The sequence below is a fragment of the Papilio polytes genome, unplaced genomic scaffold (assembly GCF_000836215.1).
Source record: "Papilio polytes unplaced genomic scaffold, Ppol_1.0 DF821289.1, whole genome shotgun sequence".
Taxonomy (NCBI): domain Eukaryota; kingdom Metazoa; phylum Arthropoda; class Insecta; order Lepidoptera; family Papilionidae; genus Papilio; species Papilio polytes.
Genome location: NW_013527915.1, coordinates 1343730 through 1480266, shown reverse-complemented (window position 1 = coordinate 1480266; position 136537 = coordinate 1343730). Strand labels below are relative to the sequence as shown.

Sequence of the window (136537 nt, the reverse complement as noted above, 5' to 3'; positions counted from 1 at the left end):
ACTCATAAACGAGGTTTAGGCTAAGCGCCATCTGCGCTCGGCCACCTCAAGCCCGGTGAGTCTGTAAATGCCTCCTCAAGGCAAACAGTGGACATTCAGTCACAAAAAAAAAAAAAAATATGGCTTTCTATTTAAAAATAATTATTCAAAAACATGCTGTTATTGCTGACATCTTAGGCAACAAAGAAGTGTGTGTTTACGCTTTATTATAATATAGATATAGAATATAGAATATAGATAGTATAGATTTGTATCAATTCGTACGGTAGTACCAATGTTAAACATTAAAATAACCTAGTAAACGAGAATCACTGATATCGTCTCAATCCCGTTTATCAATGTAATGTCTGTAATAGAAAGGGCGGGAATATATGAAAGGTATTCGGCTTTTTAGATACTTTTCAGCGCTATAAAGAAACATTTAAATGTTCGTTTATTGTTAAATTTATGTAAATCAACACAATAACAACGTAAAACATTGAGTATATTAGTTTTGATATTTACCATGTTAAATATTATGATTACATGCAAATTTGGGTAAGCAGATTTTAAATTGAAATCGTTACTGCAACAAACATTTGTTTACGCTGAAATTAATATGCGTTTGTAAACATGTAGCGTATGATGAGCAAGTCAAATATTTATTTAGTTTGAACTAAAAGTTAGTGAAATACAAAATTAGCAGATAACGCAAATAAACATGATAAAATGTTGCGTTTATTCATATTTATTTTTATAAAAATACCTCTGTTAGAGTTAAGTTAAGTTTTAAAGGAATTTTAGTTATTTATTGCTTGACGATGCATTCTAAGAACAAATGTAATACTTTATCTAATAACTTACTTCATCTAAAGGCTATTCAGAGTTACCAAAGTCTGTAAATAACAGAAATTGAAAAATAATTTAATATCTTCATTTAAGTCAGTCTTCAGCTAAAAATGACAAATTTCTTTTATTTATTTAGATCTGGGACGTCTAAAGTCTCACACCGTCTGATATTTTCAATACTTTCATTGCATCTTAATTTTTGCTCCGTCATTTATTCATTTGTTTTATCTGTGTGCGAAATAGTTAGCTAAATGTTCTTCTAATTATTGTCAAGATTAAACAAAAAAGATCGAGACTACACGGACTGTTTGTTAGTTTTTAAATTGGACAACATCGTGTCGAGTGTTCACAGCAGTCTAGCAATTAGTTGCAGCTGCAAAATTAATTCGCCTTGTTATCGAGATTTGTCCTTTGTTTTTATTTTTGAAAAATACTATCTGATTGTAGTAAATAATAGAAGCGAAATTTATAAAGTTTTTATTGGCTTTAAGATTGAAGATTTTGAATATATCCTTTTTTATTTATAGAAGGGAACAGCAAATGTTCTAACATCGTAGTTTTCTTTCTTGTAAACACCTACTAACAATTTAAAAACTACTTCCAAATCTAAGACTTTTATAAATGAAAAGTTGGAATTAAAAACTATAAAAAGCGGGACATAAAAGGTGCCATTGCTGGAACTAATTACAGGACAGGTCGTAGCGGTCACCGAGCTACAATGTAATTTAAAACGCCACATTTCAAAATGATTTTGTCCTTTAGTTTTGACTAAAACAATGCTCAAATGATTATAGTGAATGATGATATAAATGTGTCCTAGGTTAAAGGTGAAACTTTATCTTTCTTCAAAAGTAATGAAAATCTATATCTATACTAATATTTTAAAAAAAAGATAGTGTATTTTTAATTACGTATTGAAAACTGAAATTATTTAACCATTAAAAAGTTACCTTATCAGGCATGGGACACTGGCTATAATTTTTTAATTTCATGGGAGCGAAGTTCCAAGCAACAGTTAGTGTTTAAAATTTTTTTACCACCGTAATAATTTTTGAATTTCTTTATGAATCAGGTAAAGTAATGTATTTATGTTCTTGTTTCAAGTGCGTTGAATAATTCCCGCCCTACATTGATGTAGGTCAGTCACAATTTGGAATATCGAAGTAACACAGGCGTTGCCAAAGACGCAATGACCTGAAAATGGCCGACACGCACTACAGTGACATGTTATTAACACAATAACATCAAATTATTAGTGTTTTCCAAATTGTTTGATTCAATTTTAGTGCCTGTCTTAAAAAAATATGTATTAACTTCAAAAGAAGTTGCTATTTTCAAATGTATTTTGATAACTCTCTTTTTAATGTTATGTTTCCTCTACGCTTTACATTATATTTCAGTCATATTTCAAACGAGCTGTTGCCCGCAACTTCGTCTGCGTAGTATTAGAAAACATACGAACTATATAAATTACAAATAGCTACGTATCCCTCGGGAACCAGACATTTCTCGGGGATGAAGCTTATCCCATGTGTACTCCAGACTTTGTTTTATATCTGTGCTAAATTTCAATAAGATATGTTAAACCGTTGCAGAATGATCGAGTAAACATTAAAAAACTAAATTAATGAATCCCACGGGAACCGTAACTATTCCCGGGATAAAAAGTAGCCTATGTGTTCTTCCCGACTATGCTCTAAATCTGTGCCAAATTTCATGGAGATCCGTTCAGCCGTTTAGGCTACAAACGCTAACAAACATCCATCCATCTATCCATCCATCTAAACTTTCGCATTCATTATATTAGTACGATTAGTAAGATTATGTAATAGTTACTACAACGAATGCTTATTACTTTTTTGCATCAATATATTTTTATGGTTTAGTTAAAAAGCTAAAGTTACAGTCTACATTTGTTCAAGGAATTTTCACAGATTAACAAAAGGAATAAGTTGAGATATTTTAAATTAAAACACTATGTTTTATTTAAAAGTACAAAGGACAACGTAAGCGCAGTGTCAACTTTTAAATTGGATGGAAGCGCTGACCGTTTGCACAAACTCGGCAATTAGTTCCAGCGCTGAAGCAAGTATTTTTCAGCTTGAACGCCACGGGTAATTTTTGTTTACATTTTCGACGTGTTACAGATAAATTATTTGTCTCCAAAGTGTTTTTATGTGTATTGTTTTTAAATTGATTGTCGTAGTTGCACCTTCTAAACAAAAATACCAATTATTCTCCTATCTACTTATTGCTATTCAGAAATATTCAGGGGCTAAAATTAAACCATAAAAATACTCGGTTTGTAGCAAAGATGGTATCGAAATAAGCTTGCCTATGGAACTTTCATTTTCTTTTTAAATAAGGATCTGGCATTAAATATTAACTGACATAGACAACGGATAGTCTCGCTCTCTTGGCCTTTGATAAATACGCTTCCATGACTTTTTAATCCCGTCCTGTTTCATTCCCCGGAGATTGCTTTCGCTAAGACTTCTTCAAGAGCCTTAAATCGAAATTCGATTTTTCTAGAAATAAATATAAAACAATTTCATATGAATTACGTTTGGTAGAAAAGAGTAGAATCTTTTGAGTAGCTCTCGATGAAACTATTGAAGTAGCTATTCAATAACGAAAATAACTAAGAGGTTTAGCATTGAAATATTAAGAATATTAAAATTGATTGATGTTACTTTATTAATAGCTATTTTAGTAGACAAGGAGGCTCTATTAATAATATCATTTTATCCAACAACATTACAAAAGTAACCTTGTCTAAGTGTTATAATTAAACGATACTCGAGTAATTATTACTCTTACTGTATTTTAATATTCGTATTGTCAGACATATGCACCATATTGATGAAATTAATTTTCCCCAGGGTCTTTTTCGATACTTCTCAAGCTTGGTTAATAACACTAACATGGTTGATTAACTAACTAAAAGTGATTTTAATACTGTTGTAAATGTTTTTCTACCATTTTTTTGTAATTTCGTGTAATCTCTGTTTATTTGTATCTCATCAATCTAGTTGTAATCTTGACATTGTATTGATAAGAGATACCAACTTGTTTACGGTTAGTTTTCCATTCCGTGTTAGAAAATTGTTATGTCCTAAACGAATGATTTAATTTTATCTCCTAATATTGTAACGTAGATCCAATTTTGAAATGAAAGGCCACCTCCTAAATGAGATTAGGTGCTTTTGATAAATACATCGTTTATTAATAAATGTAAGGAGTTAAAATTTATATCTGGTGGTCATATTATCAAGAAACATTTTTCTCTAGCTATTAAATCAAAAATATAGGTCAAAAAGATAGATTACTTCAAAAAATTTACAACGTATTTAAGAAATATATGTAACTGAATATTGTAGTGTAACTTTTCCATCTGTTCTGTTATGCATGAACAGTTTAAATCGTTTCAAATTCAAATCAGTGTCGGAATAGCACCGAACTAATTTATCAAGCCTGCTCAATCCGTCACTGTCGTGTGTTGAAGCCCGATTGGCCTTGTATACGATAAGGAACCGCTGAAGTGCCTGGATGGATTTACAGATTAATTATTGTAGTTGTAACATAAGAAAATGGATGTGTCTTTAATTGCAAAACAACTAAGCACTGACCGAGAGTTACTACCTAGAATGTCAGTACGAAAATATATTTATCAGAAAATCGAGAGCAATGTTACTATATTTTTCTCTCAGAATTTCTACGGAAAAAACCCACACTTATTATGTAAAGATCACTAACACGATTCAACTATATTTAGGGCAATTGCTTTGCTAAAAATAAAACAACAAACATCTTATTAAAAATTATAGAAGTACCTATTTTGATAATAGAAGCTTGTACTAAGCAATTACATCTTATAACCAAGAGCTGTAATGTTGAAATGGTTGAACAAAACAGTTGAATGACTTTAAATCCGTTGCAAACTTGAGCATACTCAAGGGAGCTCTGACGAAGTTTAATCCACTTAAATTCACGTACACGGTTGAGGACGCCGAAACAAACAACTTGATGTTGTAATGAGCTTTATCTTTGCTCGGAGCTGGAACGGAGGCTTCGTGATAACAGCGCCAGGTGACAGAAACAGAGCGCGGATCAAAAGGAATTTAATTCAAAGATTTGTTTAACTTCATATTTCGCTGTTAGTGATATTTTATTGTTCTTTCTCAGTGATCTTTACATCATATTCTACACTTAAGCACAGTCAAAACTCTGTAGTCTCTGGTCATTGTTTTAGCGGATGTCACTGAAAAAGTTCCAGCTTACATAAAATAACAAAGGTGATACCGTCGTGTGCTTTTGGGCTTTTGTAATAAACGAAGTGTTTATTTTTAAATCCAAAATAGAAAAGTAGTTAGCAAATTTAATCGAAGTGCTCACAAGAAGGTCTTATTTAAACTTCAATGAGTTTAAGGAAATGTGAAAAATATTGCACTGCAAAATTTAAATAACTTAAAGCCACTATGTCGATAAAAGCAATCCAAGCGAAATATTAACAGTAATGAGAGTTTGTAAGGTCAAAGGTTTTCCCACTCGTTGCGGGAAGCGTTCTCTAACCAATATCGATCACCGGTGCGCAATCGGGCTCTGAAACTGTTCAAAATGTACGCTAAATGTCAACGCTTGTTAATGTTATTTCAAAGGCAAATTCAACCCCTGACTTTTAACCTTCAGAGGTCACAATATTCTTCTGTCAATTAGAAACAATTCGAAAAATTGTTTGATTAAGATTGACGGTAATTGCCTTTGAGTAATTGAATTTTACTTTCTCTTCCTTTCTTTCCTAATGAAAATTGAATCCAAAAACTGGCTCTTTGTGGCTACAATTCTGCTCGTATTAAATTGTTACCTAAATACTCGTATATTTTGTGGATAATTTTACTATTTTATTAAATTGTTCTTAATCATGTATCTCTTTAAAAGTTTCTTGTCTAAAAATCTATTAACATCAGGTGAACCTTTTAAAAGGCAACATTTTAAATAACTAGACTTTTTAAAACGCTATATTGCGTTATATTATACGAAATTGTCTGCTTTAGATCATTATTCGTTTCAATAACTGGTCCATAATTGTTCAAAGTTATATCGAAGTCGATCCTACATTAATCTTGCTAATCTTTTTGCATGCAAGAACATAATTTAAACTCGCTACTTCAATTTAGGAGTTCGCTTCGCTACAGAAAGTTGAGCAGACGTTGAAAATGATATCCACTGGAAGTTATAAGTTGATCGTTGTAGTTACTATGAATTTAATTTGTAATATCGTTTGGAATTTGAACACAATCCTTTGGAATATATCTAAATTGATGTTGATTTGGTTATTATTACAAAACACGAGTAGTAAACACGATGATTAATAATTATAAAAAGTAATATGATTCTTGGGTTTCTGTTGGTTATAAAATATTTAGGAACAGATAATATAGATGTTTGAAGGGTAATTAGTGAGCTTTTTTTTTAAATAAGATATAATGAAATAACATTTAATCCTTAACAACACAACGAGAAGTAACAAAGGAAAAACAAACATAACATTTTAGGAACTAGGGTTTGTTGCACTTTAATATTATGTTATAAAAATATTTTATAAGTAAATTTTTAGTTTTAAATCTTCCTCCAATACTTCTTCAAAAGGTAATCCAATTTTGTGGGAAACTTGAATAGACTCCGAAATACGTAGAGGGGAATTGCTATGCGATATGCGAATACCACTTTGAATGTCTGTTTTCTCACAATTCAACGTTGAATCTATTCAATCACCGGCTTAGTATACCATTGAACGACTCGGAGCCTACCCCAAAGATAAGGGCCACTATTAGGTTATGGGATACCGAAATAAATCTTACTAATATTATGTATGTGAAAGTTCGTATGGATGGATTTTTGTTAAAGTTTGAAGCCTAAACCGCTGAACGGAACTCAATTAAATTTGGCGTAGACGTAGAGTATAGTCTGGAAGAACACATAGGCTACTCACTTTTTATACCATGCGGACGGTTTTGCAGGCGATGATTAGTTTATTAATATTTGTAACTTTTAATGTTTGTGGCAATTATTAAATAAAGGTTTTTACTGACTAGTTAATATTACTTCATACAAATTTCCATATTCATAAATTCTAAAAGTTATAATAATTTAATGCTAGCAGAATTGTGATATTCTTTACCACCAAAACTGTTTTCTTATTTAGTTACGCCGCGGGGAATCATTTAGGTAACTCAAGGAAAGGAAACGACCACAAATTTACATAAAAACGAGCTTCCTTAGTATGTATTGAGCTTTTAAGTCGAGCTTAATCCTATTGTAGCTTCGTTGAAACTTCTTGCGGTTTAAACGCTAACTGTTTGAACCTTACTTCAGCGTTTCTTACATTTCTAAGTCGATTCAGTTAAAATGAACAAACTTTCTTATTAAATAACTATTTCTTAGTATATTATTAAGTTATTCAATTTGGTCTCAAAAGTCACGTATTTAAAAAAAAAGTGTCATTCAACTACTGAGGTTTCTGTTTCAAATTTCAATTCACAAAAACACAAAGTTGAAATAAAACATATGTAATATTACCCATTAAATACGAATACTTAAAGCCCATTTTTAATGTGTCGTTAAAGTACGAACACGTAGGTATTAACAGTGAATTACAACCATTAGTTTATGTAGAACACTATTGCCATCTCTGTTTTTGTCAAATAAAATGAGAAGGAAAACAATATACGTTTTATACATCTCTTTTAAGGGAGGAAATTCACAAAATACTGTCATTAATGCTAAAATGATTAGGGTATTACAATTAAAAATGTTCCATTTGGCCTTGCGGCTTTACCTCAATGAAATATTTGGTAAAAGGACAGCGGTTTTGTATTTTTTCGTTTATCACTTTTTTACACGTAAATTGAAAAATTAGATCATTAAACATAATTTGTTACGGCCTTATGATACATAAATTTAAAATAATCTTCTTTTTGGTTCATTTTATTAACTAGAAATAATATAACTAATTATTTAACGGCTGCAACTCACGATTATTCTTCCGGTAATGGCACCGACTAGTTTCGGGTCCATCCGAGTCCATATTTAAACAATTTAAAAATAATTTGATAGGAGATAAATGGCCCATATATAGTTTTTATGTACGACTATCTTTCGCCCGCAACTCCGCGTGAAATTAATAAAAGAAAAAGTAAGTAACCTATGTGTTCTTCCAGACTATCATCTACATCTATGCTGAATTTCATCGAAATCTGTTCAGTAGTTTAGACTACAAACTGTAACAAACATCCATATATCCATCTAAACTTTCGCATTTATAATATTAGTATGGCTACGTGTATTTATTAATGTTTAATTTGAATTTGCTTTGATTCAATAAAGTATTTTACCAACAGTTTGATACACATAAGTTTATATTGAAAACTTCTGGTAACATCGTCTCAATATAAAGCCTAAACTAACAAAATAGACTTGTGAATCTCGAGTTTGTACACAAACTTGCGACGAACCCGTACTGTTCGCAAGCCGCTACAAAATAATTTATCACAAAGGACCGCAAATTGTTGCCAATATTGAGAATACTACACGCCAATGTATAAATTAAACTCAAGTCTTAACTTTGATATTCGATTCTAATAAATTTTATATGAATTTGTAGTTCAAACTTTACATCTATACGTGAATATTTAACTATTGCCAGTTATGACATAGGGCCTTTGAGAAGCCTCCCCTAACGGCCGCCTACGCTTTTGCGTTTCCTCTGGCGTTGCTGATGTGTATGGGCGTTAGATCAAATAACATTAGACGAACCTCACCTCGTTTCCCTCTTGTCCTATAAAAAAATCATTTGCGTCACCAAGCATATAAAAATACTGTCCTAGGGGCTCATCAGTTTCGGCTTCTTTTACAGATCAGCCTTTTTGTAATAAACGTCAAGAAATTAACTTGTTCTATATGTTTCCGCAACAAGGTAAGGTTTTTAATAATTCTGTCTAAAATATAAATTTATGATTAATATAATTAAAACAGTTATGTAAATCTAATGAACTGTTTATTTTATTAATAAGATTCATACTCAAGGGTGTAAGGTGAGAGAAATTGAAGTAAACTAATTTAGAACAATAACATTGCCTTTGTGTTTTATTAAACCAAAATAAACTGGAATTGCAAGTAGTGAAATGTTAAGGTTTATCTTAATAGAACATTTTAAACTACGACTATAATAATGAAATTAGATAAAAAAAATCTTGTAGTCGTTTAAAATTAAGTAAAGTGTAGTTTATTTAAAGGAAATAACATTAGAAACTGGCTTTTAAGGAATTATTACTGGAATTCGTAGTAAATAAAAACGTTTACCTATCTTCATCTGCGATTTTAATTTTCTAATTATTATGAACCGCTAATTAAATTTCATTGTAAAGGCTGTACTGTAAAGTGACTTCGACGCCCCGTGGGAAAACTTTAGACACAAAAAAATCGTATTTTTTAATAATCTTAATATTGCTTAAAATGTTATGAGTATTTATGGAAAGTACTTGTAAATATAAAATAGGAAAGATTTGTATTTCTGTATGTATTTAAAACACAAAAATTACTGGACCGATTACAAAAATTCTTTCACCATTAAAAAGCTACGTTATCATTGTCTCACATAGAATATATTTCTCTTTATTTTTATAAATTTTACGTGGACGAAGTCGCTAACAGCTGTAAACTCTGAAAACTGTAAACGCTAAAATTTTGAATCGAAAGAAACATGTAATAGTTCTTAGTTATTGCGAAAATTGGTTACATTACACGTTCGCGGATTATTTGATTTACGTTGGCAACGACTACGGTAAATTGATTACGTAAGGCTTTGTTAGTACGATAAGGTTTTGTTGCACAAGTCCGTACGATAAGACGCATTGGCAATGTGTACATTACAAGCAATAACCGCGTTGTATTGATTGTGCAGTTTCAAAATAATTTTGATACTGGTTTACCACATTTGGAGCATGCTTTTATTTCACTATGCGAAACAGAACTATGTATTTTGCAATTAATTTGTTGCAAAATTTAAAATATTTGAATTAGAAGCAACCATTTAATGTCTTTCTTAACTATTTAAATATTTAAACGTATCGAAATATTAAAAATTCTAATTTTTGTTCTTTTAATCAATTAGAATTAGATATGAAGATTTTTTCCTAATACATATATTTCACATAAAACTTTCATGTATTATAGTTTTGAGACTTTATTACTTGGTACATCTTTAATATTAAAAATAAAAGTTTTTTTTTTTTAATCTCACTTAAATTCTAAGACTAACAGTGTATGCACAGCACATTTATTAGAAAAATATATTGACAAAATCTACGATCAAAAGTATGTTCTCTAAAATTCTCATTAGACGAAGTATTTGCTGAGACTCCATCGGGGATGGTGGCTAGACTGCTACTCTACCCACGCATCACTCTTGCATTGTAATACCACAGAGCTACATAAACGTCAATTCAAAGTACTTTAATTTCAATTGGGTATTTACAAACGTTTCAATATTTTATTACAATAGATACATTCATTAAATTGCATAATTGCTGTCAATCTCAATTTAAAGTGGACTTATATCTTGTATTTATACTAATATAATAAAGCGTAAACACACACTACTTGCTGGCGTAGGAAGTCAGCAGTTATAGCATATTTTTGAATCATTATTTCTTTAATTAAATCCCTACACTTACGACACGCTTTAAGTCATATATTTTCACGCTATTAAGGTACACTTATAGGGTAAATAAATTAGAAAAAAAGGAACCATAAACAAGCTGCCAATATTAAGCAAACAAGCTTGTTATGGCAACGGTTATTTTAACATTTGCAATTGATAATTATAAAAAAAAATTGCTTTCAATAATTTAATGCCGAAGCCGCACGTGAACAGACAGTCAGATAATATAAATTTCCGTATTCGATTACCAAATATGTCATTTTAATTAAATTTTCATTAATAAATCGATGACTTATTCTCTCTTAAATTTGTTTTTAAACAAAACACAAATATTAATAACCATAAATGAGTAGACAACGAAATTTAACCTTTGAAAGCTTTCATAACTAATATTATAATCCAATCTAGTTCTTTAAGACCGCACTCAGAGCTAATTACGAATTTAGTTAATTAGCAACTGCGATTTACCAACTCTGATAGGTGTTTTATCCTTTTTAATTAAGCTCGTAGACCTGCTTTATCTTAATTCACTGTCGGAATTATAAATGTGCCAGTAATTGCCTCGTTTCGGCTTTTACCAACAATGTTAGAGTGTTCTACTGAATTAGTTGGTGGTTACCACTTTGTTATCGATTACGATACTTTTTGAATTTCGTGAATATAATTAAATATTCAGAAGCCTAAACTGATTTGGTTTAAGAATTACCTGTGAACTGCTTCTTAATTTTTTTTTTTACATAAAATTACACTTGTGTCCAGTCTGCAGTTGCCTTATTATTTCGAAACTTAGAGCACAGATTAGTAACAATATTAAATAGAAGTGAAAGTTTAGACCAGACATTATGACGATTTTTGTTTAATGGATTTTCGTACGGTCGTTGTAGTCTCTAGTGTATGATGAAACCAAACGAGTTTAAGACACTTGGGACAAAATCATGATTACATTTTTAAAAAGGCTACATCGACTAAAACGGGACTCCCCAGATTAGGACATCTTAACATGTTTGCGAAGTAAGATATAAATATTTAGCTATAGATTTATGAGGCAACAAAAATACATATTATCAACGTAGAGATATTATTATCGTATCTTATCAAAAGTTGTACATGATAAACGAGAGTGTGGATTCTGTGTTCTCTATCGATTGAATAGTAGTTGTATCGTTTTTATTTACAAATTTTTACATTAAAGGCCATCGTTCAGATTTTTAAGGCAACTTTAAGTTTCTCTTATCATTTCATTACTACTATAAAACAAGCCTCTAAAAGCATGTCAAAGGACAAAAAGCCTACAATACATTCTCGTTTACTTATAGATAACTTGTAATATCTCAAACTGAAATAAATTGCCTTTAAAAATACAATATTCCAATTCAATATTACCCGTTTAAAAAACAGCAAAAAGCCAATATTATCCTTATTTTTGTGGAAGCGGGAAGTCTTTTCTTATAACTTTGTTTACGCCAGCCTTCGAGGCCCTTCGTGGCTTTTTTATTGAAACCGCTGTGTTTTTCACGACGGAACCGTGTTTAGGAAGTCAGAAATGCATCTCGTTTGACCTCGAGTTATATAGATTCGGTCACGGTCTGGCGAATCTTATTACATTATTGTCGGTCGATAGATTAATACTTTTGCTTTTTTGAGGTAAAATATAAAAAGGATCATGATTCTACACTAATTCAATCTTGATACGTTTGATGTAATCTTCGATCTTTAATAAGTTATTATGTAAGAATTTTAAAAACAATAGTCGAGCTATTTGGTAGTCTTTTATATTTATGCCTATTAGGGCCTGTCCCACCAAATTGCAAATCAATAATAATTCAACGTGTAAAATATGTGATAGAAATATCGAATTTTGTTACCTTATCGGACAATGACGCCATTTTAAGTTGTGAGACTCTATCAGCCAGTGGTGGGACAGGCCTAATATTAATAAATACAGTTCTCAAGGTTACATTATATTTTTTCATCGATGTAATGTACAAACACATTATATTACGCTGAAAGCTGTTAACACAATATTCGGCTTCGCAAAATGGATTCTACCATTAAACAAAAATTACTAGGCGCTATGTCTAACTTTGTACGGGGGCTGGGATTTTGTCGTGTCACCGCGGAACGATTTATCATTGGACCCGCGCTGTAGGCGACGGCGCTCTTACCCTACTGCCCCAGACGGAAAATCAATATCGCCTAATCCCGTCTAACATAAATAAATGTAGGAGATTCCCTACACGCTTGTGTAGTCAGATGTGTTAATCAATCACTCTAGATCCTCGAATGCTTATTATTAACGAGCCATTTACTTCACAATTCTTTCACTGTGTTGACCTTATCTGTCTGGTGTTTGTTTATATTTTGAAATTTACCTACCTATGTATGAAGCCGAGTATTGGAATAATAAACTTATCACAAAAATGTATTTGTCATGACCATTTAATGTCATACGACAATGGTAGTGCCCGCTTTAACATCTTAGCACGAATGGGCCGGCACGTCCCATTTAATACCACGACCACACAGAAAACAGGCGTGAAATGGAAGAAATTCCGTGTTGCGTCTGATGAGTGTGGTGCCGGAGGCCTAATTTAAATCCCTCTCCCTTTACCATCCTTTTCTTATAAGGAGAGGTTGGGAAGGGGAAGTGGATTTGTCGTCAAATCCCCTTCCTAGGGGAAATATCCTCTTTATGTGCGTGTCCTTCCCCGTCGTATAAGGGTAGGCAACTCATCTGCAATTGCGGATGTGTATGGGCAGCGGTCGCTTTGCCATTTTGGCGGATTCTAGTGGCCGCTTGCTCGTTTGCCACCTTATGTTATATAAAAAAAATGCTGACAAAGATTAATATATTACTCGTATACACTAAATGTTAATGATGTTAGTCAAATTACATAGTTTTCGGTGTATAATATTGTAGTACTCCTATCATTCTTATCACTGGATATGTACGGTAATATAGTTTTCCTAAAAAGAATCAAATAACCTATTTAAAAGCTTTTTCCTTTTTATAGAAAGCGATTGTTTGAAAAAATGAACAAAAATACTCTCTCCAATTACTTAGTGCGTCATACATGTGTAAGGACTTAAATAAGTTACTTAGCAACTTTGTTAACTGAAAACCTAATTACTAATCATAGGATATTTTACCTTAGCCATCAGAGATAATAGTCACAGTAATGAAAGGTCGTGAGACTATCTCGAGACTACGATCATTAGGTACCTAATTAAATTTCTTGTTAGAACTAAAGCTGATGTTTTCTTTAAATTACAGAGCTCTTGTTACATATAAATAATTAACATTAATTATAAATTCGCGTACATTTAATAATTACGTTAAAATGTTATTTTCTGGTTAACATAGACTGATTTGTTGATCGTATTTCAAATTATTTGTCTAATCAAACGTGCAAATAACTATATTCGCATCAAATAACGTAAATTTATTTCTTTGGTGTTCGATAAACATTCCGAGTGGAGAGCCTTAGTAACTTCTGAGCGTAGCAATGAATTTACGCAAGTTCGGTTTAATTTGAACGATTTATTCCGCAACAGCGGTAGGTGGTTCATGTTAATGGCCCAGAGGCGGGCGTGTTCTGCCTGTTAAACATTTCGCGTTTAGAAACCACTGATTTTAGCTTTGTTAGAGTCGTGCGAGGTTATATTAGAATATTCAACTAAACAAACTATTATAAAATAGTTTTAAGTGTTTCAGACCTCAACTCAATGGATGGGCCATTTCTCTTCCTAATTCTTCAAATAGACTTTGGAATGTGTAAAGTTTGGTCTACGTCTAAGTATTAGATAAATTAGTACTGTATCTACAGCGTGTTGTAGCAACTTCAAAATAGTACAATAATAGTACAGGAGTGAGAGTGTGCGTGTATAACAGCAGAGTATATTTTAATACGAACACGGAGAAGCTCGGCCCGTGCAATGTAACGTCGGGAAACGATCAATAAAATACAGGAACACGAATCCAGGTCACAATACGAAAGCCTAAACTTCTCCCGGGAATTTGCTAAGGTTCAATTCAATACAATTTTTGACAGAATACAAAGTATAGCAAAAGAATAAAATAACATTCTCAACAATTCTTCGTAATAATAAGATAATTACTTTTATTAAGTTATAATAAATAAATGCTCCATAAACAAATAAAATAAGAAAACATAGTCTTGGAAAAACTAAAAATTTTCAAGAACACAATATTACAGTCGCGAAATGATCTAATATTTTCATTAAATTATTGAAAAATATTAACTATAATAAATGTTAAAATAACAGTAAACATAAATAACAAATGATCTCGCTAACACTATTATGTATTATTTTCTTCGGTCCGTGTAACAGAAACAAAAGAAACTGCGCTAAAACGACTGCTATTTGTTAAACTAAGCGTAAGTAACGCTTATTGGATATAGAGTACGTTATGCAGCATTATTCGTGCATATGCTGAAATTGAATTGAGCGGCATTTACTAAAGCCAAGTAAAACTGTGCAGATTATCTTTAACAGTTCAGTTATATGACTAAAAGCACAACTAAGAAATGTATAAAAATATCTAAAAAAAATATCTCAAGTTAAGGTAACATACAAATACTTAATTTAAAATTTCTGACAATTTGTTTCATTAATTCAATGAGTAAGTTACGTATGAGAGACATCAATATAAATGTTACAATTAGGGTCTGTCCCACAACTGGCTGATAGAGGCTCCGATAGCTTAAAAATGACGTCACTGTTTAGATAAAGAACAAAATCCGATATTTCCATCAAATGTTTTACACGTTGATTGTTATTTAGAATTTGGTAGGACAAGCCCTTAGATTTATATTTAATTCTTGAAGTCTGTAATTCAACACTTTAATATATTACACGTTTCCTCGTCTAAATAAATAGAAGTAGCAAGAACTATGACGTCACATGTCACGTGAGAACGATCAATATAACTGTTAAAAATTATCTCGATACATAGCGCTATCAATCAAGACATGACACGACCGAGGTATTAAGAAAACTTGCGTCTTGTGATAATACTATCAGTAAAGTAAGACTATGTCTTATGAGACATGAAAATAATGGTGTAGAGACAGGTGAAGATAGTTTCAAAGCTTTGCAAAAACCTATTTGAATTTGTTTATTCTATTTGTTGGTATTATAACATTCTCGTATGAAAACGTATACGTATTAAAATGTATAGGATCATTCTTGTTGTTTTCACACTATCCTCGATGCCGTGGCTACATGTTATTATTAGACGTAAGTGGGTATTAAAGTGTTACGACAAATGACGTCATAAAGGGATGATTGCGCTTAGATTGACGTAATGTACGATTGGATTTAGTTAAAGGTTTACAAGAATGGCAAGCAACATTACATATATCACACAATCAGCCTATGAAATAAATTCTTAGCATATAAAATTAATAAACTGAACTGACGATAGGCTTCATTTGTTTATTTTTAATATATTGATTAGTTCGATTCATTATTTACCTATATTTGATGTAATGTTTTATGTGATTTTATTGAAAAACATTCATCGTAAAAGGAAATCTCAAGTCTAATCTTTACAAAATATGATAAAACCAGTCTGTAAATGTAATCTCTTATCTTAAGTAAGCTGTGGTAGTTTTTAAAAATACACAAATATCATTGTTACGCCAGACAGAGCAATATTAAAAGATATCCTCACCATCCGATAATTAAACAAAAAGAGGTGAATAGTATAAAATTATTAAGAGCGTAAAAACTACAAATACAAAGCCTAATTAAATCACATTCCATGGCCATAACATTAACTAGATATGTTAGAAAATTATTACTTTGTACATAATGTGCTTTCCTGTAATAAATATTTAAACACAATGTTAAGCGCCTCTAGCCTCATGGTTTGGGGTACGGAATACCGATGTTGCGGTCGAAGGTTCGAATCCCCCCTTTCGACTATTGTTGTTAACATTCTAACACAAGCCTAGAGCTTAGTTGGAATGTTAAAGGAATTAGTAAATTAACAATAATCTACTAATATTTAAAAAAATGTAACGTTCTAGAAGTGCTTAGATTTCTTTGTGCAAAAGTCAAACAGAAAAAAAGATTTATCGACGATCATAAAAGTCTTTATCCAGAATCGAATCAAATTTATTTTGACCTTGGCTTGGATTTGATAAACAGGATTATCGATTTAACATATAAAAGAGCATAAAAAGAAAACAAAATGGTATTAAAACCCGACTCTACACTATTGCCAAAAATCCTTGTTGCCTTTGTTTTAAATCTACTTTCTTTTTTTTGAATAAATGAATAAATGTTTTATCTCAAGTTCAAAAGGTTACCGAGTTACTGAAATATTTTATTAACTTATTTATGATAGTGTCTGTGACGTAAAAATAAAATGAAGTTAGATAATGTGGAATAATAAAAATGTTCACATTTATGTCAACAAGTACATTATCATAAATTTTTTTGAATCATTCATCATAACAGATATCTAAAACTCTGTTATTTTAGGGTCGTTATTTTTGAGGACCTTCTACACTATCTGTTAAACGTTTTAAGTATTATAAGTTTTGGTGATATTTTTCTTAAAATTTCATAGTGTTTCATGTTTTTCATTAATTCGGAAATACAATGAATATATTATTTAAAAATGTATAAAATTTTCCTATTTTCTTTTTCATATAAGACGTGTTTACAACGTACATCCACTACGTATTAGTCAATTAAAAAACATAATCAGACCTCTACCATGTAAATAAACAAAACAATCGTAACAATCTTAAACAGTTCATTGAACCCGCGCTAAGCGAAGTGATTTCATTTAAACTTATGACAGTCTTCATATGAGCAGTGCATCTAGATCGTACGACACTATCCTATTAGTGGTGGAAGTTTTAAGAGCATTCGACAAATTTCGCAAATGAAAAATGTCTGCTGGGAGATCGCAGTTGCAGTTTAGACGTGATGATGCTCTTTTGTTTATTGTTATTTCAAAATACTACAGCATAAGTTCATAAAATATCTAGTTCAGATTTTAACTCTTGAAAGTTTCAATATGAATATTGCTGAGAAGTTAGCAAACTTAATTAATTGACTTAGTAATAAACATCAATATAAATATGTGTAATGTTATAACACTCGTTGGCAGCAATAATAATAAAAATGCACTAAGTGAAAAAGATAGATCTTTAATACAAATTAATTAAAAAAAGAACCGACTCATGCATTATTGCGTTTCATAGAGATATAATAGTAGTAATAACGAGATGATTGCTTTGTAACAAACATCACGTGAGTTCAATGCAGCTGTGGCTAGTATAGTCTGCGCCTGTTCGCTCAGCTAACAATCTCTAACAATCACGACTGTCGGCTGTCGGCCGACACCTCACAGATTTCATTATACACTTCAGTCGCCGGGCGGAAGTTACCGTCCTGTAATGACGTCATTCAAGAGCGCTGAGAAACGGTACACCTTGGAAATATAAAACTTTCTATTGCTTCTATTAAACGAGTAGTCACGTCAGTTTACCTTATTCAGGAAATCGGAGTAAAACTCGTATGAATGTGAAAATGTTTTAGAATAATTTCATAATGTTAGATGTTATTTACAAGAAGGGTCTATCCTCATCGATTATTAAAACAAAAATTTAATTACTTATCGAAAATTCAAGTTGCGATAAAATCACTCCATCGTATTGACGTCACACGAGCGATGTTTTGGAAAGGTATATCGCTACCGGCCCGACGTAGCCCTTTGTCTCTACGTCAGCGGTCGTGCTACGAGATCGTAGCGAGACGGTTCCGGTAATTACTACAACTGACTACGACTAATATCATTGTTACGTCCTTAAACTTGTCAAGTGTATCAGCATGGTAGAGTGGGCAAGTGCAGGCCCAGTCCCCGTGACCTACATCTGACGACCCTCGCTCGGGAAGCTGCTAATTTCCACCATCGCGGGCCGGAGCCTACGTCACGCGGGGCCACCGGAGGGGCGGGGGACGACAGGGGGACGTAGAGACGGCCCGCCGGCTGCCTCGCTGCGACCAGTCCGCCGCCCAACTCCGCTCGGTGTACACGCGCCCGCACTTCGTGGCAAAACAACACGCTACCCGCGATCTCAACTTCGACCTCAGTAACGCCGCCTGAACCACGAGTGATAGAACTGTATTTTTTTTGAGTGAGTTAAGAAGTTTTTTTTTTAATCAAACTGTGCGATCGAGTCGGGCGGGCGGAGGTTCGGGCGCGGCGTTCTGCTGACACAGTGGCTGAGTCTCAGTCGGCCGCAGGTCCTCGGGCAACAAGCACCATCGATTTTCTCCATACGAGTGTACGCGAGGTACGTACGATCACGTGCTAGTATTTTCATCGCGGCTATTTCCACGCGCGTCGTATTTTCGAACCGCTTAACGTTCAAGGCCGGGTATGTTTGCGTTGGATATTACGTTTTCAGTTTACGTTCATATTCTAGTTTACCTAATTGTGTGATCTATCGTAAGTCACGAGTGAGGAACGAATCGCTTTCATGGTTTCAGTCTGACGCGCGATGGAAATAACTGACACGTACGGTTATCAATTATGAAAATTCGGTTTCAGGTGCTATTTATGTAGCTTAGTTATATTGTACATGTCTTTATAATGTTTATTAGTTTAAAACTATTAAAAAAAAACTTTTTATAACTATAACAGAATTAAAAATGACGATGTGCTATCAGTTTGATCGTGACCTAGGCGTAGTGAGCTATGCCGCTTTGGCGTGCGTTCAAGCAGGGTTTCATTCAAACGATAATGTAATTACGTTCACAGTACTCTTATACATTTAATTTATATCTCGCGACCAACGATGCTCGAAACTGCATAGATTTTAATATCAAATCATATACCTTAAAGCACTATTTAACATTTAAACAATTTACATTGATAAACAACCAGGAAACGCATCGAATTTTATTGCAAAATTAAATCCAAAATATCACGACATGTGAATCTAAATGAAAGCTCGTAGTAAAAGTACAAAGTTTTGCATGTTAAAGTATTTTTGATGTAATAATGAAAAACTACAAATGTGGGTTGTTTTTTTAATTAATGGGTTTATATCACATTTCTTCTTCTACAGACGTCATCTTGCCGTTTAATAAAAATTGCAACAGCAATCGCAAAAACATATTGCAATCGATTTTATTTTATATAAAATAAAAACATACATTGTAATACAGAAGTTAATAACACATTTATATTTTATATTTTCGTTCAACAATAAATCCATATCAGCATACTCTTCGACAGCAATAAACTAACTTTATTAGATTCTTATCGCAATACCTACGGTTGAGACGTGTTCGAAACAGGAAAGTTTTGAAGTAAAACTGGCTGGCACAACGTTGCCACAAACGAAAAAAAATACAACTAATTTGAACTATATTTCAGATGAAACATAGTTTCGTTAATTTTAACACTGTTCTAAAATCAATTAATACAATATGATTATTTTTTTAAAAAAAAGTAGCGTCATTTTGACTCGACTAGCAAATCTATTTAAATATTTCATTGTCTCAAATTAACTACAATGTTATCCAATTTCTATTGTTTAAAACATACATAACAAAATAAACTTATTCCGTACTTAAGGTCAACATACGGAAGCACAAGTATAATATAATTATATTAACAGAGAATGTAAATTGGGGTTTTGAATAAGACAATTGTATTCAAAAACGGAAGTCAAAAGGAAGTTAATTAAATTTTAATAAAAATGCAATAATTTTATTAAAATTTACTTTAACTACTTTCGGCTAAGTTAATTTCCAAACTTAACTGAAACTCCTGAAACTCCATAAAAAGTGCAGAAATATAAAAATTTACAATTTCTGAATGACGAATAACTAAGTAATTACACTTACGCGATTATTTTTTAACCTTGAAACGCTTTTAATTTTATGCGTTTAAATACTGTAAAATAAAATAAAAATAATAGTTTTTAATTTGCGTGAAAGAATTCAAGTTAAAATAACGAACAAGTTCGACTTTTGTGTTGTATATGTATGTCTTTAATGGTCAGAAAAGGGACGTTTTCTTCCCTTATTTACCGACTATCTAATTCACTTAATTAAAATACTAGAAGAGGAAGGTAAAGAGAACAAGATAAATGAAAATATTTAAAGGTACACTGGGATAAACGTATAAGTTTTATGTATAGGCTATGTTTATAACATTTACACCTATGTTAACATATAAGTGAAGCCGTATATATTATAAATTCATCTCCTAATCTTATTAGATATATCCAGTTATTTTGCTATAGGTTTTATAGTTATTACATATTCAACTCTGATGTGTACACATTCACTTCAATAAGTAAAATAAATCTAAATCCAATTGTACTTATTTCGAATAGAATATAGACAAAGTGTCACTGCTATTATTAATCGTACAAAATAATAAGGCACTAGCTTTCGCTCGCGACTCCGTACGCGTGAAATTAAAAACAAAAGTTAATAGCCTATCCGTTCTTCCAGACTATCCTCTACATCTGTACCAAATTTTATCGAAAAACGTTCAGCCGTTTAGTCTACAAACTAACAAACATCCATCCATTCATCGATCTAAACTTTCGCATTTTTAATATTAGTATGATTGTATTTATGGTAGTACGTTAAGACACTTCTATATATGTACTTTAGATCTGCGCTTAAAAAGAAAACCCTGTTAAGAATTAATACACTTAATTAAAGATAGGTTGGTATAGAAACTGACGGATATTTTGATTTTTAATATCATTCCGTTAATTATACAAAGGTCATAATTTCCAACATATTGATGTGCGGCTGGCACATATCGATGTCAAGGCGAGAGCGCATCGCGGCCGCACAGACGCGCCGTGACGTCGCTTAAATCTCGCGCTCGCGACAAAAACGCACGACCCATTTGAAGTTATTAAACAAACAGACCAACAATTCATTATACTATGTTTATATTTAGATTACCATCGAAGGTGATAAAAAATAGATTTTGTTACTAAAAAGGAAAAAATAATGTAAAAGCGAAGACAATGGGTAAAGAGTAAATAACAACACTTCAAATTTAATTAATTAAATTAATTTTATTGAAGTAACCTTTTTGTATTGTTCGGATAAAAAAATTGAGAAATAAAACGGTTGTCTCGTGTTTCTATATGAACAATAAAATTTTGAATTTCGAATTCTATATTTTATTTCTTAGTTTATAAGTTGTATTGTACTACAATGTGACTTTATTATTTTTGTAATTTAAAAAAGTAAAATGTAACTTACTGAACAATTTATTTCTTTCGCTGGTGGATTTATTTCGACAGACGAAATAACCCTTTCGTGGTCACGCGATATTTCTGAAGCATTTTCCTTCCCTAGCACTTGTTATGGCGCCCTGATTTCGTTATAATCAACCCTTTTTATTTATATAATTACTATAATGTTTAATAATTACAGCTTAGATTATTATTATTCAGTGCAATAAAATAATAGTAAATTATAGTAGTAATGTTAACTAAATTGCCAATCTTAAATCTAACAACGAATATGAGATGAAAGAGTATCATAGGTTGACTAATATAACCTTTTTAGTATCTTAGCACTCAATATTAGTAACATAGAATAGTCATCTCAATATCTTAAGTTCAAACTCATCTTATTCCTTAACAAATAGAATATATAAAAGAACGCAATCTTCTCTCTACGTCGCTTTCGTGTTTTGAGATTATTTTTCCTTTTCTCGTAGATACATGTACATGTTCTCATTATAGAGTTCCCTAAGGATACACTGCCTGATACGAAGTTATATTAAATTAAGTATATGTTTTGCATTTAAATTTAAAAATCAAATATCAAGGAAATTACGAAATGAATTTTGATCAACAATCATGGTACTATGAGTTTTTAGCAACGAAAAAAACTTGGTTTTTCTATAAATGTTTTGACCGAGGATCCTTTTCGACGGTTGCTATTAATTTGAGAATATTTCTTTATCAACCTGCCCTTTTCCACTCTTCTATATGTCTAATCATCATCATCTCCTTATCCTACTGCCGTAAGGTCGGCGCAACAGGTTTTTGTCCTCCACATAACTCTATCATACGTCATCTCAGTCATCACTCCCTTTAATGTCTAATATTTCTTTAAATATAAAAATATTATCTAAAATAAATCGTAACGTAATTATTATCGAATCATCATTGTTATAGCAAAATTATATAGCGATAAACACGCGATACAACTATTTGCTCAATGAAATTTCTACATCGTACCCGCCTACATAAAGTGATTAATCAATGTTAAGTGCTGTTCACACTAATCATGGATGAAAGTCACGATACATGATTAGACGTCTTCAGACACTGAGTGCTCGCACACCTTTGACTAAACTATCGCACAACTGTTCAATCGCGCTTTGATTTCTATGACCTTATATGGAGGTGCGCACACTACTTGATTTTTAGTTGTGCAACTAAACAGTTTAACAAGAAACAATAGACAATCGCACAATCGCGCTCTAAATATTCTTTGAGATACAGAGTATTTCCTTTTATTAACAGATGTTCGTTTTAAAAAAATAGAACTAAACTGTCCTTTTAATTATAAAATAAAAACACTGGTATATATATTTTAATCATGACGTTTTAGTTTATCTCTACGCAGAGTTATGATCAATTAAAATCTAGATACGTCTATGTCTGATCTGATTTGGCAATGACTTTAAAACTTCAAAACGTTCAGTATTGGAATGTATTACTGTTATGTCACACTTGGCACATATTCCCTCTCAATAGAAACATGAAGAGCTTTGAAATGGTACAAATGATTTGTAACCATGTTATAATAAATCAATCCAGTGACACTTCTGCATGTCAATCATTGTTCAGTTCACGTTTGTGACAAAAGTTACGTAACTTTAAATTCGAATTTTGTGGTAGAAAATCCACGATATGGTATTAAATTGGTTTATGAGACCTTGTTATTTGCATATTTTATTTTGATTATTTGGCCTTTTGGTAATAAAATATACGTGTTTAATTATATCAAATGCCATCGGATATATTTGAATATGTATGTGAACTTTTATGAACTAGAGAAGCAATTTCGATACAAAATTTGTTTTTTTATCGACACGACATCAATTATTTAGGGAGTCTATCACGGATATTTGCGTCACAGTTCAAGAAAAGGAACGTTGGAATGTCATTGACAAAAATGAGATTTTTTAGTGAACTTTACGTCAGGTGAATATCGACGACATACGAAAACGTTCTCACGAAAATTCGTGATAAGGGTTTAGTATTCGTTCATAAGAGGCTATTCAATAGACAATATTTAATTATATTGCGATAATAAACACAATCATTTGTATACTGACCTTAAACTCATTACGTATGAATAGGTTGATTTCTTTGACATAATATACTGATAGAAATTTCATTTGTGGTTATATGTGTGTCACGGTTGTTAGGTATCTTTGTAATAATAAACCCATTAGCTGGGGACAATACACAAGCACTTTTTCAGGTCAGATTCAATTTATATTTACCCTTTCTAATAACAAGAGGTATTGGTTTACTAAATAATTTTAAACAAACTCTTGTTTAAGCTGAAAACAATAATTGGTGATTTTTTTAGTTGATGCAATAACGTTTATTATTTTTAATTTCAGTTTTAAATACTAATATGATAGCAGCTTAGCAGTTGTTAACTAAATTTAATAATTAGCAACATTCTAGATTACAATGGAAAATGTAGCCTAAGGCGTCTTATCAAATTTTGACAGAAACATTTAAATTATTTAGCCTTTAAATGTTTCAATTTTATCTAAGTTATTGTTATTTGAATTCTAATTACAACTCGTAAATATTTAATATAACCTAAGCAACATATTTGTGGTAGCAAATGGTTAGCTTATCAAAGTATTATGCATTTATAATAGTATTTAATATGCATAGAAATTTCTAGTAACTTTTGACATTTCATAATCCAACTCAAAAAGTATATTCTACAGTTAATATATATTTTAAAACAAATTAACTATAAACGGTTTATCGCAAGATGCACGCTGCGGAATTACTTCAATCTTGTTATGTAGATTTGATGCGACTTTTCACAACTTTGTATTTGTAATAACCATTCTCCTTTTGTACAAACTAATTTATTAACAGACTCTTCTCCATTCTTTACGAAAATTTAGTCAACGTCAATATAATATTCTTAGCTCAAATCACTATTAGTACAAGTACTACAAGTATTACGTTTACTTAGTCATCTATTTTAAGACAAGTTTGAGGTAAAATATATTGCGATAAATTACAATAAGAATGCTCAATATTTTTTTAAGTGCACATGCACCTATAACTACGTGGCTATTTGATTTCCTCGCAGTATAAAAAGGAGTCTATACTAATATTATAAAGAGAAAAGATTTGCATGTAATAACTCAAAAAACTGGACCGATTTAAAAAAAAAACTCACCAACAACTACGTTATCAGTGAGTAACATAGATCATTTTTTACTACATTTTAATTCCACGTAGGCGAGGTCGCGAGCAAAAACTAGTCAAAGATATATCGCATTGAACTTGACACTTCATGCAATGACGAAAGCAAGGACGAGTATCTATTTGCAGATATAACGGAATCTCGTTTATCCGTAAACGTGTATCAACAGCATAGCATGCTATAGTAATAAATAACATTAACACCGTTTTAGTACGTTAAATTAAATGAAGATACAGCATACTGCAGTGTTAGCGTGCTCAGTGCCGTTATCGTACCATTTATCGGCTATAAATTATTGTCGTGTAAAAATACAACTAACTTTTGTTCACACGTTGCTTTTCGATGGTACTGTAACATGCTAGATACGATTGGAGCTTTTGTACTTTAAAAATAACTTTAAATGTCTTTTAGTTGCGAAATTAGTAACACGATTTCAAACTAACGTACTTATATATAGCATAACAAACCCGACATTCCCTATTTTAATCTACTTTCCAAAAGGAGGAGGTCCTCAATTTGTCTGTGTATTTTTTTCATACAGTTGTTACAAAATTGATTAAGTTTACTTCTTCTTTTTAATAATTATTCGCTCTACTTTTATATTTCATCTACAACAGTGTGTAGAGTAGTAATAGTGTAAATTATCAACATTACAACTGGCTGAAAAAAAAACACAAAAAAAATATCTCGATGGACAAGTGACGTAGTTCCCAGAGTGCAAAAAACTCGTAAAGTCTGCGACCAAACTAGACAGCGTTGGTTGCAGTCAGATATAACCGCGAGCGGTGACAAGGATATTGGATAATGAGTTTAGATCTAGCCGACCTCGAACCCCATCCGCCATACATCACTGAACAAAATTATTTAGTTAGGTAACACCAAAGAGATTAAAAATATATATAGAGTAGACATAGTTCTACTCTATACTCTATTTAAAGATAGTTAAAACCGTATGTCAATATAATTAATTGTATTCAAATTAATTGCCAATAATATAAATTTAAATTAAATAATATTTAGATGTCTTCATTTTATTTTAAGACAGTGTTTAGTTTATTTTTTATTAAACGTCGGAGTTTATTATAGTTTTGTAAAATGTTTTATTACATGTCAAAATAAGGTCACGAGGAGGCACTAAACTTAACAACTAATATAGTACCTTTCAGAGAAAGTACCGGTGAACAAAATTTTGTTTACTATGCCTAGTCTATATACTTCTTAAATATCTTTGGGTGAAACAAACCTTCAACCGTATTTCAGACTACTGTAACTGGCAACGTTTTTTTCTTTTTTATTAGACTTTCGTTCCAATCTTGAACTTGAAAACAGAATAACGACAAAAATTCGTATTACAGTAAGCATTTGCTTCCACAGTTATATAACGTTACGGTCTAATAGACCGTGTAACGCCTAGCGTGAAGGTTATATTTTTTAACTGAATTATATATTTTGTCATTGTTAGTAATAGTTGATTTTTTAACACTATAAATTGTTGTCCAAAAGATGTTTAAGGTTATTCGAACATCACTGAGCCGTGAGTAGATTTTTTCGGGTTCGTTTTTTTTTATAATGCAATAAGATGCATATCATTTAGTACCATGGCTGTTTTATGCTTATATTGTGTAAGATGAGAATTTATGGCCCGTTTTACGAACACGTTTGCGAGCACGTAAGCCGCATGTGAAGTGCCGTGTAATCTTGTGATGTACGTTACACCTTGCGCAATTCATGTGAGACATTAACGCGTTAGTGCACCGTCACTTAAACCTCGAATTTAGTTGTAAGAATACTCAGCATAACAGATATCAATATCAACATTTGAGTAATATAAGCATGAAGTCTTTCGACTAACATCAGGTAATATTGGGTGATTTATGACATTTTCTTGTAGGCGTGGTACTTAGGTATTTCAACAAAATAGTTGTCTTGATAATTAGTGTAGTCGTAATTCTCAATATCACAATTCATATTTCCACTAAATAATTATAGATCATAACGATATGTTTCGATTAAGATATTGAATTGACGTCCACCGAACACATGGTCGCGCGCGCATTCTATCGCGACTCAAATGGAACTGACTCGATTAACAAAATGGCCGCCCTACCAGTGCTCGGTGTTCGCCATGGGCATAGAGTAAGCCTACAAGCATATATTTTTTAAAGTCATCTGGTGCATTTTAGGCCGTTACGTATTCATTTGTTCGTTTTAAACGTGCTAATACCGGTGCTAATTCTCTCGCAAATGAGCGAAATCATATTACGCGTGGAATTCTCGAGAATGTCTCTATACCGTTTAAATAACCTTATCAACATAAATCATGGGCTTTTGAAAATTAAACCCAGTCGTGCGAAACCAAAGGCAAAGGCTGGTGTTAGCATAACAATAGGAACAGGTAAATCTTTAGCTTTTGTTTATTTAAATAACTGTCACGGTCAGTGTTACCTCAACCATAGAGAGTATTGCAAGACACCTTCAAACGTCCAAGTCACGTCGTGTAACCGGGAAAAAAAAAGAATAAAAATAAACGGTGTCACGCATCGCGGAACGTCCGCGCGCGTCGCCAGCCAAGCGATGAATGGCCTCCATGACATTGCTTCTTAATGTGCAATGTTAATGCGACAGTCTTCATTACAATAAGGGCAGGCACACATTGCACCTATAACGTGTGTTATATCTCAAAAATAGCTTTGTTATTACGAGGATATTCGGTCTTCATATTAGTTGATACCCTATTCTCGTTCCATAAGCTAAGAGAGCACATCCTGACATTACAGTTTATTTGTATGTGAATAAAAGATTTTACAGCAATAGATTAGTATTATTTTATTAGATGTACATGTTAAATATGCATATAAATGTTCACATTATGTGTAACTTCATTTTCATATCGTCGCGAAGGTTATTCAACATTGTTTCGCGTGCAGTTGAGGGTTATAACATAACCGATGTAATAATTCACCGCTTCCTAAAAGGATATTTCATTTAACCCCCTTGTTCTAATCAAAGTTGACCTCACATTGACCTTTTGGTGCAAAGGTCGCTAACAGTAATGCGGGTCAATAGGTTTGATAGAACACTGTTGGCGCTAATTGTACTGTTTTAAATATGTGACCAGATGACCTTCTGACGTCACAAGGTCAGGTACATCGCGTGCACGTCACTATAGCTGTCGGCGCCCAGCCGTGCAAAATATATAGTATCGTTTTTAAACACACTTTTATTAGTACAGCCTGATTTAGATACTAATTCATGTAACGGAATCCTTTACGTTAGCTTCCAGAAAAATGGAGTAGATACATTTTCTTTTCTGGTTGAAAATCATGAATGACAGTTGAAATAAAAAAAAAGGTAAAATAATTGAACAGATTCTTTCCAAGTCCTACCCAAATATAAATCCGTATAAACTCGTCCATCAAAACCGTTCTCAAAAAACATATGGCACGGAAATGAGGGAAAATATTACAGTAGTGTCCTTTTACAATCCCACATCAATCGAGTTTTTCTCGCGGCCTTCCCTCGGGATCTATACAAAATAAATGGGCAACATTAATCATTATAGATGGACGTAGTTTGGCCCAGTTTCTTTTGAAAATGTCGACTTTATCGTCGAATATATCTCATGACTTTTTTATTTTACTACGTCGTCTAATAATGTGTCAGAATACAAACAACGATATATTTCTGATAGCAAATTTATTGTGTGACCTTTATATAGACGTTTCTGTGCGTAAATGAAAAAGCTGTCGAGGATATTATTTCTTTCGTTGACTTATAAAAAGGAAATGTAATTAATTTTCTATTTGCGTCTATAATTTCGGATGACGCAAATATCTGCGTTGGCCAATAAATATTTATTGACATCGTAGATGGCCAATAACAAGTTAATATTTTTTTATTCATATGATTTCATCTTATAATAACAAAGTCATTCAAAATTATTAATGATTAGAAAATACTTGCAACTTTTGAGTAATTTATAACTGAAATAATAACAAGAGTTTTCACTCAAAGGTAGAACTCCAACAGCGTTCTTAAAGTTTGTAATTAAAAAAAAAAACTCGGTTGTTATCGCTGGAAGCGGTACACGAAGTTCGCGCCGAAACAAGATTATTAAACGTAATAAAAAACTTTTTAACATGAAAGAACAGCAATCCAGCCGCCACTTAGGACCGGCAAAGAAAGCTCTTTAACTCCGACCTCGTTGCGTTTTTTCTGGCTTTCGTTCTACTTTTAATCTATTCATCATATAAAATCAAAGCCTCGTTTTACATGCCGCCCTGTAACTTATTTTAGTTTAAAAAATATTCAGCGTTTATTTCAAAATTTCAACGTTCAAATGGTTCATCGTTCTTTTTTATGTTTAGATTATCCATCGAAATTCTCTACCAAGAACGTCTCAGAAAACGTAGTACTTTTATAAGATGTAAATTGACAAAATCTTTTTATTTTCAGGTAAATACTCTATCTTCTACTACAAAAAGTACTCTACTTCTGAAATTAATTAAGGTAATGTGAAGATATAACGTTTTAGCTACAACAGTGCGCTTTTATATCTAAACTTATTTAAACGATACGTATCATTTTATGTTTAAGAAATTTATTCTCAGTCTACAAAAACTTACATTCGAAGATATTATAATCTGTCATATCTATGTGAGCTATTAAATCCTTATTTCAACGAACTTCCGAACTAAATCTAATTAATCTCAAAGCTAAAGTAACTTTCCTACATTATCCCTCTCTCTATTACCATACAAAGAGCTCTATAGAAATCTTTAGCCTTAAAACAACCCACTAACAGAGTAGACTGGCTGAATTTTCCAGTAGTTTAACAATTACATCATCACTTGTAACTTATACGCGATTTTGATCTGTAATTCTTAGTACCGACGCGTTAATATCCCATATACAGACCGCCGCCTACTTCCCATCGACCGAGACCCAGTAGCTTTCCTAATGCGAAAACTTTGATGTCAGTGTCCCATATAACGGGAGCAATGTCCCTCATTGCCAGAATGCTTTTATATATCGGTAACATATTCCTGTTATAGAAATGTTTTAAATTGATTTCAAACAACGCAATTTAATTAATCTAATCAATGCAAAGTGTCTAATTAAATTTCTAATAATAATATAGGCGGTATTTATTACTCTTTTTTTTACTTACGAGTCGCCAGCAAAAGCTAGTAATATTTTTCATGTTCCAAATTTAATTGATAAAAATGGTGTAAGTTTCCTTATTCGGATATTTGTTCAAAATCCTACTGAATGAATATACACTGCTTACATATATTATACTAGCTTTCGCCCGCGACAAGTAAGTAGCCTATGTGTTCTTCTAGACTATCCTCTACATCTATACCTAATTTCATCGAGATCTCTTCAGCCGTTTAGGCTACAAACTCTAACAAACATCCATCCATCTAAACTTTCGCATTATAATATTAAAAAGATTATAAAATGACGTATTAAGGCATTACAAACATGAAGCGATCTTAAAAGTGCTAATAGCTCCCAAAATTTCATTCACGACATACAAACGTGATCTTACGTAAGGTTTACATTAAATCTTTAACGCTAATGGATCGGGACTGGTCGTAATGAGGCGCTCATGAAAAATGCTAACGTAAATGTCCTACGCAATTTCTTAATGTAACAATTTCTGCGGCGGGATTTTTTATCGTAATCTTTTCGGCAAATATATTGCTTATCTTACACAATGTTTTGTAATGAAACGTTTACAATATTTAGTATAAAATAAGAGCGCACACATTTGACTAAACTATCTCACAACTGTTTGGTCGCCTTTTGATTACTACGTGCTTATATGGAGGTGCGCATACAACTCGATTTTAGTCGTTCAAAAAAAAGTTGAATTAGCTGAGAAACAACTGACAATCGCACAACTGGGTCTGCGATAGTTTACATGCATTTACAATATGTATGAAAAAAATGTGTTGGGAAAATTAGAAATTATTAGGCACTAGCTGTTCTCATGCGATTTTATCCGCATAAAATTATTAAAACATCATTTTATTGCTCACATTTGTCATCAATTGCAAATGTCAAAATGACATGACATGATGTCAAACCATGGCAACCTTGCTTCCTTGATGATGGCAACTTATGGTCTCTTTCCCACATTAGGGTTTTTATCCAAAATATTTGCCCCTAAGTTTATCGGCGTGAAAATATAAAGCCGAAAGCGTGACGAAAGTGTAGGGCTTTTTATTTAAAAAAGAGTTATTCGAAAATATGCTGTGATTACTGACATCTTAGGCAACAAAGAAGTGTGTATTTACGCTTTATTACATTAGTATAGATTTATTATCTGCACGATTTCGTTCCTATAAAATATTACCTAACGAACTGAAAATGCTGTATTTATTTTTGAATCACTGACAGTAGTAATATTCGTAGAGCGTGACTATTCAGCTGTACTGGCATATTCATTTGTTAATGTCGGAACTTACGCATAACATATGGTTTTTAGTTAATACTGCCACGTTTGACCTTCTTTTTGTTGTTTAACTAATGTTAAGTTATTCAAAAGCCTCGCACTTACATATTCGAAATCTTGAATCTTTAATAACATTGAAAAGTTAATTCAATGCTGATCTATTTAATATTAAAGACTACAAAAAGAATTTTAGAGTGGGCGGACGCCTATGACTAAACTACGAAAAATTGTTGTGCGATTCTCGATTGTTTCGCGGCCCATTTATTGTTTAGTTGTACAACTAAAAATCAAGTAGTGTCCGCACCTTCATATAAGCACATTGGAATGGGAAAAGCGCGAGTAAAGAGTTGTGCGATAGTTCAGTCAAAGATGTGGTCGCGCTCTTAATAAAAATAACTTAAATACAAACTTAAATCGGGTCGGCGTACCGAGTATTCCTCTAAGTTAATCTATCTTCCGTCATCTTAATCGTCATTCCCTTCTTCCATCCATTTCTGTCTATACCTACCTATACCATTGTACCCCTCCTAACATAGAGTAAAACATTATCATTTTGAGCCGGTCGAGTTAAAATGCCTCTATCTCAATGTAATTCTTTTTTAAATCTTGCAGTTCGCTTCTCAGATTTTCCTTCTCTATTACCCAACTTAACCTTTACCTGCCCTTAAATCGCTTGTCAGATTACGAAATCTTACATTTACATTTAGAATTGTCGCCTCATGACATTGGTAATAATAAGGAAGAAACCTTGACACATTTTATTATCCTATTGTTATTAGTAAAACGGATTAAGCCTTCACAACTCATTCTAATAACGAAGGCTATAAAACTTTTATAGAGCTGTAGGTGACACAGATTTCTGAAAAGATAGGTATACAATCAATATGTTTGTGGGACATTGTATATTAATCGGAACACAGCTAACTCATATGTTGTCGACGAGTACTTTTGTATCTTACCGCTACTAGGACTAACGATATGTCTGAAAGAACATGAATTTTTGCCATTAGTTAAATTGAAGCGTAGTTGTTTGAAAAATTCTAATTAAGACCGCTTGAAGAAATCTTTTAAAAACATCGCTAAGAGAAGGCTTATTTAATCTATAGTTACGCGTAACGCCATAACGATCGTATTTAATTGGTATTTTAATTAAAAACCGCACTTAACGTTCAAGCTGAAGGTTATTCTTAATGAGATCTGAATAATATTAAATTGTTTAGCTTCCTACCGGTATTTTCTATTACATCTAAACTAGAACTAAATATAAATGACCTGACCTTAAAAGATTATCTTCTTGACATTTCTTACTTGCTTTTATTTCTAACTCTATAAAACTGAAAATTGTCTCTATGCATTTAAATTGAATTACTTTTGAATTGACAGTTATTATACTAATATTATAATTGCGAAAGTTTAGATGGATGGATGGATGTTAAAGTTTGTAACCTAAACGGTTGTACGGATTACGATGAAATTTGGTATAGATATAGAGGATAGTCTGGAAGAACACATAGGCGAGTAGCCTTTTGTTTTTTTTTTTAACTTCACGCGAACGGAGTCGTGGGCGAAAGCTAGTTTTTAATAATGAAGTTCATTAGTGAAAAGTATTTATTAACCTGTATTTAACAAAATTAAAAATTAATGAACGGAAAATTTTTCAACACAATTTTACCGTATTGCTACTTTTTTTAGAAAACACAATACGATTATCTATACTTGTACGAATTTTCCAGATCATATATTTCTAAAAACTGTATTTATGTTTCCCTTTTGTTAAAACTATGAAATGAGTTCACAAAGTATGTACTTACTTTTACACGAACACCGAATATTCACAGTTGATCATAAAATCTATGTTCTTTTGTATCTCGTTATAAAATTCAAGGAGTCGTATTTTGAAAATACAATTTACAAAGACATTAAATTTTATCAACAACTCAGCTACTTTGTATTCGATATAATCAAACTTTGATAATTTCGCAACTTAATTGGTGCGTTAATTTCGCTTTTGCTGAATTAATTACACGGCCGTGCGACGGTAACTAATTTTAATACATTTCGTTGAACTTCGAGCGATATTCTCGCGTAATAACGTTTAACCTGGTATTCACAGTTTGGCAATAAACATAGAACAAACGCAAACCTAAAATCGATCACAAGCTGTGATTTGATGTTACTTTTACATATAGTACTCATGTAGTTACATATATGCTTTATGATAAAAATTTGTTCAGTTTTATCCTGCTACATTATTACGTTATCTTTGTTAAGCTCCATTACTCGTGAATGCAATTTTAATTATCAATTTTACAGACGTGAAAAGAAAATAATTAATTTAAGTCCCTTGCTCTTTACCATCCTTTTCTTATAAGGAGAGGATGGGAAGAGGAAGCGGATTTGACGGAGGAGGAGATACATAGGACGGGGAGATATCCTTTTTATGTGCGTCTCCTCCTCTGGCGGATAAGGGTCGGCAACGCATCTGCAATTGCGGATGTCTATGGGCAGCGGTCGCTTCGCCGTTTTGGCGGATTCAGGTGGCCGCTTGCACGTTTGCCACCTTATGTTATAAAAAAAAAGAAAACAATTGGTCATATTACTGTCTCTTTTTCCATACTTTTTTTATATTCTGTTCGTAGTTTCCTAGCTTCTTACTGATAGACACAAGTTACGCGTCTTATCAGTATAGAAACGTGACATGAGATGTACTAAGATAAGAAATCGAAATATGATGATTCACAATTGTAGAGATAGAGTCGTGGTCTGTGACAAGTCATTATGTTTTTCTACGCTCGCTTGCGTATGTTTGTTCAAATACACCTGCGTATACTGAGGCTTATTGTTACAAATGCTCTGACGTCAACTGGGTAATTGCTTTTGCATATACTCTATTTTCTGAATGTGGGTTCACGAGACATTTTCACGTTCCAACCGACGCAATATATTTTTCCATTCCTTATTGACAAATAGATTGTTTATTTGCATAGCTACAAAATCCAAGCTAAATTATCACTGAGTCACTGATTGACATAGGCTATAGTTTACATTAACGCAAAGGCTATAGATATGACAGGAATATAAGATGTATTTTCTCACCACTCAGGCTAGGCTATAATGAATCGCTAGTTTTCTACTAACATAAAAACGTTATTGTCTTAGCAACTTACACCCACGACCTACATATTTTAACAATATTTAGTAATCCTTGTGGTGATACTAACACCAAAACTGTTCCATATAATAGCGACTGTGTACATTGTTTAGCAAAACATTGATAACCCACATTACTATCGTTGTAACCGAAATATATGTACATGTGAAAGTGCTCTTATCTACGAATTTGCATAGTTTGCGATAAAACTAATTTGTTGCAAGCGTAGAACTGTGGACTGTTAAATGAACTATAATTTTGAGTCTCTATTTGTATAAATATGAATTCAGTTGTAACTTAATCTTACCGTTACTAATGTTATAAATCCGAAAGTTTAGATGGATGTTTGTTGGAGTTTGTAGCATAAACTGCTGAACGGATCTCGATGAAATTTGGCATAGATGTAGAGGATAGTCTGGAAGATGACGTAGCCTACTTACTATTGTTTTTTTAATTCCACGCGGACGGAGTTCGCAGCGAAAGATAATATGAAATAATGCATTGAAATTAAATTATGGAACTCGTACCAAGTATCTGTTCTATGATCGTATCCTATTTTTACATAATTTAGTAATTGTTACCCATATTTACATTTAAATGTTGTGTATTTGTAATTTATTTGAATGTGATAAAACCGGCAACGTAATTACAATCCTGTTTAACCCGTTGTTAATCTTTCGTTATCCTTCATTTAACTGATACTCAGCAGTGAATGAACTTCAGAGTGATGTCGATGTCCTGTAAATTGATACTGTACCCCAACTCGACCTAAACCGGAAGGTATTCAAAGTTGATGGCACTTTGTCGCTTACTAATCGACGTGCAGCCATCCAAACAGCAAAAGGGGTCTTTTTATTTGAATATGAAACAGGCATGGTCCTTCGAGCCAGATGAAACAGCTTACGGTTTATTACGATATTATCTTTGATATAAATATTTTTGTGGGTTGTTTTAAAGTATTTGGTATATGTATTACATATTTAAATATACTTATCTAGTAAACAGTATATAGTAAAGAAGTTAAAGGACCTTAATTATATTTATTGTTGTCTTTTATACTCGGAATCATCTGTGTTTAAATATTATACATTTTAATATGTTATTTAATTTTAACTTCCTGTTCTTGAAAAGACCTTTTATATTTTCCCAACTTTGAGAATAATAACATTTGATTTACGAAGGTTGGGAGATTTATCAACGGTCAATCTCTGACTAACAAGGATAATTAAAACGACCCGACAACCCTGATTTACATCCGAAACTAGAGACCTTGTTTACGCAAAGCGTTACGATCGCATACTAAATAGTGCACAAGACAAATAATACTTAACTCTTAAAACATTAATAATTATAACATGCAATACTTTATTGTTAGCTATACTAATATTATAAAGAGGAAACATTTGCATTTTAGTATGTATGTATTGGAATAATTCATAAACTAATGGGCCGATTTTAATATTCACTATTGAAAAGCTACGTTATCAGTAACATAGGCTATATATATTTTTTTAATATCAAGGAGATGAAGTCGTGATCAACAGGTAGTGAAATTATAAAAATTAAATGCCAGATAGATCAGACGATTAATTCTATCTTTATATCTTCATCTTTATATCTTCGTTACAAGGGGGTTACCCAAGCATTACCAAAAGCGCTAAAATGGCGAAAATCAAATAGGCAACGGTGGGTGCAGGACGAAGTATTAATTGGATACTATTAAAAGTTAAAAGAGGTTTCTCCTTACTTCATGTTAAGAGAGATTTGGTTACATGAAATGTAAGTTAGAGGAAAAAGAGAGAGAATTTTTTTAATGATTTAATCCGAATTGTATAACTTTAAAATACTTTATGATATCAAAATCTTAAATATGAATTGTAATATTATGATACTTTTTGAAAAAACTACATGATTTTTTAAACGTCTATTTCAAAGCAGCGAGATGAGTTTTCTTTTTACTTTATTGAAGCTTGATGTTTAATATTCATGAAATTATTCACCAAATTAAAAAACAGTAAAACGTATTTCAATGATAATGCAAATTAATGTTATTCTTATCTAATGAAAGAATACTAACTCAGTATTTTTAAAATACTTTATTCAATACTAGCTTTTGCCAGTGACTCTGTCCGCGTGAAATTTAAAAATGATAATAATAAAATGAAAAAATATAGCCTATGTTGCTCACAAATAAATAACCTTTCTAACGGTGAAAGAATTTTTAAAATCGACACAGTAGTTTTTGAGCCTATTCATTACAATCAAACAAACAAAGTTTTCCTTTTTATAATATTAGTAAATTAAATATAAATTATTTAAATTGTAACAATTTGCATGAGAGTGCGTATTTACGTACATTTTATCAAATGGTTGAAAATCCAGAGTGAACAGAGCTACCCTAAACGGGCGGCTTGTAATCCATAATGTGGGTTCTACTTTGTCATGGAAATATGAAAGAGGAATCGCTTTACGGCATCTATTATAACTCTCATTTCTTTCTCACTTTATGTAAATCACAAAGATTTTACGACGCAACACAAACAATACAATATTTTTAGAGCAATTTTTTTTTATATATTGAAAGATATTTGTTCAGCTATCGTATACTGCAAATAACTTCTTTAAGTAAAAATTGTGTTCGAAGTAAGACAATTAAGTTGTTAATACTAGTTCAAAAGGCAATAATTTCTAATGTCTTAAGGAATATTCTGTACGTTTAATATTTCTGTCGCGATCTGAACGTAAATATATTCAATAAATACCAATAGAAGTACCTTTAGGCATCCGTTCGTCGCTCGCCATTCAAGCGTAAAATATATTTAAAAGCTTTCAGAGAGCTACAAAAATGTAGATGGAAATATGTCCTCTTTTCATCGTCTCCAGACATCATTAAATTCGCTTCTATTATAAATAATTTCGTAGCTCTATTTTTTAAAGCGGTACATTTAAAAAAGTCTACGTCAATACAATCTGAAGCCTTTGAAACGGGGATTTCAGTCATTAGTAACGTCTACCTCTAGGTAACGTGGGCGAATGCAATTGTTGATTTAGCTAACATCTTGTGCTCAAATTATAATTTATTCATGTGCTCTTTTGTATTTTTTTCTAGGTATTTATGGCTTTTATTTGCCATTTCTATATGACTTTTGTAGCTTCAAACCGTGAGATTATACAAACATATGGCTAGACTTTCAATAAAGTAACACCTATAGAACTTCTTTAGGGTGATTGGACGAACCTGACTTAGGTTTTTTAGATAAAGCCACGAATCATTCAACCTTTTGACAATCGTAATGTAACCTGTTGTCAAGACTTACGGCCATATATTGAAACGAATCGTAAATACTTCTCGTCGTATCCGCCGCTTATAATCTGATAGACGTCAAAATGTGTAAGGAATTTGGAGTTAATTCATGGGCTCATTTAAGACGCAATTTTTTTTAACATTTCAGTATTCGTCCGTTAATTTTGTAATCCGAACAAAGTAGTAAGTTATAAACTTTGTAGAAGTAAAATAACTTACGACGTTGTATAATGACTTGACAATACACGAAAGCGGAAGTTACACCACAGATTAGGTAAAGCATTTGAACTGAAGGTGAAAAGGATTAATATACAGATTAAAGATTCTTTTTGAAGCTCTAAAAGTGTACGTAAAGAGATTAAGTCACTTACAAAAGCATTAACATGACAAAATGTTGGTAAACATATCGTAAAATCTAACAACAAATGCACACAAAGTGTAACTTTATTTTATGAATGTGGAAGTTCAGATGGATGTTTGTTAGAGTTTGTAGTTTAAACGGCTTAATGAATCTCAATGAAATTTGGCATACATGTAGAGAATAGTCTGGAAGAACACGTATACTTACTTTTGCGCAATTATTTTTATAAATTGGGGATACCCTTAGTAATAACAATGTATGCAACAGTTATACAGTAAATTTGTCTACAATGCGAAGCGCAGAAATTCCCGTAAGAGCAATATTACAGTATATTTTACTGTAATTATAATTACTAAATTTTTCTACGCCGATTTAGTCAAAGTTATTCGTAGGTTTGCGACAAATTTCATTGTTTACGAAAATAATAGCACAAATAAAGCGTTTTGAACGTGAAGCAAACAGAAAACATCTTTAAATATGGATGGAAGTTGAATTTGCTCTAGTATTTAAATCGAGCTAACAGTAGCCTTAGATGGTTATAACAATATGAACTTTGGTACTGTGGTATAAGCGATACTATTGAATGGGAGGTATAAAGGGGTTGTCGGGCAGTGGGGCGCCAGATCGATAACGGGGGTAGAGATATAAATAGGACAGGCGAACTCTAAGGCCGTACGCCCCTAACGCTCGGTTTCATTCTCGTGAATCGATTCAGAGATGAGATGCTGTAATAACCTCACTGGTGTCAGCCGCTTGCTAAATTGATATATGGCGAAATGGAACTGGGACACAATAAAATTCTTTTATAGTATTCTGGGCCTCGCGTGGAATTCGTCACAGTTCTTCTGAATTTTTACGAGTAATCGTAAAACGGAGAAATGTTTTACTACAGTAGTTACATTTTCGGATCCGTTTGTATAAATGAATTTCTTAATTTGACCCTATGTCACATCAAGTTTGAAAGAAATAAAATAGTTATTTTATTCTGTGCCAGTGCTAGATGGCTAGGCTAGCTATAAACCCGTCCGCGTGGAATTAAAAAAAAAAGTAAGTAGGCCGTGTTCTTCCAGACCATGCTCTATAACTATGCCAAATTTCATCGGGATCCGTTCACCGTTTAGGCTACAAACTTTAAGATCCATCCATCCAAACTTTCGCATTTATAATATTAGTAAGAAGTAAGATTAACAGACCAACATATCTTTGTATTGAAGGTGACAATCATTTGTGGTTCTAAACAAAAATTATCTATGATTTGATTTCACTATGTTCCTGAAATTCCTTTAAGTTACGTATCAGCATAATTTCTTAATTCAGATGTTTCATTTATAATTTAGTGGTAAAAAATTATAACCGACAATAGAATGTTGCGCAATAGATTGTGTTATGTAATTATTGCATGTAAACGGTTCCCATCATTACACGCTTACATTGTTACCCTTGTGACCGAGCGAAGGTCGCGATGGGAAATGACATCAATTCAAAATCAGACACTATTTTGATAGCATTTTACTATAATTGTTTATAGTTATAGAGATGTTTCGTATTTGTGTCCAATAGTTAGTCAGACGGAAATGTTTTTTGCCTTTTGGTAATTTATGACCAAGACAAACAGAAACAGTAAAACCTAAAAGCATTTTCATATTTAGACAATTTTGGTTATGGTTATATTTTTATGTCGACGGTAAATGATAAAAATCCTAGCTCATTTGAGCAATTATGATGTTATTTCTTAGAAAATTTTCTTATATAACTTAGAAAATACGTAGTTTAACTCCATAAAAAACGATAGCACATTTTGGTATCGGTACAAATAAATGTTACGTCACAAAATAAAAGAAGATCGTTACACTAAGCTGCCAGACTTTAATAAATTAGATCGTGTAAATAATAATGCTTTGAAAGCGTGGCTGAAACATGCGAGCTGTGAAGTAACAAGGTCAAGATAATTAATTCGGTATACGCTAAATCACGTAGACTGCGAATAAATTTACGTCTAGATACTATATCACCCGGACGACAGCATTTATTGACTTTTAGCATCTAACACTTTATCTTCTCTGTGGTTTATTGTCTATGGAATTTTCTTGACAGACTTTTTCCTGTTTATAGCATGTGCCAAACGATATCTACAAAGAAATGTATTATTTTTTTGTTATAATCTTTGTGTATGATACATGTTTAGTATTTTATGCCAACATCCGACATGAAAAGCATCGAAATGACAAAATTTAACTAATGCTCATTTTAGTAAATGCTTGCGGTTTACTTCGTCATCATTGCCTTTTTACGTTCTAAATTTTAAATCATCTCCCCTGCCTTATCCTACTCCCCTAGGGCCGGCGCACCGGGGTTTCGTCCTCCAAAGCATTCTATCATCCGTCATCTCAGTCATAACTCCCTTCTTGATCATCCTTCTAAATCTTAAATGTCTAAAGATATGATTGCATTATATTTTATGTATATTCTTCTTTAGTCGTCGAAAAGTCGTTTACGGTGAGTTATGAAGTTCAGCTACCTACAGCCCGCATAAGGTTTTGTAAAGTTGATAACTTCCAATCAGTTTCCAGTAAATTCATCTCAGCACCGCCTTGTATCAAAGTAACTTATCTCTTCAAACTTGTTCCCGACCCTTCAAAGAGCTCCGAAGTCCTTTTCATTTATTACAGTAGAAAAACATTTGCGTCGTTCCTTATCTAAAGCCTTCTTATACGGTAGATAGCGTAATTTCAAGAGAAAGGGTTGTCTTTCCGACAGTTTGTTTTTATGTTGGGCGCTGCGAAATGTGTGATTTTATTTATAAATATACATTTAACTTTATTCATTCTCTTTGTCTTTATTTAATTTCAGTCTTGTACTTCTTTTGTTTTTATTACTACAATTTCATGAAGTGATTGCAACAGTGATACCCAAATTCAGTGTTATAATCCTACTTCCTACTAATATTACAAAGGCGAAAGTTTAGATGGATGTTTGTTAGAGTTTGTAGTCTAAACGGTTGAACGGATTTCGATGAAATTTGGTATAGATGCAGAGGATAGACTGGAAGAACAACATAGGCTTTTGTTTATTTTTAATTCCACGCGGACGAAGCCGCGGGCGAAAGCTATTTGCCCGATAAAAGAGAGAGAAACTTTGAACTCTCGTGATTTTTACTAATATGATATTGTAAGAATCGAATAAGTCGTAAATAGACTAATCATAGTAAGAATAACTTACAAACATTACGTATATTAAAATAGAGATTGCTTGGAGATTTTCTTGCTTAATGGAATTGTGATCGATCGCGTTAATTACATCCAGAGATTTAGGAAGTAACGCCGACGGACTATATCAGACGATACATTTGGTAACTTGCCAAAATATTCTGAAGTTTCCATAACTCACTCAACACTACTTCGTCTGCTCTTCACTAATTAACTTTTCACCAAAGTATGAAAAGTTAGATAATTTTAAAACGAAACATATGAATCATTAAAATATTGTTTGCCAATGTATAAATATTTAACACAAGCCTGAAATATGCCAACAAGAGAACGAAGTAAAAATTTCTCACGATTATGTGAAAAAAGCCGTATTTAATATAATTTATGTTTCAAGAATTATTTCTAAAAGTATAATCTTCAGAATGTTAATCATCGTAAGATTTGTTAAGCTACAAAACGTCATTAATACGAGTATAAATAGCCCCCTAATTTGCGGAAATTTCATCTGTAATATTCATGCGTAATCAAAATAAAATTTGTTAAAAACATATTGATAAAATCACTGTGTTGATTTATTATTGCCATTGAAATAAATTGAACGATCTGACAGATAATTTAATTTATAACGTTTTCAATCATGTGATTAATAAACTTCGTTGATTTCATACTACTGTGATGACGTTAAAACAGCATCTGGTAGAGAGTTATAAATTGATCAACAGAGTATATAATTTAATAAATTAAAAACGATTGAGATGACTTATATAAAACGTTTCTGTAGAAATAAAGTCAAGTCACATTCTCAATTATTTTTTATCGACCCATAATATTGAAATAAAAAGTCAATTAGTTAGCTTTTAAACTAATCGATTAGTTCTATGTTCAAAACTAAAAATAACACCAAACTTTGTTCTGTAACTAATTTCACTTTAACTAAATCTAACAACTAACTAAAATTTATATCCAGTAAGACGTTTTGTCGTTAAAATACGACCGTATTTCTTTCAATCTCTTCTAACATAACAGATCGTTCTCACATCTCATGAGTACCGCAGTCACGTAGAAAAATAACTCACGAAGTCAAGACGCCGTGGAAAGAAACATCGACAATGTTCAGCACTCGACTGAACTACACAATATCCTACAAGTACTCTATTTCAATTTCTTATATTAAGTTTAACTGATAACAGAGGTCAATGACCTTAAGTTTTACATGAAGGTAACACAAGCAGTTGAACAACTATTGTTTACACGAATGCAAATACTTGGCAGAATTGAACAGTCTGTACTGTCTACTCTGCTTTATTTTACGCCCTCGTGTGAAAATAGCATTAAAGATACAATGAATATAATATCGCGACTTGCTCCTTGATATTTGCTCATATTATCGCGGGTAAAGGTGGCAATGAAGAGAGATTATCCATTTATATGTGAATACTTACGAGCACTGCTGAGTTACATACAAATGCATGATATATTATACAAAACTAAATAATTACATAATTATAACACAATATTGTTTATTGAATTAAAAATATATAGAAAGTGTAGCATTCGAAAGCTACATACAAACTACTTATCTGATCCTCGTATTTTACTTTAATCCAAACATATTAAGTAAATACGTCAAAATCGGCCAAGACATAATCCGTCTCTGGAAGTAGGTTTAAATATTTGTCGCAAAGAACTTGAGATGTACAAATCCGCTTAAGCCTTATGCGACTCGGAGTATCTACGAAGTCTGAGATATTTTCTGTTAAAACAAATGTATACGTTCTTTGTAAGTTATTAAAAATGTTTTATATTAAAACAATTTGTTGAAATACTGACTATATTTAAATAAAATGCTGCCTAGAATAAACTGTCAGTAAATAGACATGGACTTAGATTTATTTGTACCTATATATGAATTTAAACAATACCTTTCTCTTTTTAATCTGTTCCAAAAAAACTATAAAATGTAGGGGAATCAATTAGTTTTTGTTATATAAAACCACATTATGCAGAAGTCTGATTATCAACACATTTCGTTTTAAAACCTTATAACTCGTATTTACAGCAAGTAAAGAATTTAAATTTAATTACTTCGCTTCATTAGAAATATTATTTTCAATTTAATTCATCTAAAACTATCGATTTAAAAAACATAAAGTCGAATACATCGATAAGTAGACTTTAAAACTGGCATCAAATAAAAACATTCCCGCGATAACTGAAATATAGTTTGCATAAGATAAAAGTTGTGCGAGTGTCAGGGCCGAGGCACGTGACCTGAGCCCGCAAATAGCCTGCCGTTGTAGTGTTCCGCACCGCCTACACAACGTGACCGGAAACATTCCTCTTCGAAAAATATTGAACAATTAAAATTATTGTACAATAACTCACGCTATCTTCCAAGGCCTCCGTTTCACCTGTGGTAGACAAAAACATCAATCTTGCTAACTGCAATTCTTATTTAAAAAATAATTATAAAATAGTTTAACGCTAAATGTTTTTAACATTTGAATAAATATTTACCGTCACATAAATACTTGTATTTCATAATAGCTGTTGCTCGTGACTTCGGCCGAGTGAAATTAAAAAAACAATAAAAAATATACCATATGGTACTCATAGATAACTTAACTTTTTATTGGCGTAAGATTTTTTGAAATTGGCCGAGTTTTTGTGTTACTACAATGCATACAAAAATACAAATCTTTTCTCTTTATAACATTACTCTTTATTAAAGAAACATCAAATTTCAAACGACCTAGATCAGTTAAAATTATAACATTAGTTTTTTGTCCGGAAGCGTACGTGGATATCTCTGTGGACAATATTCACCCACTCAGAGCAGCCGCTCGCAGAAGGTCAGCTAATTTTGTACGTGAAACGATATTAGTGGAAGTTTCATGGGCACTGTGAGGTCGGGAGCGATGACCGTCTATCAAAATATACGCGGACGAAAAAAATTCATTCAAAAATAGAAATGTTAATCGAAATAGAAAGAAACAGATGTTTAGATGATGGATTTAGATTTAAGTGAATACAGGAGTATATGTAATTTAGTTTATAAATCGACTAGCTGTTGCTCGCGACTTCGTCTGCGTAAAATTAAATAAAATCGTAATATAACTAAGGCTAAGGTACTGATAACGTAGCTTTTTAATGGTGAAAGAATTTTAAAAATTGGTCCAGTAGTTTTTGAGTTATTTCAACACATACAAAAATACAAATCTTTATAATATTAGTATATGTACATGTAAATTAAATTATAAAGGGATAAATTATTATTTATAACTTTGTAAACCCTAGCGATAGCTAACACCGTTGTTTACGGAAGCAATATGATTTGCCGCTGCGGAAACCTCTCATTTAAACAATTGTTACGCTTAGGTAACCATCTACTGTCATGCATTATAATCCTAGAGGCCGTAACGTTGTAATTTTACGCATTACCTGTGTTATTATCTTATTACTAGAATATACGGTTAACATATCATTTCTAAGTTTTCCATTCAAACTGAAAAAATACAATTAAAAATAAAATTGGATTTTTTAAAATTATTTTTATAATGTACGACTTATGTAGTGTCGATTAGTTTCTAATGTTAAATTTTCCTTGTCCACAGTGATACCAAAATGCATATTGAAGTACAAGTGGCGCTCAACTTCGTAATATCGTATCTATACAACAAACTGCCGCGGCGACGCGTAAATATCTTCGGGGAAGAACTGGAGAAGGCGCTGAAGGATAAGTTCCGCGGCCACTGGTACCCGGATAGACCGTGCCGTGGTTCCGCGTACCGCTGTCTTAAGACTGGAGGGCCTCTAGACCCTGTTCTCGAGCGGGCAGCACGCGAATCCGGGGTTCCTGTACGCGATGTTCTTGAACATCTACCACGAGAACTTGCCGTTTGGGTTGATCCAGGTTGGTTTTTTATATCTCCTCTTTTCAATACGATTAAGGCTTTCTTGTCTTCTAAAAGCAAATGTTGTTTACTATGTTCATTGACGTAAATTTATTAAAGCATTTATGGAAGAAATGTCTATAAAATCGTCTAGATCAAAGTCTGAATTGCGTTAAATTTTTCAATCAATAGTTCAACAGTTTAGTTCGTGATTGAAAAACTAAAGTTTTTTTTACTTCATCGAGGTGGCAAACGTGCATGCGGGCTGATGATAGCTTAACAAAAGTTTTAACAGACAGTAAAAAAGCAATTCAGTCCGTGACCAATGCAGTTACATAATACCATGTACAAATAAACCAAGTCCACTAGTTAACCTGGGTTTCCACTGGGGTAACACATGTACAAAATGTATTGTTATCTATGTTACTATGTGTGAAAAAAACAGAGATAGCAATGTGGTCTTGCACAAGTATCTTACCAGTGGAAACTTACTATATTATTGTTCTCGGCATTGCATAAGGCGTTAAGTAGCCGAGGTCAGATGGATAAACGTCAACCTGACAAATACTTCTTATTTTTCTGCGTATGCATGTAATGCAAGTTCTTATTCTAGACAAGATTTCTCTAGATAGTTCAACTTCACGTATTGTTTTCTATTTAACTCCCTTTTCTTTATGGTATAAATTCTACTGTATACACGAAATTGCATCAATATTGAACATAAATATTCGGTAGATATAAATATCTGATTGGCTTTAATTTATTAGTTTGATACACAGTAATTAAATATCATGTCATTATTTTCAGGTGAAGTTTCCTATCGCATCGGTGAAAAAGGTGCGGTGAAAGTTCTTTTCAGCAGTGATGAAAGAGCGGCCGACGAAAGGACCGATAGAGAGGTGAATTATGTTTTAACTTTGATCAAAAAACCAAAAACAAAACAAAACGACATCAAGTAGTACATTAAAACACAACACAAAATTGCAATGAATGATTTAAACTATAAAATACGCATGGCAACAATTTTTAATTTTAAAGCCAAATCAAGCGTTGCGATTAAAGTGCACCGCGTGAAGCCTGTGACAATCGGCCAATCAATACGAACCGCAAACGTGATCGCCTGGTTAACTGCCGACGTTGTAATCAGATTTATGACAGTGTACAGAATCGATTTTCCGGACATAACTCGTGTATTGATGGCCATTGTCTCGAAAAATACGAGATTTATTGTTTGAAACATTCATTACACACAGCACGAGCTCTTTTATGACTCAGATAAAGAATACGAGCCGCAAACCTATGTTCCTTAATGGTTTAAATTTGTACCCATGTTTTCCATTAGAGTTTAGGTTAGTTAAAAACGTTTTGTAAATTTAAGACAATTTAGGAAAACTGCTTAATATTTGGTAACAATAATTAGGTATTTAAGATCGAAAAAGAATGTTAATTTCTTTTTGTTTATTAGGTAACTCGCGCATTCAACCCCGAGGCGCAATGCTTCCGGCCGGTGGAGCCCGCAGCGCCGTCGCCGCCAGCGCCTGCCGCCTTCTCGCCCGCGCCGCCATTCCGCGCGCAGCCGCTCACCTTCACCACGGCCACCTTCGCGCAGACCAAGTTCGGCAGCACCAAGCTGAAGACGAGCAGCAAGCGCGCCAACCGCATGTCGCCCACCGAGTTCAGCAACTACATAAAGCAGCGCGCCGTGCAGCAGCAGCTAGCGGCGCGCGCGCTCTCGCCGGCCGCCGACGCGGGCGCGTACTTCGCGCGGCGGGAGGCGCCGGCGCACCTGTTGCTGGCCAACTGAGCCCGCCGCTAGCCCCGTTGCGACCCCCGCGAACCGCAACACCCTCGCCGCTCCGCGCGCCCATAGAGTCTTTACTTTTGTACGAGAGAGGCGCGCGCCGCGATTTATTTTTTTATTTTCCGCGGGGCCGCCCGCCGCTTGTGATAACCGTACGATTTTCCATAACTTTTTGTATTCTCGTTGGTTACGTCGATGTGTAAAATTTATCGATAGGAGCAATAATCGGCCGCGCGATCGCCGGCGATTTATTTTCGTAATATTTAAAACGTAAGCCGAGTCGAGTTTTTTGACGTCTTCGTTGGACATCGATATTAGTAGGGTGTGAGAGCGAGGCGGAGTGGCCGCGCGCGCTCACCGCGACGCACCTTCAGAAGCGAGCCTCTATACATACGTCCTCCGATCTAAGAAAATACTGATATTTAATATGTATACTTACATGTATGTATATATCTACTCTTACGCGAAACGTCTAATTTTTCACGTGGAAACGAAATGCCAATAGAGAAATTACGTATTTTTAATATTGAAATTGATACTTGTAGCATAATATAGTGTATGTATGATGTGTATGGCATGGCATGCGTCGCAGTGGACAGGGCAGGGCAGGCGCAGTCGGCGTACCGCTCGGACACATATCCGCCGGCCGCTTGGCGCCGGCGCGCTCGGAGATCTCACCTAGTTCTAATCATCAATCTTACGATCGTAACCTTGTAATAATTATAATATACATAAATATAGGTCTCGTAATATAGCTACGTTTCAATCTAACAGTATTTTTTTAAGAAGATATTAGTCCTCGTGTACATCGCCGGCCCCCGCCCGGCGGCCGGCCTTAGTCCGTACGGTATACTTATTGTAATATTCTTATAAAAGACATGATAAATGATAGAAAAAAAATATTTCTCAATTCATATAACGGGTGCATGCGAATTCGTCGAAAAAGAAGTACTATGTGTTATTTATCTTTTTTATATTTCACTCGGCACTTGGGCTCAGTGTTTCAATCGAGGCACGTGGCGATATGGTCGGTGTGCGCAGTTGCGGGCTGACGCAGGCCGGCCGCGGCCGCGCTCGCGCCGCGCTGCGCTGGCCGTGTACATATTCTGAAGCAATAGCAGCCACGCGGCGCCGCAGCCCGGCCGCGGCAGGCTCTCCTACGGGCACACTAAGTTCCGATGCGCAACAATGACAAGGTGTATAGGGAATTTGCATCTATTTTTTTACTATTTTTATATTTTGATGATTTAGATTTAAGTCTAGTTGTATGATTTTAATACTTTATGGATACCCTATTCTTATTAAAAGGATGAGTAATTGTGCAGCGGGCTCGATTGAAAACCTGACCAAAACGCTACAGTATTTTGTAGATAAAATCTATAATGTAAGTGTAAGATGAATAAAGTTTAGCGTAATGAGATTTTTTATTACTAAATATAACTTTTTATTTTCTTTCTTTTGTAAGATATATTCGATGGAAGTGTTAAAGATAATATAATATTTGCATAATATAGTGAATGCGGTACTCCATGCCCGCGAATATAAATTAGTCAATAATAATTTTTCATATTGTTGTACGACTTTTTAAGTTTATATTAAAATGTTTTGTGCAATCTACTGCGTGTTTTAATTTGATAATATCCTTATTACACAAAACCTGCACGTAAATTCCTAAACTGATGCACCATTAAGCCTATTGGTGCCTATGTACGTAAGTAAATGTATTCAGAGGGCTTATTACGAATTTTCGTGAAAATGTTTTCGTAACATCATCGAAATTTGTATTAAAATTGTTCATCGCCACTCCCAGGTGTGGTATACCAATTAATATACGATTTTTGTGACAAAAATATTTCTGATAGCTTTCGCCCGCGACTTGCGTGGTATTAAAAAAAACAAAACCAAGTAGCCTGTGTGTTCATCCAGACTATCCTCTACATGTATGCCAAATTTAATTGAGATCCGTTCAGCAGTTTAAGCTACAAACTCTAACAAACATCCATCCATTTAAACTTTCACATTTATATCAGTATGACGTATGATAGACTCATTTAAGAATGTAAAAAAAAAAGTTGAAATCAAGCTGCAGCTAGCAAATCTATTTTAGTGAGTGTTTTTTAAGCTTTATTAGGAGCAGGAGAAAAAGTGAATAAAATCACATTATATCTAGGAACAATAAAAGACTAACATTAATTAAGTCACTTTATTTACCAAACCACAATGTTGACAAAATTAAACCTCATCTATGGACATCAATATTTATATTGAAAATCCACTATAAATGAATTTCCAATTAAAATATCATTTGCCATCTGCATTTCCTTTCTTTCAAGACACTTATAATTTAATTTGTATAATAGTTCTCATAACATTAAAAGAAACTTAATTTTTACATTGATAAACGAAAGCATATCACAATAATTTTTTAAATCGTGTTTCTTATCAGTCATAGGATCCTTTGGGCGACTTCCCAATGAAGTTAATTCTGAGCAGATTTCTTTACAAAAAATCGCCAGACACTTTAATGTTAATCGAATGCGATTCACGATTTAAAATAATAATTATTTCATTATCTAATTATATTGGATGATAATACATTTCAATGACATGATAAAATTTTGTTTAGACAAAACCTGTCAAAAGATACTTTGATTTTATAATTTAATTTTAATATCATAAAATATTCTTGATGTCTTCGAATAGTAAAATCGCACAATTTATTGTATTATTTTCAATATGAATAAGATAAGCTAAACATTGATATTTAGTTACACATAGATTATTGAACATATGGAAGTAAATTTATAAACTTTTTTATTCTGATTATCTTTGTATCATTTTTTACATACGAAAATTTACAGTTTCTTAATTTAAAACTATACGTATAACCTTAATTAACCTACATTTGATATTAATCAAGCAAATTTTTGGCACTATCAAATATTACCATAAAACTAGAGTTAAGTTGGCTGTGCAAAAGTATAAAATTATAGTAGTTTTTTTTTAATTTCTCAGGAAATTTCAATTCAAATTTTAATTAATTATATTCTAAAATGTACAATTCATAACTCATAGGCCATAGAATACAATAACTAGCATAGATGAGGGGATATGCCATGAGTGGTTAGTTTTATTTGTATAAAATATACATTTTGAAATCACTATGAAATAATCAGTACATTGTAACGAAACTTAAATGACCATTTTTAGTCAAAAATTATGAATATCTTAACGAATGATCGTCATGATAACTATTTACAAAAAAACGTATTTCTAATTCTAATCTTAAAATCTTCAAAAAAAAATTAAATAAATCGACACCGATCGCATTAACTTTACCCAAACAGTTAAACGACACTTATACACAAGTAATATAAAAATAAACCGCTAATTTATGACTGGGTTTGACTACTTTATAATTTTGGCCCGTTGTTCCAATAATATTAGTAACACATGCATGTAGATACATACAATATTTTCTCCCAAACAAATATAAGATAAATATCATGATAAGTACGTTCAAGACTCATCCAATGCGAGTAATCACTACAATATAACGTTCGCTACAGTCCCCAAAAATCATAATAGACTGAGTGCAATAATAAATAAACACAAATGAGCAAAGACCTTAAATAATAAATGAAGAAACTTCCTATCAATTAAAGAAATAAAACCAAATAACATTCAAGGAATGACAATGCCATGATACTAAAAATACTTTTACAGTTACACTGTTGTAGTATCGAAGATCAAAGATCGCGTAGTCTATAAATATTTACAACTACGTAAAGTTCTATGTTATTGTTGTCTCATTGTAACGACCGCTCTATAGGAATTAAAGCTAATTCACCGTAGGAGCGGCGGCGAAGGGCAAGGCGCGTGCCCGGCTGAAGATCAGTGCGCCATCTCGATGTGTCGCTGCAAACTCTTCTTGTTCATGTAAAACCTGTCACACATCGCACATGGGAAAAACACCTTCTCATTGTCCGAGTGACGCGCGCGCGTGTGCGATGACAGGTCGATGGCGCGTGCGAAGTACACCTTACAGATGTTGCAGTAGAACTTGGTAGGCGTGGCGTGCATAGTGCGGTGGGCGATGAGGTCGCGCGGCGTCGCCACACCGTCCCCGCACTGCCCGCACGTGAACTCGCCCGGGGGCGGCGCGCTGTTACCCTCCTCTTCCGATTCGCCGGAATCATCACCATGGTGCATGGCTCGGTGGGCTCTTAGAGCGTTCTCATTATCGTATTGCGCCCCGCAAATGTCGCACGCGAGGCCGTCATCTTCGTTCTGGTCGACGCCGGTGGAGCTGCCCTCGCCGCCACCGTAATGTTTCTTCATGTGAACGATCAACGTCGACTTGCGCGTGAAACTCTTCTCGCAGACGGGACAGAACACGGAGTTGGGCTGATGCACCTCGTCCATGTGCCGCTGGTACGCCGCTCGCTTGGTGAACTCCTTGTCACATATATTGCAGTATCTATCTTCGGTCCCGGTGGAGGAATTGTTCTGTTGTTCCAATTCCACCGAATCGTCGGAACGCAACTTCTTGTTGGGATTCACGACAGTGACCTCGACTTCCGGCGGCAGTCTCCTTTTAGCGACGCTAGCGGGCGTCGGCGTCGGCGTCGAGTGAGTGACGCGCGCGAGCTGCGAGGGGTCGACCACCTCGTGCTTACTGACTTTGCTGGTAACTTTATGCTGCGGCATCCAAAGCCCCGAATTGTTGGCAGCCGCTTTGCCGTCCGGGGAACGTAGATGCCAGCCGCGGTGACTTTTTAGCGCAGAAATAGAAGTATAACTCTTATGACATATTTCACAGTCAAAAGTCTGAGGAGATGATTGTGACTGGTGTATGCATTGGTGGTTCTGTAAAGCTAGCAAGCCGACGAATTGTTTGCCGCAGTTGTCGCACGGGTAGCGGGCTTGATATTCGGCACTGGGGTCGACCGAATCCTGGTCACCGTCATATTCCCCTTCCAATTCTTGAGTGGGCTCCTGTTTAGTGGGAACTTGACTTGCGTTATATCCGAGTAATTCCCTGGCATGGGCGGCCTTGAGATGCTCGTATAATTCTAACGTAGAATTCAATGGTTTTCCGCATATTTTGCACATTTGTGCCGAGGATTTGTGAACATTCTTTCTGTGGCGGTAGTATGATTTTTTGTCTGAAAAAGTAATTTTACATATAGTGCAACTCGATCTGCCGCCTTCTCCAGCCATTATTGGCGAATCTGAGCTTCCGCTGGCGCTGGCGTTGATGATTCCGTGCTTAGCGCGTTTGTGCTTCCATAAACTTGTTCTAAGTGGAAACCGTTTGAAGCACAATTCGCAAGAATAAGGTGTGGCGTCCTGGGGGGGCTGTGCCGCCTGTTGCTGCAAGTTGTTTGCTAAATTAGTAAAGTTAAAACTATTGAATTGCGGCGTCGAAAGAACAGCTCCGTTTTCGTCTAAATTGTATTCGTCCTCTTCGGTGGAGGCCTGCATGGTGTTCTCCTCGCTGTCGTTTCGTTCCGCGGCGTCTGCATGTAGCACTTTCTTGTGCTTCCAAATATTTTTCTTGTGCATGAAACCTTTTCCGCAGATGTCACAGGAGTAAGGCGCATTCGGGACGTTACAATTGGGTTTGAATGGAAGGAAAGTGGGTTGTACCATCGAGAAGGATCTAATCGGTTTACCGACAATTTGCGGAGCGAATCCTTTCGGTTCTCCGGGTTTTCTATTTGTGGTGGGCACTTTGGCGTGTATGCGCATGTGGTTCGAGTACGCCTGGCGGCTTTTGAACGACCGAATGCAGATGTCGCAGAAGAAGTCGTAGTCCACGGGCGCGTACGCCCCCGCGGCTCCGGGATGGTGTTGCTGAACGTGTTCAGAAAGTTTTTGGGGTGTGCTGTACGAATTGGAACAAATGTTGCAAGGATAAAATTTAACTCTCAAATGCGTATTTTTGTGCTCCGCCAGTTCCGACGGCCTTAAAAATTTCTTGTCACATTGGTCGCAATGGTGAGCGACTTGATTATGTTCGGCCACCTGATGATCCGTCCAAGCGTCGACAGTTTCGAATATGGCGTTACATTCTGTGCAAGAGTAGTGGTATTCCTCGGCTTCCTCCTTCACGAGAGACATGTCGGGCTCGTTGCTCTGCACGCCTAATGTTCTATCAGAATGCTCCATATAGATGTGTTTATTAAGATCAGCAGTTTGTTCAAATTTAGAATCGCAATGCTGGCAGTAATGAGGTTTCTCCTCGTTGTGAATAATCTTTAAATGTTTCACTAAATTTGGATAGGTGCTGTTCTTCTTCCCACAAACTGGACAATCGGTCGGACGTCCGTCGACACATTTGTTCTGATTATCAGATTGGTCGAAGTTCCCGGCGTGTACGGCTAATGCGTGGTCGTTGAAATGTTGCATATTGCCAAATCTTTCGGAACACAAATCGCATGAAATATAAACGGTACATTCTCCGTTGCGGATGTGCCTCTTCCACAACGCCTTATCTTTGAATCTCGAGTTGCAGTGGACGCAGACGAGCTGAACGCGAGACTGGCCATCTTCATGCACGTCCAGCACATGTTTCATTATAAACTGTTTCAATTGGAATTTAGCCGGACATAATTTACAAGCATAAGACCTAGTATTGAATATATCTTTATAGGCTACTTTGGTATCTTTAGGTTCGTCCTCCAAAACTAAATCTTCGGTGATGCCATTTTCATTGTAAATAATCTTCCATAGATCTGTGCAAGTATTGGAGCGCATGTGACTGAGCAGAGCTCCGATATGGCCAAAGGTAACAACGCAGTTGTAGCACGTGTGTTTGGGGACTTTGTGTCCATTTTTCTGCAAATGTTGTATGACAGCTTTGCGGCGGGGATGTTCTCTATCACAACAGAGGCATCTTTTTGTATTAATCTGTTCGATTATATCGCGATATTTTTGTATAAAATCTCGCTGAGTCTTTGTCACATATAGCTTATCGGGGTCGAGTTCCTTGACGTCCTCCACTGTGTCGTTAGGGTCAGCGGTTTCGTCGAGATCTTCATCGTTTCCTTCACTGTTGTACGAATTTGTCTGCATGTCTTCGTTGATTTCGACAACGGGTGCTATAGGTGGCAATTCCTCATCATCGTCATCTTGATTGTATTCCATTTGTTCATCGTCTCGTTCATCAATACCTTCTTCACCTTCTTTGGTTTCATGTCCATTCTCATAATCTTCGTCTCTGCCATCATTCTCGTTGTCGATTTGTAGCCCATCCTGGCTATCGGCATTGTCATCTGCGTGATCATTTTCATTGTCGCTTTGGTTTCTTTCCATGTTATTTTCATCTTCATTGTCCATTTCGTTACCTTCCTCCCTTTCGTTAATGACCAAATGATCACCCACACCGCCTTCACCATCGCCATCTCCATCACCATCCCCTTCACCTTCGCCATCCCCATCACCTTCGACGTTTTCTTTTTGACGAGCTATCTCAATCTCATTTTCGGAGTCCATGTCAACAGTATCGTAATTATGACCTTGATTATTTTGCATTTCACCATCGACATCATCATCATCTTGTGGCATATATGTATCCGGTTCCGAAAGGATAGTCTCTACTTGGAACGATGCTATTTCTGGTTCTGATATCAAAGTCTCCGGACTTTCTGGACCAGAATTAAGAATTTCCGGTTCGGATACCAAAACTTCAGGTTTCGTTGTCAACAGAGTCTTAAGGATTTGTGGTTCCTTTTTCTTTATCTGTAAATCTTTTAATGCCTTAATACGAAGCGGGTATGGCAAATTATTTTGGGTTCCCTTTGGTGTTTTAATTGGTATAGGTTTGGATGGGGTGGCAGGCTTATTCTGTATGATTTTTGCGTTAATCCCTTTAGGGATCAACTGCATTTTATGACTAATAGGATTAGGCATGAGCCTCGCTTTGGGATTGAACGGATTGGGTCTAAGTTTCGGCTGCCTGTGTGTATTGTGAGATTTCTTGTTGGTTACTTTGTTAGTGTATCTGTCAAAACTGTGAGCGTTAAGTTCATGTCGCCTGGCGTTATGTGAATATCTGTAAAATCGTCCGCACACGAGGCACTCTTTGGACGCGAGTTGTTGTATCCCTTGGCGAGCATGCAGCGTCTCTCCTGTGGGGCGCATTACGGTGATGGACACCTCGGGCATGGCGGGCACGCCCGGATATTGTTGAGTAGACTCATTCATCTCTTCATTCATTTCTTCATCTTCTTCATTATTTTCGCTCTCCATACCCTAGAATAACGTAATTTTAAAAATTACTTTATAACCAATATTTTAAACTATTGTTTTTAATCAAATAAAATTTGAATCTATTTATCCTACTCGCGGAAAAATTAACTAGGAACTTTCCATATAGTTAAAATATTTGGTAATATCTAGTATCTACTGCCGGGTAAAACTCTCTTGACATGATGATTCATATCTCAAGATGTCCTATACATATTCATTCAAATGATAGAGAGAAAATCGACCATGATGAAAATTTATCATCCATAGGAAAACATAACAAAATGAAAATAATTTCTCTATATCCTAAATTTTATTGGAATTAAAAATTATGGTTTAACAATTGGCACCATAATATCAATTTTAATAATTTTATTCCTAAAAACGTTAGGTACTCAAAGGTTTTTCTTATTTAAATATTCATTAGATAGAAGCAACAAGTAAATTATACTTAATTAAAACATGATTTTGTGTGGGGTAGAATAAAAAAATTACAAATACAGCACTTTCAATATAAAAAAAAAAAAAAACAAATCTTTTAAATCTTATATTCCACATTTTGCCATTTTTCGAATATTTACTTAATAATACTATTAAACTATATAGCTACTGCACATTTAAAAATTGAAATGTCTTTGTATTGCACCAATAATAAATTATTGCACAAAATCTTGTGGGAAACCAAAACATAAAATGTCATTTAATATAATACAAATTTTTTAACTTATATAAATCTTTTAGAGATTTAATAATATAAATATTAAATAATAACCAAATCACTATAACAACTAATAAGATATTTTCTATGTATCACAAAGTGAACAAATAAGTACACTATGTTCTTTACAAACGGAGTATCCACATTTATTACAACGTTGTCGAGTTCTTCGGTCTTTTTTTGTCACGTCGCAACAAATTTTACACCTTATCCTGGTTTTTGGTGTTGCAAATTGTTCCATTGTAATAAATCTTTTGGATTTTAATTGCCTTTCTAGCGGAACTGTTAAACATTTAGTTTCCAAAAGACTGATAGCCAATTCCTTGATAAACAAACGTCTGTTAACCATTTTATCGGAGTTCTCAGACGCCCATATTACTTGTGCGTTCACAGCTGCTATATTCAACAAGGTAAAAAATAATGAATATGCCCAGTTGTTAGAGTTTTGCATTGTTGTATAATAATGCATAAGGACATCCAAAACTTCGACGACAGACTGGTTTTTTTTATAAGTTGATACAACTGAATCACCTTTACTCTTGTTTCTTTCATAAAATCTTGACACATTACTCAAAATGTTTACAGATCTATGTTTAGTATTAACATATGATGTCAAGGAAATATTTTCATCAACATAACCAGTGATGAAATCTTCGCTTTTCCGGTGATTTCCAAGAAAATATGGTGGTATCATAACATTGGATGGATCAACTGCCAAAATAGAATATAAATTATAATCCTTTTGTAAAGTTTCCATTAAGGTTAATGAGGTGAACCAAGAATCCAATATAATAGTTCGGCCAGAACCTGCCAAATGTTGCACAAGTTTCTTTACAATTTCTTCCGCACTTAAATATGGGTCAATGATAACATCAAAATTGCTGATGTAAAAATTTGTCGGATCAACCATTAGCATCATTTTGATACCACATTTTAAAGGTTTCTTATTTATATTGTATCTAAAAGGACATGGGCCAAATATAGGAACAATTATTTCATCGATAACCACCATATCATTGACATTGAAGGCTTCTCTACAATTCAATGCAAACATCTCGAAAACTGTTCGAATAGGTCTCATACTGTCATGTTGGTTTGCATCTGTAATACCTTCATCGAAGCTCAAATTCTCAAGAAGAAATTTAAATCGTTCAAACTTCATTGCATTTTGAACACACACAATGCCACAATCATTAAGCCAGAGGTCACTGTATTTTTCATTTGTAGGGCGCAGTATCCCATGCAAGTATAAAATACCAATAAACGTTTTTATTTCACTCATGTTTGTGGATGATGCATAATGTTCCTTATGTTTTCCAATCTTTTGATTCGTAGCTGTAACTATATGTTCCAATATTTCATTTGTGAATAACATTTGCCAGGCATTTTTCGGCAGTGAATAACTCTTTACAACTTTTCTTTTTCTTTTTACAGTTTTCTTCCGTTTATCATTATTTGTTTTAGATGATAAAGGAGTTTTTGATATAATTCTTTCGTTTTTACACAAGTAACCATCTTCACAATCAAGGTATTCCGCATTAGTGTTACAATTTAATTCAGTTTCCGAGTCAGAATCATGATCAGAGTGATGTAACTCATCACATTCTTCGGCAGACTGCAGAGAGTCTATGACATCATCTTTTTGAACCAGATCCAATATCGCATGTACCCTTTGCCAGTCCATCCGAGGATCTACATTATTCTGTGAATAAAATTAATTCAATTAAGGTATTCCCACATCCATTTTGTTTTCCGATTTTCGTAGAAGAATTATAAAAAGTACAAAGATTATATAAAGTACAAAGAGTATCAAAAATAAACAAAGACATATCAATTTCATACAATGGCAATACTCGGTGTTTTGATAAGACATGAATACTTTTAATCTTTACCTTATCACTCCTCGGTGTGAGACCCAGTGAAGCCAAGATAGGAGGGCCTTCTGGTTGTACTTTACTTGATGTTGATGCACACTGGAATGGATAAAGATAATATTGGTCATTACACTATCATGACTAATGTAAAAAACATTTTTATCAAATGAAACATCTTATGTGTTTTAAAAACCAGAAATTTTAAATCACCAACAACTATAATATCAAGAAATAATAACAAAACTATTAAATACAAATTACATTGACAACACTGCAAATTTAATGACCTTGACACTAATAGGTAAACTGCCAGCATTAAATATCATATATAAATTGATTATTTCTGATTGGTAATTAATGTTTTCCCTAGGCATCATAAAAAAATATTTAATTTTCTTACAATTAATGGCCTATAAAACAAATGACATAGCATACCTCAAGGTCAGGGTATGATCCTTCAATAACCACTCCATCATCATAAGCCTCATCAGATAAAGGTTCACTTTTAATTTGCACCTGAGAAAACATAATTAATTTGTGTAAACAACAATGAAGTTGACAGTTGAAAAAGTAATGGCAATGGAAAATCAAAGAGATAAACCAACCTCTTCTAGTTGGCTGCCATCATTTTTAATGAGTGTCTGTAGTTTGTTTTGTGACCTTTCACATACATCCTTAAAAATGTGCCAGTTATTGACATTGTCACAGCATTTTCTGCACACATTAGTTGGCAGGTCGTCATCTTCGTTTATCTGAAAAATAATCATACGCAATCAATGTATGAAGGTCGACGGACGCATTTCATCAGAACGGGCGAGTCGAACCGCGCCTCGTGTGTAGATACGACGCGAGGAGAAACTAAGTAGGCGTAGGTATAGCGCGCGGCGGACGGCTGCTCCTCGACCGAATAAGTAGAAGCGAGTCGAGTGGCGACCAGCGAGCCCCTCGAGGGTTGCCGCGATGTAGGCACGCACGCACACATGCACGTCGACAGCGATCTCACGCAGACACCGACCGCCGCTCGATACGTTCGAGGGACAAGCTGCATCGGCCTGGTCTCGTCCGGTAAATCAATACATCCAACGTCATGCCTCTCTGGCGGCACGCAGACCCCCTCCCGGCCAGACCCCCGGGAATAATGTCAAACCCGACCCTCATAATGCGCGCCATTCCTCGCCGGCTGAACGGAATGCGACGCGACGCGGCCACGACCCGAGCGATAGCCGTGGAACATTACAAAATGGTGGACGATCTTACGACATCTCCACCTCGACACAGCGTTGCTCGAACAGGGACGGATGACGAGTTCTCACGTACACCAAGGGTCTACTTTCACTCAAAACATGATTCCAATGTGTATTTTAAAATTTACTTACCTCTACAGAGACGCATTCCTTGATTTTTGAGGCAAGGCCAGGAGGTTCCGAGTCATCCGAACTGGTGGTAGGAAATATCGGCAGTAATTCGCCTCGAGATGACAAGCACAGTCTACAAACACGATCATAATTCACACGCATTGTAAATAAACAATTTTTTTATGTCTAAACTTCTACAGCGCTTAATAAAGGGACGCCATGTCACCACGAACACTTCAACACAATACACTGCACATCGTTCTAGCTTGAGTATGAAAGCGGCTGATGATGAGCATGAGAAGTCGATGTTCGGTCGGAATAGCTGGGTCGAGTCGCCGACCACCTGTCGTTCTGCGCATGTGCGCGTAAAATGGTGGCAAGAGTGCCAACATAACGAAACAAACTGGCACTTAAAAGTCAGGTGTCATCAACTTTTTAAGTTACATTCGCTTTAGAGTTTACCTTTTGTTAATTTGGATGCCAACTTAAAATACATACAGTTATAATACATTGCCATGTATTAAAGTCTATCTTTTTTCTAATGAAATAAAAATGAACCTCGACTCTTTACAACACAATACATGGAATTTTAAATTAAGAAAAAATCCTTTTATTAAAACGAAATATGTCATTTAATACAGATACTACAGTTTAGGTCACGTTTCCCATTATTAGAACCCAATTGCAATATTCGTTAAACAAAAACAATCGCAAAGTAAATCATGTTAATATGATTTGAAAGCGTACAACAATATCCATAAGCGGTTCTGAACCCCTGGAGTATCTTTCTGTCTCTTTCTAAATTGTGTGACGATAGCGCTAAATTCAAACATGAGTGAACTTAGCAGCTGTTTCCAGAAAGCGGGAAATATGAAATTCAACGACTTATCGCGATTTAATATCTTAGAATCGCGAAGTTTTCAAAGAATTAAAAAGACTTTAATTATTTTTGTTATAATATAAATTCAATGTAACATCTCCACCATAGTTTTTATTAGTTTCAAAAACTTCAATTGAATTGATAGTATTATTCAGTGTTGCCAACTGTCAACTTTATTGGTGTTTTAAAGTTTTTGCTAAAACATCATTTTTTGCTAGGTATCTTCTAATCTTTGTATTTTTATTTACTGTTTTTACTTCTTCGAGTTGAAAATTACAAAGTGTAAATAAAAGACGTCGAAATTGTGTTTAATCGCTTTTTATTACAAGCAACATTTAATGCTACACATTTACAGTTATTACACAAATATTAACTCGCATATGTTAAGTATTTTCTATATATTTTTGTATAATTATCACTACATACAAAGAATTCTTAAGAGGAGTGTAATTTTGAGGCATAGGATGATATAGGATAAGATAACAATACCTTAGATTTATGATTACATTTAAAACAATATTTAAAGTCTATAATATTTTTTTTGTGTAACTATTTTTTGCAATCTACGTTTTTTTTTTATTTTACAGATAAAATGTTTTTGAATTCACATCGTGTTATTAGAAATAATTAAAATTGCTCCTTTTATGCTTTATTACGTACTTTGTGCTTATTAATGCTACATTTTTTTAAAACACTTTGGTATAAATAAAATTCTTATTATTTGTTTTAAAAACAAATACAAAATTTGCGATACGTAAACAATCTCCTAACATTGAAATACTTATGTTAATAAAAATAAAATGTGCAAAAATTGGCTATCAAGCATCGTACGATCAAATCCTTTGCATACACATAAAAATACATACGGCAAATTGTGCAGATAAATAGTGTTCTTGTAGAACATGGTTACATCCCAATAATCCTAGTTGAACATGAAATTTTTTTGTCAAGATCTTTAATTATATACACATGTGAAACAATAGATGCGAGTTTTATCCACTTCGAATCGCTGGCGTTATTCAAAAAGTGGCGGGAAAACGTGGTCAGTTTAAGAACATGGCGGGCACGAGGACCTTTGTTCTTGGGAGGGCTGCGCGCGCACCGCCAGGCGTGCTGGGTCGACGGGGTTCGCTTTCGCGACAAGAGCTCGCGCCACATGGCCGAATGCCGCTTCCACGTTTAGTCCGGTTTTAGCTGACGTCTCCATAAACGCGACTTGATACTCTCGCGCCAGACGCTGCCCCTCCTCGCGCCGCACTGCCCTCTCTAGGCCGCTGTCCGATTTATTTCCTGTAGCAAAATGAAACGATTACACACGATGTCTTTGGTCTGGAATATTCCAAACAAAGAACATAAACGTTATTGTTTGTCTTAGTCACTATAGGATTCTGCAAGTCAGTACTTTATAAGAGTTTGTCTTGGTATACTTGCTATAAAATAAATTATTTACTTTAATTAGATGTGGTCATTGACAAGCTGGATGCGGCTTTATATGACAGGATTAAATTTGCTCATAAAAACAGTAATCAGCGCATAGTTTCTGAAGTTAATGTTTAAACCTTTGATAATGCGTCCTCGCTAAGAATATGAAGAGAATCATAGATAGAAAAGTTTACCCAGAAGCATAATGACGACATCGTCTTGGGCATATTCTCGTATCTCGCCCAGCCACGCCCGGATGTTGTCGAAACTCGTCTTGTTGGTCACGTCGTAGAGAAGTAAAAGAGCTAAACACATAAATAATTATACATTAATTACAATACTAAATTTGGTAGTAACTAGTCTATACAGATATTACGAAGAAGAGATATTTGTATTTCTGTATGTATTGAAATAACTCAAAAACTACTAGGTCGATTAGAAAAATTCTTTCACCATTAGAAAGCTACGTTATCGCTAAGTAACATAGATTATATTTTTAAATTTCACAAGGAAGAGGCCGCGAGCAGCAGCCAGTATTTTTTAAAGTAGTTGTAATTGTTGGGAAACAATTTACAATTATAATTTTGTACTCTTACCAAAAATCATTTTGTATGGTATAGTCTGTATTTGGGCTAATATGTAAAACTGGAATCACTCTGGTATTGGGTTATTAGTGCTTTAGATTGATATTTTCACTAAATTATGGTAAAGCGTTGTTTTAACATTCATAACACGATCTATCCCACTCATCGACTCACACGCTTATAAACTGTCAATAGGATCAATTCGACCTAATTCATACATCGGTTACATAATAGAAATCAGATGCAAGTAATTAAGTTCAACTAAAAATTAAACATGCGTGGTTTTAGTATCAAACTTTTTAAATAGATCGGAACTATAACTTATTTATGTTTTATTAATAGCACTCAGAGTTCTGAATTGACTATTTAGGGTGACTCTTAGTGTAGATTCCATGTTCTATTAATGTAAAAATAACTTTAATTTTTAAAACACTAAATTATAGATATGTGGATAATAGTATGTGCTCAGCTCGCCACATGTAAGCTGTTTGTTATTCCTTGTATTCAGCACAAGCTGATTAAGATCATTATTTGTACATAAAAAATGTTTTGTATTAAAATTTTGTCCATACGAAAATGCAACGATGATTATGATATAATGTTTTGCTTGAATTTGGTATATAAATATGCTTATGAAGTAGGAATGTGCAAGTAATCAGCATTCGGAAATTAAATTTCAATGATCTTTCGTCGGAGTTTGTTCGTAACGTTAAAAGAGATCGCCCATAGATGGCGCTTTTACTAATTCATCACAAGGAGTTTAAGTGTAAATAAAAATAAGATAAATTCTAATCATTATAATCTTATAAGATATCGGAATTTTAAAAAAATAGTAATATTTACCATGTGCGTCTCGGTAGTACGCATGAGTTACGCTACGGAAGCGCTCTTGCCCCGCCGTGTCCCAAATCTGAAGCTTCACCTTAACGCCGTCCACCGTCACTACCTTGTTCTGCAACAGATGGCGCTGTGAGTATCAAAACTAGACTAAAACGAAACCAACATCTGTTTTTTCTTGTGTTCTAAAAAAGAAACAAAGTGTGAGAATAACAAATTAAACTCACAGTAAAATTAATATAACAGTTTTAAAAAATCAATAATATACATTTACTCAAGCATAATTCCAGTTTTCAGTCGTTACATATTAAAAAAAAATGCCGTTGTTAAAAGGTTATGAAAATAAAAAAAAACGTTCTGGTTAACGGCTAATAAAATGTATGGATTCTCGAACTCTAACAATCTAAACGGAGGGATCAACTTTTTACATTAAGTTATCCCGTCGGAATTAATAGCAGTCGGCGACAGATGCTATAAATCAGTCGACAAAAACTGGGAACAAAAAAATTCTACGTAACAATAAATCAGTCAGTGATGGAGTCAATTCACAGCTGCTAGGGGCGTGCTTAGCGCGCAAAGCAGACCAATGGCGGTGCGAGTACCAGGGCAACAGCACTCGTGAGTGGCCCGCGCCGACCGAACCCTTGGTTATTATTACTTAATTGCTTTTTTATTTTATAATGCGGCTTTCAACTAAAAAAAAACAGTCAGATATGTTTTTATTGACAGTTAATACTTTTTAAACCACGGAAAAGGTTTTATACGTATGCAGGAACGCGGTTTTAACACTGGATGGTATAATTTAGTTTTTATTTTGATCTAAAGGCTTATGAACAATAATATTTTAAGAGTTGTTTTTATAAATCGTTGTACTCTAAATATACTTTCCAAGCTCTTATTCACTTGATATATGTAGTAGTTATAAAAATAACATTAAGTAAATTTTTAGATTTGAATGCAGAATCCCAGTTTACTTCCAGTACCCGAAAGTCAATTCCGACAGTTGATATGTAGTTTCCAGCGAGGAATGTGCCGTCGCGGAATCGCACCAGCATGCAGGTCTTGCCAACACCGCTGTCTCCCAACAGCATCACCTGGAATACACAATGTCATATTTTTTTCAAATAAGCAAAAAGCAACTCTTTATGTACGGACTCAAAGTTAACAGTCGTATGAAATAGTTTGTAGGCTTTGGAGAAATGTTATAATGTTTCTGAACTGTACCAAATATATAGCCATCCCTTTCGATATCCCTAAAATGAAAAGAGATAACAATATGTAATGTTTCGGTATGTAGGTATGACTGTAATAACTAACCTTTCCGAAAACATCGAATTTGTCTTCTTGTTTATTCTGCTGGTCCCAGGTATCAGTTGGCGAGGGGGGCTCGCTGTGTGGCATCACGCCTACTTCTTGATCACTCTTATCATCTTCTTCTCTCGCATCTGGGAGGTTACGTGCCCATGTTGGCCGAACCCTCCCTATCACCACTCTCTTCTCCATCGGTCTGTTGTCTGTTGCGTTCGGGTTCCACATTATGAACTTGGTTAACACATCTCTTGTTCACACTGAGTTTAAAGTCCACTTTTTTATTCACCTATTAATCTGTATTAGTTAATTCATAATACTTTTGATTGAAGAATTAAATGGCCCATAGAAGACCTAGAAAGAATGTCTATGATTTTTTTTTTATATATATTTTTTATAATATAAGGTGGCAAACGAGCAAGCGGCCACCTGAATCCACCGAAATAGAAAGCGACCGCTGCCCATAAACATCCGCAATTGCAGATGCGTTGCCTACCCTTAATTGACAGAGAAGAAGACGCCCCTAAAGAAGACATTTCCCCTTTCCTATGCGTTTCCGCCGTCAAATCCACTTTTCCTTTCCATCCTTTCCTCTTAAGAAAGTGTGGAAAGGGAAAGGGAAAGGGACTAAATTAGGCCTCCGGCATCACACTCATCAGACGAAACGCGGAATTGCTTGAATTAATTATTAAAGATGTTTATTAGCAGATTGTACTAATAAACTTTAAAATATTAGTTCAATTTGTATTGCTTTAACAAAACAGTATCACATATCACGCAAGTATCAATTTTCTAAGAAAAATGATACTCGAATATTCCATAACTTTTAAAACGATTTCCATTTATATCTGTATAGCAAACCTCAACAACAAATCTTATTAAACAGCACGTAAAGGGATATTGAGGTTAATTTAAGGTTGAACGTATCGTTTGATGTAGTCATTAGTTACAAATGGAATTACTTAGCTCGTGATGCTTCAAACAGTTTTTAATCAAAAAGGTCGCGGCGTGTATCGACATTTACCAGGCATTAATTAAGTCTGTTACTTGTGTGGAGGAAATCTGAAACTTTGTACACAGATACATCAAATATTAACGAAGTCTTGGAAGATTACTTAATTGTCTTGTACGTAAAGTTTATTCTATAACATTTAATTTATAATCAGCGATATATATACTAATATTATAAAGATAGATTTGCATTTTTGTATGTATTGAAATACCGCGAAAGCTGGGCTGATTTGAAAAATTCTTTCAGTAAATAGGCCATATTTTTTTATTATTTTTTTAATTTTACGCGGATGAAGTCGCGAGCATTATATCATATCATACAAGTGTACTTAGTAAATGTTTATGTTATATCTACCTACAAGCTGTTCCCGTGCGGCTTCATCGGCATGAAATTATGAAAATTTTATTTTATTGTTTACATTTGTCAAATCATCAATAGCAAATGTCAAAATGTCATGACATGACAAACCTTAGCAATCTTGCTTTCTTGTTGGCAGCAACTTATGGTCTCTTTCCCACATTAGGGTTTTTACCCAAAATATTTACCCCCAAGTTTAATGGCGTGAAAATATATAGCCTAAAGCGTGACGTAGTGTAGGGATTTTTATTAGAAAGGAATTTTTCAAAAATATGCTGTAATTGCTGACATCTTAGGCAAAAAAGAAGTGTTATGTTTACGCTTTATTATAATAGTATAAAAGTATAGATAAAAGAAATTTTAACCGGCTTTTAAGAATTCAAAGCTTTTATAGATGCCTTTGATATACGCTGGAACGAAATTCGTTTGAAGTGTGGCGCAGATAATTAAGTTTCTTATAATAACATTACCGGAGGGTTTTAGCTATGACAGATACAATATTAAAAAAGTGACAAATTTTACGCGTTTGCCAAATTATTTGCGACTTATATTACAACAATTTTCATCTTACACTTCTAAATTAAAAGTGGATAAAAATATTACTGAAAAGGTAATGTTTTTGTATAATTACCAATATTTGTACAAAGTTAAACATCAAAGGTCTGTATAATTTGAGTTACATATTTTCGTATACAACAATAACAAAAGAATTGTTGATTCAGGATACGTTTCAACACTGGCGAGTTAGATTCCTAGATAGTAATTACAATTCCACTGTTATATTAAGCAAATGCTTTTACATTTTATAACAGTGGTAGAGTCCGCTTTAACATCTTTCCACTGTAGCTGACTCGCCCGTTGCAATACCACAACCACACAGAAGACAGGCGTGACTTGGAAGCAATTCCTCGTTTTGTCTGATGAGTGTGGTGCCAGAGGCTTTTTCCTTTTCCCTTTCCATTCATTCCATAAGAGGAAAAGGTGAGAAGGGAAAGTGGAATTGACGGTAGAGTAGACGCATAGGAAAGATCCTGGTAATGTGCGTGTATTCCTCCGTCAATTAAGGGTAGGCAACGCATCTGCAATTGCGGATGTCTATGGGTAGCGGCGGATTCAGATGACCGCTTGCTCGTTTGTCACCATATAATGTAAAAAAAAAAGTTCAGTTATCAAAGATATTACCGCACAGTATAGATACCATTATGCCTTATTCTTAGAAACGGTTGAAGTCAATTGACTGAGGCTGATGATCAATGATGATGAACGAAACATCTCAAAAAGCTTACGTTAATAAAAGTATTATAAAGAGGAAAGATTTGTATTTTTGTATATATTGAAATGACTAAAAACTACTTGGTAGATTTGAAAAATTCTTGCACCATTAAAAAGCTACATAACCACTGAGTAACATGAGCTGCTTTATTTTATATTTCACCAAGACGAAGACAACAGCTAGTGTATTAATAAAAGTAAAACGCGAACCAAAACTTTAAGTGAAGAAACTAAATCTTGATAGTCTTGAGATCGGATAGCTCTCAAAAACATTTGTTAGGAAACTTCTCTTGTATTAAATTTGTTACATCGGGTAAATAATTACATTCAATTACAAATTATACTTCAAATTTATATGAAAAACCATATTAGTTGTATATTATCCCAAGTTTTGATCTGAATTTAATCTTATTAAAAAAAATCGTTTAATCGTTACTTAAATAACTTACTCCATACTCTCAGATACGTTAATTAGTACCTGATTCCTTAGTTTCGTACTAAGTCAACTATCGCACATAGCATTATATGTTAACTAGCTTTCGCTCGAGACTACGACCGCGCGGGATTAAAAAAAAAAGTAAGTACCCCAGACTATCCATTCCAGACCATTCCATTCCATTCCAGAGGTGTAATATCTTTGATAACTGAACTTTTTTTTTTACATTATATGGTGACAAACGAGCAAGCGGTCATCTGAATCCGCCGCTACCCATAGACATCCGCAATTGCAGATGCGTTGCCTATCCTTAATTGACGGAGGAATACACGCACATTAACAGGATCTTTCCTACGTGTCTCCTCTACATTCATCGAGATCTATTCAGCCGGTAGGCTACAAACTCTAACAAACATCCATCTATCTAAACTTTCGCATTTACAAAAAATGTCAATTAATATTCGCCAAGGTACCTACATTATATGCTATACTAGTACTTTTAATGTAGTACTCATTTTCGTTTACTTATATTCGTAAAAACATTAAAAATAATAATTTCCAATTCAAATATGAAATCAAAGTTGTGAACAGACATTCGTCCGACACGTTTGATCGGCTCCCGTTTATTTAATGAGAAAACTTTTTCTATTTGAACTAGACGAATGGCGATTTCATACTCGATGCGAATTCACGGTCGATAATTATTACTTTTAAAACTTTTGATTTTGATTTTCAAATCAATTTGTACCTTAAAAGTACTAAGCATAAGAATAAGATTAGCACGGCAAGGCCTGAGGAGACTTTTGTACTAAACGTGACAGTTTCTCAGGTTTATTCAAAACTGACAAAAATAGCTATAGATTTTGGCACGAGACGAAATCCATTTAAAGCTGTCGAATTAGGTTGCTGAAGTTATCATTTAATTTATCATTAAGTAATGATTCATTAATGTTAGGTTGACTTAAGTCTCAACGGAGGAAGACTTTGGTAACTTCGGAAACTCATAACTTAAATTTATCGAACCAACAACACTAACGAAAATGCATCTAGGAAGCCATAAGTAGCGCATAAAGTACTAACAAACAGATGTTTATGTAGTTGTAGATTACCAACGGATTAATTAAATGATTGAGTAATAAGGCTTATATGTCGGAAGGCGATCAATTGCTTTGTTTCAATATCGCTAATTAACTGTACAATGCTGTTCACGCCTGCAGAAATTATTGCGCAATAATCAGCTGCATCATCAATGCATAATATTCGATGCGTTTAGAAACCATAGACAAAGCCCGCTTTAACATCTTTGCACTGTATGGCTGCCTGCTGCTAACAACGACCACAAGACATGCGTGAAGTGGAAGCAATTCCGCGCGCAGTCCGAGTTGCGGAGGCCTAAATTTAGTTCCTAGGATATATCTTTTTGTGTGCGTCTCCTCCCTTGATTTAGGGTAGGCAACGTATCTGCAACTACAGAAGTATAGGCAGCGGTCGCTTCGCTTTTATGTGAATTCAGGTGGCATGCTTGTTTGCCACCTTGCCATAAAAAAATCGATATGGAATTTTGATACATAGTGAATTTACTATTGTTTGTTGTTTTTTAAATTTTATTGGACTTTTTTAAATTAGTAGATGCTTTCCGATTGATGGAACCCGTAATTAAAATGTCCGCCGCCCGGTCGGCCGCGCTGCAAAAGCTTTTAAATGAACACTCTCTAATTAAAAATAAAATTTCTGTTACATCCGTGTATCGTGACACTGAAGCTTGTAAATTGAAAATGTAATGAAAGTTGACTGAAAATTTTAATTTAAAATTGATTAAAGTTCTGAAAACTCTTTCGTGTTTAAATTAAAGTTTTTAATAACAATTTGACGCATTCAGAGCCTACATAGTATAAAAAAACTATTCTAAGCAACTACTGTTTAATGACTCTGAGTGTGTAAGTTAGATATTCAATTAATACTTAAGTTAACTTAATTAGTCGTACAATACGTTTTAAATAAGACGATCTATCTTTCAAAGTAATGTATACGTTAATTAAAAATGTTTGTAATTACAATAAGTATCTTTAAAGTTATGAAATTAATTATTCCGTTAAATTAGGATTACATTTACTACCTGAGAAAAGTAAATTATAAACAGTCGTTGAAAGACACGTAATTCAGGTGACATTTAGAGAAACCTCATTATTAAAAGGTCAAGAAAACGATTTCCTGTAAATTTTCCACGTAATTATAATGTAAACGTATCATTAACACCAGGGGAGCAGCCGACAGTTTGATAGGGTTGGGCTGCTAAGCCAAAATCATATTAAAAAAAATCGATGGAATGTATGCGACTCAATACAAATATTGATTAATCGATTAAAAGTCTGTTATCTGTAGTTGCTCTTATGGATAAAATGTGTATAACTCAAAAGCTACGTCATGTTGTGAATTTTATATCTTTAAAGAAAATTAAGGCGGCCACGAACAAGCCCGCACATAAAATATTTGCGGCCCTAAACTTCTCTTCGACAGCTGTAAACAACAAACTTTTATTAACTTCTCAAGTTTTAATTACCGCCCATATTGAAGACAAAACATTAAGCGCAAAGCTAGGGTTGTCAAAGTATTTACAAAGTCAAACGAGCTTTTTTAAAAATAAAAATGTTTAGTTATAAAATTCTTTTAAAACGAATAAATAATAACTATTAAGTTTCCTTTCCGACAATTGAATTCTATTGTTTAAATTCTATGGAACAAATGAGAGTAATGAATCATATAATTTTATTCAGGCTCCGATAAAGTTGAATATGTAAATAATTAAAAAGTGTATTTTATTTAGTAAAATATAAATTTTGAAAGAGGTGTCAACCCTATTTAAAAATTCGAATCGCAAAGAGCGTTAAATGAAGCTTAACATCAATCTGAAGTATTTAATGAACGATTATTTGAAGAACAAGCTCAAGAATGACGTCGCAACTTTATTTTTTGACAAAATAAAATCGGAATTTTCAACTTTTTAATGTAAAGACAATTTAACACAGGTTTCTAATGCTGTTTCTATTTAAAAAGATACTGTGTGAAAACTCTGAGACAAACATAATTTTTCCTAATAATGATTACGTAATTTGCACCTTAATTTTGTATATAATTTCCAGAGAGTTCTAAAACCTCTACATATAACCTCTTCTATAAGAAATAATATAAGTTATCAATAAGATAGTAAAACTTAAAGCTTAACTTATTTCGTAAATTTGGTAAATAAGACAACTCTCCCAAAGCTAGTAAACCGCTGTAGGTTGAGCCGGCTTCCATTCCATACACTAATTTAATCAGTGTAGATTACGGTCTGCGAACGTGATCGTACACACATCGTAACTTTGTTCGTTTACTTCAAAGGGTAATATCGACGTTCAATTATTTAGAACCGCTTAAATGGTTTATGGAAAAAATCGGTCCACTAGCGGCGGAGTTATGTCGTAACACACATAAAAAACATACAGACGAATTGAGTACCTCCTTTTGGGAAGTCGGTCAAAAACAATTGACAATAACAAATAATAATTCAAAATAAGATTAGATGTCGTTGCTTAAAACTAAAAATACAGATCCGTCTGTAGAAGATGAAAATAAAAATTATAAAAAAAAAACTAAATACTCTAAAACACATCTCAGTAAAAACTATGCTTAAGAGATAGCAGTTGCTGCAATCCCGTTTAACATAAAGAACAATATTACAAAGACGAAGAGAAGGAAAAGTTAAATTAGGACCTAATTAACCAAATTAGTCAATTAAACGACACTACACTTTAATTAATAAATTATTATATTTATTAATAAATTATATTTACAGTCAGAATGATCAATCATATGACGTTTCGATTTAAGTCAGGGTATAAAGAGATTCAAAGTGATCTGACCTTTACAGTAAAGTGCTACTCTTTGCCACCTAATTGGTTTATTGTTCGATATAAGCGGAGTAGCTTTAAAATCCTTTTATCCGTAGCTCGTAGCTGCGTTGCAAGCTCGGCTTTTACCTTGATTATTGATTTAAAACGGTACATCATACGTATTACGTTTGCATCTGCTTTTATTCTGCAAATGTCATATCTATGATGTACATAATAAACCGGTGGAAATGTCTTAAGCCAGTAAGACAGTTTTAGCTGAACAATAGATCTATTCAGTTGAAACTGAACATATGTATCATTCAAGGGAGAATTAGCATACCTTAAATAATATTTAATTAACTACTCATAATTGAATGCGTGTTTTCATCCGCGACTCCGTCTGCGTGGAATTAAAAAACGAAAATAATTAGTCTATGTGTTTTTCCAGACTATCCTCTACAACCTATGCCAAATTTCATATTCCGTTCAGCCGTTAAGGCTACAAACTCTAACAAACATCCATCCATCCGTCTAAACTTTCGCATTTATAATATTAGTTAGATTCGATTAGATATATAAACAAAATTGTTAGATAAGTTCTTCAAAAATGGAAAAAAAAAGAATAACATTTATGTGCTCTGACTTCCGACAAAAAACGTATTTGATATTTAATTAACAGAACAATTTTTTTTATTCCTCTCCAGTGCTGTATTGAATGAAAATGTTCTGATATTCATTGGGTAGTTAAAGTCGTCTGCAGATTATAGACTAGAGGGCGCTGGTTGCAAATAACAAGTGAGAAACGATAATATTGGAATATGAATTAAATCTTTTTCACTGGCTATCGGTAGACTTCTCGAAGTAAATTCAATTACTTTGAATTCATTTGTATGTATCCTAATTGACTGAATTGATAAAATAGATTTAAATATCACATTGAATAAGATTATAGTTAAGCATTTATAGTTTGTACACAATACAAAAGTCAAAATTCAACAAATATGAAATACTAATTTTAATTTGAGCTCCCTTAGTTAAAGTTAGTTATGGCAGTTTTACTGTGCTATATTGACGTAACAAAATGTTTACATTTAATTGGGTGCACAATTAATTAGTTGAGAGGGCGTACTAGCTTCAATATGTATTGATGGACCTCTCTCACAACAATGTTACATGAATTTAATTAGTGAATAGACGCTTTGTGTAATAATTACAATACAATTCTATAGACATAATGCACGTAATAGTAAGTCAACTGTCTTAATACTTATATGACTATCATAACGCCATCCCACTTAATTTCATGGAATAAACAGAGATAACATCTACTCCTGATAAATTTGAATAAAAATTGTAGACATCCAAGGAAAATATTAGGGTTGTAACGGAGGCCATTTTAACGGAAGCGGATGCGGATGCGGAGGTCAATATTAATTGCGATTTCTTAAAGAAATAAAACTACGTTAATTCAATATACAGATTGGTACATAATTACAAGATATAGTTTGGTTGGCAAATATAATGTATAACAATTATAGTTAGCACGCCCACGCGGGTCGAGTAAACGATACCTAATCGCCCCACTTGCGTTTAAGACGTAAATTAACCTCCGTTATAACTCCGCGTGAGAAATAACGGAACTGGAAGCGGATGCGCAGTTAAAATTTCGTGCGGGAGTTCCGTTACAACCCTAGTAAATATATCTCTAGATGGATTTTGCAGTAAGATTGAAAGAAATTCTGGGAAATAAATGCTTTTTAAAAGGAATGAATAGATAGCTTTTAGTGGAATAGAGATCCATGTTGAAGTTTCTCCGAAGCAAGTTTTAAAAGTAAATGCATAAAATTCTTTTAACTTTATTCTAACTCATTAGTGATGTTCATGACAAGATGCCAGTTGTGACTTACAAATAAAATTATTTTCTGAAGTTGTTGCTACTTAAGTAGTTTGTAAAAAAAATAAACCAGAAAGCGTCTACAAAGGTAGAGGAAGACCGAAGAAAGTATGGATGGATTGTGTGAAAGAGGATATGCTTAAGAAAGGAGTAGTATCAGATATGACGGCTGATAGAGATGTATGGAAGAGCAGCACATACTGTGCCGACCCTCCGCAAGGGATAAGGGCAAGTGGATGATGATGCTACTTAAGTAGATAAACTTAAGTTTTGCCTCTAATTCATGTACTTAATTATTTGCTAAGGTGACAAATATTAATTAGTAAAATAACTATTTTATTTCGAAAACAACAAAAAAACTTAAGCACGAAGATTTTAACTTTATAGCCAGTACTTAGCTACTTTTAAGCGTCAGGTTTCTAACTTAAGTATAATCTATTAAGACTGTTAATTTTCGATTCTCAAGTTTCTTAAAGAAAAGTCATCAAAATGAGTTCGTAGTAAATATTAAAACTTAATATTATATGGAGTGCTTCAAAGCTTTATGAGTTTCCCTTTGATGCTGTAAAATGTACAAAATCCGTTTGAAGTGAGTTGTAATAAAGATAATCAAGTCGCTACATAATATTACGGATCTTGAAGGCTGTTTCGTAATTGCAACGACAGCTTTTGTATCTCGAGGGGGAACTCTCTGATTTAAAAAAAGAGCAAAACTTTATTTCTCTTTATTTTTATTTTTATTTTAAACTAGCTGTCGCCCTCGTGGAATTAAAAAAATAAAAGTGAGTAGCCTCTTCATCTAATACCAAATTTCATTAAAGTCCGTTCAGCCAGCAGGTATAATGGCACTAAATATTCAGTGGTCATATAATAAACGTGATATTCTAAGATGCAACAAGAACCAATCTACGTAGATTTTTTAACGTTAAAAACTATATTTGTCACTATCACTTGGTACCCAAAAACAAACATTTTATGAAAATAGTGAGTTACAAGTCATAATGTTAAAAATTATACAGATATTCTAAACAAAAACTTTGTATATTTCCAATGTATTCAATTATATTTTTTTTAGTAAATGAATAATTGATGTCCTGAAGTATCTTGTTTTTTGTATAATTACTAATTTCCTATATCAGAAATTGCAGTAATATCATAGAAAGTCGTTTAAAAACATAAAAGAGATGCACACGCTTCACAGAGAGTTTTCACGACGGTAAATATAAAACATGCGGAGTGCCCCGGTTAAAGCTCAGTGTGCAAACTAAAGGGAATCACTTCCACACGAGTGAACGGCTCCATTGAGCCGTTACTTAGTTATTTTTAGTCGTGGGAGGGTAGTTCCGGGACACGAGCAAATACTGGAGAGGGATAATGCATTCCCTTGTTTGTTTAGGATCTGTGTAATTTATTATAATTTAGCTGAAACCTTGTATTTTCCTTAGGAACAGCAATTTTTTACATATTAAAAGTTGTAAGGGAAATAATATTCAAGGGACGTTGTACTAAAATTATTTATTTAATTAATTATAAAAGTTAGGAAGGATGGATGTTTGTAACATTATGAAATTTGGCTTACACGTAGAACATTGTCTGGCAGAACACATAGACTACTTGTTTTTTGCGGACGAATATGCGGACAAAAGCTATTTATTGTAAGTATTGCAATCTATACTTCTATACCATTATAATAAAGCGTAAACACACACTTCTTTGTTGCCTAGGATGACAGCAATTACAGCTTATTTTTGAATAATTCTCTTTCTAATAAAAAGCCTTACACTTCCGTCACGCTTTAGGCTATATATTCTCACGCCATTAAACTTAGGGGTAAATATTTAGGATAAAAACCCTAATGTGAGAAAAAGACTATAAATGCTGCCAACATCAAGGAAGCAAGGTTGCCAAGGTTTGTCATATGTCATGTCATTTTGACATTTGCAATTGATAATGTGACACATGTAAACAATAAAATATTTTTTTCATAATTTTAGATGAAGTCGCACGGGAACAGCTAGTAAAATATAAAATAATATGTTAAAAGCCATAGCTAGTTTGATTACATTTTAATAGAAATAAAAAGAGTCTCGCAATAAAGTGACATGATTAAAAGTGGATATGCACTGTAAAGGAAATTAAGTTTGCACGAGTCACTTCGACACGAAGTGGTTTTATTTAGCGCCGCTAGGGTGGCAGGACGCCGGCGCCGGGCACAGGGAGGTACTCCAATAGGGATGAAATATTATAAATATCTGTTTAAGTTTAAGATTTTTAGAAAGTTTTAATAAAGTCAAGATTTCATATTTCTATTTGACGTGCTATTTTATTTAAGTAATGGTATTTACAGTGACCAATTCTATCACTTTCCATTAATACTAGGTTTTGCCCGCAACGTTATCCGCGTAGCATTAAACCTGAGAAGGAACTTTCTAACAAACATCCATCCATCCAAACTTTGATATATTCGTTTTTTAATCATAATACATATTGATAAGTATGGAGTACTAGGGCATCATGAATGCAGGTCTGTGGTAATATCCGAGCGCTCGGCGTGTACAATAAGCCCTGCTTTGCATATTATCACCTGTCGATAATGCGAAGCCTGTCTATTGTTTAGAATATTGCGTTGCCTGAGGCCTGGCCGTCCGATGTATGAAGCGCTTAATGTATATTATTATTGGATTGTTCTAATCCTAAGGCATCATATTATTACAGCAGTATTTTCTGTGAAAAAGTTGTTGAATGTAGAAAACTACCTATTCAAATTGTTTTTCAATTTTTTTTGTTGCGGAATGTACACGTCAGGGAACGGTCTACGGCATACAAATGGACATGACAGCGATACATGACATGGGATGTATAAACCAATTTTTTAAAACCTCTCCGGTCATTTTCACATCCAGCTTTTATTAAATAAAAAATAAGAGTAAGAGATAATACATTTTTATATATTCCCACATATCTGTAAAACATATCCAAAAGTTGTTAAATTTGTCGAATAAAAAGTAACTATACTTCGCTAATGGGCAGCCATTGTAACAGCGACAGTTGCCGTTTTAATATGGCTGCGAATTACGAAAAAGCGGGAAATGGATCTGTCCGTAAAATGTTTTTTTAATGAGCAAAATAAATGTTTTTAAGTATTTACGTTTGTCATTTACAAACGTTTAGGATTCTTTTAGATAACTGTTTTGTTCACAATGGAATATTAATATTTAGATACTAGGAAATCATAAGTAGGGCTGGATTACAAACAAACCTATACAAGTATAACAATCCTCCACAGAAGTAATTAATAGTTGCCGCGGTTTATCGGAATGGGTCAATGAGCAAGTATAATAGTCAATTTCGTTGCTTCGGTATCGAATTCCAATAGTTTACGACATAATACGTTTTGATAATACATTAATTAAACGGCGCTAAATAAATGATTAATTTTTGAACGATTAAAGTTACTGGCATTCATAATTTTGAGACACGTCAAGCCGCGATCGATAGACTGATGTTGCAATTAGATCGTGTTGTGCAATTTTCATTTAAGATAGCGGTCAACTAATGACGGTGTTTCTAATGTTACGGGATTGTTATTTCATTATCTCCGACATACTCGTATGCACGCCCACAATGGAAGATAGTTACCGTGTATATGATCTGCCTTTGGGATTTAATTCTGCAAACCGGTCGTCACTCCGATATATTTATAAAATACTAGCTGTTGCCCGCGACTTCGTCCACGCAATATTAAGATAAAAGAGTAGCCTATAATATGCCCGTCTATGTCAGCTACCCTTCAGTGAAAGTCCGGTCTAAATCGGCCTAGACGTTTCGGAGATGGAACAAACGCGGCTTGCGGACAGAGATACAGACAAAAAAAAATTAAAAGCGATTTTCGTTATCAGCAACGCAATGCAAAATCTGGAAATTTTCTTTTGATATTACAAGCAGACTCTCCAATTTTATTATATGTACAGAATAACATTTAACATAACCTACGTTTTAATAGCTTAATACATTTATGATGTAATTTTGTATGTAACGGATGATTTATTTACTTCAAAATTTAGTTTTAAACGGTCTACAAATCAATAATTTTGTCAGATATAACTAATCTATAAACTATTGGAGCGGATAACCATTTCCAGTGGTTAATCATGTCGCGTCGTACGCTATTCCTTTGTACATAGTCTGCGGATTTCAGTGACACACGGTCGGCTAGGCTCATTTCACGGCCGGCAGCTGTAATGTTTTATCATCGCTCTACATTGACACAAAAGTTACACATCTATACTATTATAATAAAGCGAACACACACATCTTTGTTTCCTAAGATGTCAGCAATCACAGCATATTTTCGAATAACTCTTTTTTTAATAAAAAGCCCTACACTTATGTCACGCTTTAGGCTATATATTTTCACGCCATTAAACTTAGGGTAGAGACCATAAGTTGTTGCCATGGTTTGACATCATGTCATTTCATTTTGACATTTGCAATTGATAACTTGACAAATGTGAACAAAAGTATTATTTTTTTATAATTATATGCGAATGAAGTCGAATAAGAACAGCTAGTTTACTATAAACGAAGACATTTAAAACAATACCTACGTTAATATGTGTAACCGGTTACAGCAGAAAGAGTAAAATCTCGAGAGATCTCATAAAAAATGTAACTCTTAATCGTCATCACCGATCTGTATACACGGATAGGTCTTGGGAAATAGCAGCTTTTGCTTTATTACGACATAAACGTTGATATAAATTAATTTTTGATATTAGTTCTAATTTCACCACTACCACCGATCGCGACCATCAGCGCCGATGTCGAAAATCACGAAATACGACGCCTTATACCTTGTCCATTAATATACATTACTGTTATAGCGTCAATTATGTGTGTTGATTTTTAAAATTAACATGTAGAGTAAATTCTGCTATACTAATGAACCAGGTTTCAACAGTGGTAGTGCCCGCTTTAACATCTTAGCATGAATAGGCCGGCAAGCCTGGTGTAATACCACGACCACACAGAAGACAGGCGTGAAATGGAATCAATTCCGTGTTCCGTCTGATGAGTGTGGTGCCGGAGGCCCAATTTAAGTCCCTTTCTCTTTACCACCCTTTTCTCATAAGAAGAGGATGGGACGGGAAAGTGGATTTGACGGTGGAGGAGATGCATAAGAAGGGGATATATCCTCTTTATGTGCGTCTCCTCCTCCGTCGCATAAGGGTCGGCAAAGCATCTGCAATTGCGGATGTCTATGGGCAGCGGTCGCTTCGACATTATGGCGGATTCAGGTGGCCGCTTGCCACCTTATGATATAAAAAAAGGTTTATTTTCTGCGCATTTATAAAATGCTATGTGTATATCGATTATTGAAGAACTCTCCGATATGTTTACATGTTAAATATGATGAGATCTGTCAAGACATCCGTAATAACTGTTTACATACGGTGTTTGTTTTTTATTTGATAACTCGTTAACTTCAAAAATTGAAATCGTATAATCATTACTCAAGCCTCAATACAAAAAAAAAACTAAAGATAAATCCGACATTATGAAAAAAAACTTTTGATATTCTTAGGGCACTTATCAACTAGCTGGTCGGTCGCGTGAAATTAAATGAAATAATAAAACACAGCCTATGTTACTCAGTGAAAACGTAGCTTTTTAATGGTGAAAGAATTTTTTAAATCGGCCCAGTATTTTTCGAGTTATTTCGATACATAAAAAAATACAAATCTTTCCTCTTTATTAGTATAGAAGTATAGATATAGATTAATATAGATAAATAAACATTGCTTAAAGAAAACAGAAAAGTTATTGTATCGAATCATATTTCTGTCGGGAATATCAAACTTTTATACAAGTGAGAATATTCAATACGATTCATACTTAACAAGTTAACTACGCCTACAGTTGCCGGCTTCCCTTTTCTGCTTGAATACACCTACAGACAGTAAATTCAATAGAGTTGATCTTACACGTGTCTATACAAACATTCCCGGCCTCTACCCAGCGTTGTGACAACCCATAGAAATACATAGTAATGTAATAGTGTTACTAATTGATTTAATAATAAATTAAATTACTAAACTCACGTTTAACTAATTAAGAGTATCTCCAGTAATAAGTTTCGAAACACAAACTAAGCTCTGATAAAATCTAACTAAACTTATGGATTCCTAATTCTTTATTAGTCTGAATTTTTGCCGCTGACACAATAGTTTAAAAAGGTAAATATATGGCTTTAGTAGCAAAAATCAAAGGAAATTGACATAAAAAATAAACAACAGTATGTCAAATCTACGCATAATGAAACCCAAGGGTCGGCAAAAAATGATAAGAGGCTTATACTGTTTATAAGGTTTCAAGAAACCCTCAAAAAGGTTTACATTATGGTAAAATAATAGCTACATTATTCTTACAAAGTTATTATGGACAACATATTTAAGTTACTGAAAACATTTATTTCATAAAATAAAAGTACGTTTTTCTACAAATTCTCTGCCAGCTATCGTAAAGATGTTTCCGTAGAAATTTCGAGAAAATTATACCCGTATGAAAGATCACAGAGAATATTGTCGTCATTTTCTCATGTATCTGTCTTCCGTTACACGAAGTTTTATAACGTTTTTAAGATTTTCACATTCAATGATTCATTCAGTCGTTCTTTTATTCATTCGTTCAATATAAATAAAGAAATACGAACATTATACTGATATTAGATAAATCCTAACTTCAATGCCAACTTTTGAAGACTACTATTTTTTTTATATTTTTAATTTTGCCTGTAATATTGAGATATAAAATAAACTTAAACTTAAACATAAAGTAAACGTAAAGTAAATAGAACAGTAGGTACGCATGTAACAAGTAACTAAATTGGAAACACTGAACAAGGCTTTAGAATATTTCGGGAACGAATCAACTTACTTTCATGTCAATGGTCCAATGAATGTCTTTTACATAAAATAGATTGCCTGCGACTCTTTTTATTTGACTCCCAACTTCTTCGCTTTGTAACAATTGCTTTAATAAAAACCTGACAAAATGAAATACTTTTTTTTATCTAAATATTCTTATTTTTGTTTTTCAAATGGATACAAATTCGAAGAGAAGATCTTACTTGTAAAGGATTTGTGAATATTAGGAACTTTGGTATGCATTTCACTGGCACAATCATTAGGTTTATTGCACAGCCTCATTAACCTAGTAAATAATTATTAGTTATATACCAAAACTTAAAAAAACACACTAAAGAATGTGAACTACATTTAACTCTCCTTCTAAGCTCCTAAAATCGTAGTAATATAATTTTCATTACATCAAATTATTTGTTTACCTCTTCGCTATAATTTCTGTAATGGCGGAGACGGAACATAGCTGAAAACAAAATAAATAGAACCAAAACTCAACGCTTTCAACGTCGCGACGGTCCAGTGGAATGAAATATGTAACTATACTTACGTCTTTGCTTTGCAACTCGGAGGATGACGAATTCACTTCCCAAATATCAGTGCAATTATTTTGAGTGCTGAAAATTTATCAACATTTCTATAAAACGTAAATGTAATACACGTTTTAATGCAATAAAAAGACAATTATAACTATATCAATAAACAGTTAGAAACCGAATTCTAGTTAATTCTGAATCGAAACGGTAATGTCAATAGTAATCAACGGCGATTGTTGATGATTTTTCCGTACAATAAATCTGCAGACAAAAGCCGGGCCAGATGCAGAATCTCGTTAATATTCATTGAGTTCGCAGAAACAAACTCCTGTTGTGAATTCGTAGATATTGGATTTTTAAATCGAAGAATTTTATTCACTTCCCAATTATGATACACTTTTATAGCAAACTGTCCACGTAGCCGTAAATTCATCAATACTTAACCAACCAAGATTACATTATGTTTTTTTTTTATATTACAAGGTGGCAAACGAGCAAACGGCCACCTGAAACCGCCGAAATGGCAAAGCGACCGCTGCCCTCATACACAGAGGAGGAGACGCAAATAAAAAGAATATTTTCCCTTCTCATGCGTCTCCTCCATAGTCAAATCCACTTTTCCTTCCCATCCTTACTTCTTAAGAAAAGGGTGGAAAGTAAAAAGGGACTAAAATAAGACTAATATAAATATCACGTCACTGTAATTCTACAGTAAATTCTTTAATTTAGCACGTGTTTTTTCTATGACAAGTCTTCTAATTGCATTGTTAGCATCCCTGACATAACAACCGTCTACAACTGTACACATTAAGCCTTGTCATTAGTGGTAAACCAGTGTGTTATCGGATCCAAGTTGAATCACCCTGTATTTACTCACTTCTATAACTGTTTTATGTGATTGAAAATTCAACGAAACAAAAGATAGCGAGTGTTCTTCACCACGCAAATACAGATATCAGAGGGTCTATCAAGAATATTTTCGTATCAATTGCGAGAAGGTATTCGTAACATCATTGACAAAATTTATATTAGATTTGTACATGCATTACCTAGCGTAAAGTATGTGAAAAGCCCTTATATATGAATTTTCGTATCCTCCTACTTCGAAATTAAGTACCTTATACTTTTAAGTGATTAAATTAAAACGAGTTACCCAAAAACTTTTTGTACCATTGAAATCAATCCTAATCGAATATCGAAGGAAAATTACGTGATTGAAAAGGGTTTTCCGCAAAGAAATTATAAAGGAGATCGAGAATGTTTGTCTAGGACATTTATTTAGATTGATGGATAGTCCATAATATTGTAACTGTAAAAAAGAAAAGCGATTTGTGAAAAAGTTTCAAGTTAAACTACGATAATGTTAAAATGATATCAAAAAATTATGTTTAAAAATCTGATTAAAATTTTGCAAACAAATCGCGCTATTTTCTATCTTTCAAAACAATTTAATATCTATAAATGTTTTAATACAGATAAAGGTATGCAAATGAAATAGCGGATAATCTTGCAATTTCGAAGCCTCGAACTATGCGTTCTCTCTTGTAAATCTAAAAGCGGATTTTCGGATGCGAGGCTTTACACAAAATCGATGAAAGTCGCTTTGTGCAGTACATCAATGGAATGCGAATGTTATTAGATTTCGAACATTGTAATATTAATTGATATACCTTATATTATAATGCCCTAGAACTTATTGAATCAGTAGATTTAAGTACTGCCTTTAAATAGTATGCCAGTATTTATCTTATTAAAAGCTAAACAATAAAAAAACAATGAAAAATCTACTCTGTGTTACTTTATAAAGACAAGATTGATATTCAATCAGCTTTTGAAGGATTACAGATTTAAATAATTTACAAAACAATACAAATCTGAATTTATATTTTATTTAGCGTTAATTATTTAAGAGAAGACAATAAAATAACAATTAAGTGGGAATTGTTAATTGTTTAAGGCTTCGAGTGAAGTTAGCAAATTAGTTGCGTGGTAGAGTGGACGCCGGGAGGTCGACCGGGACACGCTTTGTTCAGTTTCGCTCCGGCCGGCACGTTTATTACGACTAACAAAGACTTCCCAACCTTGTCGCATTGAAAACACCTTGTACAACTAAATTTAATTTAACTTTAAATGTTATTTAGCTGAGTACAAATGGGAATGACTGACTTATGGGCTTGTACTCATACTCTTATGAATAATAATGCGAAAACAAACCTTAAAAAAAAAATTGTAAGTAGTCCATGTGTTCTTCCAGATTATCCTCTACATCTGTGCCAAATTTCATCGAAATCCATTCAGCCGTTTAGGCTACAAACTCCAACATCCATCCATGCATCTAAACTTTCGCATTTATAATTAGTATGAAGTATGATGAAATATAATTGCTTGATTGTATAGATTACGAGTACTTTAACTGTCATCCGCACAAATATAAGATTTTCAATACAAATACAAGATCGTTATCGTCCCCCGACTCTTGTTTCCAGTTCAACAACTCAAATAAATGAAATCGAAGTGAGATGATTCGAATTCGAGTAGCGTAATAAAGAAAATTACCGACGCGATCTCAGTGAGTCAGTGAGAACGGCGTATTACGAGTTCCGATGAACAGAACTTGTTATTGAGTACAGCTGGGTTCTTACCGTATTTTATTATTATTGAATAGTAGTTAACAACTGTAACATCGTTGAGAATTTAAAAAATGAAAATGATGTGTTTTTTTTATTTTGTCGTAATGTTTTTGAACTTCTTTCGAGGTCTTAAATATTAATGGCAACAATTATTGGGTATTATAAAGCTAAAATTTAAAAACTAAATAGACGTTATGATTTCACAATTCATGGAATTTTTATTGAAATGTTGTTTCACAATTCATAAAAAGTAATTTAACTTTTTGTTAACTGTAAATTGGAACTCTATTTCGTATGTAACAAAACAGGAAAAATAGTTATTGCTTTTGAATTGAGGGACACAGCTCCCGCAAAGCCTTTGTTTTGTATCGAGTACACGTGTCAATTTCATCAGACCTTTGAATTAGTTTCGCATCACCGGATGAAAAATGTTTTCGTTCAAAATATGAATATATCAATAAGTAGAATTCCCTTTATAAGCTTTCATTTTATTAAACAAACATTGTCAGTAAATGGACATATGTACATAAGGGTGAGATTCCACGGCAGAAAGTTACACAAAACACAGTCATCTTTGTTGTTTTCGAAGGGACTGAGATGGACATTTTTTATTCAAGCGCGTCAACAATGAAAACTCTACTTAAATGACTTTTCACAAACAAATGTGGAACTATAAATCTTGCAAACAAGTTTAATACTAATAATACGATTTACATCAGAAACCGACTTATGACGTTATCATTAATGACTTCCATCCCCTTTCTACAAACTGTGTTTTAAATAAAACAATCCAAATACTAAGCTTCGCAAATCCATTAAACGATCGTTAAATAGAAAATGGTGAACCAAATATTTAGATTTAAATTACTTTCAAGTTAATAATCTTATAAAAAACCTTAAAGGATGGAAAACCGACCACAATATAAATATTAAAACAAAGAAAATTGTATTATATTAGCAAATTACACTTAACCATTGTCTAAATAACAAGTTCTTAAAATTAAGGAGCATTGAATATGAAATGTGTTTAAAGGGTTCGTCAGAAACAACTAAATAAAGCTGTTGTAAGAGCCATAACCGTTCTTTGTTCTGAACGTTCTGATCGCTTTAGCAGTTTCCTGTCTAAAATGCCCTCTCTAAAGGAAGCTATCAAATCTTACTGGCGCAATAAAATACCTACAAAAGACGTAATAAATCTAGAAAGTCTATAAAGAGTAATACAACTTAAAAGAAACCTTGTAGAATATATTACGTAGTATACGTTGCTTAATTAATTTCTTGCAAAAAACTATGCTACATACAAAAATCAAGATTGTTTTGTGCCTTTTTTTTGTACTAACTTATGGTACTGACTTCTAATCTTATTTGATAAGCGATCACATTAAAACAATTAGAAAGTATTTGCAGTTATTGCACTAATTTTATTTATTAATAACGTCATATTCAACAATACGTAGGACTACAATAAAACAGACAGTGTTTTAAATACATTTTAGCTTAGACATATGTCAACTCTTTCAAACAACGATTCTAGCGCCCGGTTTAATTCCCTACATTTTACAGACCTGTCTCGTGTTTAGTTGAATACTAAAAAGTATCTTAATAATGTCGTCTATTCAAATAAAAACGTAAATTCTAATTTATATTTACAGAATAGTATATCAATCTTAACTAATATTATAAAGAGGAAAGATTTGTATTTTTATATGTATTGAAATAACTCAAAAACTACTGGACCGATTTCAATAATTCTTTCACTATTAAAAAGCTCCGTTATCAGTGAGTAACATAGGTTATATTTTTTAATTTCACACAGACGAACTCGCGAGCAACAGCTAGTATTTTCTAATTATCTGGGATATTTGAATTGTGTATTACAATTTACGAAGGCAAATATACTTTGATTAGAAAAGGTTCATTGATCTTTGGAGAAATGTGAAAACCCTCAATATTAAGTTATGAGCGATATTAATTTGATTGGAACTGGGATAGAGTTAGCTGGAATTTAAGCTAATAAGGACTTTGTTAGTCATACGAAGCTTTACTGAAATAAGACATGAAATAAGTATAGTAAGTTTGACATATCTCCTAAAAAAAAAAATTACAATACACAGACAATTTATTGATAAGTTTTAGAGATAATACTACCTAATCTTAATTATATCATCATCTCCCTTACTTTATCCTACTCCCGTAGTGTCGGCACACCGGGTTTTTGACGCAATCCATCCATCTCTTTCTAAGTCTACCTCTACCGGTGTACCTCTACTCATAACAAATTTCCAATTTTCTTACTTATTTATATATCACAAAAGAAACTGCGTGAAAAAATTTATTATGACACATAAATTAATCGTAACAATTTACCAATTCGTAAAAAGATAATAACGATTCTAACTGCTGTATAAATTTTGATAACATTCTTGTGCGATTGTCGTTTGTTTCGCAGCGAGTTAAGTGTTTAGTTGCACGATAAAAAATCAAGTAGTGTGCGTCCATAAAAGCTTATAGGAATCAAAGCGAGACTAAACAGTTCTGCGATAGTTTTGTCAAAGGTGTGCGTGCTCTAAGTATGATTTTTAAACATCAATGCCAATAGTAGAACTGTTAACTAGGTCAGTGTTTGCTTTTTGAAAATCAATCGAGCCCCGGCGTCGGGGAAATAAAAACAAAATTACGTTTACAACGAGCATTCTAGGTAAAATTCAATTAAAATTTTGCTTGTAATCAAATCAGAGCAAATGGCTTGAACATCACTTTTGAGCGAAATCAAGATTTGCTGATAATTTTAATAGAATTAGTATTAAATTTTATTAAGAACCGTGTAGTTAGATTTACAGATAATTAATAAATTTAGGCGTCTAATATAATTTGCTCTAATACTTTTTTATATATTTACTAACATTCGCCAGCAATCCCGTCTGCGTGGAATTAAAAAACAAAACTAAGTAGCCTATCTATTCTTCCAGACTATTCTCTAGGTCTATGCCAAAGTTCATCGAGATCCGTCAAGCAGTTTACGCTACAAACTCTAACAAACCATTCATCCATCTACACTTTTGCATTTATAATATTAGTAAGAAATAAGTTTGATTATTTTGCATCGTAAATTTATTTAAATACAAGATAAGATTACGACATACTTTACAAAAATTTAATATTCTCTTTAATATTATAACTTATTATTATTTTATTAGAATACTTTTATTTATGTCACTCTTAAAAGCAGAAAAAACTTTATATTTTATATCAAAGTTGAAGCGAAATGTTCTTTGCGAAAACCAGTACGTCGAAACTATTTCCTTTTTAAAAGCGACATTCATCAGCAGTCGAGGAGCGAAGCCTTTTATACAAGTTGCTACCTAAAACACATTTCCTTTCATAATTACCTCGCACTGCATAGAGGAAGCGTGGGGCCGCGGAATTCGCGATAAATAGACGAGGTTTGCTTTAATTGAAAAATATTATTTTATTAAAACATATCCTTTAACAATACTTAATAGTTAATAATTAATATAAACACAATAAATAAACATTACGATTAATTTTGTTTCCAGCAAAATCACCCTGTGTTGTTAATTTTATAAGACAGATGGCGTTAAACGTGAGAGCTGTAATAAAATGAACTAATATTTTCGTATACATCTATACTAAGTATAAAGAGAAAAGATTCTTATTTTTGTATGTATTGAACTCAAAAACGACTGGGCCATTTTCTAAATTCTTTCACCATTAATAAGCTAAATTATCTATGAGTAACAAAGGCTATATTTTTTATGTCACGCGGACGAATTCGTAAGCAGATAATATAAGATATTTTAGTTATCGTTTAGTTCTCTTTGCTAATAATCCGCGCACTTCTAAGCCCCAACAGGAGAGACAATGTCGGGCGGATATTAGATCTTTCCTCCCGCATGCCTGTCACTCGCCAGTGCTGAAAACTGGAACACTGTCGTTATTCCTTTTGTTTGCTAAGCACATTTATTTGCAAGAATTAGCTTGCGTATGTTAGACAATCGCAAGTAAAACTACAAAATATCCGTAATGATGAATGTACAAACATAATCTTTGCACTATTTTTTTTAAATAACATTTAGAATTAAGTATTTACTTATGTATGTGTGAATACAGGGCTTTCTATAGCCCGTGTTACATAGCCTCTGCTTACCTCCCTAATTTACGTGCCTTAAAAATGACGTCACTGTCAGATAAGGTAACAAAATCAGTTATTTCCGTCATATTTCACACGTTGGATTGTCATCAGACAATTTACAATTTAGTGGGACAGGCCTTTAATATTTTAAAATATCCTAGACCACATTAGTCGTGCGAAAGCTCTATGAATACAAATGAGGTGACACGTCAAAAGCAATCAATAAACGTTTTGCATATTCAATATATTGGATTTAAAGAATAATATCGGGTTTAATCAAATTGTATACAGAACATATTGATTATTATAATAATAGCTACGAGGGAGATAAGAAAATAAAAAATGTTGCAAAACGCTAGGTGTCAGTGCGGTGATTGGAAGCAAAATTCGGAATTTAAAATGTAATCAATAGCTTTGTGTGAATATTTAACATCACTCGTAAATTATTTACATCGTAATTATCATCATTACCAGCTCATGTGTCCCTACTGAGGGACTCGGAGCCAACCCATAAGTTAGGGATGATTAGGCTATAATCAAACCACGCTGACCAAGTGCGGGTTGACTTCACAAAAATCTGTATATTTCTTTGCCGATATGTGCAGGTTGCACCACGATGTTTTGCTTCACCGTAAGAACGTCGGGTAAATTATGTAGATTTAAATTCGAATAAATCGAAAACCATATTGGTACATTGGAATTCGAACCCAAAAATTGCAGATTACAAGTCAAGCGCTTAAACCACTGAGCCACCAACGCTCTTTTCGTATTTACAGTCTTGATTAAATCTTACTTTAGGGAGTAATTTTTAGTCACTAATATTGCAATAAATTTTAATATGCGTAGTTCGTTAGTTTAGTTCGCAATATTATTATTTCATGTATGTAATATACCTTTACACTATTATATTCAGACTGTCATGAAAACCATAAAAAAATAAAATATCAGGTTTTACCTGTGATGTAGGCCGTAGCTCATTTTCTAAACTTTTGGAGTTGCTATGTTTTCGCCCTAAGGCTTTTACCTTCAAAATTTCTACACAAAGAACTCTGCTCCATATTGTTTTTCACAACCACCCCTTTGAATTACAATGACTTGAAATCATATTTATTAAGCATAATTTAGTATAATTTAAATCATGGTTTTCAAAGTGTGAATATGCAAAACTTCTACAATTAGACTTCTAGTTACTTACTATCTTACTGATATTATAAATGCAAAAGTTTAGATGGATGTTTGTTAAAGTTTGTAGCCTAAACTGCTGAGCACATCTCAAATTTGGCATAAATGTAGAGGATAATCTAGTAGAACACATAGGCTATTTACTTGTTTAATTCCACGCGGACGGAGTCGCGAGTAAAAGCTAGTAGTTTAATGTTGCGATAACTAGGTTCAAACAATTTGTCCATTGTGTCTGCCCTTGACATTTGATGGCACCGATAATTGGCACGTCAAAACCAGATTCAGGTTCAAATTGCTAACGCATATACTGAGAGTAGGTACATTTTTTATCTTGACAATTATATACATAATTAAAAGTAAATATATTTGACTCCTGTTAAATTAAATAATTACAGTGGATAGTAAGAATAACCATTTCTGTGTTTAAACGGAGAAATTCTATCAGAAAAAAGATATCCAGCATTTGGCTTATTCTGTAAGAAGTAATTGATTTTTATATTTGATACTAGCTTTCGCCCGCGGCTCCGGCTGTGTGTACATAAAAAGAACAAATGTGAGTAGCCAATATGTTCTTTCACTTAGACTATCCTCTACGTCTATGCCAAATTTTACCGAGATCCGTTCAGATGTTTAAAATAAAAACTATAACAAACATCAATATACTTTCGCATTTATAATATTAGTATGATTACCTTAAAGTTTCATTGATTTTCTTGGATAAGAAATTGGTCTACTTATTCAGTGTTCTTTCAGAGATTCTAATAGCTTCGTGCCGCGAAATTGTAGCTTTTGGTAGAGAAATAATTTCATATTACACGTATATCAATTAAAACCGAAAATTGGTAAGGGTTGTAAATATAATTAAATTCTGGCGTAACATCTTGATAATTGCTTCCTTTGTGTAGACTACATTTTAATTATACAAATGTATGACTATAATAATAAAAATAAATTAATACATCAATCAAAGATCTGCATCTAAAACGTTTACCTATCGCCAAAACTCTAATAAAAAAAAATACAAACCGTAAAAACGTGAAAATTAAAAAAATCCAAATTTGTAATCGCTTTAAAACACTTTTTTATAATAAAAGATAATTTTGGTGCGCGTGAAACGAAACTTTTCGCGGGAAATCAACCAGCAAGCGTCCCGTGGGAGCGTCGGCGTGGCCCGTCAACCAGCGACTGCTCGTAAATCCTAGACCGCTCCTGCCCGTCTAGGGACGCACCCCCCTCCGAGCACCCTTCAACCCCTCGCTCGTTACTTCGGCAACCGTATTGAGGTGTGAGCGGATCCGATATCCCTTACAGCAATTAATTATTAAAATATAAAATGTGTTACTAAATATTTCAGCGAAAAAACTCTACCTATATTTTTTCAGTTGCAAAAACTCGGAATAAATATTATTGTCTAAAAATAATTATTTAGAATGGAATCAACAGTACTTAAATACATTAAGTATATATAGTTAGGAAACTGTAGTAGATTTGGGATTAAAAAATAGGTAATAAGGCATAAATTAAATACTTATTTTTTGTATAAGATTTGATATACCTACTGTATAGATAAAATTGAGATCTTGATTTGTTAAATATCAAATATTTAAATGAATAAAAGCATTGTATTAACTTTACTAGTCCTCCTAGACTATCTTGAGATCTACTAACGCTATCGTATCTTATTAGTTTAAAAGACAAAAAACCATCAATGTCTTAGAAAAAAGTAGAATACATTCTCCTAACAAATAAAACCGAAGTAAATTGGCCTTCGTTACATTAGGCCGTCCTTTCTTTACTTTATCTTAGTAATCCTAAATAGTACTTTGAAAGGGCCGAAAATCCTTAAAGTAAAATTGAAATTGTGAAAGTACATTTTTTCTCAGTGACAATAATAAAATGAATCACTTTAATGAAAAATTAAAGAAAAACACTCTAAGAAAAGGTTACGTAATAAAATTACACGAAATGGTACGTAAATGTTCTTCGCATTATCACTCAAGATGAAGTTTAGAAGCAAAGGCAGTAAATAGCGCTTTAGATTGTGTGACTCAAAAGCTTTAAGTAATTATCTCATAAGGTCGGTTCACTAGGGTTACCACTCATTCGGCTTTTAACAGAATTCCCCGGCTTCGCATGGTACTTCTGGTTTGACATTGTTGTTTTTGTGTTTCAATCGCTAGATGTCGCTAGTTATCCATTGAAATGTTTTGATTGAATATTTTGTGAGAACTTTAGACCAAATAAAAGTTTTGGTGTTGTAACTATTATTGTATTGTAATTGTTATTGTTATTTATCTATAGTTACAACAAATACATACGTTTATAGAAATCGAGTAAAGCATTTTAATGTAGCTGTGTTTTCGCACAGTAGGTGGCGGTAATAACACGCGTGGTCACTTAGAACTCGCAGTAGGGAGTGATTTTACTGCGCTATGTTTTCTTAATTCATTTCTACATTATGAACATTTATCGAAAGTGATAAATAAACTTTTATAATTAAAATTAATTCGTTTGTTAATTTTAATTAATGCTTAACAAACTCTTTACAATTTTGATAACTTGTCATCAGAGTTAAGATTAATGAATTTATTTGTAATAAAACTTTTTAAAAAGCGATCCATCAGTCGCCGGAAGCAAAGCCGAAAACAAACATGGCGTCAATTTACGGCTTACGGATCAAAGTTTAAGTAATTAACTTGTAAGTTAACAGCGCGCCGGTTAGATTTGAGGAGCCGGCATTCACGAATTTAATATCCGTTAGCAAGTTATGAAAACGTTAACTGCATTACAATAAATATTTGACAAAAATGTGCAAGCCAGAAATCTGCACAAATGTATCCGAAAATGAACTAAACTCTGATCGTGACGTAAAGAGAAAAATGTTGACCGACGATATCTGCTGGGAGTTTCATTTTCAACGTCACTCTATTTAATTAATTTTATCTCAGAAATTATTTTCGAAGGGGAATTAAACTCAATTTTCGTTCTCGACAACTTTTCGAAAAGTAAACAACACGATTGAAAAACAGTATGTGCTGCTCTTCCATACATCTCTATCAGCCATCATATCTGAATACACTCCTTAAGCATATCCTCTTTCACACAATCCATCCATACTTTCTTCGGTCTTCCTCTTCCTTTGTAGCCATCCATATTCATTCTTAACACACGATTGAAACTATCTTAACTGTAAACAATGGAATTATTATTCAAAAATAAAATGAATAAATAACTATCTCTGTCATTCCCTCTCCCTCTCTCACTCTCTCAGTGCGACTATTTTTCATTTTTTTTAAGGGACATCTCTTCTCTTTAACTACCTCTGAGGTATTTCCCTGTGCAGTTCTCACTAATGTGAATTATTTAGGTCCTAGTGTTTCATATACTTACGTAGGTTTCCTTTGTTATAGTTCGTACATCCTTATAGTCCTTGTTGCAAAAAAAAGGTAAATGTAGTTCCCAATGAGCGTATTAGAATAAAAGGACTACTCAAAAGACTTATCTATTAACCAGGATCCTAAACCAACAGTCTTATAGGGATGGTGTCCTTGATCCCTGAGATTTAATAAGGACAAAATCGTCTTATTCTATTGGCCGCGGTCTGACATAAGTTGAAGAGATTTCACAAAGAATGTTTTTGAACTGTAAGATTTTTATATCAAATCAATAAGAGATCTTTTTTGTTGCAGATGTTTTGTGACAGTTGTCGCCAGATCGAGGTAGGTTTAGAGCGTGCGTACACCTTTTACTAAACTGTCGCACAACTGTTTAGTTTTGCAATGATTCATATGAGTTTTTATGGAGGTGCGCACACTAATCGATTTTAGTTGTGCAACTAAACAGTTGAATTGGCTGCGAAACAATCGACAATCGACAATCGAATAACAGTGCGATGGTTTAGTAAAAGGTATGCGCCCGCTTTTTGTGGGGCAGCCACCATTAGAGACGACACTTTATGTGATTTTTTTTTGTGCCTATAATGTTAAAAAACAATTCAAATAAAAATTCTTGGCTATAGTAATCTATGTTTCCCGTAAAATATAAATAAAACATTTATAAAAGCAAAGTTGAGTGGCAAAGTGTGTCTTCATTGTCCGAACGAACGCAGAAGCCATAAATTTCCTACCGCAGAAAATTACGACCGACCTTTGAAAGTCTAGGTCTAAAAGTAGATAACCTAAATTGTTTTATCTATTATCTGCCATATTTTTTAAAGAATATAAAAATGCTGTTGTTTATAAAAAAGTCTAGACATGAATTACTTTAACCTGTATATTATTTACCAATTTCTGATTTCTGTTATTACGTAGAGTAGTTTTTTAATGTCTCGCTATAATTATTAAAATGGAAAACATACTATCTACACATATAATAAAATTGGAGTGTCTGTTTGTAATATCAAAAGTAAAATTCCAGATTTCGGGAAGATATTTTTTTGCATTGCTAATAACGAAAATCGCATATGAAAAAAAAAGTCTGTCTGTCGGTCTGTCCGCAAGCCGCGTTTGTTCCTGGTAATCTCCGAAACGGCTGGGACCGGACTTTTACTAAAAGGTATTTGACATAGACAGGCATATTTTAGGCTACTTTTTAGTACCACCAGCTAGTTGTAGGATAAAAACCCTTTTCACATACCTTATTCTATGGATTTAAGGTTACAACGCTAAGTGGGTTCCGTCATAAACATCAGATCGCTCACAAAGGTACGTAAGAGCGCGCCATTAAACCATACGAACTTACTTTCGTATCTATTTATCTATTTAGTTCAGGAGAAACGATTCGCCTTAATGTGAACTAATTTATTTTGATTATCGCTAAAATTATCCTTAATTTATATAAAAGAATGAAACGCAGAGTACGATAATTATTGTTTACTATTACAAGTATAGGTTATGTAACGATTGACAACGGGATTTTAAACTAATAAAAAAAATAAATGAATTAATTTTCGATTACTACAAAAAAAATCTTATTAAGTAATCTGTGCATTTTATATATTTTTTTTAATTCCACTAACCGTGAATCCGATGCCGACGGTAGCTGAGAAGTTGCCCGGCTGGAACTTGCCCGTCTCAAACTGCACGAGTAGGGAAGTTTTCCCCACGCCGCTGTCTCCCAGCAAGATCGTCTGCGTTAACATGATTATTTATCTATTTAATACTTTTTGCACAAATATTACAATAAATATATTAATACTAAGATTTGAAGATTATGTTCATGTATTGCTTCGAAAAGTTTCAGTAAAGTTTATTTCTGTAACAATTAATTTAATTAAAAATGTTAGCAGAACGGAAAAGTCAACGTGAAATTAAAAAAAAAAACTTTGTAAATCAAATCTTTTTCGTGTTATCCCGATTTTTTTGAGAACCTGCGACTGTTATTTTCCTTGTTAGTAAGTATATTTTATTTATAAACATAAATGGAGACGTATTTTAAAGAACAGATACAGAATATGGTTTTACATAACAAGGCATTGGATAGGTTTATGCATGAGAGTTCATCATATCCGAGCATAGATGGTCATTACCTTGTGTATAGGTAAGTCTTCATCGAGTAGACTACGCGGAGTCTCAGTGGGGGGCCGGTAGTCCGGGTAACCGGTAGGGGAGGGAGTGCTGCGCGGTGCGGGCGCTCGCAGCGTATCCTCTTCGAACACGTCGTCACTCATGCTGTCGTCTGTTGCCACTTGCTGGAAATAATTACCCATTATAGAAGACCAGCTGTTGCTCGCGACTTCGGTCGCGTGAAATTAAAAAAATATAGCCTATATTACTCACTGATAACGTAGCTTTTTAATGATGAAAGAATTTTCGAAATTCGCCTAGTATTTTTTGAGTTGTTTCAATATATACAAAAATCCAAAAATACAAATCATTTCTTTTTATAATATCAGTGTAGATAACCTTTTAACTGCCGAAGTTTATTTCAAAGAAGCCATAACGCAAGGGTCACTCAAAAAGGGAGTCAGTAATCCCTACTTCAATAGTAATTTTCAGCTTAGAATGTAATGTAAAGTTTTGTACCATTTTCATATGTCTATAATTATGGATTACTGTCCGTAGATATGGGAATAATAAGGGTTATGAAGGACCTTAATTAAAGTCATAATATTTGTATAGGGCGATATAACTTGTTGCTTAGCAATAAATCTTATCATCAAACCGGATCTCGACAAGGATTTAGGGTTTTCCTTTATTACTGGGACAGTCTTAAAAATTTATGTACAAGATAAAACTACGGTATCTATATAAAAGCGATTTTTTTACTAATTTTAACCATAGTTGATTGCCCTTAGTGATTGTTTCAGGACTCTGAGTACGGCGCCAAATAAATAGACAAAGTCAATCACATATGGAAATCACGCCGTAACCAGATTTTTATAGTTTTTTTTTTTATAAGAGAAGGGGGCAAACGAGCGGTGGGAACACAAAGGTGGTCAACGACGCCCATGGACATCCGCAACACCAGAGGAACTACAGATGCGTTGCCGGCCTTTGAGGAAATTGTAGGCTCGCTTCTTGAAGGACCCTAAGTCGTATTGGTTTGGAAATATAGTACTTTTTTCGTTTAAATAACATTCGAAATTCAAATCTATCGATCTTTTTTTTCATTTCAAGTGTCAGTCCATTTCGAAAGCGTCTTTGTTTACCAAGCAATAAAGGGATGGGCTACGTAAGTGTAGGGTGAAGCAACAATACTCTTTACGCCCCATTACATCGGGACGCGTGCTACGCTATCTGATGTCCCTTCCTACAATGGCGTAATGATATTCATCGTAACCCCGTGCAATGCATTACTGCGGCCATGTCTCATCGCTTATCATAATAAACCAAACATCAACAATGACATAGATCGGAAAAGGCAATCAGATAGTCGATTCGAAGTCAAATAGTAAAATAGATAATTTAAAATTAATTATTTCTTCTAATTTAACTCTGTATTTGTAGGTACAGTTGCCATTTTCTTAACCAAGAGTTTTTGTGTACATTACTGAGCTATACAACAATATCTATGTAATGATGTTAATATTTGTAACTATCTTTCTCCCGCGACTCTGACCGCGTGGATTTAAAAAAACAAAAGTGAGTAGGCTATGTGATCTTCCAGACTTCCCTCTAAATCTTTACCAAATTTCATCGAAATCCGTTCAGCCGTTTTGTCTACAAACTGGACATCTATCCATCCATTCATCTAAACTTTTGCATTTATAATATAAGTATAGTATGATGTTAACATTCATTGTTTTTTTTGTGTGTGAAAAAGAAGAAAGCTCTATTTCAATTTACCCCGAACATTTCCGATATAAAATTTGTTAGAGCGCCATCTATCAATGACTCTTAGAATTGGGTCAGAATGTTTCGGGAGAATTTTCTCATTCTGACGCGAGTACAGAATGTTTCAGCAAGTTTGAACCGGATATTATAGATGTCCATGATTTACGAGAAATCTATTTGACCACGTATTATTTAAATTAGTATTTAAACACAGATTATATTATTCACGATAAAAAAAATTTAAAACACATCTTTTCACCACTAACACTATATTTACAGATACTTAGAAAATGAAAACTAACGGTTTCCTATAAACAGGCATATCTTTAAGTAAATATAAATTAAATTTATTAAAGTAATCATTTCTGTTAAGGAAATATACACAACATAAATCACTTGATCCAAATAGTTTTGTCATTTTCATAAAACGAAAATAAGACAGTTTTATATAAGCTATGTTTCTTATTACGCGTAACGTGACACAGACCTTAATTTCCATAACACACAGACAATAAGCTTATATTTACATATGATAAAGGAGCGGCGAGTCAATGGTGAACACATAACTTAAGTGATGTTATTGTACAAATATCGATATTCTTGTAATGAATTGATTTCAAATGTTAGAATTAAATTTTAGAGATAACCAAAATACATCGTCTTTTCTTTTGTCGATTTTTTAACAAAATGAAATGGTAAACCGAGGGAACAAAAATAGTTTGCTATGTATTTAAGTAAAGATAAAGATAGCTTTATTTCCCTTACGGTAAAATACATATACTTTTTTTTTACTCGTATACTAAAAACTAAAAAACTAAAGAAGAACACTAACCGTACTAACAACTATATACATTTATTTCTACAATTTTTTTTCTATGCGTTTAATGAATACAGAACATTATACCTATCCAAATTATTGTATAGGTACTGCAAATAAAATTCATATTTAAAGTATATAAATCAAAATTTTAGTGTCAAATAAATATAAAACAGCTTATTCGTTATTTGTAATGTATGCCGAAATGATAAATAAAATTAAATAAATACTGATGAGATAGATAAAAATAATGACATCTTTGTATCGATACTGAGGACATCACTAGTTATTATACTATGGGATTGTGTAAATGTGGGTCAATGTCGGTCTGCATTCAACTGGTGTACCTCCTACTCCAACTAACCCCCTACACCTACCTCCCACCTACATACAATACGTCATCCCCTACTAATTGAACCTATTCAGAAGCTATTGATTTTTATTTGTCTTTTATGATTGCTTATCTACGTACGTTTGTTTGCTGATTTATTGCAGTCGATATGAATTTCTAAAAGTAGATTTCCACTGTTGTGTAATTATTTTATTTAATAAACACGATGTTATAAGAAAGGAAACCGACTGTATAATTTGATGATTTGTTTATAAAAATTCCGCGCGTATGAAGTCGTGAACAAAAGTAAATCGTTCGGAAATTAAATTGAAATTATGAAGTGATTTTAGTAAAGTATAAATGATATTCATAGACCTTTTAAATTCAAACAATGTCCGTAAGAGATAAAATATTATACCTTCCTATAGATTTTTTTTTGTATGAATTAAACAATTGTTTTAACAATTAATTTTACGTAACTATATTTATGTTAAAACACACTTTGACTTTGACTGTATATATTTTACTATATACAGTTTGACGCAAATGATAATATGCTATACGTATTACACGATTTACAAAATAAATTTTCAGTACTTACGCTCATTTCTATTTAAAGATGAACCCCTTCGAAAACATTTAAACAATCGTTCACACACTATCATAAAATATCTTGCGAGAAATCACGCGACATTGTACTTTCAATGGGGCGACACGAAATTTCAACACACGACTGAATGTGATAAAAATTCAATTCCAAATTCGGCATTCACGCCCACATAACACAAATTAACACGTAAAAGCACAAGTCCACATTAGTGTTTTTAATACAGTCTCTTAAGAGCAGAAAACATGTTCCGTGTCGAACGTAATGTCGAAATTTTGAGGTTATCTCGCGGATCGGTAACTGAAAGACACATTGCAGAGAAAACCACGCTCTTAGGGTTGAATTTCCCTCGTCCCTGGTCTTGTATGTGTGCGTTTATCGCAATAAAAGTACCCTCGTGTATGAACTATGTACTTACGTCTGTGTGCGTAAGGTCACCCAATGATACTATGCTGGTGTGCGTGAGGGTTATCGTAAACGGAAATTAATTTCCCGGATTCATCTCAAGATATTTCTAACGATTTTTATTATACGAACATGCGGAATGTTTTAGTAGATAGTGTATACATAATATAGTTTTAAACAGCAATGTAAAATAATTTTTGTATTAATTCCACTAAAATAGATCGCAATAACAATAGATGTAAAAATTAATATAATTAGGTAATCAAATTAGAGCATAATGTAATAATTTATAGATAAATATTAAGTTTTAAAACATCTAAGGGCTGCATTTTAACTTTTAATAAACCTTATATCGTGGAAACTCTATCTCTTGTGAGTTAACATTTGTAGAGATCGATTCGCAACTGAACTTTATATGTTTGTGCTACGTCATACCTTTTCAATTAAAACAAGTTCAAACAGAAGAAAAACATAGAGCATTAAAAAATAATTAACGTGGTTTTATGTACCACACCATTATGAAACAAAAAGTATTTCAAAACAATGCTTTTACGAAGTATTAAACATTCACTGATGTGTGAAATCTAGTTTAGAAATTAAAATTAATTTGCAGTTTTAACAGTAGTTGATTTAAAATAAACAATAGTACGCAATAGAGTTGAAAATCAACAGGCAATTTCCGAGTATAAAAACAATGAGTGAGAAATATGAAAAGAGATTATGGTAATTGATGATGTTAGAAAGAGAAGGATGCATTCGTTGAAGATTTTTTGTGTGTATCATAGTGTGCGATTACGTGACCTATCATTCAATAGTATCTTTCTGTATCTAATGAACACTTTTGATGATAATTTCTAATACACATATTAAGGGGTGCATCTTTATAAACTCAAACTGAGTAATCTTAAAATATGTTAGCTCCTTTACATTTGATCTTGAGGAAAAGACCTTAACCGTAATGCCACAAGTAATCATTCAGAAATTGTTCATGTGTTAACATTGCCATGCGCGTTGGCGTCCCTCAACAATCGATGAAAACCTCATTTGTTGTTGTTTTGTCTCGCTCGCACGTTCTGCGTCCCGCTCATCTGTCAACATGACGGTCGACGTCACGAAGCACGTCGCTAAAGCAAATCGTTCGCATACATTCTCATAGATGGCGTTACTAGTCTGGAGTCAATAGTAATTTCGTAGTTTTTATTTTTAAATTTAATTAGCAACGGGCATCTCTGCTTCTACTATATTAAAATTACTTAAAGTTATACGATTTGTAATACTTATACAATGGAATATCTTCTTATTTAAGGGTGTTTTTAAAAAAAATGGGGTTTTATATTACTAAAATGATAAAATGAACTGCACACAATCATAGATAACTTTTCTATATGCTGTTTAACAAAATCAAATACAAAAAAACTCACAGGTGCCAATTAAAATCTTTATTCTTATCGTCATTTCTTAATTAAAAACGATTATTTTCTTCACAATAGCCGGAAGCACGGACTGACTGCAGACGTTGCCGAGGGCCACAAAAACCATCGTTAAAAAAGATTTAAACAAAAAAAACTACGATACATCCGAGCGACCGCCTACCGCAGCCAAAAATAAACCACAAACAAACCTTTACAACATACGAAGGACCAGTACACTGTAATATAATTCTTACTCCATTGAAATAAGTGTTAAATTACAATCTTATATTCTCACAAGTTCAGTTCTTTACGACTAAGTTAAAACGGTCTCGTGGTTACATGTTGGCAGTAAGAATTATTTCCTCGATCTCAAGTTAGCCCGAGATTTTAAATAACGATACTCAAGTCGTTTTAAGTTCTAACAGTGAGTAAATTTTAGAAAAACAAGGAAAATTACCACAAATTCAGATAAATCACACATTTTATTTCATACAATCATACTCGTTAGGAATCCTAATACTTAGTTCACAGTATGCTAGTAATTTAATTTAGTCCCGAGTAATTTAATAGCTAAAAGAAGTTTTTGAAAATCTGGTTTCTTACCGCGATTGGATTATTTGTGCCCTGTCTTGCAAACATTTGTAAAAACTAAAACTTACAAGTTTAAATACTCTCGTATTGATTTTGATTGACATTTTTATTGTTTAAACACGTATAGTTACTATATCCTACTCAACTAATATACTAGCGTAATGCTAACTAGGGATAAGTTGCTATTTATTCCCTAGGTAATATTAATACTAGCTTGTTTAAACTCATTTAAAAAAACAGTCGATAACGACTTCTAAACGGGTTCCTAATATGTTATTCCGGTGCCGTGATCGAGTAATCTATTTTTAATTAGTTTACCCATTGCTTTTTAGTTACTGAACTGGTAAACCATATACCAAATGTTACTCTACAGTTTTGTTTGTCACAGTATTCTATCCATCATTAATATTTGATAGCATGCGGGGAACGTTTCTTTACATATTTGCAGTCTATGGCTGGAGCGCGGGTCACGTAAATATACGTATTTTTTTTATAACATAAGGTAGCAAACGAGTAAGCGGCCACCTAAATCCGCCATAATGGCGAAGCGACCGCTGCCCATAGAGATCCGCAATTGCAGATGCGTTGCTTACCCTTATTCGACGGAGGAGGAGACACACTTAAAGTGGATATTTCCCCTTCCTATGCATCTCCTCCACCGTCAAATCCACTTCCCGTTCCCATCCTCTCCTTATAAGAAAAGGGCGGTAAAGAGAAAGGGACTTAAATTAGGCCTCCGGCACCACACTGATCAGACGAAACACGGAATTGCTTCCATTTGACGCCTGTCTTCTGTGGGGTATTACACCGGGCGTGCCGGCCCTGCAGTGATAGATGTTAAAGCGGGCACTACCACTGTTAAATGTATTTAGAACATTCGTTGTAACTACAGTAGAACCTCGATAAGTCAAACCTCGGTAATTTTAAAAAATAATGATCCTTTCCCATCAGAGTACAAAACCTCTACAACATAGACCCTTGACAACTTGAAACCTCTATAACTTAAGATATTTTGTTTTTTCCTTGAACTTCAACTTATCGCGGTTCTACTGTAGTATAGTAATATAGTAGTTTCCGAATTACTGCGATATATCTGGTAAACGAAATATCCCCGCGATTTACTAAAACACCCGCTGCACACCTGAAATAGCAAATCTAAATTCAAAGTTTAAACTATTTGTTAAACATTTGGAAAGCCATCTTTTTGATAATAGCCCTTGAACAGAATATTTTATTTATATACAGTATATATAATATTTTATTTATATAAGTATGTATTTTATGTAATTCTACACAAAAAAAAACCAGCGCACCCGCGGACAAACCAATTATGTGGTTTTTGCGGGGCCATATTTGTGCATATTTTTTAATTTGTGTCATGTAATATTTTCAATAAATAATAATAATAACACGTAATTCAGCGCAAGTATTCCCCGCACGCCGTGTTAACCGCTACTAGCTTCCGAAGTATGTCCACAGTAGCGTAGAAAATGGCGGCGTCTAAACCCAAAAAATATAGTAAATATAGTGCCGTTTTTAGTTCTACTAACGCCCTGGGCGACATCTCGAAGGCGCCCTTTTTATGATGACTAAGAGAATGTTTCGAGTTACGAGTTGTTTAAATGAAATACAGGAATTATAAAATTTAATACTTGATAACCATTTTTAATAGAAAAGCAATAATGACAATGACATTAGTTCTTCTTTTAAAAACAATATTCTTTTTAATCATAAACATACCCCCAGGCGGTGAAGACTTTGTTTTCACCCATAGTTTGAAGATACTGGTAACGGGCAAATCTTAGCGAATGAGCGACGAATCATATAAGTTATTTGTAGACACATAACGCCACTTTCTGTTAAGCGCCCTGGGCGATCGACAACCGCGATCCTAACGCCGGCACTTTTTATAATAAAAGTGGGCAAACGAGCGGCGGGAACATTAGATGATCAACGACGTCCATGGACATCACACCAGACGAACTAAAGATGCGTTGCTGGCCTTTGAGGAAATGATAGGCTCGCTTCTCGTATTAGTTTGGAAATACCAAGATATATTAGGATACAAGTATTGAATGATTCGACTGATGAAGTGTACTGTCAATTTTAATTGTCTTCATTATGCACTTTACGAAGCAAATCGTAAATGTTATCGATCATATACAATATATCAATACGAAATTTTTCATATAATCGTAAAATCTTCAAAGTTTGAATATAAAGACCAATTTCATTGTTTCTCCCTGTTCATAAACTAAAGGCAGATATTAAGAATTTTTAATAACGTTGATACGTCGCTAGATGGCGTTAGCAGTTCTTACACCAAACGGAGTACAATGATACTGTTGTGTTTTCAAGCAGTAAGCAGACGTATTGCGAAATTGCGATACTGGTGTTTGATTTAAAAAGAAACAATACTTAAAGAGATTCATCAAAGTATCAGTATTTTTAGTATTCTTTTTTCAAGACTTAACTTCGTAGTAAGTAGTTTATGTGTACTTTTGGGTTATGTTTTACATACGCGTCAAATTTCATCGAGATCTATTAAGTATATTTAAAGATCCAAACTTTTACATTTATATAATAACTAACTTTCGCCCGCGACTCCGTCCTCGTGGAATTATAATAAAACAAATGTAAGTAGCCTATGCGTTCTTTCAGACTAGTTCTACGTCTATGCCACAGTCGCATTGCGGAACGGTCTGTCCTTGACGGTATTTCCAAACCAATACGAGTCCTTCAAGAAGCGAACCTATCATTTCCTCAAAGGCCGGCAACGCATTTGTAGTTGCTCTGTTGTTACGGATGACCAAGGGCGTCGTTAACCACCTCTGTGTTCTCGCCGCTCATTTGCCCCCTTGTCTTATAAAAATATACTTATGAAGTATAAAACTGGCTGTCATAAAACAGCTTAGGTAGTGTGGAAGTGATTTCGTAGATTATTATGAAATAATTTAAAAACAACATTATGAATATAGGTGGTTTAAATAGTAGTTTTTACATCGCGGTGGCATAAAAAAATTGATATCATTTTCATGAGTCTTTGTCGGCATACTGCTGGACATAAGGCTTCTCTAATACTTTACACAGATTGCAGTCGATGCGGATATCTGGTATGTTCAAATTAATATGAAGAGTTTCAAACAAACTCAATATTGTTATTTTAATTATTTTAAGGCGAAAAGAGATTAAAATATTTTGTTTTCTTACAGAAGTGCAAACCCTATCTTTCACGCCGTATTTTTCTGAGGCTGGTCATATTCCGGAATTCATTATCATCCACTTTCCCTTATCCCTTACGGAGGGTCGGCACAGTATGTGCTGCTTCCATACATCTCTATCAGCCATATATGAATCCACTCCTTTCTTAAGCATATCCTCTTTCACACAATCCATCCATACTTTCTTCAGTCTTTTTCTACTGTAATTTTATCCATTCTTGTCACACCACATCCATCTTAACATATGCATCTCAGCCACATTTCTTTCATCCGGAATCAGCTAGTGTTTTGTTCGACTATTAGAGTAATTTTTAACACCAGTTGCAAGTATGTTTTCTAGGAATCGTTTTTGGTTGTCAATTCTATTGACCTGTAGCTAATCGGCTTAACAGATTTTGAAATGTATGGCGTAATCCCACCGTGTTTTGTCGTAGTAAAAATATCGCTTAATTATTAACTTTACTGCATTAATCCTACTTGAGAAACACATGTGTACTGTCATAACATTCACAAAATTATGTCTTAGTATCTGTATTAAATACGGGCAGTTAGTTTTTCTGTTTACAAACTTGATTATGCCTTTACATTGCCGAAAGTTTTGTTCTAGAAAACATGATGCCATCCCTTTCATCGTACTCAATAATTGTGCGATAGCAATAAATGTGTTTCGGTATTACCACACATGTTCTATGTTGATTCATCTCTCGTTTGACATTGCTTGCTTATTTGACATCTCCTGGGATAGAAAAAGGTATGTAGAAATAGGGAATGATAACTATTATTCATCAGTTTTAATCTCCGCTTTTATTTAAAATCTTAATTGTGTTTGTATAAACTTTTTGAGACGCAAACTTATCATGAAGAGTAAAAAAACAGATAACATTTGACTTTTCCTTGATCGACATCTTACTAATTAATTTACTCATTAGCTTATCGAAATAATCGCGGAAAATAAGATCCTACGTCGTAAATTATATTGTAAATCTGTATTAATTATACCTAGTGTTGAACATCGCGCGTTGTCAGTCGTCAGTAGAGCGGCAATACAAGGTCACTTTGCGGCAAACACGGCGCGGGCTGGCAACGTCGCAACACCAAGCGAAACAAGGCAACGGATACACGGATTGTGTGCGTTAGAAAGAGACAGACAAAATTGAAAGCACCGTTACAGAGTAAACAGCCGAAGTGAGTGCTCGTGACCCGCGAGAAAGCCAGACAAGAGTCAAATTAGTACGGAGAATAAATTAGATACGATATTTCTGCCAGAGAAGTAAAATTATAGGGTTTCCATTTGTTTTTCTCGATTGTTTAGTTTTAAGACATGAATAAAAATTATTGAACACTATAGAAATGGAACAATGTGAACACTGTGTTCATGAAATATTTAGGCCTATATTTCCCGCGTCGGGTTCTTACTTCTCATTATTTCCAGACTTAAAATTAATGAAAACTTGATTGCATTATACCTACGTTTGTTTATTTGTTTTTACGTGTTATGTATTTAGTAATTTGATATTAGCAACATCCATTTCTTTTGAAAATAACTTGCATAGTAACAGAAATAAAATATTAAAAATAGCAATTTGCCGACGGTGCTTAAATAAAACAAGAAAATTGATTACTTTTGAAAACACTTCTTTCATTTTCATCATTAAGTTTTTCTCCGGTTGTATTCTAATCTGCAATAATAATTTAAAAAAAAAACAGTTTTTGTCATTGTTCTTACAAAATTAAAAACAAAACCGATAAAAAAACGTTTGAAACCGGGAGCAAAGTACCAGGCGCACAGGAATCGGTAACGCATATTTAGGCCTAAACGACAGATCTGGCGCCATACTGTCGCCTCCCGGCCGGCTATCCCGCATACATTTACACTTTTTTTCACTAAATAATTTATTTCTAGTTTACGTGTTACTAATATTAGCTACAAAATAACTATTTATTTGCATTACCTATAAACCTGTAGTATTAAATATTAATACACAAATGTAAAGTTGGAGAAAAACTGAAAACAGCAATAAACGGAATTCGATTAATGGTTTTTATAAAAAGGTAAACAGCCAAAATTGAAATCTGAGTTAGGAATTTATCCTCATTAAGATTTTAGTGTTTTAATCATATCTTTTGATTCCTCAAATAAAAAATAAAAGATAGATATTATACGATGTAACGTATATTTTATTGAGATTATTAAAAATAGTGGTAGAACCTGCAGCCGGCTCACCCAGTGCAATACCACAACACAGAATGGCGGGAAAGTGCAGTTAATTCCGTATTTCGATTAGTCTGCCTAATAAAACACACCATTTTCGTATCAAGAAATGGAAGAAGTGGTGGCAAATTCAAATGATCGATTCTTCCACTTATATTAAAAACAAAAAAAAATAATAAAAAAAAACATACAGAGGAATTGAGTACTTCTTTTGGGAAGTCGATCAAAAAATAGCTTTGAACAAAAACATTTTTAACTGTAATTTTTAAGTGTTGTTAATCGCGAATTATCTTATATTTCTTTCAAATTGTATTCAGTTGCGTCCAGAGCAACGGCGGATCCAGGGAGGGGTCATGGGGGTCATGACCCCCCCTGAGCTGGTTAATCAAGAGCTTGACATAATATATTCACATATTTTGTCAAGCTCTTGACTTGACCACAACTATGTGAGCCCCCCCTTGCACAGAAGCTGGATCCGCCCTTCTTCCAGAGCAGTGTAATGGAGCCATAAGTGTGAAGTGCGTAGGATAACGTTTTCAAACACCAAGAGAATATCCTACAATAGCAGAGACCTCGCTTATGATAAAAATTGCAATTGCTTAAAGTGGAAATTTCCTGACGCCAGAGAGCTGACTAGACAGATTAAATATTCGTAGATACGTTAAATTCCGAGTAAAATGACTAAAATTGCTAGACAGAAATACCACCTGAATTTTCCAAAATGGCGAAGCAGTGGCTACTATACAACCGTAATTGCAATGCGTTACCTATTTGTTCTACGGAGGTTGTTAACCTAACCTTTATATTGAACTTTTCAACAATTTTCTAGAATCTAGATAGGTATTCCATTTACATTCGAAACAATAAAATTGTGTTTACGTTTACACCTGCAGATCAAAAAAGTTGTAACGACTTTCATACCAAATGCGTAAAACGGCGACAAGTTTTTGTGTGTTGACGATGAAGAATACTTGGCACTCTATCTAGTAATAACTATCTATCTATACTATTATAATAAAGCGTAAACACACACTTCTTTGTTGCCTAAGATGTCAGCAATTACAGCATATTTTTTAATAATTCTTTTTTTAATAAAAAGCCCTACAATTACGTCACGCTTTAGGCAATGTATTATTTTCACGCCATTAAATTTAGGGGTAAATATTTTGGATAAAAGCCATAATGTGGGAAAGAGACCATAAGTTGCCAACATCAAGGAAGCAAGGTTGCCATGGTTTGTCATCATGTCATATCATTTTGACATTTGCTATTGATGATTTGACAAATGTAAACAATAAAATAAAATTTTCATAATTTTTTGCAGATGAAGTCGCACGGGAACAGCTATTATTTTAATAATTTGATCTCATAATCGATAGGATCACTAATGAATAGTCAATGGTGTACATTGACATGTAACGAATCAGAACTTATAATTGCGGTTTTCAAACATTTTTGTAGCTTGGAAGACCGTATAACGTTTCTCAGAACTGAATATTAAGCGCGCGCATCTTTGACTAAACGATTGTCGATTGTTTCGCAGCCCATTCAACTTTTTAGTTGCACAACTAAAAGTCGAGTAGTGTGCGCAACTCCATATAAGCTTATAGGAATCATAGCGCGACTAAACAGTTGTGGGATAGTTTAGTCAAGGGTCTGCGCGCGCTATAAATATTGCAGAGCATGCAGGGATGCAAAGGGGATACTGTGTAATTCGCAGTTGCACTTGAGTGACCAAAAAGACTAAAAAGACGAATAGCAGGAAAAGGTCCAATAACACTGCGCATGTTGCAAACTGCTTGAAGATTGTATTACATCAGTAATAAGTTTGTGACACCAATAGTATTCAGTGCACCTCAATGCTTTTTATTGCGACACCGGTGGTGTTATTCATGTCGTTACTAATATGTTTTACGCGCTAAACGGTTGCGAATGTTGAAGGAAAGCGTGATCTCACTTGTTAGAAGATTGCCGCTGTTACATTAATACTTTCAGTCAAGTATAATACTCGATCGAAGGGTAGGACGAATCATCGCCATCTTCCTCCTTATCCTACTCCTGTAGGGTCGACGCAACAGGTTTTTGTCCTCTAAATAACTCTATCATACGTCATCTCAGTCATCGCTCTCTTCTTGATCATGTCACCTTTCAAGCAATCCATCCACCTATTTCTAGGTCTACCTTTACCGGTGTATCTCCACACTCATAACTTTCTCCTTGAAAAGTGCGATTCATCCCTCATTTATTGAAGGGTAGCACGAAAAAAAAATCGTTAATTTTCACAGACAATTTTGTACCCCGTGCGGTCATGGTCATGCATCTATCTTTATCCGTCTCCGTCTATTAAAGTGATTGCCAAATTAGTTTAACTAATTGGGGGTACCACGAAAATTTTATCTAGTTTCGTAGACTGTTAGGTGCGCTTGTGTGTACGCGAACCAACACCATGTACAATCATTAAAAAAATATTTCTTTTCAATAACATTTTAATATTGAATGTTTCTTAATTAACGTTTCTCAGAAGCCTCTTCCTGCCCTGACGGCAAAAAAATAGAGTTCTACCGAAGCCATTAAATCATTTAAAAGAGTCCACGAGGACAAATCATGAACCTTCAGTCTAGTCTATCTTTTTATAAGAGAAGGGGGCAAACGAGCATCGGGAATACCGTCTACTCTACCGTCAAATCCACTTTCCCTTCCTATTCTTTGTAAGAAAAGAGTTGTAAGGGAAAGGGACTAAAATTAGGCCTCCGGCACCACACTCATCAGACTGTACGAAGAATTACTTCCACTTCCCGCCTGTCTCCTGTGTGGTCGTGGCTGGACGGATGGCCCATTCGTGCGAAGATGTTAAAGCGGGCTCTACCACTATTAAATGCAATACCAGATGAACTGCAGATGCGGCCTTTGAGAAGATGATACGAATGGATCGGTGATAAAAAACTTGAATTTTTAAAATAAAAAGAAGTTAAAAACTACGGTAACAATTTAGTTAAAGTGATCATCACCTTGTCATAAACCTTAGATAATTAAAAGTAAGATTGTAAAAATCAACTAGAACTCAAAATAACATATTTGTTAAGAATTTTAGAATTCAGATTTAACGTAAAAGTCTAAATCTTAAATAACAGTTCCTAAGTTAGGCCTGCGTGATGCAGGGGCGTTAGCGCAAGCGCAGCCCTCCCCGAGGCGGGCGCTCCGCCCCGCGCCGCCCTCGCCACGCCCCTCCGGGCCCTTCGCCTCGGCCCTCCCAATTCCATACAGACCTCTCACAAGTGCTAAGAAGTGCCTACGTGTGCTCTTTTGTTCTTACCTTTTGTCTCATCAAATGGGTCCCGTGAGCCAAATAAAAAATGGCGGTAAAACTGGTTTTATGACCTTTTAAAATTGATTGATGGGTAACTTTGTTTACCTGGGTTCTTTTTCTTATTTTAATTTAGGGACAATCGTACTTTCTTACCTCTTACTTATAAATGCGAAAGTTTAGGTGGATAGATAGATGGATGTTTATTACTTGGTATCTCTACTTGGCTTATTATTCTTATTCTTTCAGTAAGGCTGTATAGAGGTAGATGAAATATGGTGCAAATATAAAGCACCATCCGGGACAAAACATCAATGTTTACTATGTTTTTTTTTTAATTCTGAGCAATCGAAATAACGGGCGATGGCAAGTTTATTCATGGTAAAAGACGATTCAAAGGATAAATTAAGAGTTCCCGCAGACTAGTTTTTTATAGACCGATAGTTTAGGCGCTTTATTAGTATGTATGGACGTTGAAAAAGAGATAATGCCTTTTGGGAACAAATTCTTCGATGATCGACCTCAAGTGGGACTGAAGAGAATTCCGGTTTTCTGTTCCTTAAAATTTTCATACCTATCTAAAAAAGTCATGAAAGAAACCATTTCAAATTAAGCATCAATCTGTTATATTTAATATGCCCTACTTATTAAATTTAATTGAATTACGTTTCTTATAACGACCAAGAGGTGGCGTTAAAGTCGGCCGACTGCAGTTACATTGCTTACATTTTTTATATTTTCTGTTTCAGAACTTTCCATTAATTGAATTATTGCATCTAATAATTCAATAGTTTCACGGCGGTAATTGTAAAATGTAACCTGTCTACTCTAGTTATAAATATCATGTTTTACAAACCTTTTTATACCACATCGTACCTGTAAAAGATATACCTAAGTACTGATAAGAAGAAATAGGCACAATACTAGGTCATCGGCATCCACGTCCTGTCTCTATGACAACTGTCAATGTCATTCAGAAGTATCGAAAATAAGCACGCCACTCTGGCGAGAATTACTACTCTAAGGACATGTCCCTCCACTGGCTGATAGAGGCTCAGATAGATTAAAAATGACGTCACCGTCAGATATGGTAACAAAATCCGATATTTCCACCACATATTGGATTGCTATCAGACAATTTACAATTTGGTAGGGCAGGCCCCTGTTGAAGTTAATTATGTTGTTGCAATTATTGTCTAAAAGTACCTAAAAATAATGACTACTCACCTCAATACCTCTTTCGCCTCTTACAGATGTGTGGGCTCTCTGCGGTCAGAGAGACACTAAGCCATCCAGTCATTAGGCGCGAGCAATGCTGCTTTGATGATGCACCCATATTGCAATGCTCACAGTTTTCAAAGTACCCACTTGTGCCCTAACAAGACAGTTTATTTTCATTTACGTAGTACATGAATGTCGCCACAAGGTTACCTAAGTTATCATAACTTAGTTCATATAACTTCAGATCAGAACCTAGTTACTTTGATTTAAATCGAATATCTTTATATTTTCATGTACTCTAACTTATTGTAATGTCCCACTCGAGCCGAGAGTGCAAGCGAGAGGACGGAACAAGCGATAGAGAGGTTTGACCAGCGTAGCCGGTAACCTTATAACGTAAATTTATCATCAGTAAAACTTTTAAATCGATTTTTATCATTAAAAAAACGTCACAAGAAAGTACCTCTACTGTAAAAGCCCTAACCTAATACATTCTATGATTTTTATTCTGTAATATTAATTTGTTCAAACTGAATCAATTGAACTACTGTAATCATGACATTAGCAAAGTCAATTGATGTACTATCAGAGGTGATTTTTCAAACCATACCATAATGAAGAAGCTTTAAAAATGTTTTTTCTAAAAGTGTAATTCTTAACTTGAACAAGAACCAATTGGATCAATAAAGTTAGCCTGGTGTAAGGGGCCCGGGTGTAGCGGGAGTCCAACCCGCGGGCCGCGCGCGAGGGGCGTGCGCGTGGGCGTGCCTGTCCGCTGTTTGTCGGCGCACCTCCTTACAACTTCTGCTATCCTGGTAGCTTCGCGTACTTCTGCCTATCTGACGGACTTGTCTGACATGCTTGACGTAGTTGAAATTGTTTGGAGGCGTTCTTAAAATTCGTTTCGTAGTTTCGTTCGTATTTATTTCGTTCTAAAATAGTTTTAGTTCTTTAATTAATAATTAATTGCATTTTTAATTTAATTTTAATAAAAAAACATATTGATTGTTTTGACGTTTTGTTTTTTTTTTAACTATTTTTATGACATGTCAAGTATTAACTACCGAAAAAATGAATTTTCAAAATGTGTACAGACTTGCTTTCTTTGAAGTTAATTTGCAATATATTTACTGCCTATTGTCATTAAATAAGACATTTCTTTCAACATTTTGTATTCTAAATGGGGTAAGCAGAAATTCTAGCAAAACTGAGGAATTCCAAGCTACCAATTGTCCAAAATTCAACAACAGAGGGCACTACTGGTTCGAACTCTGTAGAGTAAAAATAGATTTTCGTTGTAAAATTCCACTTTTTACGTTTATTTGCAAATGTGAATGGAATTCCATACATTAATTATTTGTTGATACTAAATTTTGATACAGGAAAGGAAGACTTGAACTTAACGAGGCTTTATTTTCAATCTGTTACGTTCTTTTACATCTATCTCGTTAGCTTGACAAATGTAGATTATGACTTTTTTAACATCATGATTATGTACGGAATAACTTTCTAAATAAGCGATCTTGGATACGTTTATATTACTATATTACTTACTTACGTTTACTTTATGTTTTTTAGACATCGAGAATCCTCTCGGTACTATCGTGTTACTCCCTTCTCTTTGCAATTCTGTTCTTTATTTCATAGTTAGAAAAACAGAGTATAATCAATCACTGAGTATTTGAATCAAATAAAATCTTAATTAAAAGTCTCTCTTACTATTTATAATAAAGCGTAAACACACACTTCTTTGTTGCCTAAGATGCCAGCAACTACAGCATATTTTTGAATAATTCTTTTTTTAATAAAAAGCCCTACACTTACGTCACGCTTTAGGCTATATATTTTTACGCAATTAAACTTTGGGGGTAAATATTTTGGATAAAAACCCTGAGAAAGAGACCATAAGTTGCTGCCAACACCAAGGAAGCAAGGTTGATATGGTTTGTCATAATGTCATGTCATTTTGACATTTGCAATTGATAATTTGACACATGTAAACAACAAAATAAGATTTTCATAATTTTATGCGGATGAAGACGCACGGGAACAGCTAGTTATAAAGATAAAAATAACTACGATATTAAAAACATGAATTTGAAAACAAAAATCATTGTACGATAAATCAAATAAAAAGTAGGTACTCTAAAATAATTACTCATGCATTCTGCAGAAAATGCGATAATCTGTCCTGCTCTAACAAATCGTTTTGTTGTATGTTGCCTGCTCTTTCCCTTAACTTGTATCGTTGCTCGATGCAGTCCATTGGGTTCCTATCCAATCGTAAAATATGACAATAAAAAAAGATGACCGACAGTTTTGCAGGCTGCAGGAGTTTCTAATTTAACGGAAATTAGTTTTTCATAGAAGTAAACAAATAAGCAAATTAGTTAACCTACAGTTTGGTGACCATTGTTAGCCATTAATATCCACAATAAATGAAGAAGTATCCTATCCTTCGGCCGCGTCTTCACTTAGGTTAGGGTGTCGTGGTCAAGCGCTGGTTTATTAATTTATTTATTATGTTAAAAAAAAGAAGAAATGGGTTTTTACCCTCATATTTATGGATGCCCACTATCTTATTCTCGTATAACTATCGGAAATGGTTTACCGGGACGTTAAATATTTCTACTTTACTGTTTACATCGTTACAGTAAACCCGAATAGTCAATTGTAAAATTAGTCACAGATTTAGGTAAATAAGACAGAAAAAAATATGAAATCTTACCAAAATTATTCATGGGAAAAATTTGGTAGGATTTTAGAGTTTGTAGGTTAAACGGCTGAATGAATTTCGATAAGTTTTCAACACTTAGGCTACTTATTATTCGACGAGTTGCGGGCCAAAGCATGTTGTAACATATTCAAGTAATAATGTTGGCGATTATTCAGGTTTCCACTGGCTTATTTAAAATTCGTATTACAACATGAATTTTCGTGGGAAGTGAATCTATCTAGTCTATTGCTATGGTATTGGAGACTTCCGAGGTCTTTACCCTGATACTAACTCCGAGTTTAAAGTAATGCCATCACACGTAAGTTAAAACCAGTTAAATGCGTAAATATATCTAACTAATAGATATAATTTAGTATAGACATGCAGAATTTTAACTGAAAAGTACAACTCTTCAGTTAAAACTGTCATAAAAGAGCGTATACATTAGTAATTCGATTTATTTAGTTATTTCTTGCACAAGTGGGTAGTTAGAAAATCACTACCGATAACGAGGCTTATTTAGAGAGATTATTCGGCAGTCACCAAGCTATCGCGTAACTGTTAACTTTAAGTTTTACGTAGTTACTTGGATTTATCGGTTCATGCTTCGGATGTCAATAAAGCAATAAACTTTATAACTTATCTTTAGACTTGTGCGGTGCGGGTGTGTAAATCGTATAATAAGTGCCAAATTTCTAGCTTCTATCGACTTGTATTTACTTGATTGAAACTGCATCGAACGGGACATCAAAGTGGTAAGTTTATTTTGTTGTACTTTATTACATAGTTGTACATAATTTCTTGCAACACGTTATTTAAGGAGACTTATGCTGGGAAATACAAACTCTGTATACGACCGTGGTTTGTAGCTGTCTAATGACCGGTTTCCTAGTTACATTTAACCATTCGTTAGTATTTTTGGATTAGATAACTTCATGAAATGTGTTTCAGAACTACGTAACTGAATTTTACTAATTGAAACATAGGAAAATCTCAAACTAATGAATAGGTTGCAGGTTAAGTTATGTTAATGTTTTTACTACGTGGGAAATAATAGGCCATGGTTAATGGTTTTATTCGTACGTTTTAAATCCGTTAACTTGGCAATAACACCGTATTCACAGAATATGATAACTTGTTTACTTAGATGTTGCGCCGTGTAATCCTATTAAGGTTTTTAATTGTATGTTTCTTGACATGTCATGACATTTCAGTGGATTTGTGCCCAAAGGATTGAGAAACCGGGCATGGGTCATTCCATGCTTGCGGTTGGGTTGGATACAATTTAGTAGCTTTACCCATCACTAGATGGCCATGTAGAAACGGACCCCCGTGCTTAATTGTAGATTTCTTAATAACACTTAATAAAACTTGTGGGTTTAAGTTTAAATTTCTTTGTAATATTTAATTACGGTTTCATTTCCAGTTTGAATATTAATTCAAGGCTTTCTTCGAGATTTTTAGTGGGATTACAATATTACTTGTGTTATGTCGTTGGATGTATTTATTGCTTTTATGTTTTTGTTTTGTTTTTCTATTGTTTTTGAACTATGTTTATTTTGAATTATCTTAGTAGTTATGTCCATTTTTGTGATCCTCTTTGATTAGAGTTACCAATATTTTATTGTTCAAGCGATATACGAGTATAGTACTGTGAGGTATGACTGCGAACACAATCTTATAACAGTTTACAGTTTTCTTAGCATAAGCAAGCAAGTGGCCTCTGAAATTCGCTAAAATAGCGAAATGACCGTGCCCTTAGACATCCCCAATTGCAGATGCGTTACCTTTGATCAACAGAGAATGGGACTCACGGAAAGAGCATATTCTGTCTACATATGTGTTCATTCTTATATCCACTTCTTCATACCATCTTTTGCACTAATTTGGTCTCCGTAAAAGTACTATAATTAGGTCTCCGGCACGCGCAGCCATCAAATGAATAGGGAAATTGCTTCCACTTTACGCCTCTCTTCTGTCTGGTCGTGGTATTGCGTCAAGCGCGGAGGCCCATTCGTGTAAAATATATTATTTCGAGCTCTGTTAAATCTATGTTCCGCAAATGAAACCTTTATGAATTTATGACAAACATAGAATTCAAGAGTAATTATACCAAATACAGGTAAAAAATAGAGGATATCGTGAAGGTCTTCGGTAATTTATGGGTGGAATTTTTCTAGTAGCTTCATAAATATTACACTGTTCATCAGAATGTGTATCAATGTGTAAATTAAGCAACTAACATTGTAACTGTGAGTAAGAAATATGATAAAAAAACAACTAGTATGAATAAAACTCGAGAACAAATATGGGGCCGCACCTGCGAGAATTATAAACTAATTTGATACCTACGGAAAAGGTTAGGACCGGTCCGGAAGGTATGAACGAAGCGTGGTATCGTTTACGTGAATTCGTTATCCGGGCGGCAGGATCGATGAGTTCGCTCATGCGCGTCCGCTCCACCACGTGGCCTCAACAGATGGCGTTGCCCGTCTCTGCGCATGCCTCATAATATTGAACGCACCCACACAAATAAACGCAACACAAACGCGCTCACATAAATCATATGTTTGTTCTTAACCATACGGCTTCGAATTACCTTCACGGCGCGTAATGACGCAAGTCTTTATTATCATTAGATTATCTATCTTAATACGTAGGATTAGGTTGTAATTTTGATTGTATATCTGTCTTTACTAATACAGAAGTGGTCGAGTGAACTAAATGGCTTGCGAGACGTCAATTACCGTCGATTTCATCTGGCCGTCGTCGTCCGTACGATGTTTGTTGTGACTGTGAGAAACGGCCCTTCTGAGAAACTGTTTCGTTGTATCTATTTGATGCTATAAGTAGGTACTCGGCGCTTCGTAATATGTTATGAAAATAATTTCTAGAGACTTACTTCAATGTTGTTTTATTACAATGCTACTGAATACCGAAATAATTTGCTTCATAAACTGATATTTAATTTTATCATATTACTATTTAACACTTTGTATATTATTTAATATATTATCAATATATTTAAGACATCGTTCATTTTTATGATGTCCGAAAAACTAAAATCCTACATCTTTTTGCGATTATCTAAATAAAACATTCTAGTTCTTACATATTAATTCTAAATGTACAACATAAATGGCTACAAATAATTCTCAGATTTCTTAAAATTTAAGTTATAGTTTAAAAAGAAATAAAAACCATCCGGAAATCTACCAAAATTGAACTCCGAAAGAAGTACTTACACATAATAGACTTTGCCAAAAATAACTCATTTTCAAAATATTAATAACTACCACAATACAAAAACTCATAAGTCTCTGTCTAAGTCAAAACTTTCAGATCGCCATTATCTAAGGATTTAATATAGATATAGATAAAACAAATTTTCTCTTTTTAATAAATAATGTGCGTTGTTTGAAACGCTTTTTCTTAATACAGTATTAATCCTTATCCAAACAAATAAGTTTTTAATTAGAAGCATTTAATATAGATTCAAATTGCTTCCAACACTGCGTAATTCTGACAAATAGTTTAAAAACATCACAATGTTAAAAACTGCGGGCAGAAGTTGCCGCGAGGCAGATAACTGAGGAGCCAGTCGCAGCCATTTTATAAGGTTTTACCAATATGTATAAGATGCTATTTCTACGATTATTTGAAATATGAAACGTAAACACACACTATTTCGTGGCGTAGGATGTCAGCAATCACAGCATATTTTTGAATAATACTTTCTTTAACAAAAATCCCTACACTTACGACACACTTTAGGCTATATATTTTCACGCTATTAAACTTATTGGGTAAGTAAATTGGATGAAAGCCCTAATGTAGGAAAGGGATCATGAGCTACAAGCTGCCGATATCAAGGAAGGTTATTTTGATAACGATAATGTAGACATTTGCAATTGAGAATTTGACAAATGTAAATAATAAAATAAAGTTCTTACACTAAAAGTGTTTTTTAAAATGTTCTCCTATAACTTATTCTGTATACAAGTTATCTATAAACATTCGAAAATGGACGTGAAAATAATTCATGTCTACTTAAGTATGTATTATGGTTAATATAATTAGCACTCGGTTGTTTACTGAATGCGATACAGCAAGTGGCAGTTACTTTGTTGTAAACTGTCGGTTTTGCGCGCCAACTTTACAAACTGGAAGTTTCCAGAAGAATGAAAACTGCATTCACTCTTAGGAAACTTATTCTTGTTAGAGGTGTCTTATATCTGGTGCTAGTTGAAAATGTAAATTGTATTCTTATTTTATTTGTTTTTCTCTATTTTTTATTACATTTTGTGCTAAGTTTAAATTTACTAAGATAATGAATAGGTTTTTAATAATAAAACAGTAACTAAAGGAGTTATTTTTCTAAAAACGAAAAAGCGCAAATAACGTTCTGCTATAATTCTCATAACCGTTTTAGTTATTTTAATTTATTACAACTCTATTCATGCCATAGATAACAGAAACTAGTTTTCATTGTCTCCCCCCCCTTTCACTCCTACCACGTGTCGCTTCGTTAATTAAAGGGCGACAAATGCTCAATCGAAACTGGTGACAAGTACCAGGCGAGCATAACAAGCTAGGAGTGTATCGGTAGAGACATCTACGGGACGTCGTTGTCACTTGACGCTTTACAACTGGCGATGCTTTTTTGTTTTTTCTAGTACTTTCCGTGGATTATCTATAACGTTAGCATTTAATATAATTTATTCGATATTCAAATTAAAATGACGATTAAAAAAATATATTCAAGTTGTTGAAGACTTGTTTAGTGTGTCTTTTGTTATGGAAAATCTTTAAACTTTTTTGTTTGTTTCGGTTTATGTACGGACCTTAGCAAACATTAGTCATTTTATGAATTTGAATTCTAAGAATGCCATGAAGTACAGAGAGGGGATCCCGCGTGTGTGGGCGTTGTAACGTTATTCTCGATGGGAGGCGTTAATTTATTGACGTCGAGTTATTTACTTAATATTATTTAATATGTAATAAACATTTGAGGTTTTATTTAATATTTTTATTACGAATTTTAACTACTTCTTTTCAGGGTATCTTTCCATTCAAACATGTAAGTAATAGTTAGAACTTTTTTGATCGCTTTAACGATATGATTTGACATGGCTTGGATTCAAAGAGCACATTGTTACCCAAAAAATCGCCATACATGGTACGGTATTTTGCACATAACAAATAAATCGATTCAATCGATTACTTTTCAATAGTCAGCTTAATCAGATACCTGAAGGTAAAAACGCACTGGCCAAAGCCGAAAATACACAAACATCTGCCGTTTTCTCAGGAGCGTGCCAAGTTCCCCTAATCTCCCGCCAAAGTACAAAGGAATCATGCTGCGGTGGAAACGAGATAGTAAGATATAGCATAACAAAGTGCGAGAGGGACAGCATGCAAAACCGGAACATTGCACAAGCGGGTCTCGGTTGACGGGTCCCGAACAAAACGAACGAGTCGGGAGGCGATTAAAATGCGCCGTAACATCGGAATGAATGAAAATAATAAAAAAAGGCTATAATTGCGTAACACGAGGCCAACGGGGACTTGGTAAGGAATAATGATGTCGACCCGACGAGTGGCGAGCTCCTTTCTTAGTCAAAAAACTCTTTCAATCGGATAGAAAAAGATTATTAATGGACGCCATGTAGGCTTAAAGCGGCCTTAGACATGTGCGATTTTTTTGCAATTCATGGTTGAAAAGAAATTCTTATCTATACTAGTATAATAAAGCGTAATCACACACTTCTTCGTTGGCTAAGTCAGCAATAACAGCATATTCTTGAATAATTCTTTTTTAATAAAAAGCCCTTCACTTACGTCACGCTTTAGGTTACTTACTTTGGCGCCATTAAACTTAGGAGGTAAATGTTTTGTATAAAAACCCTAATGTGGGAAAGAGATCATAAGTTGTTGCCAACATCAAGAAAGCAAGATTGCCAAGGTTTGTCATGTCATGTCATTTTGACATTTGCTATTGATAATTTGACAAACGTAAACAATAACATAAGATTTTCATACTAAGTTTCATACGGATGAAATCGCATGTGAAAAGCTACTATACTACTTATAAAGTATCTGTACAAATAAAAATAATCAATTACAATTTTCTAATCAAAATAACCATATTTCAATAGCAAACATTTATCGCCAGTGAAAATCATTCTTCGCTTCTCTCTTTCAAGGTTCCTTTGTTCAAACTTCTAGTATTATAATATCTAATGCAAAGCTTGTTGTATCTTGATGTATCTTAAAAATTTAACATTAGAACAGAAGAAACTCTATAAGCAGCAGTAAAGGACGACGATGACTGCAGCAGTGAATGACAGCACCTGTGAAATACCAACACAAGAAACGAAAAGTGGTTTATTTTATCTTTTTACAACCTCAAGAGCTGTTGCCCGCGATTCAGTCCACGTGGAATAAAAAAAACAAAAGAGTGTGGCCTGTGTTCTTCCAGACTATCCACTACATTTATGCCAAATTTCATCGAGATCCATTCGGCCGCTTAGGCTACAAACTCTAACAAACATCCATCCATCTATCTAAACTTTCGCATTTATAATGTTAGTAAGAATAGGAAGATTTTCTTTACCCACTTAACACTTCGAAGGTGTTCTTAGTACAAAGTAAGTATTTCTGTAACTTTGCTAGTTGCCATAAACCTCTATAGATATTGTTTAGAGATAGAAACATTGCTTGTAACTTAAAACGTCATTCACGAATTCGACTAGAATCCTAAATATTGCCACCAAGTGCTACCGTCAGCAACCATGGAGAAAATCAAATCGTAACAAAATACCATAGCTTATTGCCGTATGTATAAAGGTCTGTGCGTCACATCTATCACTGGCAGTTGTTATTTTTTGAATTTCGAAACAATTGAAGATTTAAAATCTTGAAATTGGAATAAACAAAACACTATCGTACATTCGTCCACAATTTAGAACGTTCTAAAATTGAAATATCGAAGCAATTTCTAAATAGGCAGATCTAAAACGCACATTTATGTAAGTACATACCTAAAAAGGGTACTGTTTTAGACTAATGCTGATAGACTAGATACTGAACCATATGATATGTAAGAATACAATAAAGTATTTAACAAAGCATAGCCTAGAAAGAAACAGACAAAATATTAAGCATAACATTCCAACCAATCCACTCCAGGTCTCCACCAACTATTTGCAGCCATATGGTTACATATTTGCATTTTTCAAGATTCATATCAATAATCCGATTTTTCTTTTGCCAACTGTCTACTTATACTTAAGTAATAAGTTAAACCAATTAAAGTAATATGTTTAACATTGAAATACAACTGTGTTAACATAAGGTAAGGCATTTTTTTTTATTTTCATTACCTGAAACTTACGAATAAACTATAAGCTTAACTATTTTAAGGTATCTTAATAGTGCAATAAAAAAACATCATCATCATCATCATCATCATCATCATCATCATCATCACCAGCTCACTATACGTCCTCACCGAGGGGCTCGGAGCCTACCCTAATACGGGGTGACTAGGCCATAGTCAACCATCATATATCATATAATTATTTTGACTATTCAAAAAGAAATAATCTTCACTGTGACTAATATTGCCAATGTTTAGATATATAGAAGGATGGATCACGATTAAATTAACCAAATGCATATAAAATGTCTTTAGAAACCAGAAGGTTAACTTTTTAAATTCCGCGCAGACGAAGACATATGCAAGAGCCTGTAGTAAAACTTATCTATATCCAAACCTAATAATCTTTACTAATGTTATAAAAAGCAAAAATTTGTATTTTTGTATGTATTGAAATAACTCAAAAACTACTCGACCAATTTTAAAAATTCTTTCACTGTTAGAAAGGTAATTTATCTGTGAGTAACATAGGCAATATATTTCACGCGGGCGAAGTTGCGAGCAACAGTAGATAATATAGGAAGGATAGGTAAAAGTAACTACGTCGATTCCTTCTTCTATCTTCTCTAGATCCTGTTCTTTTCCATTCTTAAAGAAAGGAAAATTGGACTTACGACACTACACTGATTTAGAAGATGTGCAGAATTAAAATGTTTACCTGTCTTTAGTTAAATTGTGGTATTTCATCGGAAGATATAACAGCATACGTCAACTCTGTCATTCCTCACTATCTCCTAGGTTTTCTTATAAAAGAAGTTTACTTCGCGTCCGTAATGCCACATGCTTCATTCTACCATAAAAATCCTCAACTCTAACTCGAATAGAATAATCCATCACAATAATTATGAACTAATAATCAATATTTCAGAAGTAACAGGCACATAATGAAATAACAAACGGCGTTTCAATATGTAGTTATCGGTGAACGATCGTACAAACATAATGGATAGTGAGGCAATGTAATAAATTACTTCATAAGCGGTGTTCAGAAACTATTAATAGTATTATTAGAACAAAGACGGCGGGCGCTGTTAGAATGTATCTGTCATTCACATGAGCGCGCCGCAGTGGGTACCGCCGGAGTGCGCGCCGACACCCGTCTCGTCCTATGCGACCCTGGTACTCACAACTACTAGATAGTGTAGAAATAGTTGACCATAAATGCCGCTTCGGGTTTTCGATTTGTTTGTGGCTAAATTCTCTATAGTTTATAAAAAATATATTTATGAAAAGCAGAATCGTTTCAAGTTGTTTAATAAAAATTTTATTAAAAAAAATAAAAGAGCATTTCTGATGACAAAACATCTTGATTATTGACATATTTCATGATAGGAATGCGTTTAAAACACTTAAAAGACATCAATGATCGCTTCACTGAGCTGGAAGTATCTCGAAACACATCATACTTTGTTAGTTCCACTTTGTTTATGAAGTGAGCGATTTTGTCGGGGATGGGATTGAGCATGTCGTCGAAATAAGGCAAATTATAATGTGTAAATATAAAAAAAAAAACATCAAAAAAAATTCTGCTGCCAGCGTAGACCTAGACTTCTATAAAAAGAACATTTAAGTCGATTTTTTTGAACCTTCTACATGAAAAAACGCGTGGAATTTTTTACGTCAGAGAAATTTGTGAATGACTCTTTGGACAATGTTAATAAGAGTGAGATTTGGTAAGACCAAGATATCTGAATTGACGTATTTATTTCTTAAAAGATGTAAGATTATGCCGTAGTTCGATATGATTTTGGTTTTGTTTTTTGTTTTTTTGATTTTGATTTTGATTTGGTTTTGGTTTTTTGATCTTTGTAGACATCTCTTAAATGGTTTATTTATCAAAGCTAATTAATGCAATAGCAGTCATTCATGAAACTTTGTATATTTTTAGAATGACTCTTTAAAATAATTGTTTATTTCTTTGATTTTATCTCTTCTAGTGTCCATAGGCCTAAAGCAGCAATCATGCTACGTCAGGGTCGACGCACGCAAGAGAAGGATAGATATACACAGATAGGTGCGTGAGAGTGTGACGGGCTATGTAGATGTGGCAGCGAATACGGTCGTAAAGTAAAACGCGGTTTTTGCTTTTCGTTCCATTTAGCTCCAAGGAAATCTGTTGGTCCCCGTGCTGTTAAAGAGAAAAAAAAACGTAATAAAAAGCTAATCGTATTAATAGAGTGTTAATATTTATTAAGCGTTTATCTCCATTGGTTGTGAAGTAAACCGTAACTAATTGGAGCAGCTTTGTTTTAATTTCAAATTAATTTAAACTACAAAAATGGTGAATTAAATCGACGTAGATTCTGATAGCGTCTATTAAGCTATGCATGCCGATTTAAATATAAATTAGAGAATGCCTTATTCTATAGCAAAAATCGTTTTTAAATAATTTTCGTCTCGAAAAAGAGAAAGTGTGGGAAAAATGTAATATTACGTGACAGGGAAAAGCTTCTGAACATTCTAATAGAATAAAGGTTGATAATCTTAAATACAGTGGATTCTTATACAGGCATCTTTCTAATGTATCGAAGAGATATAGAAATAAAAATCAAAAGAACGCATACAACCCTTGCAAAGATAATTAACGACTCTAGAACTTGTATTCAACAAAACGCAATGTAATTATCCTTCGTCATTTGTCTAATTAAGTTCTTGATAACATAAGGATGATGGTTTTGGATGAATGGTATGTTTGAGTTGTGTTCTGTCAGATTTTAATAAGTAAAGCGTCATTCGGTCTGATGTTCTTTTCTTACTGGGTTGTTCACATGTACGCGAGGATATTTGGAACAGTGGAAAACAGAGCTAATGATTGTCTAGAATGTGTGTTTTGTGAAAGCTTCCCAGACTACCAATTAGGCTATCGCTAACGTCGGATAACATCGTTCACTGCACACCGCCCCCGTCATTGTTTGTTTTGTTGCTTTAGGTAAGTGCATAACTAAGCCGTGTTTACCCAATTTGGACGAACAGTCCCCTTGCGTACAATCTACAAATCATAGAATAAATAAGTACCTAACGATAACGAAGGCGTTTGTTAGACCCGAGTATTATGGAATTAGATTCAATGACTCTTAGTCATAACTTTTTAAAAATACGACGATCAAAAATTTATTTAATTACGATCGAAAAGATTTTCAATCTTTATCCCAAGAAAATTACAGGAATCATTCTAATACTGCAAATACTAAAGTTAATTGGATGCATAAATGTTTGTGAGAGTTTGTAGCCTAATCAGATTTAATTTCGCGCGGACGATGTCGCGAGCAAAAGCTAATATACTAATAAATTATACCATAAAAAGTTACCTTCTTACGTACGTACGTTATTCGAAAAGAAATAAATTCCTTTGCTACTCAAGCTATTTCATCCCATTTGCCTTTTAAAGGACATTCATATCAATTTGTGTAGGTAAGTTAAAGTGGCCGTCTCGCGCCCCAAGGGTTGAGGGTCCGCGGTGCTGTCGTAGGAAGCAATTAGGCGAGCCCTCGCCCTACGTAAGCCCTCCCACCTGCGGTAGTGCGGTCAGGGCTGCCGTTAACTTGACCGCACTTAATATTAAAAACTGAAGTATGCTTTTGGCACAGTATCCTTTGGCTTTACTGTTAGACCCAGACAAATGGGTTATTCCAAAAATAGAATAAGTCTCTGAACTGAAGAGTGAACAAATCATGTTTTTCTCACTATCTGCTGATAATCCTATTCTACCAATTCGTCTAGTTTCGCAAATCTATCGTTCGTACCTTTTATCGTCCAGTAATCTCGAGGGCCCTCGAAGTCGAGGGAGGCCAAAGCTCCAGTGGATAGACGGCATAAGAGACGTGAAAAACGTTGGCATAGCGAACTGGAGGACCGTGGCCAGAGATAGGCCGAAATGGAAAAAAATGCTGGACCAAGCCAAGGCCCACAAAGGGTTGTAGAGCTACAGAAGAAGAAGAAGAAGTACTTTTTATGGTAAACGGTAGGAAACGAGAAAGCGGCGAGTTGAATACGCACAAACAGCGAAGTGTTTGTTGCCTACGGATATCTGTAAATGCCGAAGAGTAGTTTTTATGTCAATAACATAGGAGTACAAGCACAGAAATGAATTATATCCTCTTCCTTTGCGTCTCCATCTTTGTCAAATCCACTTCCAATTCCTTCTTTATAAACCAAAGTTGGCAAGGGGAAATCTTCACGCTTGTTTTCTTGTGGTTGTAGTAATGCACCGGGCAGTTGTTGACGTTATTGGGATCTCTACCATTGTTGAATACAGTCGATTGATTCACTAAACCATTTCAATATTCCAATCTAGACATAAATATCTCTGTAGACAGATTAAAAAGAGACTAAAAACATTCAAACTTGTGAACAAATACTTATTACTTTTACTCGGACTATTTCTCACAGCAATAACTTTTGGGAAACGTTTACAGAAATGTTGACAACCCTATGACACTTGGAATACAGAATTAAGATTGATTTTAGGCACCTTCATTGTTTGCTTAGTTGTCTGGTGACAATGCAACTGTCACTAATTACAGTCCATATCATAGGTATATATCAAATTTTCTGTAGCAATGGATATTTTTTTAATACTGAGGTAACTTTTACTAGAATGTCTTTTGTTATTAAAGTAATATTGCACCTTTGAACTGTTTTAACCCACACCGTGTCTAATAAACGCCAAAATCACCTCGTTTTAACACTGAAATGACAACAATTTACCAATAACATAGGGGTAGAATCAATAAGGGTGGGGCACCATTTGACACTGATTGGTTTCGCTACGAGCAGTTGTTTCGGACTTGATAACCGGAAATAATTTAATTCGAAACCATAGAAAATAACCGATGATAGATGAATCGAATTAAACAATATTTGGTCATTAATATATATTTTTTACATAAACGCACATTGAAAATATCTTAGAAAGTACAGATTAAATATTTACATAAATCACATACTTTTTAGTTTTTTAACTGTTTTTTATGCAGTAAATAGAATGAGAGTAGTAGAACTAGCATTCAATTCTCTACCCGGGAGACCCCACTCTCTTCTTCGGAAACTTGTAGTACAGCCTTCTGTATCTTCTGCATTAGTCTATTGCGTGCTTCTTGTGATGGCAGCTGCCTCAACTGCGCGGCTACGAAGTCACCGAATACCTAAGATTAACCTTTGGTCAGTACTAGACAAGAATTAGTGTAACCAATTAAAAGCAATCCAGAAACGGATCTCGATGAAATTTGGCATAGGTGTAGACCATAGTCTAATAGAACACATAGGATACTGGCTTTTACTTTTATAATTCCACGCGGACGGAGTCGCGAGCGAAAGGTAGTCTACCATAATTATTATGTGGTCCATTCAGCATATTTAAAATTTCCCTTAATATACCTGGTTCCAACAATGATCAATTACCTGGCAGTTATCAGGGCGGGTTTCCTGATTGACGAGTATGACTGGCTCCTCGTTCCAGATCTTCGGAGGCAGTGGATTTGGTGAGGAGGAGCAAACGTTGCGCACCATCAGGATACGAGGGCTCTGGCTCATGCGGCACGACCTACCAAATGCCACTTCTTCTTCCGCTTGGAACTCCGCTAACTGTATATCATGCTAATATTATAAATGCGAATCGATGGATGGATGTTTGTTAGTTTGTAGCCTTAAGGGTTGAACGGATTTTTGTGAAATTTGAAGAATACATAGACTACTCGCTTTTCTTTTTTTAATTTCACGCGGACGGAGTCGCAGGCGAAAGCTAGTATTTTAATTGCATCATTATTCATGCACAGAAGTTAAATTCATAAGTTCCATCTTACAAGCTTTGATAAGTAATTTAATATTTGTGTTCGTTAATAATATGATATCAAGTAATGCGGACAACATAAAGACGGAAATAAAAAGATATATCAAACAGCATACCGCAAGGTTGACCCCCTTTAGGGGCGCGACGAGGGGTACGTCGAGGGGGTCGGGGGGTGTGCGCAGTAGAAATGACAGAGCGTCGAAATATTCCCAGCTGCTTATCCCCGCCGCCACCAGACCCCCCGTCCTTTTTCTTATCTTCCGCACTTCATTGTTAAACTGGGACCTCAAATTGTGTATTTTACGACTTATCTCCTCCAAAGTCGTATCGAAAAGGCCCGCCAGATATTCCATTTTAGCTTGCCGGGCGCCTCTGTCTTTATTCTCCGGATGTTTCACGTCCCACAATTCCTGGCACTCCTTCTCCATAGTTTCTATAAGTTTCATTGTGCTCTCCGTATTCCAATTGTAACGGACCTCTTTCTTGTGCGTCGGTGAGTCAAGTTCCGCTTCTAATTCGATCTTCGGCAGCGGCATGTTGTCAAATGAATTTGAGTTGGAATCCATAACGAAGCGCAGCTATCGCTCTGTCGCTCTAGCGAGACTGCCGGCGACTGCGGAGAGCGGTGTCGGCCGGAGCGGCAACGTCGCATTCGTTCGATGCAACGTTGCCGCTCGGCCGTGTCAATACAATTCAACCACAGAGCTTTGAATTCTACGCGTGTCGTACATCTAAAAAATATTTTTTCACTATAAAAATAAGTACTTTTCAGCAATTATTTATATTAACACACTTTTGGTGCTCATTCTAATCCAGAATTCGATATGTAAAAAGACTTTTAATGACTAGCATTATATGACTGCAATGAACATATACGCGATTACTGTGTGAAAGAGAGAGATGCAAAAGTCTGGTCGTATCTGCAACGAGATTGTTAATTCAAGATAAGAAATGTTAGTATTTACTACATTGTTTTTTATATTTCTTAACATATTAATGATTTCTGTGGTAAAATGCGACAAAAACCCCTCTGCAATGGTTATACGAGTATACTGCAAGGAGTTGTTACATGCACAAGAACAAGAAGGTACGGTGAATCTCATTTGCGGTATTCCAATTAATTGTAACGAAGAAACAAATTCATAACAACACTCAAAGAAATCAAATTTCCCTCCTCCGGATATAAATAAACGATTAAGGTGCTAACCAAGTTTTTACAAAAAAAAGTGTCAATTGCCCGCATTTTGCTCCTGCTGCATAGTTATTGTAGAATGCACTATCTTACAATACAACTGACCTTCAAGATGTACAAGGTCACGGTTGTCATTCGTAAGATCGGATACTGCAAATGAATGCGACTGTCGGACTGTACTACGTACGCAACTATGACGTAGCTTGACTTGTCCTGCGCAAATACCTGCATTAAACAGATTCTACGTCAATACTGTCCCTGTCTAAAGCCTTAGATATTGATTGCCTTGTAAATATTGATGTTGTGCTGTTACTTTTGATTCGTATTACATCTTTTGTATTGTAGTTCGTAGTTTTTTGGATCTTTTATTTATTTTATACTAGCTTTTGCTTACGACTTCGTCCTTGGCAATTGAAAAAAGACTTTAGCAAGATCCGTTGAGCCGTACTGACCAACTATTCTTTACCCATCTAAATTTTCACTTTTGTAGTAATAATAAAATTTGTACTCATAAAATAATGACGTAATTGTTTTTGTACTCAATTTAATCTGTACTATTATAATAAAGCGTAAACACACACTTCTTTGTTGCCTAAGATGTCAGCAATTACAGCATATTTTTGAATGATCTTTTTTTTTATAAATATCCCTATACTTACGTCACGCTTTAGGCTATATATTTTCACGCCAATAAACTTAGGGGGTAAAGATTTTGGATAAAATCCCTAATGTGGGAAAGAGACCATAAGTTGCTGCCAACATCAAGGAAGTAAGATTGTCAATGTTTGTCATGTCATGTCATTTTGACATTTGTTATTGACAATTTGAGAAATGTAAACAATAAAATAAAATTTTCGTAATTTTATGCCGATGAAGCCGCACGGGAACAGCTAGTTTATTAATAAAACGTTATAATACATATGTACATCTTCACAAAGCTACTTTCAAAGATTTTTGAAAAATCGTTGGGTTAAATTCACGTCCAACGAAGCAAAATTTAATCGCAGAATTAAATAATACTTTTTAAGCCATGGGATATTAAAAAAATAAAACGATACAACCAAGTAAAAGTGCTACATAACGCTAGGGCTGTCATTATAAGGTACAAGGACACGCACAAGCTGTAATTATACCTCATTCTGGCGCATCCAATTACATTAGCTTATTCAATGATATTAACTGAGTAATTAGTGGGCACGTTCCATTCAAATGAGCTGAACTACTACGAACAATACAAAATATACTTTAAAGTGTACGGAATAAAGTTCACAATTGAATGATAAAACTAATTCCAACAGGGTTTGAGTTATTTAATAGAATCAAAAAAAGATATTTCAATCTTTTTAATGCCTAAAGCTATTTTTGAAGTGCTTTCTAATATTTGACCGACTTCAAAAAGAAATAAATTCTCAATTTATCTTTGTCAAAAATATAGCTCTGAAAACTAGCTGTTGCTCGCGACTTCGGGTGCGTCAAATAAAAAAAAAACTATGTTTCTCACAGACAAACTACATTTCTAACGGCAAAAGAACTTTTAAAATCGGCTCAGTAGTTTTTGAGTTATTTCATACAAAAAAATACAAATCTTTCTTCTTTATAATATAAGTATAGAAGTATAGATAACTTTCTAACCATTTAGACAATTTTTCAAATTTAATACGATAACATGCTTTTTAAAAATTAGTCTATTTACTCTGTTTTGGAGAAAAAACAAACGATAGATGGAGAACTAAAAAATGTGAAGACATTTATCTTGCGAAGAAGCAACCCTTTGTGCAAGGTTCGCATATCGAGGCGTATATCCGCAATGGTATCCGTACAGACAGACGGTGACGTATAGACGTATAAATCAGTGCCGGTGGACATTTTTCCGGAACTTACCCCCTGCCCCACCCTCGCACGCGTCGAGTGCTGTCTCGAGAGATACGGTGCACAACTATGTACAGATAGATAAAAAAAAATATTTTTTTAAATAATTTCTTTTTTGTTCTATTTTAATACTTCTTACAGCAGAAATTTCTAAAAAGATAAATAGCGGTAGATGACAATTAAGCTATAAACTCAAAAAAAAAAAAATAACTAATTGGAGTAAAATTACAATTAGATTAAATTCCACGACGTCAGAGAGGATCATTGATTTTGATTTTTTTTATGTTTTAAATTTCTCTTTATCTTTTTTGCTATCTGTCCAAGTCTGGGCGGGGCGTCTGCCTCATTATTTAGATATTAATCCTCTCCCGGCGTGCCCTGCACTGCATCGCGCCGCTGCCTCTCCGGCCCGCTTTAATTAATACGCCACGTTTGCGGGCCTGGGTTTACAGCATCTGGATTATTTTACTATGCACTACAATTTATGCAGGATAACTCCGTAGTTGTTATTAGTTAGAAGTAAGTTAAAACACAGATTTATCTAACGTGCTATTTATATAACCTAAAAATCTAATTTTAATGATACCTTTATTTATAACTGGTCCGCGACTTAAAAAAAAAACAAAAGTGAGTAGCTTATATGTTCTTCCAAACTATCTACGTATTTTTTCGAGATCCGTTGAGCCGTTAAGGCTATAAACTGTAACAAACATCCGACCATCTAAACTTTCGCATTAGCAACATAATTATGAGCATAATTGTAATACAGCTTTAAAAAAGGCTATAAAAAATAAGAGACATAAATTAAGCAATTAACATTACTAGCTACCTGAAGTAATAAAAGTAATTAATCCCGTTAGCAAGCGCGTCGGCCGTCGGCCCGCTGTACCCATTATTAAAGTTAATTGAATAATAATTAAGCACTTAACTAAACTAATAGTAACAGATTAACTCATAACCCTAATAATTAAATTGTCAGCGTTTCCGCCACTGGTAACTGTACTTATTTTATTACTTTCAATAATAAGTGGATTAGTCTGATAAAATTTATTGAAGCAACTTGAAGAGCATAAAAAATACACATGGACATTCTTGTTGCAAGATAATTCCTGCTAATGTGTCAGAAATGTTGATTTAATTATCACAATTGTATTGAAACATTCTCAAAGGGCAAAACTCTGTTATAAATTCGTTTTGCTAGAAACTTCCCAGGAACTAGTGTGAACCCTTCGCTTTTTGATCGCGTTGATACAATCAATTGCTTGTGATTTCAGTTACTAACTCCAGGACTGATGTGTACTAAATGATTTGGTATAGTTTTTGCTGACTGCAATCTACATATATCTATACATTATAATAAAATTGAAGTGTCTGTTATATCAAAAGAAAAAAATCCATATTTCGGGAAGATAATGTATTTGCGTTGCTGATAACGAAAATCGTATTTAAAAATTTTTTGTCTGTCACTGTCTGTCCGCAAGCTTCTCTTATTCCGAGTAATCTTCGAAAAGGCTGGGCCAAATTCGACCGGACTTTTACTGAAGGGTAGCTGACATAGACGGGCATAGTATAGGCTACTTTTTTATCTGAATTATGCGTGCACGAAGTCGCGGGCAACAGGTAGTAACACATGAATTATATTTAATCTCGAGAATCGTAGGCTTCGGCAAGATAGAATCATTTTTGCACACGCAGCAATAACATTTTTTTTATCGCGCAAACGGTGTAGCGGTTAACGGTAACTTTTTAATGTTGCTTATCTACGTGAGTCATTAGTAATTTATCGGACAAATAGTCCTGGATGTCCGGGATGTAGACACCGCTATGAACCGTACTATAAACAGGAGATGTTTAACGAGCGATCATGGGACTGAACACGTGTTCATAATACGCACGTGTCTCAGCTCTTTTCTCGCTATCTTGAAGTGATGCCGTCTTTACCTTTAAAAAAATACGGAGATAACTAGATTTTTTGTGTACATTTTTCAGCAGTGAAAACTATGGAACGGTTGCCAAACATTGGATTTGATTAACTAGTTTTCGGTTTACAGTGGTGTAAGTGCTTACTGTTACATATTTAAGCATTTACATAATTACGTAACTACTACCTATTAAGAAACCGAGAAAGATGCGAAAAACTGATTTGTGAAATATATTTTTCATAGTTGGTAGAGTTATTTATTTTCTAACTGTGACAAGAGATGGCGGTAGTTGTTCCTTAGAAACTTGCATGTGAAAACTAAAACTAATTTGATACGATCTACATTGTACGATTTATTAATATGGATTTTAACTTTGTAATCTAGAGTTTAGCAAACTTAAGCCATCTAAATACAGCATATGTTAACAAAATATAGTAGTAATTAATATCAAAGAAATCTTTTGTTACGCAAATAAGTCCTACTATTGTAAACGATATCACTACCAGACTTCTATCAATGGTGAAAGTTCTTAAACCACTGTTTAACATAAACTCGAAGCCATACTCAAAGTCTGTGGCGCGGGAACTCGGCCAAGTCAAACAAAAAGCAAGCAATCTCTGAATATATTTTAATATCAGAGCGGTGACGGCACAAAGGCGGTTATTTATCGCACGCCCTCTCTCGCCGCCGCAAAACACCGAGTTTCTCCACCAACAAACATCGCCACTCTAAACACAAATATTAACTATAAATCAAACACAATACAGTTCTAATTCATATGACGTTTACCTAAGAAATACGACATTCGAAAGCCGAACATGCGAGCCTAGTAATCATTCGATGTCCGCTTCCAGTCGGTCTTATCGATATCAAAATGTTATACAAATTTAAACTTTATCCCTTAATAGTAAAGTGCAAATTAATGAATAACATGTATCGAGAAAAGATGTTCAAATAGAGCATGAAAGTCCGATAATGAATTGGCAACGGCCGTGGAACAAGTTCGTGGCAACTCGTTCGATTCGAGCGTGCACAGGGTGTGTCAAAGCTGACGTGACATTTTGCTGATATCGGATTTAAAAATAACTTCATATTAGTATACCTGTAAAAGTAGGAAACTGTATATCAAGGGAAATAGGTTCATATGTCACTACCTGAACCGATAGTACGTGAGAACTGGTGTACAAACAAGACATAAAACAGTTATCAGGTTTGACAGGTTTTTGGTAACAAAGTAAAATAGCATTTGAATCTCTAACAAGGTGTGGTCATCAACTCCGATATCATACTCTCATTAAGGTCCCTTCATTCTTAATCGTTATACAAGCTTACTTCATTGCATTCATTCTGAGTGATCTACGAACACAGCATGCATTACAAGCTAAGAACAAAACTCTGTATTAAGATAGTCAATTGTTTTGCAATTAAAGGTTGCAATCCTTAATTCAGCAGAAGATTTAGTTAAGATAATGTGCTGTAACAAAAGTATTAAAAACATCACGTAAACATTTAACAAAGTAATCGAAACCAATACATTCATATGTTGTCGCTTTGTGCAAAGGTACTTACAGATTCCACGGCTAATGACGTCATTGGTGATTACCTCAAATGCGGTATGCGTTAAACTGCATGAGTAGGCCAGGCCACCCACAGGCTGGGATTTGTCACTCAACCTCCCTTTGTGTGTCACTATTCCGCCAGTTTTATAACTGAGTCACGAGCGATTGAACCAATGTTCTCTTAATGGAAAACTGTTAAAGGAAATCTGCTATCTGAAGAAACTTACAGTTCTATGTGAAGTTATGATCACTCTAGCAGTAGGATTAACTAAGGTTTATTTACTCCCTATGGTAGGATCGAGCTCTTCATGGGAAAGCTATGATTCAAATGGACTTTTAAAATCCAGAATGTCGCGTTGAAGTAACAAGTTTCAGACGAAGATGGAAAGAACGGAGAGTAGATTCTTTCTTTGTCTTGTCACGTCATATTGTTATGAAAGCCAGATAGACATGGATGTAACTGTAAAAACATCGTAAGCCGAATGTGAGTACCATTGAACTTTTTAAATTCAAATTTGTCTCATTTAAAAGTACGATAAAAAGTAGTACCTAGTTAGTGAGTGCGCTGCACTGACACAGAAAGCCGGGAGTTGCTCGTTCCAATTAAAATCCCGAATGTTCGTTTAACTTCCCCAAAAAACAACATCGGTAGTGAACAAGCGCGTCGTTATGTTTCTTGTTTCTTTTACACGTTTTTATGAATGATTTGGGTACGATTTTTGAGTATGTGTTGGTTTTTATTGACGTCTTTACTTCAGTCAACCGCTTTCAAAACTTTATACGTTTTAACGCTGGTAAAAGCATACTTACGCACTATACGTCGTTAAGTATTTTTTCGCCTATTTCATATTTATGTATTCAAAGTGAAAAAACAAATCTTTTCACCCTTCAAAATCTAAACCACAAAGTAAGCAGCCAGTCGAATTTACGAGGTGAGAACATAATTTATTCAACACAAAGAAAACTCGGGGGCGAGTGAAGCCGGCGTGAAATTGAAACAGAGATTCACGTTAAAAATAAACATAGAAGTTCCACTACCAAAACATGTCTACAAATATATAGCTATCTCTGTTGTTACAAGGAAGACGAGAGAGAAAACATGATGCTTTTCCTGCAATAAATGCGCGGTAAGTTATCACGTGTTGATTCCGCGGGGCTTTGCGAACTTTGTTAAAAGCAAACAGTATGAAGTGTGTTTGTAGGATTATTTTTCATACTTATTTTTTCATATGCGAAGTGGAACAGCGCCTTTAATTTTTACGAGGAGAATTAAAGTGTGCATTTTCAAATGATGTAACATTTTAGGAACAGGATTTTTCACTATACCTACTAATATTATGAAAAAGAAATGATTTGTATTTTTGGATTTTTATATGTATTTAAATAACTCAAAAACTAGTGGACCGATTTCAAACATTCTTTTACTACTAAAAAGCAACGTTATTGCCGCGTAACATAGGCTATATTTGTAAATTTTACGTGGACGAAGTCGCGAGCGATAGCTAGTATTTAATAGGTTTTAATATTATTTGTCCTTGAGATCTCTTAGACGCTTTCTATGTAAAAAAGTATTGCATTAATTTCTACTATTGGTAAAATTTATTATTCCCATTTTACTTCAGTCTTCCATAAGAGAGTGAGAAAGCGTATAAATAGCTATGAAGGGTCGATGTTGACCCTTTGCATTGTAAATCTCTTGAGATTGTCAAAACCATAACCGCGTTCATACCAATTGTTTTCTACAAAGGAAAACTACCCTTATATCTATGACTAGAAGGACGAAAACAGATGGTTATAAAGCCATGTGAATCCGTGACCGTAGGTAGCTATTTGTGTATGAATTGATTGCTTTCGCTTTGTTTACAATTGGGGTGATAATGTGCCGCTTCATCCTTTCTGATATTCTAAATGTTGGATAAACTGCATCGATAACAATCTAGGAGTATCGCAAACGGAAATCATTTACATGTAAAATATATAGTAATTCATATTTTTAAAGGTTGGTATTAAATACTCCGTTATTATGTGCACTGAGAGTATCTTACTGTGATACCAGGAAATAAGAACTTGGTAGAGTGTGCACTTTAAACCATTAAAAACAGAATTCTGAAACAAATCTCACAGGATTTATGATTTATAATATGTAAGTAAGAGTGGGTAAATTACTTTCTTCGTAAGCGCCATATTACAATCTATTATTCGTCGAAATTTAAATGGAAGTTAGAATTAAACGTGGCTTAATCTTTTAAAGCACTATTACATATTTAAATGTTTTAGGGCCTGTTCTACCATATTGTAAATTGTCCGATAACAATCCCAAAAAATATGTGATGCAAGGGCGGATCCAGCTTTGGCGCCAGGAGGGGGGGGGGGGTTCACATAGTCGTGGTCAAGTCAAGAGTTTGAAAAAATATGAAAAAAAACTTTGTCAAGCTCTTGATCAACCAGCTCAGGGGGGCATAACCCCCCTTCCCTGAATCCACCGTTGATGTGATGGAAATATTGGACTTTTGTTCTCTTATCTGACAGTGACGTAATTTTTAAGCTATCTGAGCCTCTATCAGGCAGTGGTGAGACAGACCTTGAGTATTTGAAGGTCTAATACGGGTTTCAATACCTAATTGAAATGTTTATTAGAACAAATAATTGCTTGTATTTTGTGGAATCAGTTTTTCGTCACTATTGTGGGCTATCTTAAATAATTTTACATAAAAACAAATAATATGCATTAAATAAATTGTGCATACTAATAGCTATTGTGTATCTGTCCCCTATCTCTGCGCACATCGCTAAGTGCCGCATTACAAAGCCATTTATATTGTAATAATAACCTATTTATATATTATTTATTCCGCTTTTGAAGCAACCGAGCGTTTTGTATTTTAGACAAACATTTAATTTGTTATTTGTGAATTTTATCTTAATATGTGTAACTAATGTTTTTTGCGCAGGACTGTATTGTACAACACAAATCTTACTAATGTTATATATGCGAAAGTTTATAGCACCAATACGGTTAACCAACGTCAGTCAGAAGATGCAGAGAGGATACGAGCTAAGAGGAGAAAGAGAATAAGTAATGAAAGGATCTAGATGAAATTTGGCATTGATGGAGAGGATAGTCTGGATGAACTCATAAGCTACTTATTTTTGTTTTTTTTTTACTCCAGGCAGACGGATTCGCGGGCGAAAGCTAGTGACTTTTTATAGGGAAAAAGCCATCGTTTTAATAAACAATTGCTTATCTAAACTAAGATTATATAGAGGAAAGATTTGTATGTTTGCGTGTTTGTATTTTTGTATGTATTGAAATAACTCAAAAACTACTGAGCCGATTTTAAAAATTCACTGTTAGAAAGGTAAATTAACTGTGAGTAACATTGGCTATTTTGTATTATTTTTTCAATATCAAGCGGACAAAGACGCGAGCATCAGTTAGTGTATTTAAAACATTTTTACCTTTTCATCTAAGTTAATATAGTTTTATCTATTACGCTACTTTAACAGTCTTTTGTACATATGTTACGTTTAAAAGAAATGTTTCTACGCTATCTAGATCATTTAGCTAGCTATCTAGAAGTTTAATATCCTTTGACGATAAATCCTGTGAGACAATTTGTCTTGTCATTAGAGATTTGTAACCCAGCGTACGCGATCCGAACGACTGAAACTCGAAGGATAAAAAGAGACACCGATATGTGTTCGTAAAGGTAAACCTGCAGTGAATCAAGTTAAGAGGAAATTGGCCAACAGTGAGCCCCTAGAGGATCATCAATCTATACCACCGTTGGTGGAGTGTTGCGTTGCGAATTGTACGAACACCTTTTTATATTATCCGCGATCGGAACGTAAAAGAGACAAAAAAAGTGATTAAACAGAAGGAAGAAGAAATAGTATTAGTTTCATTGTCTTTTATTT

The 136537-nt window shown here is 34.0% G+C and overlaps 4 protein-coding genes across 5 annotated transcripts; 1 reads left to right on the top strand and 3 right to left on the bottom strand.

Moving 5' to 3' along the window:
- Positions 1 to 18605: 18605 nt before the first annotated feature.
- LOC106109476 (protein Tob1) lies at positions 18606 to 48842 on the top strand. Its single transcript, XM_013290989.1, has 4 exons — positions 18606 to 18888; positions 45163 to 45461; positions 46249 to 46340; positions 46907 to 48842. The coding sequence occupies exons 2-4, from the start codon at positions 45173 to 45175 to the stop codon at positions 47243 to 47245; spliced, it is 720 nt and encodes a 239-aa protein (XP_013146443.1). The 5' UTR covers positions 18606 to 18888; positions 45163 to 45172; the 3' UTR covers positions 47246 to 48842.
- A 589-nt stretch (positions 48843 to 49431) lies between these two features.
- Positions 49432 to 59811, bottom strand: LOC106109333 (zinc finger protein 91-like). The gene is made up of 5 exons (XM_013290790.1): positions 59464 to 59811; positions 58693 to 58839; positions 58523 to 58603; positions 58106 to 58186; positions 49432 to 55501 (listed from the first exon to the last, which is right to left on the bottom strand). The coding sequence occupies exons 1-5, from the start codon at positions 59602 to 59604 to the stop codon at positions 51137 to 51139; spliced, it is 4815 nt and encodes a 1604-aa protein (XP_013146244.1). The 5' UTR covers positions 59605 to 59811; the 3' UTR covers positions 49432 to 51136.
- Positions 59812 to 60920: 1109 nt separating this feature from the next.
- LOC106109233 (ras-related protein Rab-37) lies at positions 60921 to 98025 on the bottom strand. 2 transcript variants are annotated; one of them, XM_013290643.1, is made up of 6 exons: positions 97761 to 98025; positions 94265 to 94426; positions 93755 to 93865; positions 63172 to 63280; positions 61939 to 62049; positions 60921 to 61612 (listed from the first exon to the last, which is right to left on the bottom strand). In XM_013290643.1, the coding sequence occupies exons 1-6, from the start codon at positions 97764 to 97766 to the stop codon at positions 61371 to 61373; spliced, it is 741 nt and encodes a 246-aa protein (XP_013146097.1). In that variant the 5' UTR covers positions 97767 to 98025; the 3' UTR covers positions 60921 to 61370. The 2 variants fall into 2 exon arrangements, with proteins under 2 accessions (XP_013146097.1, XP_013146098.1); XM_013290644.1 differs by lacking the exons at positions 93755 to 93865; positions 94265 to 94426; positions 97761 to 98025 and adding exons at positions 64149 to 64259; positions 64483 to 64752.
- Positions 98026 to 125174: 27149 nt separating this feature from the next.
- Positions 125175 to 126721, bottom strand: LOC106109227. The gene is made up of 3 exons (XM_013290638.1): positions 126194 to 126721; positions 125690 to 125872; positions 125175 to 125433 (listed from the first exon to the last, which is right to left on the bottom strand). The coding sequence occupies exons 1-3, from the start codon at positions 126641 to 126643 to the stop codon at positions 125296 to 125298; spliced, it is 771 nt and encodes a 256-aa protein (XP_013146092.1). The 5' UTR covers positions 126644 to 126721; the 3' UTR covers positions 125175 to 125295.
- Positions 126722 to 136537: the final 9816 nt, after the last annotated feature.

What these genes read in the sequence shown, in the direction of transcription:
- LOC106109476 (XM_013290989.1), top strand. Translation starts at nt 45,173, where the DNA reads ATGCATATTGAAGTACAAGTGGCGCTCAACTTCGTAATATCGTATCTA. An exon ending in TGCCGTTTGGGTTGATCCAG is followed by an intron (nt 45,462 to 46,248) that starts GTTGGTTTTTTA and finishes CATTATTTTCAG; the next exon opens with GTGAAGTTTCCTATCGCATC. An exon ending in ACGAAAGGACCGATAGAGAG is followed by an intron (nt 46,341 to 46,906) that starts GTGAATTATGTT and finishes TTTGTTTATTAG; the next exon opens with GTAACTCGCGCATTCAACCC.
- LOC106109333 (XM_013290790.1), bottom strand. Translation starts at nt 59,604, where the DNA reads ATGCGTGTGAATTATGATCGTGTTTGTAGACTGTGCTTGTCATCTCGA. An exon ending in AGGAATGCGTCTCTGTAGAG is followed by an intron (nt 58,840 to 59,463) that starts GTAAGTAAATTT and finishes ATTATTTTTCAG; the next exon opens with ATAAACGAAGATGACGACCT. An exon ending in ATGGCAGCCAACTAGAAGAG is followed by an intron (nt 58,604 to 58,692) that starts GTTGGTTTATCT and finishes ATGTTTTCTCAG; the next exon opens with GTGCAAATTAAAAGTGAACC.
- LOC106109233 (XM_013290644.1), bottom strand. Translation starts at nt 64,701, where the DNA reads ATGTGGAACCCGAACGCAACAGACAACAGACCGATGGAGAAGAGAGTG. An exon ending in AATTCGATGTTTTCGGAAAG is followed by an intron (nt 64,260 to 64,482) that starts GTTAGTTATTAC and finishes TGTGTATTCCAG; the next exon opens with GTGATGCTGTTGGGAGACAG. An exon ending in GTACTACCGAGACGCACATG is followed by an intron (nt 62,050 to 63,171) that starts GTAAATATTACT and finishes TTATGTGTTTAG; the next exon opens with CTCTTTTACTTCTCTACGAC.
- LOC106109227 (XM_013290638.1), bottom strand. Translation starts at nt 126,643, where the DNA reads ATGGATTCCAACTCAAATTCATTTGACAACATGCCGCTGCCGAAGATC. An exon ending in TAAAGGGGGTCAACCTTGCG is followed by an intron (nt 125,873 to 126,193) that starts GTATGCTGTTTG and finishes CATGATATACAG; the next exon opens with TTAGCGGAGTTCCAAGCGGA. An exon ending in CCCGCCCTGATAACTGCCAG is followed by an intron (nt 125,434 to 125,689) that starts GTAATTGATCAT and finishes GGTTAATCTTAG; the next exon opens with GTATTCGGTGACTTCGTAGC.